The sequence below is a fragment of the Rattus norvegicus genome, chromosome 3 (assembly GCF_036323735.1).
Source record: "Rattus norvegicus strain BN/NHsdMcwi chromosome 3, GRCr8, whole genome shotgun sequence".
Taxonomy (NCBI): Eukaryota; Metazoa; Chordata; class Mammalia; order Rodentia; family Muridae; genus Rattus; species Rattus norvegicus.
Window position 1 is genome coordinate 33952734 of NC_086021.1, and position 110469 is coordinate 34063202.

The 110469-nt window shown below is 49.6% G+C and overlaps 5 protein-coding genes across 23 annotated transcripts; 2 read left to right on the forward strand and 3 right to left on the reverse strand.

Annotated features, from left to right (window-relative positions):
* Positions 1–2908: 2908 nt before the first annotated feature.
* Positions 2909–4947, reverse strand: Dolk (dolichol kinase). Its single transcript, NM_001107826.1, has one exon. The coding sequence runs from the start codon at positions 4685–4687 to the stop codon at positions 3077–3079; it is 1611 nt and encodes a 536-aa protein (NP_001101296.1). The 5' UTR covers positions 4688–4947; the 3' UTR covers positions 2909–3076.
* Positions 4948–5044: 97 nt separating this feature from the next.
* On the forward strand, positions 5045–61389 carry Nup188 (nucleoporin 188). Of its 4 annotated transcripts, none has more exons than XM_006233905.4 (44): positions 5045–5127; positions 15360–15414; positions 17582–17655; positions 20390–20474; positions 20707–20787; positions 21356–21400; positions 22984–23076; positions 23203–23322; positions 26674–26885; positions 28314–28428; positions 28939–29139; positions 31390–31479; positions 33978–34043; positions 35363–35482; positions 36027–36153; positions 40133–40285; positions 40462–40588; positions 40776–40863; positions 40959–41035; positions 41813–41927; positions 43177–43297; positions 43403–43469; positions 44320–44448; positions 45274–45413; positions 47741–47847; positions 48877–49083; positions 49167–49336; positions 50393–50462; positions 50755–50822; positions 51268–51463; positions 54238–54315; positions 54549–54634; positions 54857–55002; positions 55239–55420; positions 57305–57508; positions 57634–57726; positions 58384–58542; positions 58788–58925; positions 59428–59502; positions 59585–59824; positions 60107–60238; positions 60433–60506; positions 60605–60734; positions 60847–61387. In XM_006233905.4, exons 1-44 carry the CDS (start codon positions 5096–5098, stop codon positions 61021–61023), a joined length of 5265 nt encoding a protein of 1754 aa, XP_006233967.1. In that variant the 5' UTR covers positions 5045–5095; the 3' UTR covers positions 61024–61387. The 4 variants fall into 4 exon arrangements, with proteins under 4 accessions (XP_006233967.1, XP_038962708.1, NP_001414584.1 ...); NM_001427655.1 differs by having other exon boundaries at positions 5079–5127; positions 57308–57508; positions 60847–61389; XM_006233906.5 differs by lacking the exon at positions 5045–5127 and adding an exon at positions 9694–9773.
* A 623-nt stretch (positions 61390–62012) lies between these two features.
* Sh3glb2 (SH3 domain-containing GRB2-like endophilin B2) lies at positions 62013–76874 on the reverse strand. 12 transcript variants are annotated; one of them, NR_172010.1, is made up of 13 exons: positions 76698–76833; positions 72765–72906; positions 72056–72184; positions 67734–67913; positions 67467–67559; positions 66370–66381; positions 65683–65745; positions 64233–64256; positions 63779–63868; positions 63521–63621; positions 63228–63242; positions 62868–63108; positions 62013–62628 (listed from the first exon to the last, which is right to left on the reverse strand). NR_172010.1 is itself a non-coding variant. In XM_008761661.4 (13 exons), exons 1-13 carry the CDS (start codon positions 76758–76760, stop codon positions 62521–62523), a joined length of 1353 nt encoding a protein of 450 aa, XP_008759883.1. In that variant the 5' UTR covers positions 76761–76874; the 3' UTR covers positions 62013–62520. The 12 variants fall into 12 exon arrangements, 11 of the variants coding, with proteins under 11 accessions (XP_008759883.1, XP_006233881.1, XP_063140017.1 ...); XM_008761661.4 differs by lacking the exon at positions 66370–66381 and adding an exon at positions 64630–64779 and having other exon boundaries at positions 67734–67867; positions 76698–76874; XM_006233819.5 differs by lacking the exon at positions 66370–66381 and having other exon boundaries at positions 67734–67867; positions 76698–76874.
* A 4410-nt stretch (positions 76875–81284) lies between these two features.
* Miga2 (mitoguardin 2) lies at positions 81285–103970 on the forward strand. 5 transcript variants are annotated; one of them, NM_001399326.1, is made up of 16 exons: positions 81311–81373; positions 85713–85948; positions 87639–87849; positions 89038–89150; positions 89767–89884; positions 90173–90309; positions 95002–95119; positions 95814–95914; positions 96584–96699; positions 97064–97136; positions 97266–97352; positions 99949–100047; positions 100252–100386; positions 101411–101464; positions 101993–102109; positions 102325–103970. In NM_001399326.1, the coding sequence occupies exons 2-16, from the start codon at positions 85853–85855 to the stop codon at positions 102529–102531; spliced, it is 1782 nt and encodes a 593-aa protein (NP_001386255.1). In that variant the 5' UTR covers positions 81311–81373; positions 85713–85852; the 3' UTR covers positions 102532–103970. The 5 variants fall into 5 exon arrangements, 4 of the variants coding, with proteins under 4 accessions (XP_063139560.1, NP_001386255.1, NP_001100036.1 ...); XM_006233782.4 differs by having other exon boundaries at positions 81369–81492; positions 102325–103969; NM_001106566.2 differs by lacking the exon at positions 101993–102109.
* A 3948-nt stretch (positions 103971–107918) lies between these two features.
* Positions 107919–108462, reverse strand: Rpl38l5 (ribosomal protein L38 like 5). The gene has a single exon (XM_039106781.2). It carries the CDS (start codon positions 108315–108317, stop codon positions 108111–108113), a length of 207 nt encoding a protein of 68 aa, XP_038962709.1. The 5' UTR covers positions 108318–108462; the 3' UTR covers positions 107919–108110.
* Between the last annotated feature and the right edge of the window lie 2007 nt (positions 108463–110469).

Here is a 110469-nt window from a genome sequence, read left to right on the forward strand (position 1 = left end):
TTCGGAGCTGGGGACCGAACCGAGGGCCTTGCGCTTCCTAGGCAAGCGCTCTACCACTGAGCTAAATCCCCAACCCCACTTTACACTTCTTAAATTGGGAGACTTGAGGTTTTCCAGCTTTCTTCAGTAAGTGGACCATTGGCAAGGCCAGGCTTGCCTTCTTACCTGGTGACTGCTGGATGGCTCCCACCCTGTGTTTGGTGGGAGTGAAGATGCAGGACCTTGCACTCATCAAACGCTCAGTCATGGAGCTACAAGCAACTTCTGGTTGGTGTTTTGTTTTGTTTTGTTTTGTTTTATTCTATTTGGACAAGGTTCTATTGCTCAGATGGCTTGGAACTTGCAGTGTAGCCCAGTCTTGAACTCACAGATCTATCCACCTCTGCATGCCCAGTGCTGTGAGTAAGGAAGGAAAGGTAAAAGGTATATGCTTCTATATGTGGCTTGACTTTTTTTTTTTTTTTGAGACAGGGTTTCTCTATATAGTCATGGGTGTCCTGGAATTCATTCTGTATACAAGGTTGGCCTTGAACTCAAGAGATCCATCTGCCTCTCCCTCCCAAGTGCTGGGATTAAAGGCCTGGGCCAAGAACTCCTGCCTTAATTTCTTTCTTTCTTTCTTTCTTTCTTTCTTTCTTTCTTTCTTTCTTTTTTTTTTTTTAACAAAAAGCGATTTTAAGACATACCAGAAGAGGGCATCAGATCCTTTCACAGATGGTTGTGAGCCACCATGTGGTTGCTGGGACTTGAACTCAAGACCTCTGGAAGAGCAGTCAGTGCTCTTCACCGACGAGCTACCTCTCCTGTTCCTTTTTATGTGGATGAGTGTTTTGCTTGGACCACGTGTATGCCTGGTATCCAGAAGAGGGGGGTTAATCCATCACCCTGGAACTAGAGTTCTAAAAGGTTGTTAGCCACAAAGGTTTTATGAACTTTGTCTTAGCAGCTGAGCCATCTCTCTGGCCCTAACATGGGACAAGTGCTTTTAGCCAGTGAGCTGTTTTGGTAACACCTTAAAAAAACATTTTGAGCAGGGTGTTTTAGCACATGCCTTTGATCCTAGAAGGGAGGCAGAATAGGCAGGAATCTCTGAGTTCAAGGCCAGCCTACTAGCAACCTCAAGGCCAGTCAAAGTTATGTGAGAGCCTATCTCAAAAAAAAAAAAAAAAAAAAAAAAAAAGAGAGAGAGAAAGAGACTTTTTTTTCCTTTTGAGATAACATTTCACATAGCCCAAACTGACCCTGAACTTAATACGTAGCTGAAGATAATTTTAAACTTGTGATCCTTCAGTGTCTCCTCCTGAATGCCAGGTTATAAACTCGCCTTCCTCCCTCCTTTTTCAGCGACTTGAGAGGCCCAGCACAGTTCTGTGTCCTCATTTGTTGAGTGTTGGGCAGCCATTTCTATAGCCCAGGTCTAGCCCTCTACCAGCTGTAAAGCCCAGCAGAGTGTTTTGCAAGACCAAGCAGGGAGTTGGTGGGCCACTTTCCCCAACATTGGACCACCTCCTTCCACACAGAGAGGGGAACTTGTGAAGATAGGGCTTGTTACTTTTCATTGGCCCCAGAGGAGCAGCCCAGTGCTCTGAGGGGAAGGGCTTGGCAGTGATTCCCAGAAGTAGACATTCCTGGCTTCTGACCTGTTCATACCTCCCCTGGCCTGTTCGGGGAAGGCCTTGGGAACCCTGCTGTTATCTTCTCACATGGGCAACTGTCCATTTTAGTCTTAGTCAATGTCTACCAAGTTCTTGCCTGGGTCCAGGCTCTGTGTGAACCCTAGGAGGAGACTCAGGCAAAGGACTAGACAGCCTGCACCCACACCTACAGTGGAACTGTTACAAATTCTCCAGGAAGTCCCCAGCCTCTGTGGATCTGGACTCTGTACCTGAAGAGATTAATACAGGTTTGGACAGGTCTGGATTGTAAGGACTGTTGGGTTCATCCTAGCTATTATTGCCTCCCTCCGGGTAGCAGAGGCAGGGTGGGGCCAGCTTTCTTCAGCCTTTTTTTTTTTTTTTTTCTTTTTCCTTTTTTCCGGAGCTGGGGACCGAACCCAGGGCCTTGCGTTTGCTAGGCAAGCGCTCTACCACTGAGCTAAATCCCCAACCCCTTCTTCAGCCTTTCTATGGACACAGACTGACCTATGGCCTCCTTTCCGTTCTCCTAGGCAAAGCAGGCGACACTTCATGCGTTTAGCTCTTTCCCTCTTGGGATTTTCCTCTGAGCGAAGCCAGGAGAGGAAAGGTCACTCTGGCTTCCAAGTACAAACTATCTTCCTTCTATCTTGGCTGAGATGGGATTATCCTTGGGTAATCCTGACACTTTCCCGTACTGACCCATCATGGGTGGGTCACAGTCTGAATAATTAAAATTATCATTAGCTTATGTGTGTGTGACATCTGCGAAGGTGTGCGAGAGCCAATATGCCCATGTGAATGTTGAAAGAAAAGTCTGTGGACTCAGTTCTCTCCTTTCACCTTTGTGGGGGTTCTAGGTATTAATCTCAGGTCCTCAGTCTTGTGTTGCAAGTATTTGTATCCACTGAGCCATCTCACTGTCACCCAGGCTGAATACTTTAGATACTTTACACAGCTCCTCTCGATAAAGACTTCCAGTATCCAGAGAGTCAGCCTGTCATTATTCCTATCTTAAAGACAGAACAATTGAGGCTTAGACTCTCTTAAGGCCATACAGTTAAGCTGTATGGCCAAGGATTCTGATCAGATTTATTTGACACAGAATACCCAAGCATTAAGCTTTCTGTTCTGCTGCCTCCAGGGTGTGCTCCAGCCATGCCCTACCCAGATTATAAAATGGGGGCTCTGCAGCACATTCAACTTCCCTGAATTGGTGTGTATGCCTTTAGCCTTTTTCTGTATTTTAAATATCAGCAACAATAAAACCAGGAAAGCTTTGCTTCTTTATTTTAAGTCTGAATCAACTTTCTGGCTTCATCTTCTGGGAGGAAGCTAAATCTGCCTTTCATCCCTTAGTTCTTGGTGTCCAAGCGGCTAGCTGCTGTGAGGACCATTCATTCTCCCAATTTCCGTTCCCCCATTACAGCTGCTATTCGGTACTAGGCCATCAGCAAAATCAGTAGGTAGAGGGGCAACAGGAGATTGTCTATCTGAGTTGTGTATGCTTCCAGAAGCGACACAGTGCTGATGGACCCCAAAATCCAAGCATAGCTGTAGTTCAGGTCTACTCCACTGTCAAAGATTAGGATCAGAGCCACAGAGATGATTTGTGCAAATATAGATGTCATAGTTCCCTCGAATGTTTTCTTAGTTCCAGGCCAGCGGATCTCCCCCATGGTGCTGCCAAATATGGAGGCCACAGTATCGCCCACACCCACAGCCAGGACCCCAGCATAGGGGACCAGGGCTCTTGCTCCTCCGAGGCTGCCCTTCTGTGCACAGGGTCTGGGGATCAGCCAAATGGGAAGAGACATGCCCAGAAGCAGGTAGATGTGCGTCAGGATGAGGGGCCCGCTGTCCCGTTCATCCAGGAAGAGGGACAGAAGGCTGCGCAGAGTGTGACCCAGGGGCTTGATTCTGAAATAGCGCACATACTCCAGGAAGATGAAGACGGCCAGACACACGGTGGCGGCCACATACAGCAGTGGCCGGTCAAAGATGATACCGGGGATGTAAGTGGCCACCACAATGAAGTGGAAATACTTTCTGGTAATGGTAGGAGCCTTGTGCTTCTTGGACTCAGAAGATGACCGCTTGGCATTCTGGTACAGCACCACCAGGCAGGCCATGGTGGCCAGCAAGGACCAATAGGCTAGGAGGTAGATGCGAGTTTCTGTGTAGAAGAGGAACTGAAGAAGCCAGAGCAGGGGGTTCCTACGAATGAGCCAGTGCAGCCAGGGCAGAACCACACCAAGGCCCAGCACACAGGTCATGAGGTGGAAGAAGATAGAAGAGGCCCAGGTGCCCGAATCCATGAAGACAAAGAGGGTGCTGAAAAAGACACCCATGAGCACCATCCCCACCACCACCACCAACAGGAAGAAGTCCACTGGGTCCCCCTGGCTTTCAGTCAGAGAGCGCTTGATGAGCTGGTTGAGGACGAAGCTAATGCCACCCAATACCAGCAGTGCCTCCCCAGGAGTGAAGCAGCGGGGCAGCAGGTACAGCAGGATCATGTTGAGATAAACGAATATTAGCAGGACTTCCAGGACCTCGATCACCTCGCCCACACTGAGCGAGTGCTTCATAATATAAATGATAATACCTCCGGCCAAACCCGAGATGGCACAAGTATTGGTGGGCACCGGGCGAGTAATGCCCAGTGCCAACACCGAGGAGAAGAGGGCCACTGCCATGCCAGTGGCTGCAACCACAATGCCGAAGCGCTCGAAGTATGGGTTCCCTGCAGTCAGGCAGCGCTCCTTCATGACCAGCCCAAGCAAAGGCATGACCATGGAGGCCGGTAGTAAGCCACTGTTCGCGGACATTCGGAACTGGAAAACAGCATTCCCCTGCTGGAGCAGCCGGTCCCACTTGTACTGGACGTAGAAGGCCTGCACTGCTAAGGCCACGGCGCACCAGGAGTATCGGTCCCACACTGCAGCGTGGATGCTCAGCACCACTGCGAACACCACTGCAGCCTCCGCCAGCACTGACCCGCTCAGCGCAAACCCAGACTCCGGGGCTTGGGGAGGGCACTGTCGGGTCATGTCTCTAGGCCTGGGTATCTTGGGAGAAGAAGCTTGGTGACTAGGGACGCCTTGGCTTCTGGAGCCCTCAACCCGCCAAGCTGAGGGGCAGCAATTTCACCCAGGCAGCGACCTTCTCCAGTTTCCAAAAGAGTGCTTCACCGCGGGCCACTCTGAGGCCTGGGAGCCGGCGCCCAGTCACCCTCCACCGCTTTCAACCTACGGTGTAGCAGATGTTTGCACTCTTCACCTCTTACAGGCTCCACTGCCACCGCCGCGGACTCGCCTCACACCAGGGCAGCGCCATCTTGACAGCCCCTTCCTAGCCACGCCCACCACCACGTGATTGAAAACCCAGGCCCCCGGTCTGGCGGCGCACGGTCACGTGGGTGCAGCGTATAGGGGCGGGGCTGGGACGCGCGCGCGAAGATGGCGGCTGCCGCCGGTGGGCCGTGTGTGAGGTACGGAGTGGGGCGCAGCGAGAGGGTGGGGGGTGGCCGTGAGGCGCGGGGTGGGAGCTGGGCCGGAGTTGGAAACGGGACCCAGCGGCAGTGACGGAGACGGGCCCGGGCTGGGTGGACGGACACTTGCCGGGGAGGCGGTTAGGTCCAAACCGTTCCCGCTCGCGGGGCTGAGGACACTTTTTGGAGCGGGCCGGCCGCTCTCCTTTCTTCGTGGTCCCTATGCCTCCTGTCTTCCCCATACACCCACGCTTCCTGCACTACGCTCCCTGTAGGCACTGCGGGATATTTCGGGGTCTTCTGGAAGATCCACCCCACCGCGATCCCTGCCTTGCTGTCCCTGTGCCCTGCACCGCCTCGGGTGTGCCTTGCCCACGCCGCGAGTTCTTCCCGCGAGCATCCTTAGTTCCCGCCTTCTTTTATTTTTGACTAATGCTGATATTGATTCAATCAGCAGGCATGCCTTCATCTTCCAAATGATTCCGGGTACTGTGCCAGGGTTCGGACACAAGATGAATTACCCCAAAACAAACATAGTTCTCACGGAGTTCGTTCGTTCTTTCTTTCTTTCTTTCTTTCTTTCTTTCTTTCTTTCTTTCTTTTCTTTCTTTCTTTCTTTCTTTTCCTTTCTCTTTCTTGTTTTTCTTTTTTGAGGTAAGATCTTTTGTATCACGTGCAGGCCTTGAGATCCCTGTTTTCTTTGCCTCCTTGGTGCGGAAATTACAGACATGGATTGCGAGAGCCCCACTTGCCTTTAAAGAGCGCTTACTAGCGCCAGACCCCGGGAAAGTGCCTTGCAGGCCTTATCTCATTCATTTCCCACAACTAGGAGACGCACCTCCTGTTACACAGGACTAAGAAGTCCAGTTCATACATAGTCAGTCCCCCTCGTCTGCCCCTCGTGATAATCCCCATGAGGATTCAGATCGAAGGCTCTAAAGCCTTAATCAGCCCTCTGTATGTATCCACGTTATAGATGAGAAGTGTCTTCACCTCTCCTCCTCCCCTAAAATGTAAACATTCCCTGTTGCCCGGAATTGACTCTGCTAGTTTTATTTGCTATTGTTCCCTGCTGAACCCTTAAACACCCAGACAAACATGTAAATATCACATTGCCTATCTCTCTCTACAGTAGCCTCTTCACCGTCCACGGGCAGCAATTTCTTTGGAGTTTTCTGTGGATAAAGTGTGATTCTTGTGGGGGCCAGTTTGGTTTTCTTCCCCCTGTTGTTTCATGCTAGGCCTTGTATCCACAGCTATGGAGAAATACTTGTATGAAAACTTTAAAAAATGAATTTTTTTTTTTCGGAGCTGGGGACCGAACCCAGGGCCTTGCGCTTGCTAGGCAAGCGCTCTACCACTGAGCTAAATCCCCAACCCCGAATTTTTCAAAAGGAAAGGAAAATTTTGACTTGCCAGCAGGCTTTTAGCTTTCTGTGGAACTTCAAACCTATCTTTGAGGGAGGGAGGACTTTAACTGAACCTAGGGTTTTTATTTTACTTTTGTTTTGAGGTCCTAGGGGTCAAACCCAGGGCCTCATGAATGCTAGGCAAGCACTCTAGTACTGAGTCACAACCTGAGGGCACCTAGCAGTAGGATTCTAGGTACTGCCTTGGTCTATTAACACAATGACTTTTAGCACTGAAAAGTATGTGTCTTAGCAGTTTGGAGTAGTGGGCTGTGTTTCAAAAGATCGAGATCTGGAGCAAGAAAACGTCCATCCTGGTTTTTGTACCTACTGCTTTATGACTGGTCTTAGAAGTCGCCTTGTCATTTCAAGCTCCTACTTCTCCAAATGGAAATCGTCTTAATCCTTGTGTGCAAGGTGTGTGCACACTTGTGCTTGTGGAGGCTGTCGGGTACTTTACTTGGTCCATCCTTATTTTACCAAGGCGGGGTCTCCCTCCCGATGAATGAATTTGGAGCTTGCTAATTCAGGGCGTTCTTTGGTCTTCTTATCAGATGCTTTATCCATTGAGCCATCTCTGTAGTCTTGTGTTGTTTAGAGGCGTATTGGAGCAACCATGAAACCTGATGATCTATGTAGCTGTGACCGGTCTGGCAGTGTGACATCCCCCCTGACCCCCCAGTCATTCTGTTGTTGCATTTGCAGGTGTGTGCAGAGAAGCCAGCACCAGTGGCACTGGAGTGACACTCAACCACACAGAATCCTGTGAAAGTCACTCAGAATGTGGCAGAAAGTTGGTTTGGACATTGGTATTTTGATGTCTCTTGGTGTTCTTCAGTTAATGTGTTCGTAGAGCCTGAGTAGTGCAAGGGTGTGAAAAAGTAAAGATATTTTTGGAAAGCTATTGCTGGACCTAGTGTGGTGGTGCACACATTAAATCCCATCAGGGCCGTGGTGGTGCCCACATTAAATCCTAGTAGAGGTAGGCTGATCTCTGAACTCTAGGCCAGTCAGAGCTACACAGTAAAACCCTGTCTCAAAAAAGTTAAAAGCTATTGCTACTGAGTTTAAGTCCTAGTTTACAAGAGAGCCTGTGCTTTCTGGAATCAGGTAGACAGTGGCTGTGTTTGTTTCTGTGTAGAATATAACTGTTTCTTAAAAAGACTGGATTGGGGCTGGAGAGATGGCTCAGTGGTTAAGAGCACTGACTGCTCTTCCAAAGGTCCTGAGTTCAATTCCCAGTAACCACATGGTGGCTCACAACTGTCTGTAATGGGATCTGATGCCCACTTCTGGTGTGTCTGAAGACAGCTACAGTCTACTTAAATATAATAAATAAGTAAATCTTTAAAAAATAATAAGAAAAAAGACTATGTTCATGAGAATAACTCAAGTAGCTCAGTGTTATTTTCCATCCAAAAGTCTTTAAAATGTTCTTTCTTGAACATTTTATTTATTATTTTCATGTCTGTGAGTACTTTGCCTGCATGTATGTCTGTGTATCACCTTTGTGTAGTGTCTTGGATCTGAAATCACAGAGGGTTGTAAGTCACCTTGTGATGCTGGAAATTGAACCTGGATTCTGTCTAAGAGCAGCCAATGCAGCCCCTTCCCCCCAAAGTTTCAACCAGATGGATGTCTCTAAGGAGAATAAGCAATGTCTGATGTGCTTTTATTTATTTTTAGATTTTATTTTATGTATATGTGTGTACACCAGCAAGAATTTATGTGCACCAGGTATGTTAGTGGCCACAGAAGCCAGAAGGTGTTGATCTTCTGGAACTGGAGTTACAGGCACTTGTGAACTGCTTGGTGTGGTTGCTGGGAACCAACCCCAGGTGCTCTCTAATAGCAGTCATCTCCCCCACTCCTCCCTCTCGCATTCTCTCTTTCTGTTTGTGCCATGGTGTGTGTGTGCAGGTCAGAGGACAGCCCCCAGAATTCTGTTTTCTCCTTCCATGGTTTTTGGTTTTTCGAGATTCAAGACAGGGGATCTCTGGGTGGCATTGGCTGTCCTGGAACTCACTCTGTAGACTGGGCTGGGCTTGAACTCAGAGACCCGCCTGGCTCTGTCTCCCCAGTACCTAAGTTAAATGTGTGTAGCACCACCTTCCAGACTCTCTTTTCATCTTAATGTGGCTTCAAGGATTGAATGCAGATCTCCAGGCTTGAGTAGCAACTATCAGCAAGTGTTTGTGCCCGTGAGCTACCTGGCTGGCCCTTTGCCTCTTAGAAATAAAGTTCTATGTTGTTTCCTAGAATTTTAGATTAGTGATCTGTATGTTTGTATATTTTTACATTTATGTATTTATTTATGTATTGTATGTATGTTGGTGTGTGTTTGCTAAGGAGTGCATGTGGAGGTCAGGAATACCTTGCCAGAATCTGTTTTTTTCTTCCACTGTGTGTGTGTGGAGGGGGAGTTGGTCCTGGGATTCAATTCTTTAGGCTTAGTGGTAAGTAACTAGGTAATCTTTACCCATTTATAGTCTATCGATGCATTAAAAAAACAAAAACAGGGGGCTGGGGATTTAGCTCAGTGGTAGAGCACTTACCTAGGAAGCACAAGGCCCTGGGTTCGGTCCCCAGCTCCGAAAAAAAAAGAACCAAAAAAAAAAAAAAAAAAAAAACAACAACAACAAAAAAAACAAACTTAGTATGTGTCTGTGTATGAGGGAGCATGAGTGCCGTGTCATAGCTGGTGAGCAGAAGACACATCCAAGTCAGTCCTTCTGCTCTACAGTCAGGCTGAACACGGCTTGCAAGGCTTGTGCAGCAAGAGCTACACCATCTTGCAGGCCCAGTCAGTATGTTTTTTAAAAAGTCACCTCTGAAGCTACACACTTGTCTTCAGTTTCTCTCCTGTCCACTTAGCTCAGATGTGGTGCACACTTAGTTCCCGGAGGATAAAGGTAGAAGCGGTTTCCCTCCTGAGCCTTTAGGCCGGCTGTGTGAGAACCAGCCTCATCTGTTGTGTCTGCGCACTCCCTCCCTCCCTTGCCTGTGGGACCGAGTCTTTCTTCTGGAGGCAGTTTCTAGTGCCTCTGATTCTGTCTTGTAGGTGTGTGTTCCTCTGGAGTCTGCATCGTTAGTATCAGCCCATAGTACTTCCTTTTTGCAGATTATGTAATGTGCTGTTGGGTGACAGACTTTTCCTGGGGAGATGCAACACATGCACCTCTACTCAGTATAGGAGGAGCCACAGAAGACCAAAGGGATGCATGCGCCAGTGCACAGGTGAGGGATTACTTACAAGGAGCAGGAATAATGCAGAATCCTCTTCAGAGCCAGGCGGGGTGGCTCACACCTTTAATTCTTGCACTCAGAAGGCAGGCAGATCTCTTGAGTTTAAGGTCAGCCTGGTCTACAAAGTAAATTGCAGGACAGCCAGGGCTACGTAGAGTAACCCTGTATCAATCGATCAAACAAGCAAACAGTTTGATACAGCAGCTGCATCAGCAGAGAGCCCATCTCATCATGGTGACAACTGAAGACTGTGGTGCTGGGGGTGTCTGCAGTTTGCAGGCCTTGCAGGGAGCTGCATAACTGGAGCAGCTCTTCTCTGGGCAGTGTGGCTGGTCAGGGTCCCTTCCCCAGCAACTGTCTACTCACCTTTATACTGTGGGCAGGGGCCCTCCCTGACAAGTGACCCCTTGTGATCATGGTCTCCTACTACGCCCTCCCTCTAGGTCTCCCTTGCCTCCTGGAGGGCATGTCGCACCCGAGGAACATTCTCTATGACAGAGCCTTCCCAGTTTGTAAGCCGCATCAAGTCTTAGACTAACTTATATCTTCATCATTCACAGACAAGTGCAGAGTGTAGGGCCCATTAACACCATTCAACAACGATTCTATTCTTTATAAATAAAGTACCCATTTTAGTCTCTTCCATCCTGCCTCAAGTGCTTTAACTTGTTTTTCTGTTCCAAGTAGATTAGATTCTGGATTAGAGTCTAGAAGGGACTTACACCATTGTCCTCTGACACACTTTTATTTAACTCATACTGTTCTTTTTTTTTTTTTTAATTATTTATTTAATGTATATGAGTACACTGTAGCTGTCTTCAGACACACCAGAAGAGGGCACTGGATCCCATTACAGATGGTTGTGAGCCACCATGTGGTTGCTGGGAATTGAACTCATGACCTCTGAAAGAGCAGTCAGTGCTCTTAACCGCTGAGCCATCTCTCCAGCCCCCAGCTCATACTGTTTTTAAAATTTATTTTATTTGTGTGTGTGTGTGTGTGTGTGTGCGCGCGTGCGCGCGCGCGTGCGTTTGTGTGCGTGTGCGTGCCATAAGCACACATGTGAAGTCAGAGGACAGCCTGAAAGCTGCTTTGTCCCTCTCCTTTCACTGTGTAAGCCCCACAGTCCCCAGGTTCAGTGACAAGAGCCTTTACCCACTGAACCATTTCATGGGCCCTCAGCATGTAAAGGTACATCTATTCATGTGGCCTCTTGTATGTCTGCTGCTGTGTTAAGGTGATGGTTGGCCTCTAAGAACTGGAAGCTTCACTGCAATCCATATACTTACTAGGTTACAGGACAAGTTGTTTTTCTGACACAGGGTCTCATAGCCCAGGGCTAGCCTGTGTAATTGAGGCTGCCCTTAAATTCCTGATGATTCTGACTCCATCTCCCAGGGCTACAGGATTATAAGCTGGAGCCACTAAACCCAGTGCATGATGAATTCATTTTTTCTTTTTAAAAAAGATTTCTTACTAATTGTTTTTAAAGATTTATTTATTATATATAAGTACACTGTAGCTGTCTTCAGACACACCAGAAGAGAGCATCAGATCTCATTACAGACAGTTGTGAGCCACCATGTGGTTGCTGGGAATTGAACCTGAGTCTTCTGGAAGAGCATCCAGTGTGCTTAACCACTGGGCTGTCTTTCCAGCCCTGCTCATAACTTTTCTTTTTTTTTTTAATTTTTTTTTTTTAGATTTATTTATTTATTATATATAAGTACACTGTAGCTGTCTTCAGATACACCAGAAGAGGGCATCAGATCTCTTTACAGATGGTTGTGAGCCACCATGTGGTTGCTGGGAATTGAACTCATGACCTCTGGAAGAGCAGTCGGGTGCTCTTAACCGCTGAGCCATCTCTCCAGCCCAATAACTTTTCTAACTACATTTCCAGGTGATCCACTTAAGTCTTCCTTGGGCGTTACATGCAAGTGGCGCATAGATTTACATGAAAGCAAAGACCAGTACATGCCACTAAAAATAAAAATAAAGGTCACAAACACACACATAACACACAGAGACCCAAGGGAAAAACAGAATGCAACATTGTTTCATTTGTTTGGGAAAGGAAAGAGGAAAGAAAGTTTTATTGAACACTGGTTTTTTGAGAGCAACTCTAGCTCCCTGCCTCTCCCTCCCATGTGCTGGCCTCACAGGTGCGCCTGCCCAGCCAAAACATTTGATTACCTCAAAATGATCTTGATACGGTTTTTATAATTGAGAGTGTTTTGTTTTTCCTTTTCATGTTTGTTTTTTATTTTCTATTTAGCTTTACTTAAGGAATAATTATCAAAAATTAAACATACTTAGAACATACAACATGTTTTTATATTTCTGTATATGTGGAGCAAAATGATATATTCCATTGAGAAATGTTACCTCCTTTCTTCTCTCTTTGGTAGGCTCTCACTCTGTAGCCTAGACCAGCCTTGAACTTGAACTTGCCTCAGCTTGCTGATGTTGGTATTATAAACATTTGCTCTTGTGCTTAGCCTGAAAATTTTTTTAAAAGAATTATTTTATATATGTAAATATACTGTAGCTATCATCAGACACACCAGAAGAGGGCATCAGATCCCACTACAGATGGTTGTGAGCCACCATGTGGTTGCTGGGATTTGAACTCAGGACCTCTGGAGGAGCAGTCAGTGCTCTTAACCGCTGAGCCATTTCTCCAGCCTGAGGATTTTTTTTTAATTTATTTTAAAAATTTATAACTTTATGTGTATGTATGTGCCTGTGTATGCCAACATGATGGGTGTCCTCGGGGACCAGAGGGCAGTGTTAGATCTCGCAGGCAGTTGTGAGCTGTTTGACGTGGATGCTGGGAGCCTAGTGCAGGCTCTCAGGAAGAGCAGCAAGCACACTTAACGGTGGTGTCATCTCTCCAGCTCCACTTTCTTTCTTTTTTTTTTTTTTTAATTTTTTTTATTTATTTATTATGAGTACACTGTAGCTGTCTTCAGACACACCAGAAGAGGGCATCAGATCTCATTACAGATGGTTGTGAGCCACCAAGTGGTTGCTGGGATTTGAACTCAGGACCTCTGGAAGAGCAGTCAGTACTCTTAACCGCTGAGCCATCTCTCCAGCCCGCAGCTCCACTTTCTTCCCATTACATGCTCCTTGAATTTGTTCTGTAGCTGAGGATGACCTGGAACCCCCATATCCTGCCTCCACCTCCCCAGCACTGGGATCACAGGGATAGCGAGGGCCGTCTGGTCTGATTTACGTGGTCCTGGAGATGGAACCAGGGCTTGGGCTTGTTGAGCAAGCAACTCTGTCAGCCGAGCAGCAGTTCCTGCAACCGAGCATTAGACTTTTCCAACAGCACTAACCACAGCCTCGGGCATGCTAGATGCACAGCAATTGCCAGTTTAAAGAAGGTCCCCACGTTTACATTTGCTACATCCAGGCTTGTCAATTAAGTAAGCCTTGACAGCGGGTGTGAGCACTTGGAGAACACTGAACCTCTTTAGTGTCCTCGCCTCTATGTCATTATTGAGGCTGCTTTATTATCAGCATAAAGAGAAAATTTTGTTCCAATTACTGGATCTAGTCCCTCAGTTATTTTTGGACTGTGAATGTTATCCTGTTATCAGAAAAAGATGATATGTGGTCCAGTGCACTGGTGTGGGAGTTGGTAACTGTGGGTTTAATAGATGAAAGTTGTCTTTATAGATGCATTAACTGTCAGGAGAGACATAGTGTCTAGGAGTGTTTATGTCTCTGATGGGAAATCCCTGGTGGCAGCCGTGGTGTACATGGCTCTCACACTTTGTGTTTCAGTCTCTCTTACCATGACATTGGTTTATTGTACACACGAGTGGGGTATGTGTGCCATAATACAGGTGTGGAGCTCCGAGGATGATTCAAAAAGAGTCGGTCTCCCCTTCCATGTGGCTCCCAGGGATTAAACCAGGTTGTGAGGCTTGGTGCCCAGCAGCTTCACCCGCTGAGCCATCTCGCTGGCCCTTGTTTGTGGTTCAGTCTTTTTTTTTTTTTAATTTATTTATGTATTATGAGTACACTGTGGCTGTCTTCAGACACACCAGAAGAGGGCATCAGATCCCATTACAGATGGTTGTGAGCCACCATGTGGTTGCTGGGAATTGAACTCAGGACCTCTGGAAGAGCAGTCAGTGCTCTTAACCGCTGAGCCATCTCTCCAGCCCGAAGTTTTAGTCTTTTTTTTTTTTTTGGTTCTTTTTTTTTCGGAGCTGGGGACCGAACCCAGGGCCTTGAGCTTCCTAGGTAAGCGCTCTACCACTGAGCTAAATCCCCAAATCCCCAGGCCCCCTTTGTTTTAGTCTTAATGAGAAAAACTGTTTTCAGTTTTTTTCCTTTAAATTTTGTCTGTGGGGTGGATCTATGCATTGAATGTATGTTGACATGTATAGACACAGATGTATATGGAGGCCCTAGACAGATTGAAGCTTCTTCAACTGTGCTCCACTTTATTCACTGATGTAGAGTCCGAGACAGTCTACACACAGCAGTATGTCGTGTCTAGCTAGCCAACTTGTTCTAGGGATCCTTTCTTGTCTCTGCCATCTAAATGCTGGAATTAGTAGGTGTCTCTGTCTCTCTCTCTCTCTCTGTCTCTCTCTCTCACACACACACACACACACACACACACACACACACACACACACACACACACACAGAGAACATTTACATTGGTGGTTCTGGGATCTGAAGTCCCATCCTTATGCTTGGCCGTGGGCGTTTTATCCACTGAGCCATCTTGTCAGCCCAGGTTTTTGTTGATTTATTTTTCATTTATTTGTATGTGTGAGCGATCTCACTGGCCCTTAGATTTTATTTTTGAGCCAGGAATCTGCTGTTCCCCAAGGACATTAAACTTGGTATTTGTTATATTGCTTGGACTTCTCTAACTCCCAAGTGCTGGGATGACACGTGTGAACCACCACACCTGGTTCTGTAGTGCTGGGATCAAACCTGCGGCCTTATGCATGCCTTGTACATGCTTCTTGCATGCCTTGTGCAATCCAGGTGAATACTTTACCAATGGAGCTGCATTTGCACCTCTGTGGAAACTTCTAAATTACAAGTATTTATTTATTTTGTGTGTGTGTGTGTGTGTGTGTGTGTGTGTGTGTGTATGTATGTATGTATGTGTGTATGTATGAACAACTTGTGGAGTTCCTCTTCTTCCACCATATGGCTTCCTGGTACGGCAAGCCTTAGCAGCAAGCACAGTTTTAAGAGATGATATTCTCATATATCATATAGCTCAGGCTGGCCTTGAGCTCTGTGGGATTAGCTGTCTTTGTTTTTATATGCTGTGTGGCTTAAGCTAATATCTTATACTTTTAGACCACATACAATGATCCATTCTTGTATTCCCAGTACGTAGGCCGAGGCAGGAGGATCATTTTAAGTTTGAGACCATGGTGTACTAAGTAATTAATTTCAGCCCAGCTTGGGCTGTGGTATGAGATCTTGTATCAAAAACCTACTAATAATAAAAATCAAGAAACAATTTAAAAATCCTATGTTCTTATATTTGAAGAACAAAATTATGTCTGTGCTTTCTTTTTTCAGGAGCAGTAGAGAACTCTGGACGATTCTCCTCGGGAGGTCAGCTCTTAGAGAATTGGTGAGTTGCAGTGTCCTAGACTGATTTTTAGTAGTTTTCATAATTTTAATTACAAAAAACAAAATCAGAAAAACCCCAAATGGAGACTTGTGTTCTTGTGTAGCTACTGAAATTTTCTAGGTCACCCTTTGCTTGTGCCATGTGTTCTGTAAAGACAGTCATGCCAACACTGAGGCTGCCTGAGAACGTGCTGCAGAGAGCGTCTGCTGCTTGGGCTGAGAAAGGCTCTCAGGCCTCTTGTCTCACGCTTTCTGTTTGCCTTTAGTAGTTTTTACTACCATTCTCTAAGCTCTGGGAGGACTTCACTCCCAGCCTTGCCCAGGTTCTCTCAGATCCGAGGGTGAAAGACACACACACACACAACACACACTCACACACACACACACACACACACACACAGACACAGAGAGAGAGACAAGACAGACAGACACACACATAGACATACACACTCACACACACACACACACACACACACACACACACACACACACAGACACACTCACACTAGCTTATTTTTTATATGCTTAGCTCAATGGCCAGGCCTTCCTTAGCTATAGAGCCCTTCTTTTCACTCCCAGCTCAGCACTCTAAATCTGCCCTCAGCTTAGTTGCGTTTCTAATCTCCCGCCTGCTTCCCCAGGCCCAGTTGGGGAAGTCCTGCCTATTCCACCCAGCTCACTGGCCACTAGCATCTTTATTGATTGACCAACTGGGGAACAGGATCTTCAGGGTTCACATGCAGATTTCCGATCGGAGCATCAGAACCACCCTCTACAGCCTTTAGCTTCCAAATCAGAGAGGCTCTGAGTTCTATATGATCAGAGAAGGATAACCATTCATGTCTGTCCTTCAGTTTCTTACCCTGTGAAGAGTGATCTGGTGACATTCACTTACTGTTCACCTTCTGTTATAAATAACACAGCCTTACACCTATCTTAGAACCTTATATGATATACCTTCAGCTGCTTCTAGAATGGATCCTTAGAGAAGGACATCTTAGAGAGTGTTGTGTGCTTAGTCCTCTAGTACAGCACATCTGGGCATGGTTCATATTGTAACCCCACTACCCCAGAGGCTGGAGTAGATCTCAGGGTTAGACCAGCTTAGACTACCTAGTAGTAGACCATCTCAAAAAGAAAAACAAAAAAACAAAGACCAAATGATTAGGACTAGGCAAATGTTTGTTTATTTTTACTTTATATATGTGAGTGTTTTGCCTGCCTGTATGTGTATACACCACATGCATGTCTGCTGTCAAGGAGGCCACAAGAGGGCATTTGATATCCTGGACTTCAGTCACAGACAGGTGTTGGCTGCCATGTAGGTAGTAGGAACTCTTCTGCAAGAGCACTCAGTGGCTGCCTTAATCTAGTTTATTACAATAAAGTGATTTTATTTTTATTTAATGGTTACTTGTTTTTATGCACATAGGTTTTGCCTGGGTGTGTATGTCTATGTGAGAGTGTTGGATTCCCTGGAACTGGAGTTACAGACAGCTGTGAGCTGCTGTGTGGTTGCTGGGAATTGAACCTTGGTCCTCTGGAAGAGCAGCTACCTCAGAACCACTGAGCCACCTCTCCAACCCCATGAAGTGATTATATTAAAAAAGCAAAACAAAACAGAACCACCCCCCCCCCCCGACTTCTGGGGTGTATCCAGCATTTTAGAATGACAAACATGATCTGCTGTTTAGTAAACTAATGTAATCATTAGAAAGCCACTTTATAAATATTTCCATAAATGATACTGGGGTATTATCAAAGAAAGCATTACAAAATTCTGTATTTAGAATGCTTTACACCAGCGGTTCTCATCTTTCCTAATGCTGTGACCCTTAATAAAGTTCCTCATGTTATGGTAACCCCCAGCCATAAAGTTATTTTTGCTTGCTGCTGTTGTGAATTGTAATGCAAAAATGTGTATTTTCCAATGGTCTTAGGAGACCCCTGGGTCTTAGGATACCCCTGTGAAAGGATTGTTTGACCTCCCTAACGATTGAGACTATAAACTATATATAGTCTTTAAACTATAGTGGAAACGTTTCAAAAGGACACAAAGGAGTGTGTGTGTGTGTGTGTGTGTGTGTGTGTGTGTGTGTGTGTGTGTGTGCTGTGAGCTTGAAGTCTGACTTAGGTTGCATTTGTGTAATTGCCTTGTTCTTTTGCAGAACCAGATTGAGGCGGAACTGAACAAACACTGGCAGCGGTTGTTAGAGGGTCTTTCTTACTACAGACCTCCCAGGTATGGCACGTGTTCACGCCTGCTGGTGCTAGTCCTGTCCTCATCCCCCAGGACCCAGCATGGGTAAAACTGTCCTGCGTGCTTCTGCGGTTGCTCAACAGCAAGTGAGCAGTCGGGGTGCCTGTCGAAAGGGGGTTACTTCCCTCCACAGTAACCCAGTTGTCAGCCATCCTTCCCAGACAGTTTCTCTGGAGCACTGGCTCTCCTGGAACTCTCTCTGTAGAACAGGCTGGCTTGGGGATTTATTGAGTATTCAAGTACTATTTTTTTTCTTTTCTTTTCTTTTCTTTTTCTTTTTTTTTTTTTTTAAATTTGTGTCTCTTGTCACAGCCAGTCACAGCCAGAGGTCAAAGGTCATGAGCTTTCAGAAGCTGGCTCCCTCCTGTCACTGTGGGCCCAGGGACTCATGTGGGCCAGGCTTGTACAGCAGGCGCTCTTTACCCACCCACTAGTCAAGTACTGTTTGTAACATCTCCAGTTCACCACATTTTTGTTCTAAGTGCAGAGATAGAGCAAGCAGTGAAAAGGTTGCTGACAGCTGGTACTTGTGTGATGCTGCTTTTTCCAAACATTCTTCATGAGATAGTTAGGCAGGGGATTCGTATGGTAAGAAAGTCATCAGGAGGCTGGAGGTACTACTCAGTGGTTGAATGCGGTACACCAAGGCTCTCAAGTCAAACTCTAGCACCACGACAAAAAAAGTACGCTGTATCGTCATCACAGTCTTGTTAATTAATTGTTTTTATTTATTCTTTTCTCATATACTACCCCGACTGCAGTCCCCTCCTCCCCTCCCCTCTCAGTCCTTTCACCCCATTATCATACATCATTTCATCTTTCTTTGGTGAGAGTGCTTGAGATAGCTTCTCTGTGTAGCCTTGGCTGTCCTGGACCTCACTCTGTAGACCAGGCTGGCCTCAAACTCAGAGCCACTCTGCCTCCTGAATGCTGGGAGTAAAAGCATGCGCCACTACCTCCTCCTGGTGGCCCTTTGTGTGGCGGGTATTCTCCACTGGAGAAAGTAATGCAGTCACCCAAAGAGTACACACAAGTTCAAGTTCCGGGGGAACTGGTGCCCTCCTCCTGGAGGCCCTGGACACACATGCAGGCCACACACCTGAACGGTAATAATAAAAAGGCAGGGGAACTGATTGATTCCTGTGCGTTCTCACTGGGCACAGAACGCTGGGAGCTGCGCGTTCCAGCTGTTTCTCTGCCAGCCTCTTTCACACACTGTCCTCTTGGCGGGTAAAATCAAAATTCCTGAAACCTGCAATTTAGCAATTAGATTTCTATGTTTTTGTTTATTTTTTTAAAGATTTATTTATTTATTTATTTATTTATTTATTTATTTATTTAATGTATGTGAGTACACTGTCGCTGTCTTCAGACACACCAGAAGAGGGCATCAGATCCCATTACAGATGGTTGTGAGCCACCATGTGGTTGCTGGGAATTGAACTCAGGACCTCTGGAGGAGCAGTCAGTGCTCTTAACCGCTGAGCCATCTCTCCGGCCCAAATTCATATGTTAAATACTCAATCCACAATACATCCCCAGAATAAATTAACTGCCAATCAATAAAAATAGAAACCACCCACCTAGATAAGGTAAAATTGATCTGGACCACCTGAATCAGAATCATCTTTCTCCGTCGACTCCATCTTCATTTTCCTCTCCTTCCTAGCCTTTTCCCCGCCTGCCCTTCCTTCTCATCTAATGATAGACCACACCTTATCCTGGACCTGCCTTGCTGCACCGTGACATCATCCTACACACACCCATACACATGAAGAAAAAAGTTTAGAAAGTTTTAGGCAATAACATGGCATTAGAAGTCTGATAAAATGTTTGTTTGTTTGTTGAGACAGCTCTGTCTGACTTGTAACTACTATATAGATTAGGTTGGCCTTGAACTTAAAGATACCTGCCAGCATCTGTCTCTCAAGTGCTGGGAGTTAAAGGCTTATGGTTCTATGCGTTGACACCACGCCTCCATGCCTCCACACCTCTACACCTAGCTAAATGTTTTGTTTTTTTTTAAATAACTAAAATTAAACTCTAGACTGTATCGTCATTTAACGTTTTTTTGTCTTTTCGAGCTCTGGGGTTGAGCTGAAGAGCCTCTCAACGGGTGCTCTGCCAGCTGACCTACATCCCTAGCATCCCTAGGCCTGAGTGTCGTGCTCTCACATGCTGCATTCAGTTGTCATGTGTCCCTGTCTGGGCTCAGCTGTGACTGCGTCTCAGTTTCTTCCTTGCTTTCCTGACTTCGAGCAGGTTTAAGTAGAGTGACTGAGTATTTTATGGAATGTCTTCCACTTTGAAGTCTTTGTCACTGTGTACTTGGGGTCTGGGCTTTTCAGAGGCATCACTTCAGCCGGCATGTGCTAGACTTATGCAGCAAGCGGTGATGTTGCCCTTGGTCACTCTACTGAGGAGTTCCAGGACAAGGACACCTGACGTGGCCCTCTGGCCTCCACATATGCTCCCCTCCAACGTGATTAAAGATGCATCTACAAGTAACACTATTGTCACTAGGGTATAAGGCTCATAGCTGATTGTGTTACATAGGCATAGCCAGTTCTGTGTTACAAAGTTTACTATAGATGCGAATGCATATGTATTTTACGGGCACTAAAGGGAAAAAGAAGGCCAGTGCCATTGACTGTTTTTATTTTCTCCCCTTGGCGGTTGTTGTGAATGAGGAAATAACTTAGCGTTTTTCTCACAGTCCAAGCTCAGCTGAAAGAGTGAAGGCTAATAAAGATGTGGCGTCACCTCTGAAGGAGCTGGGCTTAAGAGTCAGCAAGTTCTTGGTGAGTAAGAATGAGCAGGGGTTGGGGACTTAGCTCAGTGGTAGAGTGCTTACCTAGGAAGCGCAAGGCCCTGGGTTCGGTCCCCAGCTCCGAAAAAAAGAACCAAAAAAAAAAAAAAGAATGAGCACAGGGTCAGCTTGTGCTGCTGCGGATGTCTGCAGCTTCACCGTTGATGACATTATACGAGCGCTAAGCATCACGGCTGTTGTTCACTTACCGTTTCTCGCTCTAGGGTCTGGACGAGGAGCAGAGCGTGCAGTTGCTGCAGTGTTACCTTCAGGAGGCCTACAGGGGTACTCGGGACTCACTGAAGGTTTGTGGCTCTGTCCAGCCCCCATTGGCCTTTCTCCCTTGTAGGGTTTGTGTCCTTGCTCTGTACATAAGCAATTAGAGATCTGTAGGTATTAGGAAAGATTTATTTATTTGGTTTTTTGAAACAGGATTTCTTTGTATAGCTCTGGTTGTCCAGGAACTACCTTTGTAGAACAGGCTGGCCTCAAAATCAGAGCTCTACCTGCCTCTCTCCAGTGCTGGGACTAAAGGGGTGCGACCCACTGCCCAGCTAGGCAGGGCTCTACAGCTGGGGAGACGCCCAGTGTGTGTTCACTCTTGCAGGGGTTGGAATGTCAAAGAATTACATGTAAGTGAGAGAGCTGAGAGAGCATCCAGCCTGCCCAGCGTCAATCTTTTGTAGAAAGAGACAGACCAGAGGAGAAGGGAAGGATTTGAGCGCCAGTTTGGATAGACTTGGCTTAAACATAAGGTAGAGATGTTTACAGAAACAAAGTAGAAGGGCAGTCATGAAGGGTGCGGTGCATCTTTTTCTCTGCCAGTTGAATTCCTCTTTAAGACAGTTTCTTGACTACTCTGTTTTCCTTCAGACAGTCCTGCAAGATGAGAGGCAGAGCCAGGCCTTAACCCTGAAGGTAAGCACTGATTGCTGGCTCATTCTCTGGTGGACACTTGTGTGGTAGCTTCCAGCTCGCAGGAACTCAGTGTTCAGAACACCTCACTATATAGATCTACCTCCCTGTGCTCCTCAGTACTGGGTAATAGGGGCATGTGAGACACATCCTATCTTGCCTCATTTTTCTAGGTCTTAGTTGAGGCTTCTTAACCCCAGGATCCAGCTGAGGAATTTTTCCCAGAGTGCCTTCTGCTGCTGGTGCCTAGAACTCATTTGGGGATGACTGTTCTCCAAGGCTCAGTTAGCTTGAGATTTTGTGCAGAGAGGGACAACTCAGGGATTCAAGGATGTCAAGCAAGCATCCCCCACTGAGTCCCCGTCTGTCTTCTTAGATTAGATGCAGCAGGATCGGTCTGTAGTCTGTTCTGCAGCCTTCTCACTTCAGGGCTGTCCCAGGGATTTGAATTCTGGAGTATTTCCTGTTGACACTCAATGCAGCTCAAGTCTGTTGCTTGAAACATGACCGAGCATGTGGTCCTGGTAGATGGATGTTTGTTTTATGTATTTGATATACCAGTTTGTATCTTCTGTATTATTTAGACCCTTTGAGAACTCATGCTAGAAAATTGTAGAAGGAAGTAGAAATTCTTCCTAGCCCATATAAAAGATACACAGTCAGGGTCTTTTATTTATAGCTGTGAGCCTAGACTGGGCGGGCTTGGAGCTACTCTAAGTTTCCCAGCTGTAATATTGCTGGTTTTCATGGCCATCTCCTCTCATGGTCGCCTCCTCCAGTCTCTGTGTCCTTCCTTCTTCTCTCCTGCCTCTACCTGCAACCTCAGCCACGTAAATGAAAACCTGTCTACTTCTACCTGTTGCCCAGTCATAGGCTTTAGTCCTCGCTTGACCAGTTAACCCGGGGAGCAAGGTTACATAGCATCACTTGGTGTTCATGATGATCTCCTCGTCGGGGGCGACCAGATCTTGGGGGCCAGAATTTAGCATTTGAATACAAGCAACATCATACCAACCCACTAGAGAGAAATTGGTTTTTGGAAATTTGTTTAGATTATTAAGTAATAATTCCTTCGGTCTTCCATGACTGTGGAGGATCTGATTCAGTGAGTTTGCATTCGTGAGGGCTGTTATTTGTAAGTTTCTGTCTGTGTTTAAAATTGTTATTGGCCTGGAGGTGGTTCAGAGGCCTCAGTTGGGTTCGTAAGACCCGTGGCAGCTGATGCCTTGCCTGCAGTTCTAGGGCACTCTTTGCCCTTCTTCCTCTGGCTGTGGTAGGCACCTGCACCATGTGGTACACACAAACAAACATAAAGAGAAGTGAATTTAAGATGTTTGTATCTCGTGTATACCTCCACAGCGGGCGTGTGGAGGGCAGAGAATGACGTGTGGCAGTTGGCTCTCCTTCCACCGTGTGGGCCTGGAGCTGGAGCTCGGGTTGTCGGGTTTGTTGACCTTTCCCACTGAGCCATCTTTCCTGCCTTCCACTCACAGTTTTGAAGGATCTGATCATCAGCAGTTATAAAGTTGAGTCTTCTTTTTGCAAGAGTGAGTGATTGATTTTGAAATTTTGTATTTTCACCCTAGATTGCAGATTACTATTACGAAGAAAGAACCTGCATTCTTCGCTGTGTCTTACACCTTCTGACATATTTCCAAGATGAGCGCCATCCCTACAGGGTGAGCCTGCTTGGTTTGCTTTTCCTCTATCCTGTGTCCTTCAGATTTGCATAATCTCATATCACTCATTCTCTAGAATGCTTACATTTTATTCTACACACGAGGTTCTGTGTTCTGGTTTTTAAGGCCGAATATGCTGACTGTGTTGACAAACTAGAGAAGGAGCTAGTTTTAAAGTACCGACAGCAGTTTGAGGAGCTGTATAGAACAGAAGCACCGACTTGGGAGACGCATGGCAACCTCATGGTATGTAGTCCTTGGGCTTATCTCTAGCTCAGCAGAGTAACGTGCCTTGTTCAGGGCACCCTGGTGGAGTTAGACACCTGAGCATATGTGTAGGAGTGGGTCAGAACAAAACTCTGACTAATGGTCCCTGGTTCTGAGCCTTTCCTTGGTCTGTTTTATCTTTTTTTCTTTCCTCATTTGTGTTAGGATTATAGGGTTAAAACCCACCCAACCTTCTTTGGTTTTTACTTTGTTTCCTAAAATACTCTCAGCAGTTAATGGCATTCTAAACCCACGATTCATCTGTTTGGTTGAGAAGTGCTGAGGGAGGCTGAATGAGCGTAGGATCTCTCTCTCTGTTCCACCCAGGCTGTCTGTGTCTGCCTCAAGGCATCCTCCTGCCTTGGCTGTGCACACTGGTTTCATTCCTTTGTGATTTTTTTGTATCATGTGTAATATTAGTCTGCTCCTTTCATTGTAAATGCCAGACTAATCACTGTATAGTCCTAGTGTCACTCTTGCTTTGGTTGCAGGCAGAACTTCATACAGGGTAGCTGCAAACTCCCTACATAGCCAAGGCGAGTCTTGAGTGCCTAATCTTTCTGTTCCCACCTCCCAAGTGCTGGGCCTACAGGCAGTGCCACCACACCAAGATACTTTCTTATTTTGAAATAATACATTAATGTTAAAAGATGTCTGTTCGGGGGCTCTATTCAGTGGTAGCAAACTTCCCAATATGGTTGAGCAGCAAAACAAACAGAAACTTCAACATAAACAAATGCTAATAATATGATATAAGGAAAGTACCCACGCCTGACTAATGTTACAGGTCTGAAATCCAAGATATTTAGCATAGCTAGAGTTTCTTGGACATGCCAGCATTTGAATGATGACACAGACTTCCTGATTTTATCATATCCTAGGCCTTAGCTTAGGCCACTACCCAGTTAGTTCACAACTGTGAGTGGGGAAGGTAATGAACCAAGAGACTAACAGTACCAAGGTCCAGCCAGTCCTCACCTTTCTGCCGGTACAAAATTGACAATTGAATAATATGAAGACAACCTTCACACAGTGTACAAAAGTCACCTCAACAATTTAGGAGACAGAGCCAGAACAATGTTAGTCCAAGGGCCAGTCTGGGCTAGAGATTTGAGTTTAAGGCCAACCTGAAGAACTGAACACGACCCCGTTTTAGTGGAAGAACACTTGTCTGCAGAGACATGAGGGCCCACCCCCATTTTTCCCAACACTGCCCCTCCAGAGGATGATAAAAACAGATCCGTGACAGACAGGTTGGAGAGTGGGCTCTGCAGGCAGTGGTAGTTACTGTTTCTTCCAGAGGGCCTGAGTCTTTACACTAAGCAGGGAGGCTCATACCATGGTAACTCCAGGTCCAAGGAGTCCCAACATTTCTTCTGACCTCCAAGGGCACTTACACATATGTGGGATATACACAAAGACACATATGCATAAATAAACATGTAAGACAACCAGAACCATTTACAATGCAATGCATCGAATTATACTGTCTCCTTAGGGAACTTATAGTAAAGCATAAAATGGTAATGAAAACAGAGGGTCCCGAAAAAGAAGCCTAACAGAGCCTAAAGTCAAATGCACAGAACCTGAAGGTACTGCAGAGAGCCGTGACTGAATGGGAAGACACACCAGACACACCACCAGACACCACCACCAGACACACCACCAGACACCACCACAATCCTTTGTTTTTGACACAGCCTCTCTGTAGCCCTGGCTGTCCTGGAACTCACTGTATAGACCAGACTGGCCTTATCTCAGAGATTCTACCTCTGCCTCTTACATCCTCACATTCTTGAGTGTAGAGATTCAGCACCATTAAGGGGTGACTTGATTTGATAGCTGTTAACTCCAAAATTTCATCTTCCCAGAAAAAAAAAATACTTTTGTGTTTTAACCTGTCTGTTGTTTTGAGAATCACCATGTTCATGTAACTTTTTTTTAAAGATTTATTTATTATATATAACTACACTGTCGCTGTCTTCAGACACACCAGAAGAGGGCATCGGATCCCATTACAGATGGTTGTGAGCCACCATGTGGTCGCTGGGAATTGAACTCAGGACCTCTGGAAGAGCAGTCAATGCTCTTAACCGCTAAGCCCATTCTTTTTTCTAAAAACTAAGTTGAAAAAAAGAAGAAAGAAATGAGTAAGTGTGGAATTTAGAAGCATCTAGACATTGGTTTTGGCTCAGTGCTTGCCTTTGAAAACATGAGGCCTTAGGTTCAATGGCTGTTCTGCCTCTACCCATCCCGACCCCCAACAACAACACAAAAAGATGAGGCTTAGTGTTTAATTTTCAGAAATTATATAAAAATAATAGAAATTATAGAAAAATCTTTTTACAAAAACAAGGTGTGTTAGTTTGTGGATGTGGATCTGGTGTGTGTATATATAGAGTCCATACAGTTTCCAAAGCACGCATACATAGGTCAGAGGAAATATTGCAGGAGCTGGTTCTTTCCTAACCGTCCTGTGAGTGCTGGGGGTTGAGCTCAGGTCATTAAATGTGGCAGCAAGTACCCTTACCCTCTGAACTGTCTTGTCAGTTTCTGATAAAGGGTCTTACTCTGTAGTAAGTAAATTACTCTGTAAATGAAGAACAGGACAGTTCTTCTGTCCTGTCTTACGTCTATTTAATTAGATAGAGGTAACTAGCTAAATACTAGCCAGTCTGCCTAATGCTTCTTTCAAAAGAGGTGGAGACTACACTGCTGGAAGGGTGTCGTCCTTGAGATACTGTTAAACAAAAAGGGAAGTGGCCAAGTAATTAGTAATTAGTATAAATGTTATTTTGTTTAGAGGAAGAACATAGGCTGAATCAGAATCAGTTATTGCATTTGGCACATTGCTGGAAAGAGACTGGAATCCAAAATGGTTGCTTTGTACAGAAGTGTAGGTGACTCGGCAATAGAAATAACAGAGACATTGTTTCTTTTTGGTTCTTTTTTTCAGAGCTGGGGACTGAACCCAGGGCCTTGTGCTTCCTAGGCAAGCGCTCTACCACTGAGCTAAATCCCCAACCGAGACATTGTTTCTTTATTCATAAGAGACACCATTCTGTACTTTGTGTATTGTTAAAACCTTATTATTGATATGTTATCCAATAGAAAGAACACTCTGGGGGCTGGATGTCATGATACACTTTCTAACCCCAGCACTTGAGAGGTGGTGAATGTAGGATCCCTGAGTTTGAGGTCAGCCTTGTCTACATAGCTGGCTCTAAGCTAGGGAGTGCTTCTTAGTGAGAGCCTCTGTATTAAAAAGATTAAGTTAATTTGTATTGTAGTCTAACTGATATCTTTCCCATTTTCTCTCTGGTGGTGCAGACTGAGCGTCAGGTGTCTCGGTGGTTTGTTCAGTGCCTCCGGGAACAGTCCATGCTACTAGAAATTATTTTCCTCTATTATGCATACTTCGAGATGGCACCTAGTGACCTACTGGTACTTACCAAGATGTTCAAGGAGCAAGGGTTTGGTAGTAGGCAGACCAATAGACACCTTGTGGATGAAACCATGGATCCCTTTGTAGATCGCATTGGGTAAGTCTGAATGATTGTGGTTATGAAATGTGTACAGTGTTTAGTCCTCTGGTGTTGGAGCAGAGAGGGAAGATGTACTATTCCCTTAGTGTGTGGGGAGGTAGCTGTGTGTGTTGGCATGTCCTGTTCATTTGGGAAGTATAGTCTGGAATTAAGGGGACTTGTTCTCTCAAAACTGTCCTGTTCTTATCATTATTTCTACTTTTGTGTATGAGTGTTTTGCTTTCGTGTGTGTGTGTGTGTGTGTGTGTGTGTGTGTGTGTACATGTGTACTATTTGTGTACCCGTGTGTGTGTGTGTGTGTGTGTGTGTGTGTACATGTGTACTATTTGTGTACCCGTTGGCTTTAGAGGACAGGAAATGGCATTGAGTCCCCTGTATGGCCTCCTGTGTGTGGGGAACTGAACTGGATCCACTGCAAGAGTAGCGAATGCTCTTCGCCGCTTAGTCATCTCTTTAGCCCCACAGACATTCTGCCTCTTCTTTGTTTTTCAAGACAGGGTTTCTCTGTGTAGCCCTGGCTATCCTGAAACTCACTCTGTACACCAGGCTGGCCTGGAACTGAAAAGCCTGCCTCTGCCTCCCAAGTGCTGAGATTAACGATGTCTCCTCAACTGCCCAGCAAAGACGTTCTGTCATAGTCTAGGAGGTCAGTCCACTCATCCCTTCAACAAAGAGTACTTGGTGAGCTGCTAGAACAGGCTCAGTGCAGGGACCACGATGACACTGAAGAGTGGGAGGTTTGGTCTCTGCTGTTTGAAGTCCTTGTCTAGATTCTTTTAATGTATTTTTTTCTGTACTGATGGCTATGGATATATCCACATGTTGAGGCCTTCTATACTGTGAGGAAAGAAAGGCATTTGAGGAATGAAAGCTGGTCAGTTGTAAGTAATGGCTATAGACACTTTCAGTGTTAGTTCCGAGTCGTCTTGAGTGATACACACGGCCACAGGCCAGTGTCAAGTACTTGCAACTGAGGTGCACTAGAAACAAGAACATAAAATACATTCCAAGGTTGGAGATTCAGCTCTGGTGGAGTACGTGCTGCTTGTCACACACGGGCCCTGGGTTTGGTCCTCAGCACCACAAAACCAAACCCTTTTGTCTTTAAAAGCACAGCAGGGGCTGGGTGATGGAGGCACACACCTTTAATCCCAGCATGGGAAGGCAGAGGCAGAGGCAGGAGGATCTTTATGAGTTTGATGCCAGCCTGGTCTACAGAGTAAGTTTCAGGACAGCCAGGGCTGCACAGAGAAACCCTGTCTTGAAAAACAAAAACCAAAACCAACCCAGGCGCAGTGGGAGCAAAGAGTGTGAGAATGCTCCTCAGTAACCGTTGATGGCGAGTACATTGTAGCTGCCGTCAGTTTCAGCACAGCTCAGAACAGCGTGACGGAGACGATGGATGGTGTGGGTTTCCCTCTCCAGGTACTTCAGTGCCCTTATCCTGGTGGAAGGCATGGATATTGAATCCTTGCACAAGTACGCGCTGGACGACAGGAGAGAGCTGCACCAGTTTGCCCAGGATGGGCTTATCTGCCAGGTGAACTTGCAGAGCCCTTCCCTTTTTGGGATGATTTTTAACCTCTGAACTACCCTGATGCACAGAATTTTTAGTGAGGTCTGGGAGAAGTCAGTTATTTGTGCAGAGATGATCACTGAAGCTGATAGGAAGCCGACTCACTAGCACGGGTGGCCTGAGGACAAAGCCTTTGGGGTTATGGGCATTCGTGGGTTTTATAAATAAAAAGAGGGGGGTGATGAATAATGATTAGAAAGACAGAAAGGGAGAGGTCATGGAATGTTCAAGAAGGATCAGGCTGATAACAGCTCTAAAGTCTTAATGTGTATTTTATAGTTTTAAACTAAGATCATATAAAGTCAGAGAAAATTGTGGGCAACTGTTAAGAGTGGTTGGGTTTCCTAGCAGGGGGTGGGCGGAAGGTGCGGACAGTGTTGTGGAGGAGCCAGGGTCTTGAGGTGATAGGCTCGCTTGAACATGCTGACGTGCCTTTACCTCTCATAGACTGAAGTATTTTCTCCCCTCCCTTAGGATATGGATCGTATAATGTTGACCCTGGGAGACATTCCACACCATGCCCCTGTGCTTTTGGCCTGGGCTCTCCTCCGTCACACACTGAACCCAGAAGAGACCAGCAGTGTGGTCAGGAAGATAGGGGGCACGGCCATCCAGCTGAATGTGTTTCAGTACTTGACTCGACTGCTCCGGTCACTTGCCAGCGGTGGGAATGATGTAAGGCTTCATTTGTTGGGAGTTGAACATGAGAAGGTCAGGCCCTGGAGAACAATGAGACCTGAGGTAGTGACTTGGCTCATTGTGGTTTTTATTCTTTATTGAGGTAGGATCTTTGTCTGTAGCCCTAGCCAGCCTTGAACTCTTGGTCCTCCTGCCCTAGCCTCTGAAGGGGTGGAAGCACAGACATGTGCCACTCTGCCAGCTTTGTGATGATGTCACTGGCCTTGTAAGATGGTCAGACAGCAGTCTTAGCACCCCGAAGTGATATCTTACTTGTCGAGGGAATACCAGCTAACGTACACCTTAGAAAGCTGAGACCCAGGAAGAGGTCCTTTGCCACAAACAGCAATACTTGGTAAGTGGTAAACAGAGTCTGAATGATAAGTCTGAGCACGTGGTTCTCAGCCTTTGGGGGTCGGATGACCCTTTCATAGGGGTCACAATCAGAAAAAAGTAATTTACATTACAATTCATAACAGTAGCCAAATTACAGTTATGGAGCAGCAACGAAATAGTGTGTGTGATTGAGGTCAGCACAGCATAAGGCACTGTGTTAAAGGATTGCAGCGTCAGGAAGCTTGAGAACACTGCTCTACAGGGACTTTCAAATAGCTTCTCAGATTTATTACTTTATAATCTGTTAGAGACAAAAAAGCAAATTCTTGAGATTTCCTTAGGAATACTGGCTGCAATATTACAATTTTAGAAGTCATTGAATTTTGGACATCTGACTGAGAACTCGTTCACCTGTAGCAGTAAGTGGGAAACTCTTCTGAGTCTCTGCTTGAGGCTCAGATGGACTTTGCTGGTTGATTTAGTTAGCTCATGGTGATGTACCAGGGCCAGTCTCAGTGGTCAGATGTTTACCTCACATCATTGGGGTCTGAGAATTAATCTTCTGTGCCACCCCCCCCCCCAAAAAAAAAAAAAAAAACCCAGGGAGAGGAGGAAGAGAAGTAGAAAAGGTAGGTTTGGCATTGGAATCTTTGGTTTCCCCTACTGAGTAGAAGACTGTGCTCCTAGAAAAGCCTGCTCAGATGTTTGTAACCTCACTCCTGTCACAGTCACCTTCATGGTGGCCGGAATGTAGAGCTGGGAATGTCCTGCACGATCTAGAAGTAAACTATGGCACAGCAGGCAGCAGGCGTTGCTCACTGTTTAGAAATCAGTGACTTTGTATCTCAGGAGACAGAACCAGGCAGATCTCTGAGTTCAAGGCCAGCCTGGTCTACAGAGCAAGTTCCAGGACAGCCAGGGCTACACAGAGAAAACCTGTCTAGAAAAGAAAATAAAAGGAGGAGGAAGAGGAAGAAGAAAAAGAAAAAGAAATCCACTATGAAACCCTGAGAAAATATGGAAGAGGGCTGTGTATACAACTTGGTTATATACAGCATCCCCTAGCATACATGAGGCCTGGGTTTGATTCCCAGGTCCCAGCAAACCCTTTCCATGCCCATGAAAACCAGTTGGAGAATCCTGATGCATATTACTAACTAAAGAAGTAAATTTGAAGGGGCCACATAGTGTGTCGTTCCACCAGTGTGACATTCTTGGGACTGTCAAAAGGGGCTGCTGCCAAGGCTGAGCTGGGAGGAGGGTGAGTCTGTCAAACGGGGCTTCTGGGGCAGTGAGGAGCTTTCTCTGATGTCAGCCTAAAGCTGCCAAGAGCTGCTCTTTGGGTCTGGGGATTAAGCTCAGTAGCAGAACATGAGCCTAGCCATTTGTCATGAGACCTGGGGTTCAAACCCCAGTACCACAGGAAGTTTTACAAAGAACTTAGTCTTAAAACAGAAACCTCAGCTGATAGGTAGGCACCTCTCTGAGCTGCAGGCTGATGACTATTGGTGTCTCATTTGGATTCGCTTATAGAGGCTCTAGGGCGTATCCAGTGTCTTGGCTGGATGTGGTCTTTTTTCATTTTCTTTTCTTTTTTGTTTGTTTCTTTGTTGTTGTTTTGAGATAATTTCTCTCTGTAGCCCTGGCTCCCAAGTTCTGGGGTTAAGGGTGTGCATCACATGGCCCGGCTCCGGTTTTCTTTTTATCCACAAAAACTTGGTCATTTTGAGATTAGTTCCTTTGGTTTTAGTCCTGGGTTGTAATGTTTGTTAGTCCTTCCTTCTAATCTTGCAACTAAATTAGGAGAGTTTGGGATTCCTTCGGTTGGTTCTCAAGGGCTCTAACTATGGTGGCTGAGTCTTGCAGAGTCCTGTTGTTCAGACTTAGCCACTTGTTGTCTTGTCATTCCAGTGCACCACGAGTACCGCCTGCATGTGTGTCTACGGTCTTCTCTCCTTTGCTCTCACCTCACTGGAGCTGCACACACTGGGCAACCAGCAGGTCAGTACACGGCTGTCCTAGCACTGTCAGGCTACCCCTCAGTTACAGTCCAGTCACCACACCACCCTCAGAATTGCTTCTTGCTATTTCTATTCTACTTATTTATTTCTTTGTTTATAGTTTTTAAAGACAAGGTTTCTCTGTGTAGTCTAGGCTGTTATGGAACTCGATTTGTAGACAGGTTAGCCTAGAACTCAAAGGTCTTCTTTCTGCCTCTCCCTCTGCCTCCTGAGTGCTGGGATTAAAGGCGTACACTACCACTGTCTGGCTTTATCATTTGTAATGATCAGTGTTTTATAAATTGATGAAAATGAGATTGTTGTCAATTGAAGGACTCAGTTTTTCTGCCCTGTCCTTTGAAGCATAGAAAGGGTTAAAGCCCAGGTAAAATGTTAAGGCCCGGGGTTGGGGATTTAGCTTAGTGGTAGAGCACTTGCCTAGCAAGCTCAAGGCCCTGGGTTCGGTCCCCAGCTCCAGAAAAAAAAGAAAAAAAAAAAAAAAAACCAAACAAAATGTTAAGGCCCAGGTAACAGTTCCTGGCTGGCCTGCCATTTTATGCTGCTACTAATATTATAGGGACCCTTTCCCATATTGGAAACCAATCACATCAGTTAAATACTGCTTTATGTAGTTACCCATAATAAGCTTGGACCCAAACCAACCACCCAGTAGCACTTCTGTACGAGTGTATAGGCTTTGGTATTTACCTTTATAAGCCGCCCCTGGGATGGACCCCAAAATAAGAGAGACACCTGGATCAATGTAGAATAAGGCTTCCATTTTGAGTAGGGATTGAGTAAAGTTTAAGTTCCCAAAACCTCCCTGGGAACTTACATCCTATTTAGCAGATGGAGACATGTGCATGGGTGACTGACATCCTGGTTGGCAAGCTAAGACATGAATGTCAGGCAAGGCAAGTCCCATCCTGCTTGACAAGGCATGAATGTTAGACAAGGCAGCAGTTGACTACCCCAACCAATGGGAGCAGGGTAAGTATACAGCAAAGGCATGTTCCTAAGGAAGTCCCCTAATCCTAAATCTTGATTGGTAGAATAACTGGACACAGATGATTATGAGTCTCAGTCTTAAAAGCTTTGTAGAATCTTTTTTTTTTACATCTGTAATTTTGTTTTAATATTTATCCATTTATTATATATAAGTACACTATAGCTGTTCAGACACACCAGAAGAGGGCATCAGATCTCATTACAGATGGTTGTAAGCTACCATGTGGTTGCTGGGATTTGAACTCAGGACCTTTGGAAGAGCAGTCAGTGCTCTTAACCACTGAGCCATCTCTCCAGCCCAGCTTTGTAGAATCTTAACTCACTGTCATGGTTCAGATGGGAGCCCTGATTGGTCAGTACTGCTCAATAAACTAGCCGTGTCTGAGACTGGTGTTTATGTGGTTTGTCAGGTGACTGCTGTGACAAAACTATCCACTGCATAATCCTGCACTCCAACAGAAAATTAGAAAATGGTAAAGTTCTTGTGACTTCAGCTTTGACCTTATCCTTTGACATTGATCGGGAAGACCTGATGCTTTGGTAGAAAATGTTCAACTAGTTGTGGTGCATACCTTCGATCCTAGAACAGGAGACAGAGGCAGGAGGATCTCTGTGAGTTCAAGGCAGCCTGTCTACTGACAGCCAGGGCTTCATACTGAGACTCTGCCTTTAAGAAATGAAATAAAGGAAGAAAATGTCCTAGGGCTGGAGAGATGGCTCAGCACTTGCTCTTAGGGGACTTGAGTTTGGTTTCCAGAATCCACGTGATAGTTCCCAACTGCCTATACCCCTACCTCCATGGAACCTGATGCCCTCTTTTGCCGTCCACGGGCTTATGCATGCATACTTGTGATACTGAGTGAGTGAGGTTTCACTCAGTACTCCTTAAGTGACTGGCAGATGTCAAATGTGTTAAGCTAAGTGCTAAGGACACAGTAAGTTAGAAAGATACTGTTTCCGACTTAAGTGCTTAGGTGTAAGCATAATAATGGCACCATCTTTTTTGTGTGAGAGGTTGTGTCAAAACACAGTATTACCGACTTTCATCATTTCTATCCTACAGATCTGCATTTTCAGATCAAGAAGTTGAATTTGGTGGCCTAGCTTTGTGGTGCACGTCTTTATTCCCAGCACTCAGGAAGCAGAGGCAGGCGCATCTCTGAGTTCGAGGCCAGCCTAGTCTACATAATGTGTTCCAGGCCAGCCAGGGTTACACAGAGAAACTCTGTCTTGGGGGGGGGGGGGAAGAAGGTGACTTTGTGGATCTGTGTGCAGAGAAGAAATGCGTGCCTCAGCTTCTCAAGCAGTACTAGAACCATAGGCTTGCAGCAACATGCCAGAACTTCAAACTAGGCAGCATTTGCCATGACTAAGCCAGAACTCTTGACATGCTGTGTGACATGTTCACTGGTGTCCTTGTGGTAATGGAATACCATACAAAAGATAAAGTCGTTCATGCCAGAAAGACAAACCATTTCCTTCTCTCCACAGGATGTAATTGACACAGCATGTGAAGTCCTGGCAGACCCTTCTCTTCCAGAGCTTTTCTGGGGAACAGTAAGTATGTCAGGGGGACTTGTGCTGTAGCATTCTCTATAGCAGTGTTTCTCACCCTTCCTAGTGCTGCGACCTTTAGAGTACAGTGCCTCATGATGGGGTGAGCCCACATGAAATTATTCCATTACTACTTCACAACTCTAATGTGGCTGCTGGTTTGAATCATAATGTGAATTCTGTGTTTTCTAATGGACTCCTGTGAAAGAGTTGTTCGACCTCCACAGAGGTGATGACCCCAAGTTGAGAACTGCTTGCTCTAGAGTAAAGAGAATGATCAAACATTTCTGAGAAATTTTTAGAGTTAACATTTAACAGTCCAGGGCCCAGCTGGTCAGCACTTTCGTTGTAATGTGCTTCCAACTCCCTCTGGAGATGCTGCTGTTTTCTGCAGAAGCCTTGCAGACCACTGAGAAACGCTGTTATAAGATACTTTAAGGAGCTGGAGAGATGGCTCAGCAGTTAAGAGCATTGACTGCTCTTCCAGAGGTCCTGAGTTCAAATCCCAGCAACCACATGGTGGCTCACAACCATCTGTAATGGGATCTGATGCCCTCTTCTGGTGTGTCTGAAGGCAGCTACAGTGTGCTCACATATATAAAATTAAAAAAATAAATCTTTTTTAAAAAAGATATTTTAGATTGGACAGTACTTGTGTGTGCTGGCTAAGTGTCGGTGTGATTTTGGAGTAGTTCTCAACTTTAATAGAAGCGTTTAATGGAAGAAATTATACTGCTTGCCTATACAAAGGGTGTACAGGAGGAGGGCACTGGCTAGACAGGCAGTATATCATTTTTCAGTGGAATGTGAACATCTTAAATTATTAAGAAACTGTTATTTATCTCTATATAAAGGAAAACTGTATTTCTAGGTTTTCTTTTAAATGTATGAACTTTTAAAAAATATTTCTTTTAATGGACGGTGGTGGTGGACACCTTTAATCCTAGCACTTTGGAGGCAGAGGCAGGCAGATCTGAGTTTGAGGACAGCCTGGTCTACAGAGTAAGTTCCAGGACAGCCAGGGCTACACAGAGAAACTCTGACTCAAAAGAAGAAAGGAAAGAAAAAAGAAAAATACTATTTATCTTTATTTTCATTTTATGGGTATAATAATATATCTGTGCACATGTGCATACAGTGCCCAGTGCCCGTGGAGGCCAGACAAGGATGTTGGATACTGGAGTTGGGAGTTGCAGACAGTTGTGAGCTGCTGGGCGGGAGTGGGGTCCTCTGAAGCTCAGTCAGTTTTCTTCCTGCTGAGCCTGTTTTTGAGGATTTCTGAGCACTTAGGAAAAGGGATGACTTTGTCCTTTCTCCTTTAGGAGCCAACCTCTGGTCTTGGGATCATTCTGGACAGTGTGTGTGGGATGTTTCCCCATCTCCTTTCCCCACTTCTACAATTGCTCCGAGCCCTCGTGTCAGGGAAGTCCACTGCCAAAAAGGTGAGTGGTTTGGTCAGATTCCTAAAGCGTAGTGGGAGCGCTGGCTGAGGTGTCACTGGCACTCCTGTGTGCATCTGCATTGCCAGGGTGGAGTAGTCTGAGGTGAGTGAAAGATGCCAGTTGGCTGGTGTCCCCTCAGTTCTGTATGGGCACATTAAGATCATTCTGCTAGGTACCTGTGCTGTGAGACTAAGTGCTGCCTGGTACCTGCTTAGAGGGGAACAAGTTACACTCTGAGGGTGTGCTGGTGGTTAGTGCAAGGCCCTGGGTTTGATTGGCGTGGGTGGTAGGTGAGAGAAAGGAGAGGCAAGCAGAGAGAGCCAAGTCTGTGTGCAGAGTAAGGGGAACTTGGTTTAGGTGTGGAATGGTGAAGCCTAACTGAGAAGAGCAGAGGGCAGTTTTAAGAAGAGCCTTCTTTAAGAAGAGTCTGGGAGGAGGTTAGTAGACGGGCACAGACAGCTTACTGACTTAAAGAGCAAATGTAGAGCCCTTTGTATACCCCGTGAGTGAAGCTATGACTAGGTTTCTTTCTGGGTGTTGGCAGGTGTACAGTTTCCTAGATAAAATGTCTTTCTACAATGAACTTCATAAGCACAAGCCCCATGACGTGCTCTCTCACGAGGATGGAACGCTGTGGCGGAGGCAAACGCCCAAACTCCTGTACCCTCTAGGTAAGACGTGCTCTGCACACCCCTGTTTCAGGGGACAGTTGGCCCTGATGCTGGCTGCATTCTCTCACAGGAGTGCCCATGAGGCCCTTCCCCGTCTTCTCACTCCCTGTTGGTTCACTGAGTGCTGAGCGCCCCAACTCTGTGCTCGCTCGCCCCTCCTTCCTGGCTTCTTCGCCTTTTCTTCTTTTTTCTCTTTGCTGTTTGTTTGCTCTTTGTTTTCAGGGCTTCTTATCTTGCTAGTAGTCCACGCCGGCTCACAGTACATGATTTCCCTACTGCATTCTGAGCTTCTGCCTTTCTTTTTCTAATCACTGTTTTTGCATCACTGGTTTCTCTTGCTCTGTTTATTGTTGCTGTGCTGTAACGAGGTCAGCAGGACAGGTCTGCGTCACACAATGGGTGAAGGATCTGGTGTCTCCCTTCCACAGAATCCCTCTAAGTCATACTTGACACTTACAGACTGCATCGGGGGCCTCTTGCTAATCGTCCCAGTGTTCCTGTTGCTGTGATGTGCAGCGCAGCCAGAGCAGCCCGGGGAGGAAAGGGGTGTTTTCCTCTGCAGCTCCGTGTTACAGTTCGTCATCAGAGGAAGTCAGAATAGGAGCTGAAGCAGACCGTGGGGGCACTGCTTACTACAGTGGGCTGGGACTTCACCATTAGTCCAGAAACTGCCCCACAGACTTACCTGCAGGCCAGTCTGGAGGGGATATTTTCTCAGTTGGATTCTTGCTACTGACTCTAGCTTGTATCACGCTACCATGTTGGTAGCAAGCGCACTGATTCGGGACGCTATCTGAGCACCTTCTCTTGCTCCAGGGCAGCACTCAGGGCTCGGTTTCTGAAGAAAAGCCCTGCTGAGGATGTGGGGACAGTTCATGACTCTGGAGAGGTGTGTGTGTGTGTGTGTGTGTGTGTGTGTGTGTGTGTGTGTGTGTGTGTGTGGTGTGTGTGTCTCTGTGTATGTGGTGTGTGTGTGTGTGTGGTGTGTGTGTGTCTCTGTATGTGGTGTATGTGTGTGGTGTGTGTGTGTGGTGTGTGTGTCTGTGTGTGTGTGGTGTGTGTGTCTGTGTGTGTGTGGTGTGTGTGTGTGTGTGTGTGGTGTGTGTGTGGTGTGTATCTGTGTGTGTGTGTGTGTGTGTGTCTGTGTGGTGTGTGTGTGTGTGTGTGTGTGTGTGTGTGTGTGTGTGTGTGTTAGCCAGAGGCTGGCTTTGTGTTTATCCTGACTTGATGCTGACTTGATAACTTTTCACCCCTTAAACACTGCAGGTTTTGGTGATTTGCCTTTTAAAGGTTTCCCCCACAGAATCTAAGCAGTATGATATAGAATCGCTCCCGGATTGTATGGTTCTTTTCAGCACTCTACAGTTTAAGCCTTCTAGAGCTACAAACCAATACATCCTAGCCAATTTTGACTAGTTTAGTAATACAAAATATCAGCACACAGAAGAAAACAAAACCTGTCTTTTGTTATGCATATAATTCAAATAGCAAACTAAAAGAAAAACAGTTTTGCTGCTTTCTGTGTGTACATGTTGATATTAATGAAATATTCCTATATCATGTTTAGTTTTAGCATTTCAATTTGATTTAAACCTTTGTTTTGAAGGGGTTGTTTGTTTGTGTATGTGTTTTTTGGTTGTGAGCCTAGCCTTTAACGGCTGAGCCATCTCTCCAGCCCTGTGTATGTGTTTTTTGAGACAGTGTCTGTCAGCATAGCCCTAGCTATTCTGGAACTTACTCTGTAGACCAGGCTGTCCTCAAACTCAGAAATCCTACGCCCCGAGTGCCAGAAACGAAAGGTTTGAGCCACAGTGCGCTGCTCGGCGAGAGTCTATACAAGTCCTTGTAGAAATCACAAATGGAATAATGCGCTTTCTTCTGATACTGTCAGACTTCTACAAGCGTACTGGCAGCTCCACCATGTGGAGAGACTTGGGCATTGTTTGCTAAGTAATGTCAGAGTGAAAGTTAGTGAAAATCCAGTGGTGTTTCACTGACCTCTTACACAAGTGATTGTGCAGCCCGTGAACTGATGTGTAATGTGGGTCTGGAGGGTCAGGATGGCACCAAAGCACTCCAAAGGAGGTGGGTCTCATTCGTCATCATCATGCGGCATTTGGCATCATGTTTTATAATGTGACTTAAAAGTCAGAATTAAAAGTTAATAGGCTCAAAGAAGTAGAAAATAGTTCTTCTAATGTTTTGGGTTAAGATTTGACATTGGGCCGACTGTGGTAGAGACAGAAACAGGCAGATTGCTGTGAGGATGAGACCAACCTGGTCTACACAGCAAGTTCTGGGACAGCCAGGATTAAATATTGAGACCGTGTCTCAAAAGGAAAAAGACTGGATTAGCAAACTGCATGAAAACAATCACCATTGTAGTCTCTACCTGCTCGGCAGTGGGACTTCTGTGAGCCATCGTTGACTTGGTACATGGCTTACTCTGCTTTGTTCGCTAGGTTCTTCCACCCTGTCTCAGTGGAGTAATAATCCTCTTTATACACAGAGTGCATGGTCCAGAGTGCAGCTATGGCGAGAACAGCTTGTACAGCAATGTACAACAGGCTCAGATTTGGAAAGACTCAGCAACATTTTGCCAGCTTAGTTATTGCTTTTCGAATATTCCATGAAACTCAGCCACAATGGTGCTCCTAGGAGCTGCCTTAAAATGTTTAAAGATCAACGGGCTCTGCAAACCTTCCTGGCACAGTAGAGATGACTGATGGCTAAGCATACGTGCTGCTATTCCAGAGGACACCTCAGTACCACATAGAGAGGCTGATAAGCAGTTGTCTTGGTGACTTTTCTTGGTTGTGTCTCCTACAAGGACCAGCAGTGGGCTCCCTCTTCCTTCTCATCCTCTCCTACTGTTCTCGTTGGCATTGGGCCATTGTGAATAACACTGCGCTGGACATAGGAACTCTTAGGTCCTAGGGTTTCATTCTCAGTGAACACAGTCCTCGTAAAGGGATGGCAGGTGAAAAGGACTGTATAAAGTGGAAGCTTCCGAATAGCTGTTTGGGAGATAAATGAACGAGTGCTGTATGTGTAGAGAGGACTGCTGCTCCATTTAAAAGAGAAGGTTTTATCGTGGAGCATGGCTTGTTGGTATTTGTATTAGTCACAAAGCACAAGTATTCTTTTTGTTTTGAGACTAGTCTTACTTTGTAGCCCAAAATAGATTCTGCCTCCCAAGTAAACACTGGGATTAAATGAGAGGCAGCCCTACAGCAGGTAGTTCTATGAATAACACAAGAAATTTGATGTTAAGTGTACTGAAACCAGGCTGGGTGGCACACAGTTGTAGAATTCAGCTACCTGAAAGATTTGAGGCTGAAGGATCACTTGAGCCTATGAGTTCAACACCAGCCTGAGCAGGACTGTGAGATCTTGTCTACCAGCTACCTAACTAAGACCGTTTAGTGTGTGTGCTTATACTGGATTATGTTTATGGAGGTTACAGGACAACTTTTTGGAATTGGTTCTCTCCTTCCATCATGCGAGGTCCCAGGTGTCTGAGTTGGGTCATTATGCTTGGCAGCAAGTGTCTTTATCTGGTGGCCCTGATTTTTTGTTTGTTTTGTTTTGTTTTTAATTTGGGGCAAGTCAGGTGTGGTGGTACACACCTTCCTTCAACCCCAGTACTTGAGAGGCAGAGGCAGGCAAGTCTTTGTGAGTTAGAGGCCAGCCTGGTCTACACAGTGACACCCTCTCTAGAGAAAAAGAAAAAACAAAAGAGAAAATTTTGGGGTCAAGATCTCAATTCCCAGGGTGGGTTTAAACTCCTTGTGTTCCTCCGCTTCAGCCTCGGAAGTTTGAGGTTTCTGGTGTGCGTATGCTAGCGCAATTAGCATTTTTAACATAGAAGTCTCGGCGAGATGTCTGCTGAGCAGTCCTGTCTGTGTATTGGGTAGTGCTGTCTGCCAGACCCTCCTCCCGGATGTGTACTAGGGTTACAGGCATTTCTCTTCCCTAGGGGGTCAGACCAACCTTCGAATTCCTCAGGGCACTGTGGGCCAAGTCATGCTGGATGATAGGGCTTACCTTGTACGCTGGGAATACTCCTACAGTAGCTGGACCCTCTTCACCTGCGAGATTGAAATGCTACTCCACGTTGTCTCCACAGCAGGTAAGGGGCTCTTAGAGAGCAAGTGATAGGAAGAGTGGGTGTGCTTGCAGGAATGGAGGCAGAGACCCAAGTTGAAGGTAAAATTGGAAGCCATCTAGCCTGGGGTCTGAACACGCACACAGTTATCTTTTTATAGACTGGTGTGCTGAGAGGTCACAGGCTGTCTGTCCCCACAGATGTGATCCAGCATTGCCAGCGGGTCAAGCCCATCATTGATTTGGTTCACAAGGTCATCAGCACAGACCTGTCCATAGCAGACTGCCTGCTGCCCATCACATCCCGCATCTACATGCTGCTGCAGCGGTGAGTCCGTGGTTGGGAGCTTGCAGCACTGACTGTTGCTTTCCTGGAGCCTGGCCCTGAGCTCCGTGGGAGTCTTGTGGCCGTGATTCACCAGCCAAGGGCTTTCCTGTTCCTCAGAGCAGTGTGGTGAGCACTGGAGACTCCTGTTACTTCTCTCCCTGGGCTCAGCGCTTTGTTCTCTAAGCAGGTTGACGACGGTGATCTCCCCTCCGGTAAACGTCATTGCTTCTTGTGTCAACTGCTTAACTGTCTTGGCTGCTCGAAATCCAGCAAAGGTGAGATGAGAAGTCTTTGTAGCAGCTAAGAGATTCTCATGTGGTGTGAACATCTGGAAGGATGTAGACACTGAATTCTTCTTTTTCCTTCTCAGGTCTGGACTGATCTTCGTCACACAGGTTTTTTGCCATTTGTGGCCCACCCTGTCTCCAACATGACTCAGATGATTAGGTGAGCCAGGTCCTGAGTGGGTAGACCATACTGCAACGAATTGTTCCTGGTCGTGTCCAGTCTGCCTTTATTCATTTTAAAGAGCCTTCTGTCTTCTCGGGCCTGAGGGTCATTGGGGATAAGATGAAGAAGGGGCACAGCCCTGCTCTCCTCCGGGTACACTGGTGTTTCACGGGGTTTTATTTTGTTTCCCAGATAGGGTTTCACTAAATATGTAGCCCTGGCTGGCCTGGAACTTGCTATGTAGACCAGGCTAGCCTTGAATTCATAGAGATCTGCCTGCTTCTATCTTCTGAGTACTGGCTGGTTCACAATTTTTAACCTTTTGAGGGATAGAATGGGACTTTTCTCATGTAGCTGCAGCTACGTGTGTGGGCATTTACCTTCCAGCTAAGAGCGCAGGGGTGTTAGATCCAGAGACGTGGTGTCCTAGTGTCAGACAGTCAGTGTGCTTCTCCTCAATCTGAGGGTACGTGAGCTAGGCTGGTTGCTGAAACACAGGCTCCATCTCACTACCTCAGCCTATTCTGCTTCCATGACAGGTGTTTCCTCATGGCTCATTTGATTTCCACTCTAAACCTCTTAGACTTATACCTCAGTAAAGCATAATGGTACATTTCATTCCCTGGCTATAGAACTGCCTGCGTTTGGTTATTTCCCTTTGAGGAGGTGTTTGTGCTGAAGCCGTCTAGCAATAACAGGAGTGCCCTGTAGTCGGTTTCTTCAAACCTTGACCATTGCTCACGCTGTTATCCCTCTGCCTCTGTCTGTCCCTAGTGCGGAGGGGATGAACGCTGGAGGGTATGGCAGCCTTCTGATGAACAGTGAGCAGCCCCAGGGCGAGTATGGGGTCACCGTTGCCTTTCTGCGCCTGGTCACCACTCTTGTCAAGGTACCATCTGATGCGATAATTCTGGAGCAGCTCCCTGTTACCTGCTACTGTCATCACCTTATGCGGGGCATCTGTTCTGAGCCATGGCTTCTGGGTGTTGAGAGCGGCCAGTGTGTTCCTTGGTGCCTGCTTAATGGTAGGAGCTTGTTTAGTCGTCAGAAGGTTTGCAGTGAGAGTTGAGAACTCTGTGGCTCCTGCGGTGCCTGTTAAGCTATGAAACCATCATCCATGCGCACTTTATGCCCAGCCCCAGCATGTGGCTGCATGTACCCTCCATGGTCTGGTTTCAGTGCTTACCCCACAGGAGGCACCTGCTGCTCAGTCTTCTCAGCTCCTCCTTAAGCAGATTGTAGCCAGGAGCTGATAATGGCTCGGGACTCTGAAAACTAGAGTATAGTTAGAACAAGAATTGGGAATTGGAGAGAAGTAGGGACACTTGAAGTTCATTACTGACTACTTGAACTTCTTTGACCTTGGGCAGTTCTGAATTTCTGAGAGCATCTGTGACATGGGAATGTATTCAGTCACTCCCTGACTGACGGGGTTCAGAGGCTCACACGTGGAAAGAGCTCTGCAGCCAGCCTGGGGTCCCAAGACTAATCGAAGCTTCTCAGGAGCCCAACACAAAAAGAGCAGGTTTACAGTCTGTGTGGGCTGTAGAGTAAGGTGAGGCCTGGAGACTGTAGTTCTTTCTTAGAGACCGGGGTTTAATATAAACGTTACTACACACACAGCACTCAGCACCTTGCACATATCCTTCCAGTAGAAATAAGTGAAGGCTTAGAGAGAAATCATTGAGTCAAAGTGGGAGTCGGTTTAAGATAGAGAAATTGGAATTAGTCAGCACTGTCTTAATAGAGAGAGCTTGGGGCATCAGTGCTCTCCTCCCACGCCCCATGGTAGTAGAACGTCAAGTATGGGTGACAGTCATTGTCGGTAAGCAGCTTTCTTTGTTGTCGGCAGTCCTGTGTCTGGTGAATAGGGAACGTCTGTCCTGTCAGATTAAGTTTCCTTGTGCTCTTCCATGTCAGCACCTTTGGTGACATGGTCACCTCACCTTCTTGGCTGTTTTCTTCATTCACCACATGGTTCAGTTGAAGTAGGAATTTCTGATGTCTGCTTCTATTCTTGGTTAAAGTGTTCCTGGTTCTCCTTTGGACCTGTCTATGCTTTTGAGGTTAAATCTTGAGTAATAAAGGATGCCTCCTTACGTGGCCAAGGCCCTCACAGCACGCTCTCCCTCCCATAGGGACAGCTCGGTAGTACCCAGAGCCAAGGCCTGGTGCCCTGCGTGATGTTCGTGTTGAAGGAGGTGCTTCCCAGCTATCACAAATGGCGCTACAGCTCTCACGGCGTGCGGGAGCTCATAGGTAAGGACAGCACACACCCCAGAAGGTCTGCTCCCTGGAGGCCTTCCCCTCTCTTCTTTGAGGCAGGTCATTAACACATCATCACATGTCTTTTCTGGAGTCTAGGTTGCCTGATTCTGGAGCTGATTCATGCAATACTGAACCTGTGCCAAGAGACAGAGCTGCATAGCAGGTGATGGCGGATTGTGGGGCTCAGCAGGGGAAACACTATACTGGTTGTTTCTACCCAACATGTCACCTTAGTTGAATCCTGTCTTAACTAGAATGTTTACTGTTGTGCTAAAACACCATGTCTGAAACAGCTTAGTGAGGAAAAGGTCTACTACATTCCAGTCTGTCACTGAGGAGAGTCAGGGTAGGAACCCGGAGGCAGGAGCTGAAGAAACACTGCTTACTGGCTTGCTTGGCTTTCTTTCCTGTATACCCCAGTGCCACCTGCCCTGGGATGATCCCACCCACAACAGGCCGGGCCCTCCTACACTAAGGAATAACCCCTGGGCCAATGGCGGGGCGGGTGTTTCTCGGTTGAAGTTCCCTCTTCCCAAAGGACTAACCTTTGTCAAGTTGACAAAAATTAACTAACACAAACCCAAATCTCATTCATCTCTGCTTACGGTCACTGGCCACTGGCTCAGTGTCCTTCTTCCTTCTGGACAGAAAAGGACAGATGAAGGCGCATGTCTATACACATCAATTGTTGGGGTAGTTATGAAAGATGCTGCCTGTCTGTCAGAAAGGCTGTGTAGTGCAGTGTGCCACCGCCTCAGAGGTGCCTCTTAGCGAGTCACTGCAGGTTCTAGACTGTTCTACTTTATGCACTCGCGGCACTGAAACTTATCTGTATATTCGTCGTTTTAACATTTCTGTATATTGCATGAATGGGTTAATCCTGGATTATTTAAGCAACTGTTTCATCCATTAGTGTTCAGAGTACCTTCCTTTCAGGCAGCTGGCGGGGCACCTGGGGCAGTGCTCTACTCTCTGCTTAGGAGCTCCTAGTGACTGAGACCCCTCTTTTCCAGCCACACGCCCAGCCTGCCTTCCCTCTGCATCTGCAGCCTGGCTTATACCGAGGCTGGACAGACTGTCATCAGCATCATGGGAATTGGTGTGGACACCATAGACATGGTGATGGCTGCTCAGCCCCGCAGGTAGGGCCCCCTCTGTGCCTGCCTCGTTGACCTTCAGACCCATCTTAGCCTAACGTGTAGTCGCTTTGTTTGTTTTCTCATTCCCTTTTCTCCCTCCAACTCCTTCCACACCCTCCCCTGTACACCTTCAAATTGATGTGTTGTTAAACACACAAATGCCTACACACATAACCTGCCCAGTGTGTGCTCATAAATGTATAAATACAGTCAGCTTCGTACATTTGGTGTTGCCTATATGTCTATGATTTCAGGGCTGAGCCATTTGTGTTAGATAATAAACTGGCGGCTGATCTCTGGGAAAGACTAGTTCTCCTGCTGTCTGCCTTCCTTACTTACCTGCAGTCCTTTGTTTAAGCTGGCCCACTTGAGCTTCCCTGTCTTTAGCAAGTCTATTGGTATAGTAATCCCTTCAGGGCTTGTGGAGGCCGCCAAGCTGATGGGGTACCCTGGGGGGTGTTTCCTTTCTCTTTTTGTAAAGACAATCTCATAATAGCTTTCCTGGTCCTTGCAGTTTTGTTTTGTTTTGTTTTAATAACTTTGCGGCAAGATGGTGGTGGCAGGCCTTTAATCCCAGAATTTAGGAAACAGGTAGGTGAGTCTCTGAGTTTGAAGCCAGCCTGGTCCAGAGCAGCCATGGCTACACAGAGAAACCCTGTCTCCAAACACGAAAACAAAAAACTGTGGTATTTCCTAGCTAGTGGCTGCTGCATAGCCTCTTCCCTCTCCTAGTCTGAATGGGGCTCCTACTGCAGTCTGGCTCGTGAGAGCACACCCTGACTGAGACCGTCTTATCGGAACTAACTGTGATCTCCATTTGGCACCTAGTGATGGGCCAGAAGGTCAGGGCCAGGGCCAACTGCTGATCAAGACAGTGAAGCTGGCGTTCTCTGTCACCAACAATGTTATTCGGCTGAAGCCTCCTTCTAATGTGGTGTCCCCCCTGGAACAGGCTCTCACACAGCATGGTATGTGTTTCTCTTCCTTGGGCACATGTCTGCCCATAAAGGTGTATTTAATGCTCTATGCTTACACATCAGAAATGATTTCAGCTCGTTTCTCTAGACTTGGTAACAAGGGGACCCCTTCCTATTTTATTCTGAACTCCTTCTAATGACAGTGATACTTAAGGAGGGAGACTGGGGTCATATTTCCTTGGTTCAAATTTAGGTGTTGCTCAGCTGTGTGAGAACCTCAGGCATATTTAGGGTTGGTCTCAGATTTCTCATCCAGAATGATGTAGAAGTATATGGCTCTGACCCTAGTGTCCATGGGAGACTGAGGCAGGGGAATAAACTCAGCCAGGGCTGCCTAACACATAGAGTGACTACAGTGTGAGACGTTTCTTACCTGCAGGGTGCGGGTAATGGTTCTCACTATCCCGACACGGTGATGACAAAAGTGTAGAGAGCTGACAGCCGATTGACTGTGTGCAGAGGACATAGGGCCTGGCTCATGCCCACATGAGAAGGGCCAGGGCCACCTGCTGGTGAAGACAGCAAAACTGGAGTTCTCTGTCACCAGTCCATGATAAGCCAGTCTGTATGGCAAGATCTCTCAAAACACAGACAACCCTGAAAATACAAGCACAAAAGCCCTTCAAAGCACATGGCTCACATCACAGCGAGGCTTTTATATCATGTCAAAATCACTTATGACTTGTTTTTTTCATTTGCTATGCCAGGGTCTGAACCCAGGGCTTTGTGCGTGTTAGCAGGTGCTCTAGTACTAAGTCACTGCTCTGGCACCAGTTATGGCCAGGCTGGCCTTAGATTGATTGTACAGCCAAGGATGCCCTGGGACTCCTTTTTTCTCCTGTGTTTCAATTTGTTACATATGTCATGTTTGTGTTCATCATGTCTGGGTGTCAGCTCTTTCTTTCCATTATGAGGGTTCTGGGAGTTGAACTATGGTCATCAGGTTTAGCAGCAAGCACCTTAACCCACTGTGCCTTCTCAGTGACCCCTGCCCTTCGGTTTTTAGTCTTCCTTTCTTTACCTCCAAAGTGCTGAGATTACAAGCGTGCACTACTATGTCCAGCCAAAGGGTTTTGTGTTTTCTGAATGTGTGTGTATAGAGTGTGTGGTGTGTGTGTGTGTGTGTGTGTGTGTGTGTGTGTGTGTAGAATGTATGTGTGTAGAGAGTGAGCCCGCGCGTGTGTGTGTGTGTGTAGAGTGTGTGTGTGTGTGTAAAGAGTGAGCGTGTGTGTGTGTGTAGAATGTGTGTGTGTAGAGAGTGAGTGTGTGTGTGTGTGTGTAGAGAGTGAGCATGTGTGTGTAGAGAGTGAGCGTGTGTGTATGTGTGTGTGTAGAATGTGTGTGTATAGAGTGTGTGGTGTGTGTGTGTATAGAGTGTGTGGTGTGTGTGTGTGTGTGGAATGTGCGTGTGTAGAGAGTGAGCATGTGTGTGTGTAGAATGTGTATGTGTAGAGAGTGAGCATGTGTGTGTAGAGTGTGTGTGTGTGTGTGAGTGTGTGTAGAATGTGTGTGTGTGTGTAGAATGTGCGTGTGTAGAGAGTGAGCGTGTGTGTGTGTGTGTGTGAGCGTGTGTGTGTGTGTGTAGAGAGTGAGCATGTGTGTGTAGAGAGTGAGCGTGTGTGTATGTGTGTGTGTAGAATGTGTGTGTATAGAGTGTGTGGTATGTGTGTATAGAGTGTGTGGTGTGTGTGTGTGTGGAATGTGCGTGTGTAGAGAGTGAGCATGTGTGTGTAGAATGTGTATGTGTAGAGAGTGAGCATGTGTGTGTAGAGTGTGTGTGTGTGTATAGAGTGAGCGTGTGTGTGTGTGAGTGTGTGTGTAGAATGTGTGTGTGTGTGTGTAGAATGTGTGTGTGTGTGTAGAATGTGCGTGTGTAGAGAGTGAGCGTGTGTGTGTGTGTGTGTGTGTGTGTGTGTGTGTGTGTGTGTGTGTAGAGTGTGTGGTGTGTGTGCACGCGCCCGAAGGTGGAGGTCAGACTGTGGGACTTGGCTCTCTCCCACCAGCATGTGGGTTTGGAGGATTGACTCAGCCTTTACCGCTGGACAGTCTCACCATCTCCTGCTGACGGGTTCTTTTACTTTTTTTTTTTTTTTTTTTTAATTTCAGTACAGTGCCTTTTATAACCTATTTATTAAACATTTCTTTTAAAACATATCTTTGCATTAATGCAATGTATTGACCTGTTTATCCCCACATCCTGGTTATCTCTTTGCTGCTGAGAACAGGACTGAGCTGGCCACCTGAGCTTAGTCCGCCCAGTGGATGGTGTTTGGGAAGAACTGTAATGGGTTCCTGGCTCTCTGTTTGCTTTCCTTTAGGTGCCCATGGGAACAACCTTATTGCTGTCCTAGCCAAGTACATCTACCACAGACATGACCCAGCTTTGCCACGCCTGGCCATCCAGCTGCTGAAACGTTTGGCCACGGTAGGCTCCAGGTCGCTAGCTAGAGTTGGGAGGCATAAGCTTCCCTGCTGCTCTCCAGCTCTTGCCCACTGAGTGTCATTTCCTACTCCTGCGTACGTGTTTGCATGGGGTGTGCACCAAGTCTAGAGATGTGGGATCCCCAAACTAGAGGTCCAGGAGGTTGCGAGCTGCCTGACGCACCTGCTAGGGGTCAGACGCACTCGTCTGTAAGAGCAGCGCTGCTCTCATCGCTGAGTCGGCTCTCCATGGCAATTTTTCTTCTTAGACTTACTGATTTTATGTGTGTGTGTCTGCGTGTGTATGTAAGTACACACACTACCTGTGTGCCTGTGCCCAGAGAATTGGGGACAAGGAATTGGATCCCATGGAACTGCAGTTACAGATGGTATAAGCTACCGTGTGGGTGCTGGGAACCAACTCTGACTTCTATACAAGAGCAGGTTGGGGTTTTGAGACAGTCTCACATCCATGCTAGCCTGAAACTCATAGAGATCTGCCTGCCTCTGCCTCCTGACTCTGGAATCAAAGGTGTGCGCCACCATGTCTGGCTGAGAGCAAGTATTAACAAACACTGTGCCGTCTCTCCAGCCCCTGCACCTTTTACTCTTAACATCAAATTTTATATCCTTCCATCAGTCTAAAAGAAAGGTATCTCCTCATTTTTTACTTAATTCAGACTTGAGAAACATTTAGCGTGTGCGTCTGCATGCACATGGGTTCCAAAGGCAGGTCAGCAGTGGGTGTCTTCCTCGGTCGTGCCGTAAGACGGTCGCATCGAGTCTGGGGCTTGTCAGTTGGCTGCACTGGCTCATCAGCACCCACAGTCCTCTGGCTTCTGCCTCTGCAGTACTAGGATTACCGGTCCGTCTAGCCCAGCTCTTACACAGTCCTAAGGATCGGGACTCGTCTTCATGCTTGTACGGCAAGCACGTCACTGGTGTCTCTCCAGCACTTACTGCCTTCTTCGTCTCTTTCTTCTGTAAATTCTTTCGGACCTAGAACCTCAAACCTGTGTGTCCTGGTCTCCAGGTAGCCCCAATGTCAGTGTATGCTTGCCTGGGCAGTGACGCAGCTGCCATCCGTGATGCCTTCCTGACCCGCCTTCAGAGCAAGATTGAGGACATGCGCATCAAAGTCATGATCCTGGAGTTCCTTACAGTGGCTGTGGAGACCCAGCCAGGCCTCATCGAGCTGTTTCTGAATCTGGAGGTGAAGGACGGCAGCAGTGGCTCCAAGGTCAGCCTGCACTTTGTTAAAGCTGGGTGAGGGCTTTTTGGCAGCACTGTCCTGGAACTTGAACGCCCCCTGTCCTGCTGTAGGAATTCAGCCTTGGCGTGTGGAGTTGTCTCCATGTGGTGCTGGAGCTGATCGACTCCCAGCAGCAGGATCGATACTGGTGCCCACCTCTGCTGCACCGTGCAGCCATCGCCTTCCTTCACGCCCTGTGGCAGGACCGTAGGGACAGTGCCATGCTCGTCCTCAGAACCAAGTATGTCCCCTTGGGTGCTAGCTGATGCATGAGCTTGCCTGATCTTGTCTATAAAATGAAGTAGGTTTCTTGTGAGTTCACCAGATTATGCATGGAATACTTACTTAGCACACAGTTCAGTACCAGGGTCTCTTAGATGTCTTTTTCTTTCTTTTATTCTTTTTATTCATTTATTTGCTTTTTGGGTACAGGGTCACAAGTAGGATTGGGTGACCTGGAGCATGCTATGTAGACCTGCAGCCCTCTGCTTCCCACTTGCAGAGATTAAAGGTTTTGATCACCACACCTGGCTAGGGTTTTTGTGTTTTGCTTTTTTAAAGTTATTTTTATTTTATATTCATTGGTGTTTTACCTGTATGTACGTCTGTGTGTGGGCATCAGATCCCCTGGAACTGGAGTTACAGACAGATGTGAAGTAACTAACATGTGGTTGCTGGGGAATTGAACTCAGGACCTCTGGAAGAGCAGTCCGTGCTCTTAACCGCTGAGCCATCTCTCCAGCTCTTGTTTTCATTTTTTAAATAGTTAAAAAACAAAGGGTAGTTTTGTGGTTGTTTCGTTTTGTTTTTTAGGTTTTTCTGTGGGTTGTAAGCACATGTCACAGAGCTAAGTGTGGACATAGGACAACATGTCTGGCTTCTATGATGTGGGTCCTGGGAACTGAACTCAGATCATCAGTGTTGGCGGTTGTCTCTTGCACTCTTATTTTATTCTCTCTTTTTTGTTGTTTGTTTGTTTGGTTGGTTGGTTGGTTGGTTTGGTTTTGGGTTTTTTGAGGTGGTTTCTCTGTGTAGCCCTGGCTGTCCTGGAACTCACTCTGTAGAGTGGGCTGGCCTCTGCCTCTTCCTCTCACGTGCTGGGATGAAAGACTTGTGCAGCTACTGCCTGGCTCCCAATTGCACTTGTTAAGTGGAAGATGCAGTTTTATTTATGGACTTTTTATGTTTACATAAGAATAATTGATTTATGAGAAACATTTTAGGTTTGGGATATTAAAGCATGAAAAAATACCAGCATGGGGGACCAGAGGCATCTCAACACGTGTTTTTATCCTAGACCCAGGTTTTGGGAGAATTTAACGAGTCCGCTGTTTGGAACTCTCTCTCCTCCTTCAGAGACATCTGAGGTGAGCTCTGTGGAGGGCAGGGCAGAGGCATTAAGGAAAGGACCCTGCCTCAGGTTACAGCAGCCCCATCTGCAGAGCAGTGCTTGCCTCCTGTCCTCTGGGAAACAGACGGACATGGCTGCTCTGTTGCTCTAGCAACTCCACACTGGACACGGCGCCCTGTCCAGTGGCCTCTGCCTTTCGCTTCCCAGGAAGCAGAGTTTAATGTTTTCTGAGCGTTAGGCCCTTTCTGGCACCAGGTGGGTGTGGAGGTTTGTTACATGTGATTGGTGTGTTTTCCCTCCCTCCACAGCCCAGCATCCTGGAAACCTGTGCCCTCATCATGAAGATAATATGTTTGGAGATCTACTATGTAGTTAAGTGAGTCCGTCCCCCTTCCGGGGGTGTTGTTGTTGTTGTTATTTAGTACTAGGGCTCAAACTCTGGGCATTTTCATGCTGAGCAAGTGCTTCACCAATGAGCCATGTCCCTAGCCCCCTCCCATGGGATTTTAACCAAAGATGGGGGGGTGGGAGATGGTGGGGACCTATCACAGAATGCGTGGTCGGTAAGCAGGGCACACAAGAGGATGGTCAGGCCCATTTATGGAGGGTCAGTGTCCTGACCAGGGCACTGGTGGCATTTATGCTGTCAGAAGAGTTGTGCAGTAGGTTTTGGGTTGCTGGGATTTGATGGAGTTAGAGGCTTTTCTGAAAAGGCCTCAGTTTCGCTCGTTCCTTGGGACCTGACCCTAGAGCTGGCTGCCATGTGCCCATCTCAGCTCCATGCACTTCTGAACCCTGACTCTGGTTTGTATGTTGTATAGGGGTTCATTGGACCAGTCATTAAAAGATACACTCAAGAAGTTTTCCAGTGAGAAACGCTTTGCCTACTGGTCGGGGTACGTCAAGTCTCTGGCAGTTTACATGGCTGAGACAGAGGGCAACAGCTGCACGTCCTTGCTAGAGTATCAGATGCTGGTGTCCGCCTGGAGGACGCTTCTCATCGTTGCTACCAGTCACGTAAGCCTCCCAGCCTCCTGGCTCTGCTTTAGTGGGAAGCGGTGATCTGCTGAGCTGCCTAGCTCGTGCAGCTCCTAGGATAGTAAACCAGAGTTCGTCCCTGAAATGCAGACACTGTACGCCAAGAGATGAGGATGGGCAGGCTTGGGGACAGGACACAGAAGCAGTTCCAAACCCGTCAGATAGCCTGAAGGATAGGTCTAGGGAGCACCTTTGCCCCTGGGGCTGTGCCTTCTGGATGCTGTAGATGTCTGTGATTCATCTGAGGCTGCAGCTGCGGTAGGCCCAGATCTCTTAGAGTGCTGTGTTTTTCCGTTGGTTCTAGGAAAAGGACGAAGGCCATTGTCTCTTCACTGTATAGTGAGTCTTAAAATTTTTTACTTATTATTAGTGTATGCACATGTGTGGAGGTCGGAAACAGATTTGGGGGTCAGTCCCACCTTTATGTGAACCCCGGCCATCAGGCTTATGCAGCAAGTGCCTTCCTTACCAGTGAGCATAGAGAGAAAGCTGGTGTTTGGGAAGAGTTTGCACCATTCTTGGCATCTTTCGGTTTGGCACTGTTTGTTTTGCTATAGCACGTGGTGTTGAACTGTTCTTCCTCAAGGCATCTGGACCTTATCTTACTTAATTACAATTGGACCTTGGCATGGGTCTCCTCATTCCAAAAACCTTGCCCATCTGTCTGACTTGTTCTCCAGCATGCAGTCTGCCTTTAGACCCCTGAGCCTGCAGACCACTGCAAGGCTTGCCTGTCTGATAGGGGAATGTCCATGTTGCTGCCTTTCGAATACAACAGTAGCCTGGGGCGGTGCACAGCCTTAATCCCAGTACTCGCTGTGCAGGCAGGTGAATCTCGAAAGTTCCAGGCTAGCCTGGTCTACAGAGTGAGTTCCAGGACAGCTAGAGCTACACAGTGAGCCCCTTCTCTAGGGGAAGAAAAGGAGTTCAAGCAAACAGCAGTTCTTAAGTTGTACCTCTGTTCTCTGCCTTCTGGAAACTGACCTGATGAACCTTAATTCCCTCCCTCCCTCCCTCCCTCCCTCCCTCCCTCCCTCCCTTCCTCCCTCCCTCCCTCCCTGCCATGACTACTAAAATATTTGTTCCATACCTGCAGGCACCAGAGATATTATAGCTGGACTTTGGCTGCTTCTCCTCCCCTTTTCTTCTACCCTTCCAACCCTGTAACACTAGATAGGAGAGAGGAAAGGATAGACAGGAAAGAGATCCCTGAATAAAAAGTCAGGGGTCAGACAGGAGGCAGCATTATCATTAGACTACTTCCTGCTGATTAGAGGCATACAAGTTCCTAGGGGCAAGTTTGATCTTTGCCGTAGAATATCTGATTTCTTCTTGTTGTTTCTTCTTTACACACGACTACCCAACAACCCACCTATGGGACTGTAGCATTTATATGCCCTCTGAAAAGTCCCCAGGATTCCCAGTGTCCCACACAACTGCAGAAACTATCTGCAGTTGTCAAACCTTAACCCTGCCAGACTACAAGGCAAATCGTAGTCAGGGGCTGTGGACTCTCTGAAGTACCCCCATATTCCACACCTGGGAGTAAAACAAAAGCACATTCTTAAACATTTCTGTTTGTTTAAAGAAATCAAAACTCCAGAACTATCGCTACAGGATAAGCAGTAGTAGGCAGGGAAGCCTGGTCACATGGTGAGGACAGCAGGAGAAAGATGGCCCACCTGCAGAATCAGCTAACTCTGCTCCTAGAGCCTCACAGAGACTCAGCTCCCTGCTTGGGATCTTTTTCCTGGTGCCTCAGTTGCCTTTCCAGTCTTGATAGGAGAGTTTCTAATTAGTCTTAAAGCAACTTGTTATGCTGTGCTAATTGATATGCCTGGGAGGGAGGCCTGCTCTTTTTTTAATGGAAATGGAGAAGAAGGGGGGAGGAGGACTCAGAGGAGTTGGGGGGAGGGGCTTTTGTTGTGACGTAATGTATGAAAGCATGGGGGGGAGGGGTGCTGAGCGATGGTGGTACATGCCTTTAATCCTGGCACTCCAGTGGCAGAGGCAGGTGGATCTTTGAGTTTGAGACCAGCCTAGTCTACAAAGTCAGTTACTGGACCACCAGGGCTACATAGAGACACTATATGTTAAGAAGGAAAGAGAGATGAGGACTTAGTTATAAATTTACAGATGAAAATGTAACATGAGATTGTACTACTTGTGTAAGAGTAGTCATGGTGGCCTCTGAAGTAATGCCCCAGACACATAAGTATGTGAAGCAGCCTCAAGCAGAGAGCCTGTCAGGCAAGAAGTCTAGGCAGATGAAGTTGCAGGTGTCAAGTGCAGGAGGAGAAAGCTCTCGGTACGTACAGAAACCATTGAAGAGCCACTTGTAGTTGGCACATGCTAACGGGGCAGCTGAGGCACAGAGGAACATGAGTTAGGGACCGGCGACATAACTTGGTGAGACCAGTTTCAAACAACCCAAGAGAGGGAGGTTGTGGGGAGGGCTGCACTACAGTGAGCACTGGTGGGGCTGCAGGTCAGAAGGCAGGTGACCTTCCTGAGCCTTGGGAAGCCTGTGAAGAGTGCCGAGCCTGTACAGGGAGGATGTTTGTAATTCTGCCGAGGAGGCCAGTGTGGGCTTGATTCTGAGCAGACGTCAGGGGAGCCAAAAATCTGCAAGGCTTGAAGCGTCATTCTCATCAGGGCCCTGATGACATTCCAATTGGAAATGGCCTCATGAAGGCCTTCATTTCTTGGCTCCTAAAGTCTGTCCCTGAACATAATCATCCCACCCATTGCAGGCAGACATCATGAACTTGACTGACGTGGCAGTGCGGCGCCAGCTTTTTCTTGATGTGCTTGACGGGACCAAAGCATTAGTAAGTATCCCTGAGAGTCTCCCTTCCCCTGAGGTCACAGAGCGAGCTCACGGTCCGGCAGTCGGTCAGGGCTCAAATGGCCTGGGAGGTAGTGAGGAGGTGCCCAGCACCTTGCACTTGTGAGAGGCCAGCGTTAGGCAAGGAGGGCACGGGGCAAAGATACTCTGTATCTTTGCAGCGATGTCTGCTTCTAAGCAGCCAGACTCCTGACTCTCTGCTGTTCCTCTCTTCAGCTCCTTGTGGCAACATCAGTGAACTGCCTCCGGCTGGGCTCCATGATGTGCACTCTGCTGCTCATCCTCCTGCGGCAGTGGAAGAGGTGAGTGCACCCCGAGAGGTGACCTGAGGCTCCATCTGCCCCAGCACTGCCTGCCCACCCTTTCTGACAACCCTTCCTTTCCAGGAGGGGACAAGGGGGCTTGTATACTTTACAGGGAATGGAGCAACTCAGCAGACAAGCCTGCAGTGAGGGAAACTGCTTGTGGCTTCTGAGGGGCAGGGGACAGTGAGTGAGGCATGCTCCTCTGCCTTGTTCTTTCAGAGAGCTGGGTGCTGTGGATAAAATCCTTGGGCCCTTGACAGAGGTCCTGGAAGGGGTGCTCCAGGCAGACCAGCAGCTCATGGAGAAGACCAAGGCCAAGGTGTTCTCTGCATTCATCACAGTGTTACAGATGAAGGAGCTTCGAGGTGAGCACCAGCGCCTAACACGGGCCACACGCACTTGCTGTGAGACTTGAGATTTCAGTGTTGGGATTTCTACCCCAGGATACTTTCTTTCCCACCATCCCTTCCCCTCCCAGTAGTGTGGCGCCCTTCCTCTTGGTACACAACTGCCTTTCCAGCCCCTGCCTAGGAAGAAAGCCTTGGTGTGCGGTCAGAATGGCCTTCCTTGTGTGCCAGCACCCTTCCCGTCTGTTCTGCAGTAAGCGAAATCCCCCAGTACTCCCAGCTGGTGCTGAATGTCTGCGAGACCCTCCAGGAAGAGGTGATTGCACTCTTTGACCAGACCCGCCACAGCCTGGCATCAGGCAGTGCTGCCGAAGACAAAGACAGCATGGAAACAGATGACTGCCCTCGGCCCCGGCACAAGGACCAGCGTGACGGGGTGAGGGAAGGTGGGAACCTGAGGAACCCAGAGCCCCGGGGGCTCAGGGCTTTGAGGGAAGCACTTGGAGAGGCGTGGCTTCCAGCCATGTCAGCATTATCAGGCAGGCATCGTGGGCCAGGGAGATTGGACCACGAAGAGTGTGAGCGGTTTCAGGTCAGCATCTTCTGTGTAAGCCCCGGCTGGTGTGAGCAAAGTAAAGTGAGGGCGGGGTGGGCTGCTTTAGAGGGCAGACACAGGCTCCTTAACCTCAGGACTCAGGAAGAGGTAACGGATACAGTGTGGAACAGTCTTTCCTTTGGTGGGGGCAGGACTGAAGAAGGTTTCTCCATAACAGCCCTGGCTTCCTGGGACTTGCTTTATGGGCCAGGCTGACCTACAACCTACAGAGGTCTGTTGCCCTTTGTCCTCTTGCCTCTGTCTTCTCCGCCCAATAGCCGGGATTAAAGGCACACTCGACCACGCCTGCCTAGAACCATGGTTTTAAGCTGGGTATCACGACCGCTAGGTTATTTGGTCACTACCAGCTTTTTTTTTTTTTTTTTTTTTTTTTTTTTGAGGTAGAGTCCTACTTTGTAGCCCAGGCTAGCCTCTTAACTTCCTGCCTCAGCCTCCTGAGTGCTAGAGTTACAGGTGTGTACACTAGTTCTCAAGAGAATTTCAGGTATGTTTTACATGGGGTGAAAGCAGGTACTATTAGAGGGAAACAGGAAGTGTGCTGATGCTGGGGAGTCTTAGTGCCTTGGTATGGGCAGTAGTCACAACTAAGTGTGTGTTATTCTTGAAGTAGAGTCTCTCCTGAGCCAGGCGCTCATGGTTCTCAGGCAGACTAAAACCTAGGAAGTCTACTGAGTGTTGGCATGCATCAAAGCTGGAGAACTCCTGCCTTGTTATGTGGCTACTAGTACCAAACTCCAGTCCTTAGGCATGGATAGCATGTACTAACATGTGTTTTGTCTGCATATGTGTTAGTGTACACACACGCACACACACACATGCATGCACACACACGCACGCGCACAGTACATGCTCTGGAACTGGAGTTAGATAGTTATATGTCACGGGGAGTTCTGTTCTGGTTCTATTTGCTGATCAGAGCTCCACCCCTAGCTGTGTTACTATTGCCAACTGTGGCTCCTGAGGAAAGGGGCCGTTTCTTTAAGGGTGTGACCCCTGCTCAGTGGACTGTGCTCCAGGGTCCAGCAACACAATGGACTCACTGTGTTTCTTGCTGGTAGTTTTTTTGTTTTGTTTTGGACAGGGTCTGACTATGTAGCCTTGGCTGGTCTGGGCCACACTTTTGTAGACCAGGTTGGCCCCAAACAGAAATCTGACTGCCTCTTCCTCCCCGAGCTGAGATTAAGGCGTGTACTAACATTCCAAGATTAAGAAAGTAAGTCAGGTGGGTAGAGAGGTGGAGGTGGGTCTGAGAGAAGTTGGTGGGATAAATATAACCAAAATGAATATGAAATTCTCAAATAATAAATTATTTTTAAAATTAGCATGTAACAGGCTATGGTGACACACACCTTTAATCCCAGCATTCAGGAGGTGAGTTTGAGGCAGGCCTTGTCTACAGAGTGAGTTCTGGACAGTGAGGAGTACACACAGAAATCTTGTCTCTGACACACAAACAAGCAGAGGGGTATAAAACGCTGGTGTTTGAATAGAGCCTAAGGTTGCAGATGGAGGCCCCTCCGACTGCCAGTGTAGAGTGGGGTGGACTTGCCATGCCTGCCTGAAGAGATGGCACAGCTGCACAGACAAGAAGCCCAGTGGCCCAGTCACACTCCTGAGAGGAGCCCTGGAGGCCAGGCCCAGCACTCTCCCCTCCCCTCCCGCTACTGCCTTTCCACCTTTCCCAGTCGTTGCCCTGACTACCAGCAGGTATGTGTCCTGGGACTGCATCTGGCAAAGGAGCTCTGTGAGGTGGATGAGGATGGGGACTCGTGGCTGCAGGTGACCCGAAGGCTCCCCATTCTGCCCACGCTGCTCACCACCCTGGAGGTGAGCCTCCGCATGAAGCAGAACCTGCATTTTACTGAGGCTGCGCTGCACCTGCTCCTCACCCTGGCTCGCACCCAGCAGGTAGGAGGCTGCCTCGGGTGGGAAGACTCTGCTGGTGCTCGGTGGTCCCCATGGTTTGATTCCGATCTCTTCCTGTCCTTGGCAAACCTTCCCGGGCTCCATCTAATGATGGGTTTTTCTGCTAGGGAGCCACAGCAGTGGCTGGAGCTGGCATCACGCAGAGCATCTGCTTGCCCCTCTTGAGTGTATACCAGCTGAGCAGCAATGGCACAGGACAGGTGAGTTCGTGCCCAGGCTCTGGCCCCCTGTAGCTCTCAGGTGACAGGTGCCCACCTTGCTGTTCTTCCTGTTTCATCCCAGTTCCCTGGTGGCATGGGGCTTCCTGCCCTTGACTCATGGCTAATGAGAGGAATGTAGCTGCCAGAAAGCCCCTGAGTATGTGCTTAGCGTGGGTCTGGCTCCAGTCTGATCCAAACAACATCAGTGCCACCAGGGCCAGGCTATTAGCCTGGACGCTGTCATCCCCTCAGAAGGCAGTTTGTACTTGCATCCATCATGTCTTCTCTTCCCCAAGCCTGAGGGCCGGCAGCAGGTGTGTCTTAGTGTGAACCATCGCACAGCACCTCTTATTGGACACGCCATGCCTGTTAAGTCTTCATCTAGCTGAACCTCTCTCAATTTAGCAGGAACATGTAGAGGGCCAGAGGAGGGCAGGGGTATGGCCAGTGGACAGTCTGACTAATGGCGGACTGGGTTTGGAACCTGGTGCTCTTGCTGAGTCTGGTAGCCTTGCCCCTCCTAGCTCTCGTCATACCTAGTGGCAAGTGTCCACTCGAAGAGACTTTTCTTTCCAGCAACTGGGCCACAAAGAGGCTCTGCTGCTCTGAGTGCGTTCCTGTCGCAGCCATCCTGAGTCTTTGTGCCATTTGCCATAGACACCCAGCACCTCTCGAAAGTCCCTGGATGCCCCGTCCTGGCCAGGAGTTTACCGCCTCTCCATGTCCTTGATGGAGCGGTTGCTCAAGACTCTACGCTACAATTTCCTGACTGAGGCCCTAGACTTTGTGGGTGTCCATCAGGAGCGGACCTTGCAGGTGAGGGGCTGCCTACCTCACAGAAAGTGGTACTCAAAGCCATTGCAGGTGGCTGTGGGACTTGGGCTATCGATTCCCTTATTTTTGAGGTATCTCAAGAAATCTGCCTTGAGTCACCTGACCAAGGGGAAGCCTTCATTGTAATGCCAGCCCCTAAGCATGTGTGGGCCCAGGCCCTAATCTTTATAGGTAGGTGGACATGGTGTGCAGGTCCCTGAGCATTCTCTGCTGTCCTGTCCTCACAGTGTCTCAATGCCGTGAGGACAGTACAGAGTCTAGCCTGCCTGGAGGAGGCAGATCACACTGTGGGCTTCATCCTACAACTGTCCCACTTCAGGAAGGAGTGGCACTTCCACCTGCCTCAGCTCATGCGTGATGTTCAGGTGGGCCTCGCACACGGCTTCTTAGAGGGTGTGGGCAGATGAGGGGCAGGGAGTCAGTGGACATCCTCAGGGAACTGTAGGCTGTCTCTGAACGTGGGCTTCTTGCTTGGGGCTGCTTACTTAGGTTAGATCTTCCTCCATAGTGAAGTGAGACTGGACGAGAACTTGGGCTCAATGAGGTAGACTTAGGTTCAGAACCCTCAGGAGAAGGCCTGAAGCTGGAGGAGCCCACAGGCTTTAGGGCTGTGGCCATGGCTATTGTCTCTATGACATTGGCCAGTCCCATCACCTCTGTCCCTTCTTCAGTGTGGAAACAGTAGTGATCCCCACCTGACTGATGTCTGAGGACTGTCATATGCCAGCAGTGCAGGGAAGCACTCCAGGCCTGAGCCCTGCTGGTTAGAGCATCAGTCAATGAGAGGGGAGACGTGCTGGCATCGCAGGGGGACATGTGTTCATAGGGTGGCCTCCATGAGTTTTTTCTGTCCCTCCTGTGTCCCAGGTGAACCTGGGTTACTTGTGCCAGGCCTGCACTTCCCTCCTACACAGTCGCAAGATGCTGCAGCACTACCTACAGGTAAAAGGCCCCCAGCTGTCACCACTGCCAGCACCGCCCTTGGTCTCCCACGACTTAACCTTCATTTCTTGACTCTTCTCAGAACAAAAATGGCGATGGCCTCCCTTCGGCTGTCACTCCCCGAGTTCATCGGCCATCCACCACCACCACCGTTCTGGCTACCCCATCTGGCTGCTCCTCCAAGCAGCCTATTGCTGACACTGAGGCCTCAGAACAGCGAGCCTTACACACAGTCCAGTATGGCCTTCTCAAGATTCTCAGCAGGACCCTGGCAGCCCTGCGCCACTTCACTCCGGATGTCTGCCAGATCCTGCTGGACCAGGTATTGGTTGCCACCTCAAAACAAATGCTTTGGTTTCCACAACCAGCCTTGAACCTGGGCTTTGCAGTCTACTATGCTGTGCCTTGGAGAGCCCCCGGCAAGTTCCAGAGTGCTGTTTTTTTTTTTGTTTTTGTTTTTAATTAATTAATTTATTTATTTATTTATTTTTGGTTCTTTTTTTTCGGAGCTGGGGACCGAACCCAGGGCCTTGCGCTTCCTAGGCAAGTGCTCTACCACTGAGCTAAATCCCCAACCCCAAGAGTGCTGTTTTTTGTCTTCCAGTCCCTGGATCTTGCTGAGTACAACTTTCTATTTGCCCTGAGTTTCACCACTCCCACTTTTGACTCTGAAGTAGCCCCCTCCTTCGGAACCCTCTTGGCCACAGTGAATGTGGCCCTCAACATGCTTGGAGAGGTAAGCTGGTGAGGTAGGCCCCACACAACTTTCCACTTGTTTTGGAACTACGGAACACATCCAGCCTCTGGAGCCTAGGCCTCTTCCTTCAGGGGCACGCTGGAGTTCCCATGAGTACCAGGGGATAACTGGTATACAAGTTCTCTAACTGGTCACTCTTACTGCCAACTTGATTCTTATATTGCTTCCTCTAGCTGGACAAGAAAAAGGAATCCCTCACCCAGGCGGTGGGCCTCAGCACACAAGCAGAAGGGACCCGGACATTAAAGTAAGGCCGAGTGTTGAGGCCTGGGCAGTGTGGGCTGTGGTTCTTCCGTCTGTGGCTCCGCCATGTTTGTCCAACATTACCCATACCTGCCGCTCCAGGTCCCTCCTGATGTTCACCATGGAGAACTGCTTCTATCTGCTCATCTCCCAAGCAGTACGCTACCTCAGGGACCCGGCTGTGCACCCCCGGGACAAGCAGCGGATGAAGCAGGAGCTGAGCTCAGAGCTGGTATGGATGTAGGGCTGGCCAGCGGGGAAGGCTGTGTGGATGCCACCTGTCTTGTCATTTGGGGTCAGCAACAGTGGCCCGGGATCTCATTAATCTGATGCTTTTCTTGCAGAGCACATTGCTTTCCAGCCTCTCACGTTACTTCAGAAGGGGAGCCCCCAGCTCCCCTGCTGCTGGAGTCCTGCCCTCACCACAGGGCAAAGCCACCTCTCTATCCAAAGCTAGCCCAGAGTCTCAGGAGCCTCTGATCCAACTTGTGCAAGCCTTTGTCCGGCACGTGCAGAGATAGGGCAAAGGAGGGCTGTCTACTTGCTGCTCCCTCCCAGCCTGCACTGCAGCCTGGGCAGAGGCTGCTGCCACTGAGCAAGCCACTCCCTTCGTCCTCCTCACGCCCGCCCGCTGACATTATTTTTATATAGCTGAAGAGGTCAACAGCACGGGCAGAGGACAAAGGGTCTGGGTGCTCAGACTGACAGCACCCTAAGGTGGCCCCGTCCTCTGAGCGTTCCCGTGGCACTTAACCAGCCAGGGAGGCCCAGGGTGCCGCAGCACAGGAGAGACCTGTGTGAGTGAGGGTTTTCCATGATCTATTCTTGCAGTTTTTTTGATAATACTGTGGTCTATTTATACAAATATTAAAAGTGCTGTTTATAGACTGGGCCTTTAGAGTCTGTTGTGCGACGACTTTCAGAAGCCCCAGATGTTGGGGATAAGGGGTGGCTGGAGATGGCAGGATTCCTGTTGATGGCTGACTTACCAGTACCTGCCCATCTAGTCCTGAGCAGACTCTCAGGACAGGCACACAAGAGAGACTAGGTCTGTCAGTGTATACAGGTCTTCCCACCGTGAAGCCCCAGCATGCCCACTGGGACCACCTAAAATAAAGCATGCCCACACGGGATGCTCCAAAAGCAGGCTGTGTGGGGCTCCCTGCCTGCCACTTGCAAACTGTAGTATCTTGAAGAGGTAGATGACCTCTTGTCCCTCACAGCTTCGGGCCGAGCCCGTAAGTGTTGGGTACTGAAGTTTCCTTGCTCCCTGACAGGCAAGCCATTATAGTCCCATGGATCCAGGTTTAGGGACAGATGTTTTCTTCAGGCACAGAGTGTTGTGTAACTGCATGTGTGAGACACTGGGGCGCCATGAGGACTTCCTCTGCTCTGCTGTTGGGGTGGCTAGTGCCATGGCTCCACACAACCTTTCTAAGAGACCAATGAAGTCTCACGTCCATCACTCTCAGGGCGGCCGCTGGACTCTGATCCTGACAAGAGCCCAGGCTATTTGCACACAAAGGAGGGTTTATTTGCCAGAGAGCAAGCAGACAGGCAGAAGAATGTCAGCTAGAAACTGAGGGGACGCTGGCTGTGGCCACTGCACCCAGCCAGAGCCCTGAGGGGAGTGGGGAGGCAGCACTTGGTGCTGCTGCTCTGGCTGACCCTTCTGGTCTCCTGCCACACTGTCCCAGCCCTGCCTGTTTGCTGCTGAACCCTCAACTTCCTCAGATGGAAGGCAGATGTTTCTCTCATGCCAAGAGCACATCCCCAGCATATCCTGGGCCCGTGGTGGTGTCAAATGTTGTGACCCGCGGCCTCAAGGGAGCTGGGAAGCCTGGGGTGTGCAGGGTTGCAGGTCAGAAGCAGGGCTAGCAGAGGGGCCTGGAGCCATTCTGTCTTGTGGGGTCCTTAATAGCTGAGTGACGGGCACAGCCAGAAGGGGTTAGGTCCCTTATCCTAAGCAGCTCTGTCACCAGCAGACAACTAAGTGGCAGAGCCTGGGAAGGGGCTGCTTAACTGAGAAGTTCCAGGTAGGTGACAGGAACCTTGCCCTTCTTGTTGCCTCTCTCACCAATGAGCCAGTCGGGGTCCATGCCCGGCAGGCTGTAGACAGTGATGAGCTGTTGGGAGAGAAGACACTTAGGCCATCGATGACTAAGCTGGGCAATGCTGCTACCTCCCTGTGAGAGCTGTCACTCAGGGCTGTACTGGGCCATGGAGGTTAGGGACTGCTTCTTCAGACCGGTAGTCACTTTCCCCGACTCCCACAGCTCCTCCCCAGGGTCCAGGGCCTCCACGAGAATGACCAGAGTTGTGCAGGTCTGTCCAGCTCATCTGCCCCTCAGGACCTTATACCAACCTCGTCAGCCAGCAGGGCCAGCTCACTGCTGTCAGCTGCCTCATAGTCGTAGAGCACCCGGGCCTTTCGAGTCCCGCTGGCTGGTGGAGCCACCTCCTCCAGGCACAGTGCTGCCTCTTCTGGAGGGGCCAAGCCAGCCCCAGTAGGTACCACAGGCATGGTGGCCGCAGTGGTGGTGGGTGAGGTGCTGCTCAGGGGTGGGGAGGCAGGCTCTGTAGTGCCCACGAAGGTGCCTGGAAATCTAGAGATAAGGGTGTCTCAGCAGCCAGTGCTAACCTGTGAGCCCCACATGCTCTACAAGACAGACCAGAGACACTGGCCCATTTCACACACAAGGAGGCCCAACCCTCAATAACTTACATGGCACCCTGGGAGCTGGCAGCACAAGGGGAAAAACAGAATAAAGGAAGCTGAGATAGTCCCACCTGCTTGTCCCTGCCCACCTCCCACCGCTGCATTAGCCCCTGGGGTCTCTGGTCCCTGAGGGCTCACCACACGAGGCACCCAGGTGGGGTTCTAGGCAGAGCCTCCAGTTCAACCTCGTGTATCAGTGGGGTTTCTGAGCTCAGAAGAGAAGGCCCTTGGCCAGAAGCATTGGGCCACTCACTGGGTCTGGGAGCTAGGGGGCCTCAGAGACCTGGGTCCAGCCACACCTGCCTAGCTGTTTCTGCAGATCCAGCATGTGGCGGTAGCACTGTGCATAGTAGGTGGTCTGAGACTTGACGAACTCATGGAGGCAGCGAAGGTGGTTCACCTGGAAGGAAGTTCTCCATTTAACCTCTGGCCTTAGCAGAGCCTGTCCCCATCTGTGCTCTGACAGACCATGCTTCAGACACCACTGGCTGGGGATGGGATGCCCGGTCTGGGCTGGCTCTGTGGCCTCTGCAGCAGGACTCGAATGTAGGACTCACATGGGCACTGCTGATCCCCTCCAGCAGGAGACGAGTAACTTCTGCCTGCCGGTCAAACTCGGTCTGGGCCGCTCGAAGCTCCTGCTCAGCCTGCGGGGGAAACAATATCACCGTCCTCCAGGAACAGAGGCCTGGCTCTAAACGCCTGGCTTTGCACCTACAGCTGACACCCAGGGATGTCAGAGCCCTTTTGGAAGCTGTGGCTAGGTGCAGTGACAAACCCTCCCAACCTGACAGGGTAGAGTCTATCAGGAGATGCTGCTATGGGAACTAACGTTCTGTGGGACAATCATTTCCCAGAGGGGGGTTTAGTGTCCCCGACCAGGACCCCAGAGAGTGTGAGGCACAATCAATCGAAAGCGAAAGACTCCCCATCTACAGCAGCAGTCATGTCTGGGTCCCTCCCTGTCCTTGTCTTAGCACTTATCCCCAAGTCCCCTAAGACCCAACTCACCTTGTCTACCTCATCGTTCCAAAGCTGTGGGGACCAGAACAGCACGGGCAGCAGGGAAGGCAAAGTGGGCACTGGTCAGTGGAGGAGCAGTGACAGCCGAACGCCAGAGCCCGTGCCTGCCCCAGCTCCCAGGGACCCAACCTCCGCCCACCTTCCTGCACAACCCAGCCCAGCCGCAGGAGCTGAGGCTGGAACAACGTTTGGTGTAGGGGTAGGCAGGGGGTACACATCCCACTCAGCATGCTGCATGCAGGGCCAGCCGACTGGAAGTCTTGCTTCTATTTTCCTACAGCCACCCCCAACTCTAAGTGGGTCTTAGAGACCAAATGTCCCCACCCCACCCTGACTCCTGCTCGGAGGCAGGACAGGACAAGTGACCCTGGGCCAGTCACTGAACCTTTCTGTCCTCCGGCAGGGAAAGGCAGCCTCGGGCCAGAGTCACACTGGGGGTCAGTGGCAAAAGAAAAAAACAGGGCAGCCTCCACCCTCCGGGATGTTTCTCCTTCCACTCGGCCCAGGGAGGGGAGCGGGAAGTGTCATCCAGAGTCTAGGGAAGAGAAGCCCCCCTCCCCCCACCATGACTTAGGAGACCCAATTTATGGTCACGTGTGGAAATCTGGCCTAGGGCAACACTCTGACACATGAACTGCTGACCTGGGCCAGCAGAATGCACAGCCCACAGTGGGGGACACCACTGTTAGGTGCCACGTTGGAGGGCTATATAGCGGGCCTGAGCATTGACATCTCAAAGACAGTTGCCAGCCATGGAATGACAGCACAAATCATACAGTAGCATGCTCAGAACAGGAGCAGAGGGCGGATGGCCTGTGCAGGAGTTTCACCCAGGGCACAGGGAGAGAGATGTGGGGCTGGCCTAGCCCCAACAGTCCGTATACACCGACTCACACCAGGCTACTGTGCCAGCCTAGCCTGCCTACCTCCGTCCTGCCTCCAACCTGCTTTCCAGTAGCTTCCCAGGCCATCTAGCTTGCAACCTACCACGGTGCTAAGGCAACCAACCAGTTGTCTAGGAATCCGAGACAGGACGCCAGATGCAGGCGGCCTCCTCTTACCCCAAGGGTCCCTCAGACCCACCAGGAGGCTTGAGTGGTATACCTTTGTGGGAGAAAGCATGGGATGGAAAGTCCCTCAGCTTCCCTAGAGGTGGTACTGTGTGCTGTCCTAAGGACATGAAGGGGTTCTCTACAGCTGGCCAAAGAATCTTCTACCTTGCCTAGGGAGAAGCCAGCTCAGCCTGCCTGCTGGATCAAACTGGGCCACATGGAGTTGTTTCCCTGAGCTGCCCCTCAGCCTCTCGGGATAACCTGCAACATGAGCAGGCCCTTTGCCTCACCTGCTGTCTTCCAGGCCTGAGCTGGCAGAGCCAATGGCAGGAGCTGTGGGCCAAGGAGGCCAGGGTGGGGCAAGGCATGATGGAAGGGTTGCTTACCGCGGAGGCGCTGGCCGAGAGAATGTAATTACGAGGTCTAGTCTCCTGAAAGTCAGGCACCGTCTGGCGGGGAACAGAGTTCATGGGGGAGAGGGGTCACCCTGGGCCAGGACCAATGTTGAGGCCTGGAGGTGGCCCCAGGGTCTCCTATAAGGAGATGCAAGGAACCCTGGCCCCTGGGACAAGAAGAAAGACAGACACAACACAGACCCTCTGCCCACTCCAGCCCGATGGAGATGAGACAGGCTTAGGGGTCCAGTGGGTCGGAACTGAAGACTCAATGGGCAGATGTGTGAGGAGCCCAAGTAACCCACAGGCTAGGCCTGCCCTTCTTCCAGGTCTTTGGCACACAAGGAGTCCCAACAGATCCACGGCCCTCCCCACCATGGCTTCCTCCAGCTCAGAACTTCACCACATTGTTTGTGGCTCCTCCACCAGGGCCAGATCCCTCCCCACAAGAGTGGATAGATGGATGCATGGATGGACAGAGTGACAGGCAGGCTTTTAACGTTTGCAAGAAGCTGCCTCCCAGGCCAATGCCTGCATCCCCACAAACCAGAGGCTCTGCATGGAGGTCAGCCAATTGCAAAAGCCTGAAGGCATGCCCTGGGCTGGCCGCAGCACCTGGGCCCTCGGGCAGGGTGAGCGAACCGGAAGCAGCACAGCACATGGGGCTGGTATACTCACATCTCCCTCACACTGAGCCAAGTTACCCAAAGCAGGACGGAAAGGAACAAAAACAGAGAGTTAGTAAGTCCACAGCAGGGAAGCAGGTGCAGCCGGACCGGCGTAAGGCGGCTATAGAACTAGAAAGACACAGGCCACCCTGAGGAGCCCAGGGTGAGCAGGCCCTAGGACACTGCTCATACCTCACATGACTCACAGGCCCAAGGCCTTCTGGACCCAAAGGGGGAAAGCGGTTACCCTGCAGTGACTAAGGAAAGGCAGAAGTGACAGGGATTGTGGCTGTTGTGCACAGGTGATTGACAAGAATCACAGGTCATTCTCTTTGCATAGGGACCGTGCACACCGGTAGCCTGGGACCCAGCTATGGCTCTCACCAGAGGCAGTGCAGCCCCGGAGAGCACACTGACCAAGCTGTGGGGCCCAGCAGGCTCCCTGGTCTAGCTCTCCCTTTAATTGAGAGGCTGAGAAGCAGAATCTCCCTAACATACCGTAGGCCTAGGGATTTCCTTCTCAGGACCTGTGGTGGCTGTTAGGTCCCTTACACCCTTGAGCGGTCTGCATAGCAAGACAATGCTCAGCACTTACGGCCTAGCTCAATAAATCAGTTTAGCCTGTCCCATCCTGCTTGAGCAGGCTGGGTGTGAAACAGGAGCAGGACGGCCCAGGCCCTGCTCCTTAAACAGTCCCTGCATGGGCTCTGGGGTCTGGCCAGCTCTAGTGCTCTCCGCAGCCTAACCATGGGGCACTTTGTACCCATGTTCAAGCAGCAGGTGGACAGTTAGTAAGTGAGCCATATCCGGGCAGGGCCAGGCTGAGCATCCACGGAGGCAGGAAAGGCAAGCGAGCATTCCATCCTAGTTCTTAGAGGCCAGCAGGGTACCCAGCCCAGGTACAGGCACTGTGAGTCTGCCCACCTCATACATTCTGTCCTGGAGCCACCAGGGTTCCCTGGGGTGGGGACAGACACCATGACCTGACCAGTCAGCACAGTCTAGCCCCAGCCAAGGAGGAAGAGCATGCCAAACACCAGGTCCCCACGGACCCCATCCCTGGACTCCCCAACAGCCTGGGAGCAAGGAGGGGACAGGGGCACTTACCGTGGCTTTGGCTTCTGCCGCCTTGGCCTTCTTTAGCCGGGCTTTGCAGGCATCCAAGTCAAGGCGCCGGTTCTGCAGAAGCCGCCTCTCCTTCTGCAGGGGCAACAGGGACAGTGGGATGGGGCCAGACCCCTGGCAAACTGAGACCCAGAAATGGACAGTCATTCTTGGTCACTCAGTTTGCAGGAGCCACCTCTAAGGAGGTCTGGGTTCCCTGCCTGGGATGAAAACCTACAGAGTTCAGAGGAGTGACCCCAGACTCCTCACCGAAATCGTTTTCCAGTCCCCTTCCAGGAAGTTGCGCAAGGGTGTGAGGAAGCTGAGGGAGGCAGTGTGAATGAAATCCCGTTCTGCGGCTCCCAGACGCTTTTCAGCTTCTGACACCTTCATCAGTGTCTTCCCTGGGAAGAGAGTCATAGGGTGAGGAGGGGCAGAGCACAAGCCACTCTGCCCCCAACAGTTGCCAATCTGAGACAGGCAGACCTGCTGGACGTCTAACATGAAGAGAATGGTCAGGGGCTGCTGGCTGGGGCGTGGCTGGGGTGGAGCCTTGCCTAGAAGGCAGGGCATGAGGCCTGGTGTCTAAGGGCAAACAGAAGACCGGGGAGTTCCGGAATGAGAAAAAGGAGTTCGAGTATCCCCCAAAAGTCACACTAACTGAACACAGCTATCAAAGATATCAACCCGGAGACCTGTCTGGTGGGAAGAGAGCCACCCCTGCCAGAACTGAACACAATCCAGAAAGGTCTGAGGCATCTTGGATGCCTCTCGGCAAGCACACTTGTGGTATGTCTGAGGCAGGCTGGAAAGCACTCCAGCCACTTCCCACCACCAGCTGCATGGGAAGCCTCACCCCTACGAGGCAAAAGCTAGCTGTAAACTGCTCAACCTTTAGACGAGTGAGTTTCCCAATTCACACACGCTCACTTCCCGGGAAAGTCTCAGGGGAGGAAGACGTTTAAGAACAACCTCTGATCAATACTGGCTGACCACTAACATGTACTGACCCAAGAATGGCTCCCTTGCCTTGAAACGAGGAGCAGGCTGGGAGTGGTGGGCAGGCCTCTAATCTCATCAACTTCAAGGCTGAGGCTGCATGACCCAGAGTTAGAGGCCATTCTGGGCAAATCAGTAAGGTTCTGTCTCCAAGGGGGTAGAGGGCGGGGGAAGACTTTTGTAAATCTAACACACCAATAATTACATTAAATGAACTGATAAGGACGCCAATAAAAAGGAAATGACTATCAAAATGGATATTTAAAAAAAAAAAACAGGGGGGGTTGGGGATTTAGCTCAGTGGTAGAGCGCTTGCCTAGCAAGCGCAAGGCCCTTGGTTCAGTCCCCAGCTCTGAAAAGAAAAACAAAAAACAAAAAACAAAAAAAACAACAAAAAAAACAGGGGCTGGAGAAATGGCCCAGTGGTCCTCCCTGAGTTCTTATATTTTTGGTTGTGAGCCTAGCCTTTAACGGCTGAGCCATCTCTCCAGCCCCCTCCCTGAGTTCAAATCCCAGCAACCACATGGTGGCTCACAACCATCTGTAATGGGATCTGATGCCCTCTGCTGGTGTGTCTGAAGACAGCTACAGTGTGTGTATATATATATATATATATATATATATATACACACACATATATATATGTATGTATATGTATATGTATATATATGTATATGTATACATACATATATATGTATATATATAAAATAAATTTAAAAAAGATTTATTAAAAACTAAACATTATCTATACTGAACATTATTGGTTAGAGCCACACGTGGGATTTTGTGATATAAACAGATGGAGAAGAACAGAAAAGGATACTACACAATGGTGGCAGGCACTAGAAAGCTAAGTAGCCAAACGGGTGTCAGACAAAATGGACCTCAGGCAGAGCTGAACTGGAGGCAAGGAGAGCGTTCCCACCTCAGTTTTTGAGATGGATGCTTTCCACACTCAGTCTCCCGAGGGGTGAGAACACAGGCTTATCCCGTGCTAGCTACAGTGGTGGTTCATGGGGATCATGGCGGGGGTGTCACTCAGTGAACTCAGACTTGAACTCAGATCCCCAGCACCTACATGCCACTCAGTGCAATGGCATGCATCTACAACCTCACGACAGACGGCAGCGGAGACAGGAGGCTGGCTACCAAGAGCAACAGAAGGAATGAGCTACAGGCTAAGCGAGAGAGTGGCGGAGGAAGACACGCACATCTGACTTCTGGCCTCCACAAGCACGCACACGCACACGCACAGCAACCCGCCAGGAAGGCAAGGGTAAGGACCTCACAGGCCACACCTCACACCCACAAACCGTATGAGAAAAGTCAGCGCAGCAAACAGCTGGAAAGGCCCGTTCTTTCTCAATAACCACGTGAGGCCATCAGCAAGAGCACACCGTCAGCGGCCAACTTTCCTGAACAATGATTTACCCAGTAACACGTAATGTAGACACAGACCAATCCCCTCATGGGTCATATGCCAAGCCAGAGGTTCTCAACTTGTGGGCTGAGCCCCAGGGTCGAAGGACCCCTTCACAGGGGTCACCTAAGACCATGAGAGAACACGGGATTTACATTGGGATCATAGCGGTGGCACAACTACAGTTATGAAGTAACTTTACGGTTAGGGGTCAGCACAACATTCAAAACTATATTAAAGGGTCTTGGTGTTAGGAAGGTTGGGAATCAGCTCCCAGCTAAACCACCATCCCAAGAGCACACAGTGACAGAACCATGGCTCCAGCCGCATATGTGGCAGAGGATGGCCTTGTTAGGCATCAAAGGGAGGAGAGGCCCTTGGTCCTGTCAAAGCTTGATGCCCCAGTGTAGGGGAATGCCAGGGAAGTGGGTGGGTGGGGGAACACTTTCGTAGAAGCAGGGGGAGACAGCGGGTTTCTAGAGGAGAAATCGGGATAGGGAATAACATTTGAAATGTAAATTTAAAAAAGGAAGGTTGAGAATCACGGGTGTAGCCCATGAAAAAAGTCCAGAGTTTTAAACTCTAGACTGAAGATCAACGCCATTTCTCAAAAGGTTAGGAGACGAGCTGAAACAATGGAAGACAGACAAAAACATGGTATTGGTAGCCTGAGCTGGGAACCAGGATGGACTACCTACTGGGAGACTTTTGGATGAGGGACATCCAAAAGGTTGAGATGTTTGTACAGCTCTAAATTCTTCACTGGCGTGTGTGCGTGCGTGTGTGTGTGTGTGTGTGTGTGTGTGTGTGTGTAGTACATTTTATGGTATATAAGGTATAGTTGAGGGCTGGAGAGACAGCTCAGCAGTTAAGAGCACTGACTGCTCTTCCAGAGGTCTTGAGTTAAATTCCCAGCAACCACATGGTGGCTCACGACCATCTGTAATGGGATCCGATGCTCTCTTCTGTGTGTCTGAAGATAGCTATAGTGTACTCATATACATTAAATAAATTATATATTAAAAAGTTATAAGGAATAGTTGAATAAAATTCAGAAATGAAGGAGGAGAGACAGCATGACTCATTGTGACTCATATCCTCTAGATAACAGCAAACGAATTATGAGCTGAAGCCAGGGTCACTGGCTGCTCCTGCACAGGACCAGGGTACAGGTTCCAGCACTCATGTTGGCAAGTTCACACAGCTTGGAACTGACTCCCTCTTCTAGCCTCCCTGGGCACCAGGCACACCAGTGGTGTAGGCAGAACGCACACGCACAGAAGAATAAATCCTCTTCTTAAAAGTTAGGTTGCAAGCACGCTCCAGTGGCACGATCGGTTAGCGCGCGGTACTTATAAAAGTTAGGTCGCAGGGTACAGAAGGTCCTATCGAAAAGCCCTTGTCAGGCCTGGGGAGCTGCTCTGCCAGGTAGGTGCACTGTGCACAGCATGAGGACCTGAGTCGATTCCCAGAACACACGGATGGCAGGTACAGTGACATGTGATTGGAATCTCAGTGTCCCACAAGTAGGGACAAGGTGGATCCAGAGGCTTGCTGGCCGGACAGCCGTAGTCTAACCAGAGAGTAAACACCAAGTCTTAGTGGGAGGGAAGATGCCCAAGGTTGGACCTCTGGCCTTTACATGCATGCATATACAAGCACCTACGTGCATACACACGACCTAGGGCTGGCTGGGCTGCAGCTCAGGGGTAAAGTGCTTGCCAAGATCCACAGGACCTGGGATTCCAATTCTAGCACCACAGAAACAACACACATACATACATACAACATACACACATACATACAACACACACACACTGGATCCCACACATGCACATGCACACGCACCACACACACGCACTCACCACACATACCACACCTCACACATAAATCTAAACTAGTTAAGGTAGGATCCATTCTTTCTCTTCTACACCCACGGAAGATCTTACATTTAATAAACTCAGGTTATCTACAGAATTGTAAACAGCAGAAAGTTGGCCTGACGGCTGCCACCCTCAATCAAAGCCCTGTGGAGCTCTGGGATTTAAGGTCAGCCCTAAATAGCAAAACCCAGTCCAAAGTAAAAAGGATGAGAGGGGAAGGAGGGAGGTGGAACTTCAAAAGTCAGAGACAGTGCCCCACAATCTGGCTCCTGGCTCTGAGGTCTGCTCACCATAGGGAGTGTTGGGGCCCAGTTCGCTGGCTGCCTCTGCCATGTACTGAGCCAGCAGCTCCCCATTGGTGACTCTTGAGGGCACCTTTCTGTCCAGCTTCTCATACAGGAACTCCTCCACTCGAGCACCTGTAGGGAGACAGCAGCCTAAACCACAGGGCTCTCTGGTCTAAGCCAAAGACGAAGATGAAGCCAGGGAGAAAGCACACCCTGGGTACCACCCCCATCCCCAGCATCCATCCTGAACATGTCCAGACCCTTACATCCCCATCCACCCTGGGAGACCCAGATGGACGCCAAGGTCCAAAATAACAGCTTGAAGCGTCACAGCACCGAAGTCAGCACCTCCATGTCTCCCCATTTGAACAGGATTTACAGTGTGTAACACACATCTGAACAGCACCCTGTCCTTGGTCCACAGGACTCTCTGGACACTTAGGGACACTGCAGGTTTACAGGTGACATACAGGTTGCCTTCATCCTCTAGTTTGTCTGTATGACTTTGGTCAAGTCCTTTCCCGCCTCGGCCCGGAGCCCGGGCTCGCACTTGTAGTTTGCATGCATCTTTCCCCATGGGTCCTTCATTTTAGCCTTTCAGCCCCTCTTGCCAGCCTGGCCTTCCCTCTGGTCCAGAGAGCATCCCGGAGCCCTGTGCCTGTGGTCCTGAGCCTGACGGGTGCCCACCTGCCTCTACCCCACACCCACTCACTGGGATTGGGCTGCAGCAGCACCTCAGTCTGCCTCAGGATCCGCTCCGTCCAGTTCTTGGTGCTGTCTGCCCGAGCTAGGAGGTTTTCAAAGTGGGCATCAAGTTCAGTCTTCTCAGCTTGGCCAAACTTCTCTTCTGTGAACTGGAGAGGAAGTAGAAGAGAAGTCCTGGGGTCAAAACCCTTCACGACTCACCCTGGGTCTTGGTTGCCTTTTTCTAGGGTGAGGGGATGGGTAAGTCAGGATTGAGGCTCTTGGAAACCACATAGCATCCCTGGCCCTCTCTCCACAAAAGCATGTATGCTCCCAGTGAGGGCGAGCCCTGAGGAAATGGCCACGGGGCTGAGGGAGAGAACTTGGTACAATTCTTCAGGGAACAGGTGGGGCCCAGAGCAAGGGTCTGTGTCACTGTGGGACTCCACAGACAGCTAGGGACTTTGGGGAAGAGGGGCTAGGACAGAGACCAAAAAGAATCTAGGTTCTAGGTTAAGAGACCCTATTCATGCCTTGGTTCTACTTCTTGAACTGGGTGGCACTGAGAAAGGGCTTTGTCTCCAGTTTCCCCTTAAAACAGATAGTAAAAAAATCCTTCTCACAGACTCTAGAAGGTAAGACAGAAAGATGTGGGTTAGACATGAGGGGGCCGGCAGTTGAGCCTGTGCCCAGTGTGAATGCACAAGGCTGCCGCTGGGGAGCTGATGGCACGCAGTGTGTGTAGGGAGGGAGCGTGGGGAGGGAGGCTAGCCAAATGTTTGGCCTCTGGGTGTGGCAAACAAACAGAGAACATGGCCAGCCCACCAGAGCCAGCTGCTGAGTGTACCCAGGACCTGGCAGGTCACATGGGTCCTCCATCAGAGCTGGCTGCAGCCATGTGGGCCACCTAGGAAGAATCAGAAACTGGTGCAAGTCCTGGCCATCTAATGTAGAAAAGCCAGGAACAGAAATGCTTTTTTCGGGGTTGGGGATTTAGCTCAGCGGTAGAGCGCTTGCCTAGCGAGCACAAGGCCCTGGGTTCGGTCCCCAGCTCCGGAAAAAAAAAAAAAAAAGAAAAAAAAAAAAAGAAATGCTTTTTTCCAGACAGGTGGCTTGTCCCAGGTCACCGTCCAGCAGCAAAAGGTAAAATCTGCTACAGGTGTAAGAGAAGGACTGTGTTGTACAGCCCGGGACACCCTCTGCAGTATCCGGGTCAAGTTTCCCATTATACAGATATAACCACTGAGGCCAAGAGAAGGGCAGTACTGCAGTCAGGGTCTAGGGGGCAGGAGGCTCTTCAGAGCCATGGCCTGTGATGAATCATCCAGAGGCCAGCCAAGGAGCCACCAGGTCTCTCGACAGTCATCAATTATGTAGCAGGCCTTGGGCTGTTCCCTGCTCTAAGACCTCCTCCCTCAGCTCCCTGTGCAGCTCAGCCTCTCCCTATCTTCACAGTTCCTCCCCTTGTCCATGTGGTTCTAACTCTACAGGGGTCCAAACCATAGCAGGTCCCCAGGTCCCAGCCCTCCCAGCCCTCTAGAGGCTGCTGTTAGTCTCACTTTCCAGCTGAGGAAAAGCCCCAGAGAGGCAGCAGCTTCTCCCTGGAAAGTGGCAAACACCCACCTCACAGAATATCCAGCCAGCAAATAGTATGGGCTTAATTAACAGTTTTCTTTTTGGAAACACTGGGGATGGAACCTGGGGCCTCAAATTTCCAAGAGCAGAAGACTCCTGCTGGGCCACAACCAGCCCAGGGGTACTGTTAGTGTCATCACTATAAAGTCTCCCAGAGGCATCACTGGGGGGTCGAGGGGGCTGCCAGATGTACAAATTCCCATGCCTCCTGGGCTTTCCTGAGCCCCGGGCTTCCACCGTCACCCACTGCTACCAGCTCACCATTGCTACTTGGACGAGGACGAAGCTTGAGATCCTCAGCGGGGTGGCTCCCCGCACACACCCACAGGCATGGAATTCATACTACTCTGTGCTGTGCGGTAGGCTTCCCTGCCTCCCAGCTCTGAGGAGGCCCCTTAGCCACTGGCACCTGCTTCCCAGATTCAGGCTGAGGTTTCAGACACAACTCTGGGGCCCTTTGTGAGGAGTCCACCCTGAAAATCACTCTCGAAGATGAGATTTTTGTCCTTAGGTTTCAAGTTGGGGAGGCCTTGCTCCCTTTTGGATTCGTGAGGTGGATCTCTTGAAACTGTCGCTGGTCCACACAGGGGATGTGTGCTTGCATGTCTTGGTGCCTGGCTCCAGGACACTTGTCCACAGGAGCTGTCACGCCCTAGTAATAAAGAACACCTCTATCTTTCCTGATGTCTCCCATGGCAGACACCACACTGGGTCACACTACAGGTGCCTGCCGCCTCTGCTACGTGGTTCCTTCTCTTCAAAGGGGAAGGGGATGATGCCTGGAACAGTCCGAGGCAGTTTCCAGCAAGATGGCATCAGCAGGAGGGTGGGTGTGTGGAGCACAGAAAGCCTCTATTTATAACACTCCCAGCTCCCTCCTCCACCCCAGCCTGGGCCCTGGCTGCAGCTCAAGTGTGACCCGTGTGCCAGCCTCCATCAGGCCGAGAGAGGCTGGAAGCCCTATGCCAGCACCGCCTGTGAGCCCTGTCTGTGGGCCTGGCCAGGTCAGATGGCAGGACCCAACAGTGGCAGGAAACCAGCAGATCAGGTTCTTCCCAGATGTGTGAGATAGTGTGGTTGCCATGCCAACACTGGGACAGGCTTTTCCCTCTTGCAAGAGACAGAGGCTCTGAGATCCTGGCATCCTCTCTAGTGCTGGGGTTGCCCACCAGGCTTGGAACTGGGAACAGAAATGGCAATCCTCACTGGGACACTAAGTCTCCTGGGAACCCTGTGCTTTCTAGTAAACATGACCACATGGGCCTCTGAGGGGAGGGGACTGTGCCCAGCAGGTCAGCAAGGGCAACATACAGAACTTATTCCTGGGGTACTGAGATGGCTTAGCCCAGGGATGCAGAAATCCCAGGGATCCCACACCAACCCTTGGAGCAAACAAGGCCTCCAACCTCAGCCTCACACCTGCCTTACACAAGGGCAGGGTAAGGCTAAGGTGACTTGTCCAAGGTTACACGCTGCACAGGTGCATTTAACCTCAGTGGCTGCATTTGCAGTCAACCTGGGAAAGAAAGCCATTCATCCCATTTCTCAGAGCGAGAAACAGAGGCCCTCAGGTAAAGCTCTCCTGCCCCCCAAGGTCATGAGAAGCATTAACATCCACATCCTGACTCCAGCAATTCACTGAGACATTAATTGGCCTCAGTTTCTCTTTCTTATACCAAATGTTTAGGACTTGCTCCAATATCAGCATTATGGGCCTGGACAGAACCCAAAGAGGGCACCCTGCCAGATCCTAGCCTTCTGACATCCTTTAGGCCTGGAAGTAAAAGGAAACAGGCCTCCCGCAGAGCAGAAAGGAAATAACTCCTGGCTTCCGGCCTTAATATCCAAGCGTGTGAAAGGGACAGGATGGAAGGAACCATAGCACCAACCTGCCCATTGCACGGGTATGGAAACTGAGGCCCGCAAAAGGTATTGAGATAATTTTTGTGTGGCCCTCAGCCTCCCAGCCTGGCCTGGGGCGGGGGCGGGAAGGAAGGGAAACTAGTGCAGGGAGGTACCAACCACCCAATGGTCATTCATCTCCCGGGCTGTGCAGGCACCAGGAGAGTGGGCAAAACCTGTCAGTGCAAACGGGCACTGCCAGGCGCCCAGGCACCGGAGCCCAAGCCTCCATGGGTCTCGGGCCATCAGGGAGGTGCAACTGACCTCGCTGGGAGCTCCCCTGGGCAGCTCAGGGACAGGGGAGCAGGGGCCGGAGCTAGCCCCAGCGCGCACAGCCGCTGCTGCAGGGAAGGGGCTCCTGCTGCAGGGTGCCCGGGCGCGCTCCACATCCGGGGACCGTGCGCGGCGTCGCGCCAGGCCTCACCTGCACTGCCCGAGTGAAGAAGATGCCCGCGTCCGACGCCAGCTTCTTCATATTGAAGTCCATGGCGCGCCCGTACGCAGGGCCGCCGCGCCGGCCCCAGTGTAGCCGGCAGCCCCCCGCCCCGCCTCGCGCTCCCTGCCCGCACCCCGCCCACCTGCTGCCTGCGCCCGCCCTCTGCGCGCGCGCGTCAGCAGACTAGCCCAGCGCGGGGCGGGGCCAGGAGGGGCGGGGCCAGGAGGGGCGGGGCCAGACGAGGCCACGCAGGGCGGAGCGGCGCTCTGCTGGGAGCGCTGCTGTCCCCTGCCGGCCGCTGGACACAGCAGCTCTAATGAACATTTTACTAAAAGTTTCCATGCTCCCTCCAGGTCTCTGCAGACGCACCTTAACAATATATTATTGATTACCTTGGTAATTCTTTGTGCAAATTTTTGGGTTTTTTTAAAGATATTTATTTACTTTATGTATATGAGTACACTGTAGCTGTCTTCAGACACACCAGAAGAGGGCATCGGATCCCATTACAGATGGTTGCGAGCCACCATATGGTTGCTGGGAATTGAACTCAGGACCTCTGGAAGAGCAGTGCGTGCTCTTAACCTCTGAGCCATCTCTCCAGCCCAATTTTTGGTTTTTTTAAAATACTTTGGAATATATTTGGTTTGAAACAGGGTCTTTCTAGGCCCCTCCTGGCTTAGGACTCCAAATATAAACCAGGCTGGCATCCAGTTGACAGAAACTTCTGCTGGGATTAAAGGTGTGTGCCACATCTATCCGTTTTTGTTTTGCTTCCTGTTTTATTTTTTTTCCTTTGTGTGGCTGTATGTTTGTGTTTGTCTGTGTGTACGCTTGCTTATACATGAGCCCTGGGTGTTGCCCTGGCGGTGGCATTCCACTCAGGTTTCTGCCTCCCATTACACCATAGGAAACCAATGCTTCTGGAATTTACATGACTTCTTTTATTTGGGCTCTCAAGGCTGTGCAGTTATGAAGCCATCCTCCCAAACCTGTTTTTGCTCTTAAATTTCATTTTATGTCTTATTTGTGTGTGCACGCACATGCGTGTGCTCGAGTGCAAGGACCTGCGTGTGAGATGGGGGACACGAGAAAGCCATAGCACATATGTGGAGGTCAGAGAACAACTTTCTTTTTTTTTTTTTTCGGAGCTGGGGACCGAAACCAGGGCCTTGTGCTTGCTAGGCAAGCGCTCTACCACTGAGCTAAATCCCCAACCCCGTAGAGAACAACTTTCTAGTGTCAGTTCCCTCTTCTACTTTTATGTGAGTTCTGTAGTCCTGAGGATCAAACTCAGGGCAAGCTCTATTACCGGCTGAGCCATTGTTTGTTAATTTTTAAAAATGTATTGATGTGTAAGGGCGTTTTGCTTGCATATACTATGGACTCTGTGTGTGTTGCCCACAGACACCAGAAGAGAGTGTTGGATCCCCTGGGACTGGCGCTACAGAGGCTTGTGAGCCACCATCTGAGTGTTGGGAACAGAACCCAGGACCTCTGAAAGAGCAGCTAGTGCCCTTGACTGCTGAACCGTCTCCCCAGACCCTCCCTCCCTTTAAGATTTATTTCTTTTTTTTTTTATTTGCGTATATGTGAACATATGCCAGGAGTTTATAGGCACCGGTGGAGGCCAAGGGAGGGTATCAGATCTCGTGGAGCTGGAATTAAAGGCAGCTGTGAGAAGCCTCACATGGAGGCTGGGAACCAAACTCTGGTTCTATAGAACAGTGTATGGTCTTAACCTCTGACCCACTTCCCCTGCCTGCTCTGCTGTTGTTGTTGTTGTTTATTTGTTTGGGTTTTCGGAGTTGTTGTTTTTGTTTTTGCTGCAAGGTCTCATGCAGCCCTGGCTGCTCTCAGACTTAATATACAGTTGATGGCTGTGGTTTTCCATCTCCCTGTCGGGATTACAGGCAGCCGTCACTTCCCCTAGCTGTACACTGTATGCATGCAGCCGGCACGGAGTGAGAACTGGGTGTGTGTTAACTCGGGGAATAATGAAATCAAGCTCATTTCTTATACCCCCTTCATCTCTGGACCTTGACCTGGGATGAGAACATTCCCTGTCTACTTCCTTAGCAGTTCTAAACCATGGGAAATCTGATTAGTCCTTGTCACCCTGCCGCTGTGCCACAGAGCAGTACTATCAGCCGGCTGTCTTCTCTGCCCATCCCTGTGTCCTCTTGTCCCCCTGCCACTCTCTTTCCCTTTCCATCAGTTTCTCTCTCTCTCTCTTTTTTTAAGGTTTATTTATTCATTTATTATATATAAGTCCACTGTAGCTGTCTTCAGATGCACCAGAAGAGGGCATCGGATCTCTTTACGGATGGTTGTGAGCCACCATGTGGTTGCTGGGAATTGAAATCAAGACCTCTGGAAGAGCAGTCAGTGCTCTTAACCGCTGAGCCATCTCTCCAGCCCCCATCAGTTTCTCTTAATTTGAACTTTGTCTCTGGTCCAGTAAGACCTTCTCTCAATTCCCCATCGTTTTCCTCTCTGGGACTCTGCTTCTGTAAACCTACCTGTTTCTTCTGCCCTTGACCTTGGTGACACTGTAGGGTAACTGACCTAAGGACAGGCCCTACTACTGTCTCCTCATCTGGCTGAGAGGACGGACGACAGAGAGCTCACAGGTAGGGAGAGACTTCTCCAGCCAAGCATGGAGCCTCTCAGTCTAAGTTGGTGTTTCTGCCAGGTGGAGAAATCGGGCTGCTCTAGGACTTGGGCATGCCCTGACCTGGAGTCCAGTTCCTCACAGTCCCTGAAGGCAGGAGGATGCCCTGGACATGCTCCTATCCCCTGTGACTTAGGAAATAGGATTTGGTGTCTGACTCTATATGTTCTTACCCCTGCTTCGAAGCTTCATCTTTTAAAGAGATATTTACGGGGCTAGGGATTTAGCTCAGTGGTAGAGCGCTTACCTAGGAAGCGCAAGGCCCTGGGTTCGGTCCCCAGCTCTGGAAAAAAAAAAATAAAGAGATATTTACTTTTCTTAATTTTTTTTAAAGATTTATTTATTTATTATATATAAGTACACTGTAGCTGTCTTCAGACACACCAGAAGAGGGCATCGGATCTCTTTACAGATGGTTGTGAGCCACCATGTGGTTGCTGGGAATTGAACTCAGGACCTCCGGAAGAGCAGTCGGGTGCTCTTAACCGCTGAGCCATCTCTCCAGCCCACTTTTCTTAATTTTTAATTATTATGTTATGTGTATGGGTGTTTTACCTGCGTGTGTGTCTGTGCACCATGTGTGCAGTGCCTGACTTGTCCAGAATTGGGTATCAGATCCTGTGTTACAGCCACTGTGAGCTGTCTGACTCGGGTGCTCGGAATCAAACCGATGTCTTTTGAAAAAAATAGCAAGCACTTTGCTTTTGAACTACTGAGCCATCTCTCCAACCCTTCAGAATTTGTTTCTTTCTCCTCTTCCTAGGGATCAGTAACTAGAGGCTGGAGAGATGGCTCAGGTGGTAAGCCCAGCATATTCTTTCAGAGAACTAGGGTTCGATTCCCAGCACCCACATAATACCACACAAACACTTCTAACTCCAGTTCCGGGGATCAGATCCCCTCTTCTGGCCTACAGAGGCACTGCATGCACCTTTAACCAAAAAAGTTCACTTTGGCCTTTAAATTTTCCCCCCTGATATTCAAACAATCATTATTTAATACAGAGAACTTGGATGTAGCTGGGCAGTTTCACATGTTTGTAATTCCAGCACTTTAGGAGATTGGAGGCAGGAAAATTAAGGCGCTGTGGTAACACAAGCCTTTAATCCCAGCAGAGGCAGGTGTTCCAGGACAGCCTGGGTACACACACACACACACACACACACACACACACACACACACACACACACACCATCTCGAAAATAAGAAAACATAATAAAAGTAAAATACAAAAACGAACAAAAAAATTCAACCAACCCAACCAAAAAACAAACAAACAAACAAAACCTGTCGGTCTCCAAAGCACAGATCCTTTAGGAACCCTGTCTGGGAAAAAACAAAAAACAAAAACCAAGAAACCAAATCAAACCATGAATAAAAAGGGTTGTAGGGTTGGGGATTTAGCTCAGTGGTAGAGCGCTTGCCTAGCAAGCGCAAGGCCCTGGGTTCGGTTCTCAGCTCCAAAAAATAAATAAATAAATAAAATAAAATAAAATAAAAATAAAAAGGGTTGTAGATGTGCGTGTACGTGCGTGCGTACCTGCCTATTGGTGTGTGTGTGTAGCGCAGGACAGTTTGGTAATCAGATGTGACGTCCCAGTGACAACAAGCAGGACCAGTGTGCTTTAGTGACCTCCTACACAGCTGCCTCCCAGAAAGCCCCAGGCACCCACTAACTCGACCGCCTTTTTTGAGTGTCCGTGTGTCTGTCTAATCTAGTGACCAATCGGAAGAGAGAAGAGGACACTTCCACACTGCAACCACACTTAGGGGGCGGGTCTGAAAGCGGGAGAGGCGGGGTCTGCGTGGTCACGTAGTTCATCCCATTGGCCAAGAGCCACGGCGAAGCTGAGCAATCTGGGGACCCTCATTGGTCAGAGCTGTGTCGGCCGGACCGAGGCCACGCCTCCCTCACGCTCCCAGCGGCCTGGTTTGGTTGTGTTGCCGCCTGGAAAGGAGACGCTGCCCTTCCCCAGCGATGGGATCCCGGGTGAGTGACGGCCACTGCGCGGGCGAGCAGCGCAGCAGGGCTAGGAGCGAGGCTTGCAGAGCATGGAACCCGGCCCTCGTAGGGGTCCGCAACCCAGCCGGTCCGTGAAAGTGTCCAAGGTGGGATGAGTGAATCCCCCTGGACCAGGCGGCACGAGAGGATTCATGGCTCCGGGGGTGGAACGAGAAGGGAGCTGGGTCAAAGAAGAGACTCCCGGGCCTGGAACGCTGAAGGCATCTAAGCAGGGTCTCTGGTACTGGTACTCCCCAGCCTGGAAGGAGCAGGTGTGCCGGCTGTGGGCAGCGCTGTATGTGGACTGCCGTCAAGGATGTCCTAAGGAGGTCGGGGCCAAAGAGGAAGGTCCCTGAATAGGCTCCGCGAGGAGCAGATACTGAAGCTTGGAATATTGCTGACGTTCACTGTGGGGTTGCCCAATGCCAGGCTGCGTGGGATCCCACAGAGATGTTCTGGGATGGGAAAAACAGGACATGAGGCAAAGGGTGGTGTAGGGCTGTCTGGTTCTGGGAACACAACTAGGTCAAGGTTGGACGAAGAGAATGCTTAGGCCAATTAGTAGGGTTGTCTTGCACAAGAGTGGAGGGCCTGGATTGGAAGGCTGAGATATCAGGCCTAAGGTGCCAGGGTGGAGGAGCATACAACCTCCCTGCTCAAGAATGTGGAGCAGAATTAGTGGTCAGCATTAGAATCGAGAGACAGGTAGGATATGGTGTTGAGCTTGACCCTTCCTTTCTGTGAAGTGACCTTTCTCTTGGGCACAGACAAGACTAACTGGACTCACCTGCGAACAGAAGATAGGCCTCCACCCGCACCTCCTCCTGCCTGGGTCCTAGATTAGACTCTGCCCTCTAATTCCATGTGGTCTTCACAGATGTTCAAGGCCCCCAGGTTTGATACAAGCAAGCAGCAGGCAATGGCTAGGGTGCTCCAGCACAGCCTCTGTGGGTGCCTCGTCTCTTAAAGCCCCTGTATTCATATCCTTGTGGTAAATGATGTTTACCTTGAGGGCTCCGAGAAGGACTCCACTCAGAGTCCTCACAGAGAGCTAGTGCGCTGGCCTGTTGAAATGCACGGGAAAGTATAGCTCCTGCTATCTGATGTCCTTGCCTTTCGCTCGAGGCCCTGCCAGGCCAGAGGCTTACAAGAGGATATGCATACCACAGTCCACTTCACAACCTCTAGGCAAAAATCTCTCCTGCCCTTGACCTTGTGGCAATTTCTTTAGCCCTTGAACCTCACTCTGCTTGCCAGCCTCTTGCCCTCCCCCTCCCCCCACAGACTTAGGACCAGCCTGGTAGGGCTGTGTGCCTTTCTCCACTTACCAACGATAATCTGTTTCTTGTTCATCTCTTGTGCTGGCCTAGTGACTTTTGGCCACCATCCCAGAGAGACTAGGTCTGTCCTGGCCTGTGTGTTCCTTCCTCCGAAGATCCCAGAAAGCCTCCTTGAACTTGAACAAGACCCCTGCAGGGTCTTGGGGTCTCAGTTACATGTGATCAAACCTCTGATCTGGCCTTAGGTCTTGGGGGGTCTTGGGCTATCTTCTCCCTCTGTGCCTCTGTCTGCTTCTGCTGTGTTAAACAGAGTCCAGTAGACCTTGAAGTACCCTCTCTTCACCCATTAGCAACCAAGTTATTTTGGACTCCGGGCTTAGGCTGGACAAAATTCAGTTTCTTTATGAGAAGGTGGAGAAAGGCAGGGAGAAACAAATGCCCATGTAGCTGTCCTGGTTCGTAGCAATAAACTCAACACTTGAGACAAAAAGCAAGAGAAGTATCTAGAATTCAAGGCCAGCATGTGCTACAGTATGTGACTCTGCCTCAAAAAGAAATATAAGTCAAAACAAAGAACAAAAAAGCCACCACCACAAGATCAGCATAGACATTTAGGCCACAGGAAGTGAAGCACTCCAGGCTTCACTTCACTGTGAAGAGGATGTCATGGCTCTCAGTCTGGAGCCTGAGATCTTTATTTAGAAAACAGCCAGTGTTTTTAAAAAGCCGGAGAAAGTGCAGAGGGCTCTGAGTTAGAGGGTGACCTATTTCTCTCCAGTCTCGGGGTTCTTTCTGCAGCTAACGGGCCATGCATGCCTCCCTCTGCTCCCAGGTTTATAGAGGCGTCTGTGAGACATCTGGCGGCTTGCCTGCCTGTGGGGGCAGAGGGCTGGGGCCTGGTATTCCTGATGCTTCTGTTCATTCAGCCACTGGAGGGACTGTGTCCCATGCCGCCCCCACACCCCACTGCTACATGCTAGACAAGTGCTTTGAAAAATTTTGAGACAGGGTCTGCCTAAATTGCTCTGTCATTCTTTGAGCTTCTTATCCTCCAGCCCCAGTGTCCTGAGCAGCTGGGATCACAAGCCTGAAGTGCCCTAAGGTGCCCAACCTCTGAGGACACTCTTGTTTCTATCTCTGTGTGCTGACACCTGCACCTTTCTCTAAGAAATCCCCGTGGATAAGCGTCTTGCATGTGTGTATGTGTCCATTTATTGTGTGTGCCCGGTGCCTTCACAGCTCGGAAGAGGGCATCAGATCCCTTTCAGCTGGAGTTACCCACACTTGCAAGCCAGCATTTGGGTGCTAGGGATTGAATCTGGGCCTTCTGGAAGAATAGCCAGTGCTTTTCACTGCCGGGCCAACTCTTTAAGGCCCAAAGTTTTAAGTATTTTATGTGTGTGGACGATTTGTCTACATGTCTGTCTGTACACTATATCTGTGTCCGGTGACCATGGAGGCTAGACCAGAAGACAGCAACGAATTCCCTGGAACCAGAATCGCATGGTTGCGAGCCACCGTGTGACAGTAGGAATCAAATGTGGGTCTTCTGGGAGAGCATCTGTTTATCTTAACCACCCAGCAAACCCCTGCAGTCCTGACCTTTTAAAACAGTTTTTTACTGGAAAGATGGCTCAGCGTTTAAGCATGCTTGCTTCCGTTCCCGAGGACCTGAGTTCGGTCCTCAACACCTGCATCAAGTAGTTTACAACTTACGACACAGATCCTTAAAGAGAAATTACATAGGAGGGCCGGAGAGATGGCTCAGCAGTTAAGAGCACCGACTGCTCTTCCAGAGGTCCTGAGTTCAAATCCCAGCAACCACATGGTGGCTCACAGCCGTATGTAGTGGTATCCAGTGCCCTCTTCTGGTGTGTCTTACAGTGTACTTATATATAATAAATAAATAAATCTTTAAGAAAGGAAAAGAAATAAACACGTATATGAAGGTGATCTATTGAAAACCCTAGATAAGGGGATAGACAGAATGTCAACTGGCCATCTCTGGTCACAAAATTAAGCTTTGAGAATATGGATTTAGGGGCTGGAGAGATGGCTTAGTTGTTAAGAGCACTGACTGCTCTTCCAGAGGTTCTGAGTTCAAATCTCAGCAACCACATGGTGGCTCACAGCCATCTGTAATGAGATCTGATGCCCTCTTCTGGTGTGTCTGGAGAATATGGATTTGGTTGCTAATTGAGGTTTGGCCAAAGGGAACCCCAGTCACTCATGCTGTTACCAAGACTGTATTCCGTTCTCCACAAACTGATGGCAAGGCCTCATTGCTGAAGACATCACCTACCCAACTCAGCATGGAGAAGTTGAGCTGGGGCCTTCACGCCTACATTCTAGCATCTAAAAAGTTCATAACTTCCTGTAATGCCAGGTGCAGGGTATCCCAAGCCGCCTTCTGACCTCTGCAAGCATCTGAACGTATGGCGTATACACATACATAAGTAAAGTGTATTATTTGTGTATATGCGTGCAGGAGCACCTGCCACAGGCACATGTGGAAGCCAGAGAACGGCTTTTGGGGGTCAGTTCTCTCCTTCCATATCTAGTTTCATTTCTGTTGCTGTGATAAAACACCTCAGTAAAAGCAACTTAGGAGAGGAGGGTTTTATTTTGTCTCACAGTCCCAAGTGACAGTCCATCATTATGAGGAAGTCACAATGACATGAGCTGATCTCATGACAGCCGTTCATGTTACATTTAGTCAGGAGGCAGAGAGCAAAGAACGCGTGTATGCTTTTACACAGTACATGGACCTAGCCTAGGGAATGGTGCCACCTACTGTGGATGGACCTTCTCACCTTTATTAACAGTTCATTCCTCGTGGACACCCTCAGAGTCCCATCACATTCAACCTTGGATCCTGGGGAACTCGGTTGTCAGGCTTGCTCAGCAGGTTCTTTTATGTGCTTAGCTAACTCACTGCCCCAAAGCTTGTTAGCAGGACTGGGTATCGGATGTAGGGAGGTGAGCGCTCTACCACTCAGACTCTGCATGTACCTTACGGTGTCTCTCTTGGTCATCTGTCTTGTCAGCTTTGTGGAATGACCTGTTATGTGTGCCCCTGTCCTGCTGGGGAGTGGATGGTGCCCAGGACCCAGCCAGAGACCAGCTGAAGACGTTCTCCTCGGAAGCTCTCACCCCAGGAGGTCCCGTCCCGGGTGCTGGGCCTACCATGGCATTCCGTAGGACTGAGGGTATGTCCATGATCCAGGCTCTGGCCATGACTGTGGCTGAGATACCAGTGTTCCTGTACACGACTTTTGGTCAGGTAAGATGGGTGTGGGCCTTTCTAGGGGTCCTCAGTGCCTTAAGAGAGCTGAGTCCTCCTCAAGGCTATGTGGCTTAAGTAGTTTCTTATTATGTTATTGTAATTCCATGTGTCTTAGCTAGTTTCTCATTGCTGTGTTGAAAGACCAAAGCAATTTAAGGGAGAAGGGGTTATTTGGGCTCACGGTTCGAGTGCTTTACAGTCCGTTGTGTGGAAGACCAGCAGACGCAGGGAGCTGGCTGGTCGCACAGCTCCTGTACTCAGGAAATGGTGGCAGACAGACACCAGTACTTAGCTTGTTTTCGCCTTTTTATACAGGGCGTCTTGCCCTGCCCAGCAGGGCTCCCCTCCACAAGTAAGATAATCTTCCCACCAAATGACTTGAGATATCCCTCAGAGTCTTCGAGGCTAGTATTATGATAGGGAATTCTTCACAGGTGTGTCAGGAGACTTGCCTCTTAGGAGACGCTAGTTCGGTCAGGTAACAGTCAACACTAACTATCCGTATGTATATCTGGTATCTTTTCTCTGAGTAAGTCAGGATTACATTAAAAATTGGGGCCCTAAACCCAGTGTTTACCCAAAGGCTAGGTGACCCCTTGACTTTAGTTGTCTCTAACTCCCCTGGCACCCCTGAAGCTCTTTTTTGTGGGACAGAGTTCCACCTGGGCCAGCAGCAGAGGGTGGCCAGGATGGGCCTATTTGGATGAATGGTCTCGGGTAGTGAATGTCATTGGGAAATGCAGTCATCAGGGTTTGAGGTGTGTATCTGTTGTTGTAAAAATATAAAAAATAAAAAAAGCATAAGGTTGTCTTTTATCCTGCTAGGTCTGGCACCGAGGTGCCCCAAGATATCTGCTGGATATCTTGCCAGAAGCACACATTCCAGTTCCTTGGCAGCCCAGACTAACTGCCCCACACTCTATTACACTTAAATCTACACATGAAAGAACACACAACACAATAACCTTTGACCCAATTGGTAAGATATAATTGCCCACCTAAACATACAAAGCCCAGTACCATCCATCCCTTAAGAACATTAATATCAACCTGTAAATACACAGAGCGGAATCTTAACATCACCTGCCATGGCCTCTCTCCCTCTCCCTCCTGTCTCTTCCCTTTTTTGTTCCAGTCTCCTCCTCTTCCTTTAAACTCTTCTCCTGCCCATCCATCTATCTCATCCAATGACAGGCTATCCTGTCATTGGATGTCTATCCTGTACCTGCCCCTCACCTGTATTTTACAAATTCAGTGGGGAGAAGGTTCTGGTGAAGTCACCTGAGTCCTGAGTATGTGACTAGGCAACTGTCCTTGGGGCAGTGGAATTAGCATCAAAATACAGAGAACTCCAGGATAAACCACAACTTGTATCGGTCACTGCCTGCACACATCTCAACTGATGTGACCCTCACGCTCCTCATTCAGCTGGAATTCTGACAGGTGACACAGGTTAAGCCCTGGTGCTGCACACAGGCAAAGAACAGTGGCCAGCATTTTGGCTCTCACTGGACCTTAGGACACATCTCTTGTGCTCTCTTTATATTTCTGACTCACATTTCAGAGAAGGTGACTTGATTTACTTCAGTGCCCCTTGCCACCCCTTGGGTCAGCAGGGGAATACTGTGGCCACACCCAGAGCTTCCCTTTGGGCGACATAACCAGACCACTTATCTCTTCCCTCCAGTCTGCGTTCTCCCAACTGCGGTTGACCCCAGGCCTGAGAAAGGTTCTTTTTGCCACGGCCCTCGGGACTGTGGCCTTGGCCCTGGCTGCCCACCAGCTGAAAAGGCGCCGTCGGAAGAAGAAACAGGTGGGCCCCGAGATGGGAAGTGAGCAGCTGGGCACCTTCCCCATGCCCATCCTCATGGCCCGCAAGGTCCCTTCGGTGAAGAAAGGTAGGTGTGTGGTTGGGGAGCCTCTGACGTTTGTCACATCTTAGCACTGTTCACTGTGGGTCTCAGGCTTGTGCCTTCCCACCTCATAGCCAAGTTACCTCAGTAGAGTTGACCGCAGAACCATTCCTGGAGACAATGGGCTCAGGTGTGGTGGGTGACATTGGTCCCGGTGGCTATATCACTGTAGAAAATTTCCCTGTGCTCAGGAATAAAGACATGAACCCAATGGTATTTCTCCATTCTCCTCTAGGGGGTAGAAAAGGGATTTGCATGTGGTAAGGGTCACCTTTTTACTGTTTCCAGAACTTTGAGACAGGGCCATCGTAGAACCAAGCCACTGCGGGAAAACTTTATAAATAATTTATCTCAGAGTTGGCGTGTGAGCAAAGGTGTGTGGATGTGCCGTAGGGTACTTTTGGAGGGAGGTCAGAGGACAACTTAAATACGTAAGTTCTCTCCTTCCTCCACATGTGGGTTCCGGGGTCAAACGGAGGCCGGGGCTCATCTTGCCAGCCCTAGAAAACTCCTTCCCTGGGAGTCAGTTGTTTGCTACAGGTTGGTGTTACATTGCTCTCCTTCAAGGCGAAGCATTCTCATAGGTTCCCAACTGGGGAAAAACAAGTTTCTTTGGAAAATCAGTTTTCAAAGCGAGGTGTGATCGTCGCCTGTAGCCCTAGCGCCTGGGAACACGAGGCAGATGTAGAACTTACGGCCAGGAGAATGAGGCTTAAGGGTTTGTTGATCTGTTTATCTATTGTACGTACCATGCTGTGGTGTACATGAGGTGCTCGGAGGACCTCTCTGATTCACTCCGAGTTGGGTGTCTCCTTCCATCAAGGACTGAGCTCAGGCCTTTCGGCCTGGTAGCAAGTACCCTTACCTGCTGAGGCATCTGGAAAAGAGAATTCTTTATCAGACACTCAATCAAGCACACAGGCAAACTGAGTAAGAGGTAGGGAGGTGACCCGCCTTGCTCTCAGCTTATCCTGGCATTTGGGGCCTTCCTGTGGGCCTGGCCCTGTTTTAAGTCAGCAGGCCAAGGAAGAGCCTTAGTCCTCTGCTAAGTATACTCACCCAGAGGGATCCACTGATGTCCTGGCTTAGGTCAGGACACACTTCCAGAAAGAGAAGGCTGGGGAGGGCAGTTCAGTGGGAGGATGCAGGTGAGACCCACCCTTCTCCTCACAGGCTGCTCCAGCCGGAGGGTTCAGAGCCCCAGCAGCAAGAGCAACGACACTCTGAGTGGTATCTCCTCCATAGAGCCCAGCAAGCACTCAGGCTCCTCCCACAGCCTGGCCTCGGTAAGGAACCAGGGAAGGATATGGGTGGAGGCAGGTGCCACCAGGTCACTCTTGGTCTTTGCCCTAAGGAGGCAGAGTGGGCTGTTAGGGAGATGGGAGGTAACCCCTTCATCCCTTCACACCCTCACTGGTGAATTCCGCCTCCGGATCCTGTTGATGATGGTTGGAGGCACCAGTTGGAGTTGGGCGGGTAGGTGCCAAAGAGAGGGAGTTATCAGGGTGAGCTCTGTCTCCATGGAGCCCAGCTTGGGTTCACTGACTCACGGTGAATCTGTCACTCCGCTCCAGCTCTGTGGTGATGGACGCCCTTACTCTTGAGTCTCCTCTGGAAAGGTGGAGGCTATCTTATAATCGAGAGGTCCTGAAACAAGGTGGCAGCTGTCTGGGCAGGGGCTGGGCCCAGGGACTTTTCACACACGGCCTTGGGTGTTGACCTCTGTTTCTTCCTACTGTGGCAGTCTCTGTCTCTGTGGAGCATCGTCAAGCTGCTCTGAGGATGTGGTGCTGGCCTAGCTCCCTTGGGAGGGCCTGTGGCCTGTGCTCAGGCAGTCAGGGTGGGCTCAGAGGGGACCCACAGAGAGCCTCACTCTTTCTTATCTGTGTACTTGGTCCCTAGATGGTAATGGTCAATTCATCCAGCCCTACAGCTGCGTGCTCAGGCTCATGGGAAACCAGAGGGATGGAGGAGTCTGTGCCCACCATGGATGGCAGTGCTGAGAGCCTCTATGTGCAAGGTTGGCTGGGAGACTAGCCCAGGGGCCTCGGGGTAGGGTAGCTGGCAGGGAGGAATGGGCAAGGCAGGTCACTGCTTGAGTTACTGGCCCGCCCCAGATCCCCGTCAATACTTAGAAGACCCGTCCTTCTTGGGTAAAAGCACACAGACAAGCCCGGAAGAAGGCAAGACCTAGCGGTAAAGTCCTGCCTAGCTCTGAGCCTGCCATGGTCCTCTGCCTCCCTGCTATGTTCATCCCCTTAGGGTAAGCCTGTGGGACCTGAGCCTTCCTCCTCTCCCGTGTTCTCAGGCATGGAGCTGTTTGAGGAAGCCCTGCAGAAATGGGAGCAGGCACTGAGTGTGGGTCAGAGAGGGGACGGAGGCAGCACCCCCACACCAGGTGACAGCCTCCAGAACCCAGACACCTCATCTGAAGCACTGTCAGAGGTAGGTGGTGTTCCCCGGTCACTGCCCGGGTAATGTGCTTGATGCTGTGACATTGGCGGTAGCTTGGTGAGCAAGGTTTGCTAAACAGACCCTTCTCAGCTCTGTTCAGGGGGTGGGAGATGTAGGTGATGGTGGGTGGGGGTGTTAGTGCAGGACTATAGATGCAGAGGAGATGGGCCTCTGTCCCTAGTTGGCTGGACTCTGGGACCTTTGAGTTTTGTTTATGTTTTTGGGGGGAGAACACCACTCACGTTTTTTTGTAATTTCATAATCTTATTTATTTGTAAGATTTTTTTTTTATGTGTTTCCCTACATGTATGTCTGTATACCGTGCTGGTGCCCACAGAGTCCACTAGAGGGTGTTGGATCCCCTATAACTGGAGTTACAGGTGTGAGCCACCAAATGGGTGCTGGGAACCAAACCTGGGTTCTCGGGAAAAACAGCAAGTGCTTAAAGGCGAGCCATCTCTCCAGCCATCCCCTCTCTGTTATTTTTGAGATGTGGTCTTTCTGGGCTGCTCTGGCTGTCCTGGAACATGCTCTGTAGACCCCGCTGGCCTCAAGCTCGTAGAGATCCCTTGCCTCTGCCACCCAAGTGCTGGGATTAAAGGTACAGTGTCATCATGTCCGTCCACTTTTAGCTCATGTAGTCTACAGTTACCCATAAAGAGTTCTGGAGGGAAAGGTGGAGAGGCTTTCGATGGGTCCCTTTCTCTTCTGTTTGTTTAAAATAAAAAGATGGGGTTGGGGATTTAGCTCCGTGGTAGAGCGCTTGCCTAGCAAGTGCAAGGCCCTGGGTTCGGTCCCCAGCTCCGGAAAAAAAAAAGAAAGAATGAAAGAAAGAAAGGAAGGGAGGGAGGGAGGGAGGGAGGGAGGGAGGGAGGGAGGGAGGAAGGAAGGAAGAAAGAAAGAAAGAAAGAAAGAAAGAAAGAAAGAAAGAAAGAAAGAAAGAAAGAGAAAGAAAGAGAGACAGACTAAAATAAAAAGACAGGGGGCTGGAGAGATGGCTCAGCGGTTTAGAGCACTGACTGCTCTTCCAGAGGTCCTGAGTTCAATTCCCAGCAACCACATGGTGGCTCACAACCATCTGTAATGGGATCCAGTGCTCTCTTCTGGTGTGTCTAAAAAAATATGAAAATACATAAATCAAAATATTAAACTGAGAACTTTGCATGGGCCAAGCACATAGCCGTGTGTGCGTAGGACAGGGTACCATTGGGAGTCGCAGCTTGCTTGGAGCTTTCAATGTAGACCAGGCTGCCGTCAGACTCACAGAGAGTATGTCCGCCTTTGCCTCCCAAGCTGTGTGCCATCGCAACCAGTTATACTACTTTTTATTTTTACTCTAGGTCTGACTGAGTAGCCCTGGTTGGCCTAGAACTGGTTGGACAGGCTAAGCTCAAGCTGGCAGAGACCCTCCTCTGCCTCCCAAGGCTGGGGTTAAGGGCATGTACCACTGTATCTGGTTTGTCAGGCCTTTAAATTTTTTAAAGTTCTGTTTATCTGTTTGTGATGTGTATCTGTATATGGCGCCACAGTGGGCTTGTGGAGGTCAGAGGACAACCCTATAGGAATCAATTCTATTTTTCTGGGGGTTAAACTCAAATTGTCAGCCTTGGTGGCAAGTGCTTTTACTTGCCGAGATATCTCTCTGGGTCATTGTCTTAGGGTTTTACTGCGGGGAGCAGTCACCATGACCAAGGCAATTCTCATAAGGACAACATTTAATTGGGGCTGGCTTACAGGTTCAGAGGTTCAGTTCATTATCATCAAGGCAGGAGAATGGCAGTGTCCAGGCAGGCATGGTGCAGGAGGAGCTGAGAGTTCTACGTCTTCACCTGAAGGCCGCTAGCAGAATACTGGCTTCCAGGGAGCTACGTGAGGGGCTTAAGCCCAGGCCCACAGTGACACACCTACTCCAACAAGGCTACACCTAATAGTGCCACTCACTCCCTGGGCCAGGCACTTGCAGACCAGGACAGTGATCCTTTTTGTTGTTAGTTTAGATTTATTTCTTTGACTTTAAGTGTCCGTATTTTGCCTATGTGTGTGCAGGTGCACCACATGTGTGCCCGGTATCAACGGGGTCAGACAAGGGAGCTCGACTGAAACAGGTGACAGATGGTGGGGAGCAGTCCCCCTGGGCTGCTGCCGTCCGCTCACATTCCCCACGTTTCCTTACCTCCTCCCCAGCCTCCTTCTCTGCTTTCATTGCCTTCCTGTGCTGATCCTGCCAGGCTTGTCAGCTGCTGCCCTCCTGTGTGTTGTTTTGTGGGGAGCCACATGTGGTGAACTTGTGGAGGTGACAGACAACTTGCAGGAGTTGCTCCATCCTGTCCTGTGGGCCCTGGGACTTGAACTCAGGCTTGTTGGCAAACACCTTTATCTGCAGAGCCATGTTGCAGGCCCTAACTGTGTATTTCCTTTGGAGGAATGTCTTCCGATTGTCCCGTCTTAGCCCCCTTCTCCCCCCCCCCCCCACCCCCCGTATGTGGGATTGCACACAGGCCGTTTAGTCTCATGGTGGTGATGTTGAATGGTGTTGTTTTGTTCTGAGACAGGGTCTCTACGTAGTCCTGACTGCTGTCCTAGAGCTCACTATGTAGACCAGGCTGGCCTCGAACTCACAGAGATTCTCCTGCCTCTGCCTCCCTAAAGGCTTGGAGTTTCCTTTCTCATTCTTCCTGGCATCCGTTGGAACACACAGAGGACGATTTTAAGTTCCGGGTTGGAGGTGAAGCTTAGCTGCTGCTGGCTTTTCAGGCACTAGGAATATGCCAGCAGCGGGAGGTACGGGCAGGAGGACCGGAAGTTTAAGGGTACAGCCAGGCAGAGTGGCGCACCCCTTCAATCCCAGCACTGGGAGGCAGAGGTAGATGGATCCCTGAGGTGGAGGCCAGCCTGATCTATAGAGTGAGTTCCAGGACAGCCAGGGCTACACAGAGAGACTTTGTGCCAAAAGGTAAAAGAAAGCAAAAGTTTTAAGGTCTCAAACTGAATTATTAAATTCTGAAGCTCACTGCATCTGCTTTTCTTGAGTTGGTCAAGCTTCTGCGTTAAGTCCCTGTGGTCTTAACCACTCACAGCTACTTCCCAGAGTGCTGACAGACATAGTCAGGGCTGCCAGTCAGGCAGGATCCAGCAGAGTGGCCGTGACCCAGAGTCCTGAGGTCTGGCCCAGGTCTCCGTCCTGCCATATTTTAGCTAGATGCCCTGGGACACTTCACTACCTTGAATTTTCTCTGTGGAATGTCCTGTCCCAGAGAGAAGCCTTGAGGCTGAACAGGAGGCTCAGGCTAGGGCCTCAGTGAAGGCTGCCTCTCCCCTCTTCTGGCCCTTTCTCAGGCTTAATTGCCCTTACCTGTCTCCTCCCTGGGCTCTGGTTACTTCAGCAACGGGCTCTAGTCTAGTTACCCCCACCTCCATGGAGAGAGTAGTTAGGCTCTCTTGCCTCACCCTGGGACCCAAACCCAAGAGCCCCAGGCCCGAGAGAGCACCACCCAACATCCCATGCTGGGCCTGGAGGTCGAGTCACACCGAGGTCACGGGGCTGTGCGGCACACCAGCTCCTCCCCTCCATCTCTGACTGAGGCCTGTGCTTCCTTTCGTGTACTCTCCTGCTACCCAGACCTTTACCTTCCCAGGACAGCCTGACCTCTGCTGTCCAGCTTGTCACCTGAAGCCTTGACACTCAGGAGGTGGAATTGCCCTTGCTTGGTAACACCCAGTAACGGTTACTACCATTTGCACCTGAGTCCCGAAAACCCTCTTCACAAGGTGAAGCTTTTCAGTCCCTTCTATAGAGAAGGCTTGGAGGAAGGGCTCACCCAGGTACACAGGGTTTGCCCTGGGGGCTTCAGGGAAAGTCTTGAGTCACTCAGAGCCACAGTATTTCTAGAAAATATGTTCAGGCAGCAAACACCACCAACAAAGAAAGCAAGAGGAGGCCTGGAGTGTGCTTGCCTAGTACACGGGAAGCGCCGAGTTCAGTCTTCAGCGCTGTGGAAGACCTGCCGAACACCTGTAATCCCACGATTGGGACGTGGAGGCAGGAGAATCAGGAGTTCAAGGTCATCTTTGGTGACATAGTGGGTTTGAGGACAGCCCAGGTTCTATCTCAGGGTAGCAGAAGCAAGAAAAAAATAGATGAGATCAACTTTATTATTGTTTATTATTATTATTATTATTATTATTGTATTTTATCTTTTTTTTTTTCTTCTTTTTTTTTTTGTCTTTGTTTTTCAGGGTTTCTCTGTGTAGCCCTGGCTGTCCTAGAACTCCTTCTGTAGACCAGGCTGGCTTCAAACTCAGAGATCCTCCTGCCTCTGCCTGGGATTAAGGCCTGCACCACTTCCACCCAGCCTCTTTTCCTTTATCACACAGCAGGGTCTTGCTGTGTAGTGCTGGCTGCTTGGAACCCACCACTCACTGCATGTCCCACATTGGCCTCAAACCTGAGATTTTCCCCTAGGACTCCCAGGTTGTGTGCCACGACGCCCTTCCTGCTGAGATACTGTGCATGTGTTTCCGGCACCGAGCTGTGTGTACTCACAGCACATGTGGCCAGTGCCTCCTGCAGTGCACACGTCTAGAGTTCTTCTTTTGGACCCAGAGCTGGCTCCATTTCCTTGGGGCCCTACCTGACTGGGAAGCTTGACAGCTCTAGGTTGATGGTCATTGTTTTTGTCATAGCCAGAGTCACAACGAAGGGAGTTTGCTGAGAAGCTGGAGTCCCTGTTGCACCGGGCCTACCATTTGCAGGAAGAGTTCGGATCCACCCTCCCCTCTGACAACATGCTGCTGGACCTTGGTGAGCAGGGCTGAAGTGCCAGGAACAGAGGTCGGGGAATGTCCAGAGAACCAGGGCACGGTTCCCCAGTGTAGCAAGCAAATTGAAGTTTGAATAAATAGGGAAACTGAGGTTTTCCCTTAAAAATGGCAGGCAGACTGAAGCAAGATGAGGCCTGGAGTCCATAGTTAGTGTGCTTTGCCCCGGCCTCTTGGGAACACCTTTGGGCTCAGTGCCTACATCTCCTGGACAGTCCTGCAGGCCTTAGGGTTCCCATGGCAGTACCCAGAGGCAGGCCGCGTGGACCTCAGTTCTCTTGCCACTCGGTAGAAGTACAGAAGTGTGAGCCACCGAGAGGGAACTCACTTACTCGGTCTGTTGTCCAGTGTCCTCTTCACGCCTGCCACGTCTAGCCTTTCCCAGCGTGCACTGTGTGAACAAGTGGGGTCCAGAGAGGGCTGGCTAGTGCTACAGGCCATATCCTCCCTGGCTTCTTGGCATTGGCCTCAGTGTGACTTTGCCTACTGAGTATCCTGTTCCCTTGGGTCTTCCTCTACGACAGAGGTCGGTCGGTAGGGCCACCATTAAGTCTGTGGCATGCATTTATTGATTTACTTGACTCACCTTTCTGAAATGTCCTGGGATGTCCAGCTCCCTCAGCTCTAGAGCCTGCAGATGTCGGGGAGGGTCTCAGGCCAGTCTTACTCCCTTTCAGAGAGGACCCTAATGCTGCCCCTGACTGAGGGCTCATTGTGTCTGCGAGCTGATGATGAGGACAGCCTGACCTCAGAAGACTCCTTTTTCTCAGCCACTGAGGTAAATAGGTTAGGAGACCAAGTTGGGTTAGGCCAGGCCCTCTGGGCCAGGACTAGGTTGTGGGGGAAATAAGGTTATTTTCTTTTTTTTTTTTTTTTTTTTTTTTGTTGTTCTTTTTTTTTGGAGCTGGGGACCGAACCCAGGGCCTTGCGCTTCCTAGGTAAGCGCTCTACCACTGAGCTAAATCCCCAGCCCCATAAGGTTATTTTCTTATGTAGGAATGAAGGCCTACTTCCCAGATACTCTGAAGTTCCCAGGTCAGGGAGGCCTGAGGACCCAGGGCTTATAGATCTGCATGGTCAAGCAGAGCAATCCCCCATATCCCTAGGGCTCTAAACTATACCCACCTCTGACCTCTCTAATCCATTTAGTCCTTTGGTTAGCATTAGTCTGCCACCAGGCTGGGACAGGGGGCACGATGTCTGTGCTTGGGACAGGAAGATGGGAACATGCATCCAACCGATACTCCCTTTGAGAAGAGATCCTAGAGCTAGAAGAATTGAGGCCTAGGGCTGGACATGAACCTAGGCCTCCTGTCTCATGGGGCCAGTGTGCTTCTGGTATCTTCAAGATGGACCAAAGGCAGGCCCCTAGGGTGGTCCCCATTGCTGGGCCCAGGGCTGTGGCCCCCATAGGGTGATGCTCACAGCCTCCTTGGCCCTTTCCCAGCTCTTTGAGTCCCTGCAGATCGGAGAGTACCCGCTTCCTCTCTCCAGGCCCGCTGCTGCCTACGAGGAGGCTCTGCAGCTGGTGAAGGAGGGGAAAGTACCTTGTCGAACACTCAGGTGAGAGCGCGTGGGGCTGCGGGTGGGCTCTGGCCCCGGGGAGGAGGGCCAGAGGTGCACAGTGACGGTGGATGTGACCAAAGGAGGCTGAGGTCAGCCCAGGTACCATAGCCATGACTGCCACCTGTACCCAGGTCCAGAGGGAGCACTGTGGCCCCAGAGAACAGCCAGCCAGCCTCCCTCCGCCTTTGGCTGGGGGGAGATCGAAGGATAGAGGGAGGCTAGCATGAGCCTGAAGTCACACTGCTAGGATGAGGCAGGGCCAGGTTCCACCCTTGTCCTCTCCTTCTCACCAAAGGCACTGGGTCTTTGCCAGAGGTGTGACACTGGCAGGTGGTGTGACACTGTCTATCCTTTTCCTCAGGACAGAGCTGCTAGGCTGCTACAGTGACCAAGATTTCCTGGCCAAGCTGCATTGTGTACGGCAGGCCTTTGAGGTGGATATGGTGCAAGAGCCACTGGGGGAGGGTGCTGGGCCTGCCCCATATGGGGCCACCCTGTGCCCAGCCATGACTGCCCTCTCCACTGGCTCTGGGAGGCTACCACTCTCCCCTTTCTTTCTTCAGGGGCTTCTAGAAGAAAGGAACAACCAGGTGTTCTTCGGGGAGGTCGGCCGGCAGATGGTGACAGGCCTAATGACCAAGGCTGAGAAGGTAGCTGGGGTGGGCCTGTTGTTTCAGATTTCCCTCCAGAACCTTATTTCAGGCTGGGTTTTTGTTTTGTTTTGTTTTGAATGTTGACTGGGTCTTTAACACAAAAATCTTGGGCCTGTGAGGCAGCTCAGTGGATAAAACCACTCATTCTAAAGACTGGTGACCTGAATTAGATCCCCCAGACTCATGGTGAAAAGAGAGATGGAGGCCTGCAGAGCACCTCCATAGCAGTGTGGTAGAGATGTGTCCACGGTCGTGTTGTGCTGGCCAACACAGTGATAATTCAGACAGTGCCTGGGCTGCGAAGATGGCTCAGCTTGTCAGGTGCTGTCTGCATCAGTGTGAGGACCCGAGTTTAGAACCCGTGTATGAAGGCGCTGTGTGTGCTAGAGTTTGTTGCACTCCTAATGCCGCGGAGGAAATGCCAGATCCATGGCCTGTCAGTCCGACGGGTGAGCCCAGCCCCAGTGAGAGACCCTGTCTGAGGAATGTCTTCTGAATTTCTCTCTGGCCTGCACACACGTACAAACACTTTAAAACCAAGTGCAGGAGTCCTGGCATCTTCCTATAGCCATGGGGTGCTGGAAAGGGGTTGTGGGTCCCCCCACTCCTGTTCCAACGTGGAAAACTAGAGACACGAACTCTTTCTTACTTGGTGATTCCAACAGCACAGCTTTGTAAAACTGGCCAGGAGTGAACGCAAGCCACAAGCTAAGTGGTGGTGGGGTATCCCTAACCCCAGCACTCGGGGAGGCAGGCAGACTGTGAGGTCAGGGCCAGCCTGATCTACACAGCGTTTGAGGACAGCCAGAGCTACACAGAGAAACCCTGTCTTGAAAAACAAAACCAACAAGTACAAGCTGCAGAGGGGTCCCCTGTGTCTGTCCACAGCCAACCCTCGCTGGAGTCCCAAGTGTCCTGCTCCGTGGACTCTGACCATGGTGTCTTGTCCACCTCACAACCTGTGCTGTGTCCGCAGCTTGCAGTCCCTGCTCAGTGGTGTCACAGGGTAGCGCAGCCACCTTCCCTCCCCAGCTTGGTACTTAAGGCAAAGTGCTCCATCTTGGGGACAGGCTGTGGTGTGTCCTGTCTCCTGGTGGGCGTCTGGGACCTCTGAGGATCTGTCTCAGGCCCCGGCAGGTGGATGTTCTGTGGGAGCTTCACCTTAGGTCCTTGTTGGCAACGTAAGAGTTTGTCCTCATGTCTTGGCTCATACTGGGTTTTTATAATCCTGACCTTTGTCACTGTTCATTGCTCCCTGGCTCTTTGTGTGTGGAAGAGGTTGCATAAGTTGTTTTTTTGTTTTTAAAGATTTTATTTATTATATATGAGTACACTGTAGCTGTCTTCAGACGCACCAGAAGAGGGCATCAGATCGCATGGTTGTGAGCCACCATGTGGTTGGTGGGAATTGAACTCAGGACCTCTGGAAGAGCAGTCAGTGCTCTTAACTGCTGAGCCATCTCTCCAGCTGCTGCATAAGGTTTCATATCTATCGCCCACTCGTGCTTTTGTTACTGCATTAGAACAAGTCTCTTGAAAGGTCTTGTGTAACCCAGGCCAGCTGTGTGGCTGAGATGACCTTGACATCTGAACCTCCTGAATCTGCCTCCCGAGGGATGGGATGAAAAGCTCGTGTAGCCATGACCAGCTTCTTTACTGTCCTTGTCGTCCTCACCCAGCAGTGATTGATGGCCATGATGCCAGGAGTGTCAGCCCTGTCAAGTGCTGCTTTCACCTTTGCCAGGTGACTGCCTAGTTCCCCAGCGTGAGCTCCAGGCACTCCTTCACGTCCCTGCAGCCACTGCAGTCTGTTTCTCTCCTCGGCCCCCCAGGGACAAGGGGGTAATTGAAGGGAGGTGGCCTGGCCATGCCGAGCAGGTCTCTGCTGCCCTGTCCCAGTCAGCGTTCAGCTCTGTTGTTTTACAAAGTGCAAGAGGCCCACGGGCAGCTGCTGAGCCCCATGACAGTGGCACTCATGTAGCAATGTCTGGGTTCCCTGGGTAGATCCCCGAAGACCTTGGCCAGGTAGCAGATGTGCAGGGTCTGCGGTTGTAGCATCAGGGCCATTTTGTAACCATGCAGCCTTTAGGCTCGCCTTGTGTGGCCTGTGTCAGTCAGACTCCATGTTAGGCAAGCTCATGCGACTGAACCCTCCCTCTCCCCTGCCCCTGCCCCTGCCCCTGCCCCTGCCCGAGTTTCCTCCATTGCTTCTGAAGTGCTTATGTGCCAGGAGCCAGTGGTAGGCAGGTGTGCAGTCAGCTCCTCCCAGTCTCACTCATTGAAACTACACCTTTTCCTGGGCATCGCCAAGGAGAGAGCATGTAGTAGGGCGGTGCCTGGCTCCCACAAGGCGATAGGTGTGCAGTCATGAGCCAAACTGAGACATAGCTGGGTGCCCTGGTGCAGAATTTGCCCCAGACACACCCTGGTTCTCTGGAACGTTCGAGCAAAAGACACCTCCTTGCTGCCTCTTTGGGGCAAAGCCCCAGCCCTGCTTGGCACATTCTTATTCACAGCCCAGCCTGCCTGTGAATCTTATCCAACTGGGTCACAGGGCTTCTCCCACAACCAGAACTGGCTGTGCTTCTCACAGAGTCCCAAGGGCTTCCTGGAGAGCTACGAGGAGATGTTGAACTACGCCCTGCGGCCTGAGACCTGGGCTACCACCCGGTTGGAGCTGGAGGGCAGAGGGGTGAGTCTGCTCGTGCTGGGCTCCTGGCTTCTTCAGAGCTCAGATGATGATGTCGGGAGCTTGCGCCCAGCTTTGCATCGGTGCTAAGCAGCTGAGATGGCGCATCACTGCGCTGAGCCTGGCTTCCAGCCATTTCCCCAGGTGTCGCACACAGGCCCCCATTGGCCTCGGCACGGTAGCTCTAATGCCCCCTCTTCTCTAAAGGTGGCATGCATGAGCTTCTTCGACATCGTGTTGGACTTCATCCTCATGGATGCCTTTGAGGACCTAGAGAACCCTCCATCTTCGGTGCTTGCTGTCCTGCGGAACCGTTGGCTGTCTGATAGCTTCAAGGAAACAGTGGGTGCCCATCCCTTTCCCATGTGTGTGTGCCCTGTGACCTTCGGCACTGTCCTCTCAGTGTCCTCTTATGTATTCCCAGAGTTCATTTATCAGTCCCTGCCCACTGAGATGTGGGCTGTCTCCAGGCACTCAGGCACTCCCTGCTGCCCAGTTCCTGCAGTGCGCACATTTCCCTCTGTGTTGTCCTCACAAGAGGCAGAGCCCCCACTCTGGATGGGCACTAAGTACTTTCATTTTAATGCATCCCATTAAGTTAAAATAGAGGAGAACCTCCGCCCACTCACCCCCAACAATGACAACAAAACCCAAGGCTACCAGTAATATGGTGGTTCTGCTGCCCATGACTCTTCTCCAACAAGGCCATTTATAGATGCTCATGGTGGCTCCTGCAACCACCGGGTGAGGGGTTGGGGTGCTGTGTCATGACCATTTTACAGAGGAGGAAACAGGCTTGGGAAGCTTCCACATCTAAATGAAGTTCTAAAGCAGTAAGAGTTAGAGCCTGGTTTCAAGAATAGGTGTGTATAGGGCCAAGGAGGGCTTGCAGTACAGTGCTCACTGCTCATTAGGACCCGGGCTTGGCTCCTAATGCTTACATAGTTCACAGACACCTGTGAGTCCAGCTCCAGGGGATTCGGTGTCCGTCTCCTGTCGGCTCCTGCAGACATGCAGTGCACAAACTCATACAGCGCACACATATGTAAAGTAAAGAAGTAGGCATCTGGCCTGGTGGTGGTGGTGGTGCACACTGTTAGTCTCAGCACTCCGGTGACAGAGGCAGGCAGAGCTCTCTGAATTCAAGGCCAGCCTGGTCTACAGAGTGAGTTTCAGGACAGCCAGGGCTACACAGAGAAACCCTGTCTTGAAAAACAAACAAAACAAACAAACAATTAGGCATCTGTTGCCAGATATGGGGTAAAGAAAAAGCACAGTTAGGTGTGGGTGGGTTGTGGGCAGAGCTCATCCTGGGCCAAGGCTGGGGCTCTGGGTTATCCTTGATGGGGTCTTACCTGTGTTTTAGGCCCTGGCCACCGCGTGCTGGTCTGTCCTGAAAGCCAAGAGGAGGCTTCTGATGGTGAGTGAGTGGCGAGGCTTCTTAGGACTGAGTCGCCAGAACTCCCTTAGCCATTTGGACTGAATGGGAGAGGGGCTAGGTGCAGCAAAGCATCAAGGTCCCCATATCCCACACTGCACCCCACTTGGCCAGGTGTCCCAGGGATCCTCAGGGAGGAGCAACCATCATGTCCCAGGACTCAGCAGAGGATGCACACCCTGGGAGAGGGGGAAGGAGGGCAGTGGCCACAGCAGTCAGGTAGCAGGCAGAGCTCTTCTCCTTCCCAGTAGGCCACTGGTACCTGCACCATGGATGGAGTAGCTGGCAGCCATTACTCCCTATGGCTGCCAGGCTCGACTGCTATGACCAGTTGGCTCTGCCCATAAGGCCTGCGAGGGGCAGCTCTCAGAGCAGTCTTCTAGCCCTTTCTGTAGAAGTGAGAGATCAGGGCTGTACAAGCCCACCCCTTGCTCTAGCCAGGACTTAGTGACCTTTGGGTAAGCCCTGCTCCCCAGCCCAGCCTGCTCCTCAGCCCTGCCCTCCCCACAGGTGCCTGATGGCTTCATCTCTCATTTCTACTCCGTATCGGAGCATGTTAGCCCTGTGCTGGCCTTTGGCTTCCTCGGACCCAAGCCCCAGCTCTCAGAAGTCTGTGCTTTCTTCAAGGTATATGGCCAGCACTCCTGCTTTCCTGCTACTACAGACACCAGAAGAGGGGTGGGGGCCTGGGCTGTTCTAGGTGAACCCTAGAGGAGGAGCCCCAGGAAGGCAGTTGCCTAAGGCTGGGAGAATGGGCTGGGGCTTGGTCACTGAGAAAGAGACTTTGTAGAATGTAGAAAATGTCCCAGGACCCAGTTCCAACACCAATCTCCTACCCCCAGCACCAGATTGTGCAATACCTGAGGGACATGTTCGACCTGGACAACGTGCGCTACACTTCTGTGCCAGCCCTAGCAGAAGACATCCTACAGTTGTCCCGGCGCCGCAGCGAGATTCTGTTGGGCTACCTGGGGGCACCAGTGGCTAGTAGCACCGGGCTGAATGGGCCACTGCCTCGAGAGAATGGGCCCCTGGATGAGCTGCAATAGTAGGGTGCGGGCTGGAGGAGAGAGGTGGCTGGGCCTCAGTCACAAGGGTGATTGCTGGGAGAGAGAAAGCTGCCCCTCCCTTCCTTTGGAGTGGCATCCAAGGGCCAGGGTGGCCAAGGGCCATTGCCCCTGAGCTTGCTCCACTTCCTCATCTGGGAATCCCAACACCCAGAGGACAGATTTCCATGAAGAGGAACCACTAGGAGCACTGGATAGCAGCTGCCCTTGGGGTTCCCTGAGCAGTAGAGGCAGGCCAGAGTCAGCAGCAGGGTCTGACCAAGGGCAAGCAGCAAGACAGAAAGGTGGTGGAGAATGGCTTTGAGCATGGACCACAGAGCCCTCATCTCCTCTGCCGCTGGCGGAGGGCAAGGAGGTGATAGGTAAGGGATAGAGCGCACAGGGCTATGTGGTGACCGGCACAGGGTTCTGCAATAGGAGCCATGTATAGCTACACAATTCCCAGCACCTGGGCTTCCGGCCAGGATGAAAGCCACATCTGGGCCATCCAGAGCGGGGCTCGCCCCATGTGTGCTCATGTCTGAGCAGGGACTCGTCCTTCACAAACCCAGGACGCTGTCCTCATATTCCCACGCCCTGCCAAAGACTCAAGTTTCCCCACCTCTGCCACCACCAAAGAGGGAGGAGGAGGCAGGGCTGGCCCTTCCCATGCCCTGGTGAGCCTGAAGCTCCTTCCTGGGCAGTGCTAGACTCCAGCTGAGGACTCCAGCCCGAGCTCACACAGGCCCATCTCCTGTGTTGCCATCTGCTGCTCCAAAGTGAGGACCTAGGAACCATGGCAGGGTGGGCAGAGGTCACACAGCAGGGCAGTTCCTCCCCATCACCCCACCCCACCCCACCCCCGACAAGCTGGACTCAGCACTTTGCCTTCAACTCCATGCACATGTGTTTTGGGGCAGCTGCCACCCAGGGTCCTGCAGCAGCCCTTGGCATTTGTCACGGAGGCTGCAGGGGTTCTGGCGGCCTTCCTTTTGCCTGAGCTGGGAAGCTTTTATTTATTGCCTTAATACTTTATTTGGCTGTTCCGTCCCTCCCAGTTGTGGCATGCAGGAGAAAAGACTCCTGGTCTGCAGTGGAGCACTGGCTCCTGGAACAAAGTTCCTCTCCCTGGAAGGGACAAGGGCTCCCTGGGGTCAGCAGGATGCACTGAAGAGAGGGTAGCCATGGCTCTGGGTCCTCTCTGAGGCCTGCGCTCAAAAGGGAGCAGCCCTCACGCACTGTCCTCACATTCCATTCTTTTGCACTTACCTTGAGCTGTGAATGTAACCTTGGGCCAAGGCCCACTCTGATTTGCTCCTGAACCATACAGCTGTGGCATTTTTATTTTGTCCTGTTTGTGTGTCCATGCCCCACCCTCTACACTCAACCAGCAATAGAGTGTGAGAGCAAGGCCTGTGAATCAGATAAAGGATCGAAGTGACTCTTCTGTGTCTTGCTGGGGTAGAGGTGGGGGACGGTGCTGAGCCAAAGGCTGGAGACCTGCGCTTTGCAGTGGGTAGAGGCCCCAGGAGGAACGGGTCAGGAGCAGCCTGCGTCTTCACGGGCATCTGCCTTAGGGCTACTGCTGCTGTGATGAAACACTGTGACCAATGGTAGCGTGGGCAGGAAAGGATTTATTTCACAGTTCCACATCACAGTTCATCATCAAAAGAAGTGAGGGCAGGAGTCTGGAAGTAGGAGCTGATGAAGAAGCTATGGGCAGAAGCTGTATACTGGCTTGCTCCCTGTGGCCATGAAGGCCAGGTAGTTGCTAAATCATAGTCTGGGCCAAGTGAGAGATCCTGCCTTAAAACATGAATGGAGAGTAGTTAAGAAAGACATCCAGCATTGACCTTTGTAGAAAGTATGAGTATATAGGTCTGGGGTTTCTTTTTCTTTCAATGTAGCCCTGAATGTCCAGGTTCTTGTATGTAGACCAGGGTGATCTTGAACCCACAGAGTTCTACTTGGCTCTGCATCCTAGTGCTGGGATTAAAGTCTTGAGTCACTGCATTCAGCCTACCACAATCCTTATTCTAGTGTAAAGTGTATCTGTGGCAGAGCACTTACCCAGCATTGACAAAGCCCAAGTTCAGTTCCCCAGCACCACACTGTTCAAAATCAAAACAAGCAGCAAAACCAATACCTTTAGTTGGCAGTTAACGTTCTGCCATATTTGTTTTATATGTTTGCAGAGTATTTAGAGCAAGCCTCAGGTGTGAACCTCTTTCATAAGCACTTCAGCAAGCAGATCTCTAGTGCAGCTTTCTGGTGCGTGGACCCACATCCAAGCTGCACATAAAATGGCAGCTTTGTCCTGTGTGCACAGGAATTCCCACAGGACTTAACTCCAATCCTTCTGGAAAATGATGTGGGCATGGCGACACAGTTTGTCATCTTGGGAAGGGAGATAGGCATGAAGAGCCAAACAGCAGAGCCATTTCTGGTTATAGGGTTAGAGAGTTCAAGCCCAGCATGAACTTCACGAGACCCTGTCTCAAAAAACAAAGGGACAGGCCAAGTGGCACACACTTGAACAGTCCTATCTCTACTAAGTCATCTCTACCTCTACTAAGGAGGTAGAGATGGGGACAGGGCCATCTTGGCTACTATATAATCCTAGGCTAGTCAGTCTGGCTACATGAGACTCTTTCTCAAGATGGAGAAACACAGGACAGAGAAGGTGGCTCCATTGGTAAGTCTGCCTGGCGTGCAGGGAGCCTGGGTTCAGTCTTTGTGGCACCATCTAAACTAGGTATGGTGGTACACACCTGTGAAGGCAGCGCTGGAGAGGTGGAAGCAGGAGCAGGACAAGACGGTCTTTAGAGCTCCATAGCAAGTATGAGGCAAGCTGGGGCACCTCAGACGTTAAACAGGAAGGAGAAAGGGTGTGTGCTTGAGCCCTCTTCACCAACTTGGCAGGTGTAAGGAATGGCGGATGTCACTCCAGTGCTGGGAAATAGGCTTCAAACAAGACAAGTGGTGTATCTTAGCAGCCTTGGTGAGGTGTACTATGTGCCCCATAAATTCATTCCGTAAGGGTTTTGAGTAATGTGCCAGCTACAATATACTTCTAGACCATTTCTCTCTTTCTTTAGGGCTCTCCAAGCCGCTGCCAGCTTTCTCCCCTTCTTACATTTTCGGGCCCTTTTCTGTGAATTGGGTCCTATGCGGTCTTTGAGTCAGTGCTCATTCTACTAGAAAAATGGGAGAGTAGTTCATTTGCACCTCAGCACCAATCCAGGTCTTACCTGCCAGCTGAGCCACACCCACTTCCCTGATTTTGTTGGGTTTTAATTTTTTTTGAAGTATGTGTCTGTCTGTCTGTCTGTCTGAGGGTTACTATGACTATGATGAAACCACCATGACCACAGCAACTTGGGAAGGAAAGGGTTTATTTGGCTTATACGTCATTGTTCATCATTGAAAGAAGTCAGAACAGGAACTTAAGCAGGGCAGGAACCTGGAGGCAGAAGTTATGGAGGGTGCTGCCAACTGGCTTTGCTCCCCATGACCTGCTCAGTCTGCTTCCTTACAGAACCTAGGTCCACCAGCCCAAGGATGGCACCACCCACAATGGGCTGTGCCCTCCCCTATCAATCGCTAATTAAGAAACTGCCTTACAGGCTTGCCTATAGCCCAATTTTATGGAGGCATTTTCTTTCTTTTTTTTTTTTTTTTTTTTTTTTGGTTCTTTTTTTCGGAGCTGGGGACCGAACCCAGGGCCTTGCGCTTCCTAGGTAAGCGCTCTACCACTGAGCTAAATCCCCAGCCCCTTGGAGGCATTTTCTTAACTGAGGTTTCCTCTGGAAGAGCAGTGCATACTCATAACCCCAAAGCCATCTCTCCAGGCCCTGGTTTTGGTTTTTTGAGACAGAGTCTTGCTGTGTGCTTCTTACCGGTCTTGAATTTACCATGCCTTTCCTCCTGTATATCACCACACACAGCAGTCTTTGTCATCTCTGGAACCCTGGAATTACACAACCACCAGGGAATAGAAATTCCTCGAGGGCCAGGGCAGCACCCAGGCCGATTGCATTCTCTCTTCATTGGGGGGGGGGGGGTGTGTGTGCAGAGGATGGTGTGTGTGTGTGTGTGGGTGGGTTCTTAATGTCCTGTCACTGTTGAGGGCAGCCACCTCTTAGGAGGCAAGGACACAGAAGATGTTTTCCTCTGCTGTCTTTGTGCACAAACTAGTGTGGTGGGGTGCATGCTCAGAGTCAAACTCCAACTCTCCCCTGATACTGCCCAGAGAAATCTGATGCCCTCTTCTGGTCTCCACAGGCACCGCATCCACATTGTACATATGCATACAGGCAAAACACCACACACATAAAATAAGAATGAACAAAACAAGTGTTGTCTCCTAGGAGTACTGTGATGGCACAAGGGACTAAAGAGGAACATCCTAAGGGATAGTCAGGACATCATATCACACCGATCTAACTCTACTCTGAGGAAGGATAGAGAGCCTCTCATCCACACAGCTGGTCTCACCATGTCGCCTCTGCCATGTCGGGGACCCTGCAATGTCTCCTGGGTGCACCTCCATCAGCAACACACTCAGGTACACTGAAAGATGTACCCAGGGTTTTACTTGGTCTCTCTTGACCCACGTGGGAACAGTAACTCAGCCTATACCTGAAATAGCTGCTCCTGGTCCCAAGGAGTCAAATGGGAATTAAAGCAGAAGTTCATACCACTGGGCATTCACAGCAAGGTTGGCTATAGGCTGCAGCATGGACAGCTCCCACAGTCAGTGCCAAGCATGAGAAACTGCATGTACATTACAGCAAGGGCAAACCCAGACACCTGATAGACGGCTTTAGGTGTCACCTAGGGTGACTGCTCAGGCCCATCAGTTGTTCCTTATCAGGGATTCTGACATAAGAATGCCTAACTTCTGAAACACACTGATCTATATCCATAAATATGACTTCTGGAACTTTTTTTTTTTTTTGGTTCTTTTTTTTTCAGAGCTGGGGACCGAACCCAGGGCCTTGCGCTTCCTAGGCAAGCGCTCTACCACTGAGCTAAATCCCCAACCCCATGGAACTTTCTATAAGAATGTCATATATAAACATATAATAAATGACTTTGAACTCTAGATCTTTTTGCCTCAGCTTCCCAAACACACATATTCATTCATTCATTCATTCATTCATTCTCTCTCTCTTTCTCTCCTCTCTCCTCTCTCTCTCTCTCTCTCTCACACACACACACAGACACACACACACACACTCACTTTGGTTTTTAGTTTTCTTTTTCCTTCTATTTTTGAGGCAGATTCTCAGGTATGCTAGACTAGCCAAGACCTCACTATGTGACCTGAGGACTACCTTGAACTTCTGATCTTCCTGCCTTTCCCAGGTTCTGGAATTATAGGCATGTTCCACACACACACACACACACACACACACACACACACACACACACACACACACCTTTTTAAACCTGGAATTCCATTGTCTCCCAGATGCTACAATTTTAGGGTGTCCACTCAGCTAAATGTTGGTTTTTTGGTTTTTTTTTTTTTTTTTTTACTTTTCAGGGTTTTTAATAGTCACATGCAGAGGTCCGGTTCATTTCAGCTCCTTCACTGCCAAACCTGGGGGCAGGGACTGCTTCATCTTCTTCTCATTGTCTGTGATAACCAGGGTGTAGAGGTACCTGCTACAGTGGACCTTGAACTTTACATTACCCTTGTTTTTCTTGATCTTGACAGATGTGGCATCCTTCTGCCGGGCTGTGAGTAGAAAGTCCTTGATTTCCTCAATTTTCCGAGGCATGGCGACAGGCACTCGGCTCTGGTGTCAGCACCCGTGCTCCCCAAACCCAATCCGGCTATGGATTGCTTCGGATTTTAAATGTTTTATATAATTAAAAAATAGCAGACTGGAGAGATGGCTCAGTGGTTAAGAGCACCAATTGCTTTTCCAGAGGTCCTGAGTTCAAATTCCAGCAACCACATGGTGGCTCACAACCACCTGTAATGGGATCTGATTCCCTCTTCTGATGTGTCTGAAGACAGCTACAGTGTACTCATATAAATAATAAATAAATCTTAAAAAGATAGCAAAGACAAGTGGGTGTGGCAATCCACATCTTTAGTCTTAGCACTTGGGAGGCAGAGGCAGCCAGATTTCAGTAAGTTCCAGATCAGCCTGCAAAACGTCTACATAATGAGTCCCAGGCCAGCCAAAGTTACACAGTGAGACCCTGCCTCAAACAAAAAACAAACAAAAATAAATGATTCCTACATTACTTACTTATCCTCAGAGCTTTCCCTATCCTCACCACCAGCTGGCTATTCATTCCCTCAGGGCCCGGGTGGCCCAACCCCACCCACTCCCCCTAGCATCCTGGAATTCTTTTTTTTTTTTAAGATTTTATTTATTATATATAAGTACACTGTCTCTGTCTTCAGACACACCAGAAGAGGACAGAGGACATCAGATCCCATTACAGGTGGTTGTGAGCCATCATATGGTTGCTGGGATTTGAACTCAGGACCTCTGGAAGAGCAGTTCGTGCTTTTTTTTTTTTTTTTTTTTTTTTGTTCTTTTTTTTCGGAGCTGGGGACTGAACCCAGGGCCTTGCGCTTCCTAGGCAAGCGCTCTACCACTGAGCTAAATCCCCAACCCCAAAGTTCGTGCTCTTAACCACTGAGCCATCTCTCCAGCCCGCATCCTGGAATTGTTGTATCCAGCCATGCTGGGCCACCAGAAGTCCAGCTCTTCTCCCAGCTGGAGATTCACCCCAGTAACTCCCACACATTTTCAGCTCTCCATCTTGTCACTTCCTCAGGGATGCTCTCCCGCTGTGTGTCAGGGACTCTGAGGAAGGGCAGGGCAGCCTGATCTTCCCTGGGCGCCATCTCAGAGAACTATTCTAGGATGCTCATGACCACTTTTCACACTTCTTTCTTTCAGAGGCTAATAATGACATTGCCTGAGAGGGAGCTAAGGGCAGGTGACCAGGAGGTGAGGCTGGCTGGCCTAGACAAGTTCAGGCTGGCTGGGGAGATGGAAGAGAAGCTGAGCCCAGCTGGGGGCAGGGGGCTTCCTGACCCACAGCTGAATTCTGAGTCCCCAGCATGTCCCCAGCCTACTTCTGCAGGCTGCCAGACTAAGCCACTCTAGCCAGTGACTTCAGAACATAGAATATGGAGGTCAAAGCTCCAACCCAGACCTACTGGGTCCCCGCCAGGCCCCAGGCAGATCCGGGATCAGGACCTCCTTTTTTTTTTTTTTTTTGTTCTTTTTTTTTCGGAGCTGGGGACCGAACCCAGGGCCTTGCGCTTCCTAGGTAAGCGCTCTACCACTGAGCTAAATCCCCAGCCCCCCCCCCCTTTTTTTTTTAAACTGCACATGCTCTGGTGCTTAGTGAGGTCAGAGAACCTTTGCATGCTGGCAAAGACAGACAAGGAAAGAATTACAATCCAGTGTAGCCAGAGATGAGGTAGGCAAAGGAGGTGCAGTTGTGGAAGACCACTGGAGCTGTCCTACCCACTTTCATCCAACTCACAGATTCCCCTGCTTCTGGGAGGCCCTTGTCTTAGTCTTGAGAACCTGAAGGCATGAACTGACACATAAGCCAGACTAGGCCAGGCAAATGGGGCAGGAGTGTGTGTGCCCATTCCTAGCAGCGGAATTAGAGGAATTAGAATCTGGCCTAGACTGTAAGTAGGTCTGTCTGGAGAGCGCGGGTTCAGACAAGGGACGTGGGTAGGAGGTGTGGCTGTTTCCTCAAGAATGTTTTGGGAAAAAAAGAAGGGCAGACGGAATATTTGGACTACACTGAAAACGCTCTCAAGTGGCCTCACTACGTAGTGTAATTGACAAAACTGTAGCATTCCATCTAAGATACCTAAAACATGTGCTACATCCCAGAAATTAGGACCAATAATCTTTTAACAAAAAGGGTCCTTTGCGGAACTGC

Excerpts from the sequence above, each read along its gene's own strand:
- Dolk (NM_001107826.1), bottom strand. The coding sequence starts at position 4,687 with ATGACCCGACAGTGCCCTCCCCAAGCCCCGGAGTCTGGGTTTGCGCTG.
- Nup188 (XM_006233905.4), top strand. The coding sequence starts at position 5,096 with ATGGCGGCTGCCGCCGGTGGGCCGTGTGTGAG. Across the intron at positions 23,077-23,202 it reads ATGAGCGCCATCCCTACAGG|GCCGAATATGCTGACTGTGT; the intron begins GTGAGCCTGCTT and ends CTGGTTTTTAAG. Across the intron at positions 43,470-44,319 it reads GAGACAGAGCTGCATAGCAG|CCACACGCCCAGCCTGCCTT; the intron begins GTGATGGCGGAT and ends CCTCTTTTCCAG.
- Sh3glb2 (XM_008761661.4), bottom strand. The coding sequence starts at position 76,760 with ATGGACTTCAATATGAAGAAGCTGGCGTCGGACGCGGGCATCTTCTTC. Across the intron at positions 72,185-72,764 it reads GCTGCTGCAGCCCAATCCCA|GTGCTCGAGTGGAGGAGTTC; the intron begins GTGAGTGGGTGT and ends GTCTCCCTACAG. Across the intron at positions 62,629-62,867 it reads TGGCCCTGCTGGCTGACGAG|CTCATCACTGTCTACAGCCT; the intron begins GTTGGTATAAGG and ends CTCTCCCAACAG.
- Miga2 (NM_001399326.1), top strand. The coding sequence starts at position 85,853 with ATGGCATTCCGTAGGACTGAGGGTATGTCCATGATCCAGGCTCTGGCC. Across the intron at positions 97,137-97,265 it reads GTGTACGGCAGGCCTTTGAG|GGGCTTCTAGAAGAAAGGAA; the intron begins GTGGATATGGTG and ends TTCTTTCTTCAG. Across the intron at positions 100,048-100,251 it reads TGGAGCTGGAGGGCAGAGGG|GTGGCATGCATGAGCTTCTT; the intron begins GTGAGTCTGCTC and ends TCTTCTCTAAAG.
- Rpl38l5 (XM_039106781.2), bottom strand. The coding sequence starts at position 108,317 with ATGCCTCGGAAAATTGAGGAAATCAAGGACTTTCTACTCACAGCCCGG.